General features: G+C 41.8%; 1 protein-coding gene across 1 annotated transcript; it reads right to left on the bottom strand.

Annotated features, from left to right (window-relative positions):
• Positions 1-232: 232 nt before the first annotated feature.
• MCUB (mitochondrial calcium uniporter dominant negative subunit beta) lies at positions 233-113,186 on the bottom strand. Its single transcript, XM_066280968.1, has 8 exons — positions 112,810-113,186; positions 35,274-35,349; positions 34,690-34,860; positions 30,607-30,711; positions 5,431-5,591; positions 3,050-3,253; positions 2,320-2,436; positions 233-449 (listed from the first exon to the last, which is right to left on the bottom strand). The coding sequence occupies exons 1-8, from the start codon at positions 112,861-112,863 to the stop codon at positions 372-374; spliced, it is 966 nt and encodes a 321-aa protein (XP_066137065.1). The 5' UTR covers positions 112,864-113,186; the 3' UTR covers positions 233-371.
• Between the last annotated feature and the right edge of the window lie 30,993 nt (positions 113,187-144,179).

Genomic DNA, 144,179 nt, shown 5'->3' on the forward strand with positions numbered 1-144,179 from the left:
AGGAGAGGAGGAGGGGTGGAGAAGCAGATGGGTGCTTCTCCTGTGTGCCCTGGCCGGGAATCGAACCCGGGACTTCTGCACGCCAGGCCAACGCTCTACCACTGAGCCAACCGGCCAGGGCCCCGCAGACACTTGGATTTTGACGGATCATCCAAGCTCCTTCCAGATTTAAACCTCAAAAAGTAGTGAAAATCCACAAACCAAAAAGTGAGAACTCCCAAGAATACCTGTGTTTTGCAAGCAGTTTTTTATTAACAAAAGATATTGAAATAGTCAAATTCAAATGAGCTATGGGATTCAAAAATTTCCAGTTTCTAAGATGGAAAATCAATACATAATGGAAAAATTCAATGACATTTAAAAATGTAAGATTAATTCTTTTCATCGAGTTCCTCTACTTGTGCTGGCAAATAGAGAGAGCGGCGTAACTGGTTCAAGGATTCCTTAGCCTGTCAAGGAGAAAAAAAAGTCCCTGATCAGAGAGCACAGGAAATGTATCAGCATGACTGACTGCAGGAGAGGAAATATCTCCTTAGGTCAATACATGCACTAAACTACTAGTGATAAATCCCTGCAATATTTCAATTCATCTGGCTCCTTTCTGAAAAGGTGGGTTTAAGGTTTCTAATACATCCATATAGTTCCTATTCTGTTTGTTTCCCCCTTCATAATGGCTTTTCCAGTTCATATTAAAAACAAAAACAAAAAATCCCACTCTGTGATCTGTCAGTTTTCCTATTTTTTTCAACTCTACTACCTTAAAAACATATATACTTCACAGAGTGCTATTTTAAGTCTTAAATGCCCAGTGCTATAAACCATTCCTTAGCATCCTTGGATTGGATCATTCAAATAGAAGAGTATCCACTATATTTTTTAAAGAAGCATTATTAGGCCCTGGCCAGTTGGCTCAGTTGGTAGAGCATTGGCCTGGTGTGTGGATGTCCTGGGTTCAATTCCTGGTCAGGGCACACAGGAGAAGCACCCTTCTGCTTCTCTACCCCATCCCCTCTCATTTTTTTTCTCTGTCTCTCTCTCTTCCCCTCCTGCAGCCATGACTCAATTGGAGCAAGTTGACTCTGTTCGCTGAGGAGAGTTCCATGGCCTCTGCCTCAGGCACTAAGAAGAGCTCGGTTGCTGGGTTACAAAATAGTGCCCCACATGGGCAGAGCATCACCCACTAGTGGGCTTGCTGGGTGGATCCCAGCCCCAGCACATGCAGGAGTCTGTCTCTGCCTCCTTTCCTCCCACTGAATTAAAAAAAAAAAAAAAAAAAAAAAAAAAAGCACTAGTATATTTCTTCTAAGTAGTGATTATATTAAGTAAATTAAAATTTTTAAGTCTCTTTAACTCCAATTTTTAGATTACAAATTTCATGTTAGTAATATCCTTTTAATTAAGGAATGGGTGGTTGAGAAGGTACCAGTATCGAAGGATATGATGATCACTGGCTATTAAGTGAATATACATTGAGTAATGGAAGATATTTTTACCAGAACTTTTTTTCTCATACAATTACTAAGAAAATTTAAAATCAAGTTATGTGTTGAGAAGTCACTATCTGAACAAGCTGATGAGCCCATTGGGAGGCCAGAGATAAACGCTGCCTGAGAAAGAGGCACCAAAGACAAACTTTTCACTCCAGACCCTGATTTCCCCACTTTCTGTGTATAACCAAGCAAGTGACATTAAATGCCTCCATTTTCTCATCTTACAGATGGAAAAGATTAGAGGAGGAATAATATATTGATTCTTCTATATTTAAGGAGAAGAAACTTGCAAATGCCTTTAGAGAGCTTGAAATTCTTCATCACTGCAGATCTTCCTATAATTCTTTATGTTCTTAAATAGGTTACAAATCTGCAAGTAAGCTGCTATTGGATTGTTTTCTTTAAAAACACATACTCACCTAGAGATAAATTTGTACTGAAAACTATTATTATACTATCTCAAAGTCATTTAAGACATTTTCACATACACATTTAAAGCTATTGCCGTGTCACTCGGCTGGTGAACACACAATACAGTGCACAGATAATGTGCTGTAGAACTGTGCACCCAAAACATGTATATTTTGCTAACCAGTGTCACTCCAATAAATTCAATAAAAAGGAAATAAATAAAGTTATCATATAAAATACAGAAGATGATAAAACTGTAGGCCATGGAATTAGTATTAGACAAGTCAACTATTTCACTGAACCACCATACATGGACAATTTAACCTGTGAGGATAAGCCACCAACTGTATATCCTTAATACTAAGTTCTGGCTCCCAAACAAGACCAGCTATAAGATACTGTGTTTGCAATAAAGTACCTTCGCAAGATCTTCTTTTAACTTGTTGTATTGCACCACATCAAAATGCTGTTGGTTTGATTTCTTATGAAAAAAGTGAAGGAATTGCCTACTCTTAATAGCTGAGTACGTATAATCCTAAAAAAAAAAGAGAGAGATGGAGAACATGAGAACATGTTTTAAATGAACATAATGGCTCCACTAAAAAGATACTTGCCTTAGCAACACCAAAGCAAAGGCAGATGAGTAAAATATTTGCAGTCGCTACCACAGCAAACATAAGGCAGCACAAGCAAAACATTTCGTCTATTTTAAGATCAGCTGCTCTTTTCAAAAGCAAGCAAGCTGGGAAGAGAAATCACACATATGGGGATAGAAGGGAGAAAAAGGAAATGGAGATTTTTGGCAAAATAATCATGAGATAAAGCTAAAGGTACTGGGTGTTTTGCAATAGAAATTCAATTTTATTTATAAGTGAGGGAACAAAGAACATAAATTTGATATGTTTATCTTAATGGAGGAATTTGTGAGTTGTAATATTTATTTCTCTATAAAAGTTACATCCAATGTCTCTGAGTTATGTATAAATCTCCATCCTCATGAAAACCCACAATAATATTTATTAGCTTATAAAAACCCAGATAGCAGTAATTCAGTAAATAAAAAGGCTTTACTGCTCATTACTTGACCTGGATAAGGAATTATTTGCAGAAGATGTTCTAACTTACTATTTTCCTAACAAATTACTCACCTGTCGAGTGACTATAAAGTATGCAAAAAAGACCATGGAATTTGCAAATGTGATGAAGTATGTAACTGGTTCCATGATATCCCAGGAGTACACCCACCAAGTGAGCCATGCCAACGCCCCGCCCTGCATGGACAGCAGCGCTAATCCAGTCCACAGGAGTCCACTGCTCTTGGCTTCTGAGCGAGCTTCAATTCTAACTTTCATCTGAGAATAAAAAGACTGTTAGTTCAGTTTACAAAAAATAGAGGAACAAAAACAATGCACATCCACATTACGTTAAATGGTCTGATTTATGAAAAAGCAGTTATAAAACATATACATTAATAAGTGATCACCTATTTCCAAATCAGTTCATTAATAAATCATTTTTTAAATTATAAAGGAAGTATCTGCTCATGAAAAAAATATTTTAATAGAATAGACAGGTATACAAAGAAAAACTCAAGAGATTATCCTCTGAACCCCACCTAAAATTACATGCTGATTTTCTTCAACCCAGCAATTTCACTTCTGGACATTCATCCTATAGGTGTTCTTGCACACATGTGATTCCTGACAGATCATGAATAGATTAAAAGACAAAAATCATCCATACATCCATCAAGCTGCGTTGGTGGTATAGTGGTGAGCATAGCTGCCTTCCAAACATCCATCAAGCTACTGTGCAGCTATGATGAAGCAGCTGTCCGTGTGCCCACACGGAGATCTTTGCAGGCTACAGGCATGCCTCGGGCACGTGGCGGTCGGTTGTAGACCACCGCAATGCAGCGAATATTGCAATAAAGCGAGTCTCATGAACAGTTTTGGTTGTCCAGTATATATAGAAGTTACGTTTACAACATGCTGTAGTCTATTAAGTGTGCAATAGCATTATGTCACAAAAAAGCAACATACACACCTTAATTTAAAAATACTTTGTTGCTAAAAATACTAACCACCATCTGAGCCTTCAGCAAATCATTATCTTTTTGCTGGGAGAGGGTCTTACCTTCAATTTGCAAAACATACAATATTTATGAAGCACAATGAAATGAAGAGAAATAAAATGAGGGATGCCTGTATATTGTTAGCAAAAAATGGTGAGAATAGTGCGGAACAGCCTACGTCCTTTTCTGAAAAAGGGAAACATTAGTAATAGATCTGTATATAAAATCTGATATGGCTCACAGGTGTGGGGAGATGGTCTGGGAGGACAGGGTGAGAAAAACTTTCCATTGGTCCGCTTTGGGTTTTTTTTTTTAATCTTAATGTAAGTAAATATACCACCAATTTTTTAAGGAAAAAATAACCCTAACCCTAACCCTGGCCCTGGCCGGGTAGCTCAGTTGGTTAGAGTGTGATCCCGATACATCAAGGTTCAGGGTTCAATCCCCAGTCAGGGCACATACAAGAATCAATCAATGAATGCATAAATAAATAAAAAATAATCGATGTTTTTCTCCATTCCTCTCTCTAAAATCAACAAATTAAAAAAATTTTGTGACCCTGGAGCTCAGTGGGTAGAGCATCATCTCTGTGCACCGGGGTCCCAGGTACCACCCCTGGCGGGGCACACAGGAGAGACCACCAGTGACTGCACAACTGAGGGGAACAAGGAGTTGATGCTTCTCCCCCAACACCACCACTTTCTCCTTTCTGTATCACTCTCAAATCAATGAAAAAATGAAATAATTTTTTTAAGAAAAAAGAAAATGTAGGTACATAACCCAACAAATAATATAAAAATCCCTTTCTCTGCTATTCCCTAAATATCCTAAGAGTTATTCATTATTAAAAGTTTGTTTTATCTCCAGAAACTTTCTATTCATATACAAAGTTACACATACATCTACCCATATTTAAAAACCACAGGTTTAAAAAAAATGCAGTTTTTCTCCCCTCAAAACAGACTCACTCTACCACCTCCTCCCCTCCAAAATTCTTTTTTCTCCACCACCGATTAACCTCAGATGTTAGGGAAGCCATCGCTAACTTTCCAGCTGCAATTCTGTTACGCAGAGCTGGGGCCGTGGGCCTGGTCTCTAAAACAGAAACTGTGGTAATAGTGCAGCTAATGCATCCCAGCTCAATCATACTCATTTACAGAGATATCACGGCCCATCTGTGGAGAGGAAGCAGAGCACAGAGTTTAAGATGTTAGCTCTAGAGTCAGACTACTCGAGTTCAAGCTCTGGCTCTACCATATACTAGCTATGTCTTTTGCTGTCATGGTTTCCCCATATGAAGAATGAGAAAGATAATAGTACCAAACTCATGTCTCACTGTGAGAATTAAAGGAGAAAGTGAGTATACGTAAAGCATTCAGAAAAATGCTCACAGGGACAGCAGCACTCAGTAAAATCTGGGTATTATGTTCGGATTCAACTGTGATGCTTCCTAACCTCTTCGAGTGGCTGCAGCTGTCCCTTCAAGTTGTCAATTTTCTCCAGTAAATGGTGCTCTCTCTTTTTCTGAAATTCTTCTAAATGCAAGGCTGTAAACAGTCTGTGAACCAAAGACTTCATGTTTTCCATCTCAGTGGTGTGCTCATTACTCAGTTTTTCTGAAAAAAGGACACAAGGGAAACACAAGGTGGTCACCACATTTTTTCCTCCAGAGTCTAAGTCCGAGGAACCAAACCTGCTTTCCCGTGGCTGACCCTGTTCGCCCTCCCCACCCTAGGAGGCATTCGGTATAGGCCTTGCTTCTAGTCTCAGGTAATCCATTACTCCTCATATAAAGTCAATCTGGAACGATAAATTACCAAACAGTAGGTTTAAAAGTATTATGTTTTTGTTTTTCCCTTTTCTTTGTAACATGACTTTGGCTATTTCTTTAAGGAAGACAAAGAAGAATCCCCCCCTACCAGAACCCAGGTGAATACCTCACCTTAGTTTATGGGTTCATAACATATAACAATACCTGAGTTCAACCCAAGATCCTTCCCTCCCTCACCCTCCAAACATCTATCCAAAAATTATTTTAGGATCCACAGAGGAGGGAAGCTGGTGTACAAACACGTAAACAAAAGTGTAATACACATTTGAAAAACAGTTCAAGTGTAAGTTCTTCACCACAAGGTAGAGAACTGAAAGGAGGTTCAGGATGACAAGAAACGGAGTCACCATTTCTGAGTCTTTAACATAGTTTTGTTGTTGTTGTTGTTTTGTGTGTGTGACAGAGACAGAGAGAGGGGGGCAGATAGGGAGAGACAGACAGGAAGGGAGAGAGATGAGAAGCATCAACCCACAGTTGTGGCACCTTAGTTGTTCACTTATTGCTTTCTCATATGTGCCTTGACCGGGGGGCTAGAGCAGAGCGAGTGACCCCTTGTTCAAGCCAGTGAAGCCAGAGATCACGGGGTCATGTCTATGATCCCATGTTCAAGCCAGCAACCTCATACTCAAGCTGGCGACCTTGGGGTTTTGAACCTGGGTCCTCTGGGTCCCAGTCCAATGTTCCATCTAATGCACCATATGGATTTCTCTCATCCATTCACCTCCGTAGGTCTATGAATTCACATAAAACTGGGCTGTCTTGATACCTTTTCGAGGGTTGTCACTGTTCCCCACGCATGGGAGAGAACTTGAGAGAAGGGGACAAGGTGAGAGGAAGGGAGGATGGGCCCTTCCCGCCTAGCAGCAGCAAGCAGCTGCCGACAGAAAGATTCATGGTCCTGGAGTCAGTATTAGCTCAGAGATTTTCAAGGTTTTGCCAGTAGTCCTGAAGTTTTTTTCTTTTCCATCTCCATCCACTTCTTCAAGACTTCGTTGTGGTCTTTAATCCTTTCCACATTCCAAGTTAAAGCAGTCTCAAAGAGGTGAAAACCAGAAGTTCCCTTCTAGGCTTTTGAGATTTGTAGAACAGTCTTTTTGTTTTCATGAACTATATATTGGTATTTAAAGGGTCTCCATACAGAAGAAAGGTATGGATGGGGCACAATTTTGTCTAAAGCTGTGGATTGTATCAGTGATAAAGCCAGACCCTAGTTAAAATGGTAAAGAAAGAGTTCAGTCAGTAACTATTCCCAATAGGGAAAGGGATCCACCGTGAATTGAACTCAACTTTTGTCCGAAGGTGGCTGGGCATTGTAAGGGAGGGAGGGGAACAGCAGGGGCTTAAGCAGAGTCAGGGAAGTGGAAACTTGCAAAAAGTGAGAATAGGGGTTGGTTAATGAGACTGGGCCATTTGGGTTTATTAACTGGCCAGTTCTGGAAGAGAATCAAACAAAAAGCAATGGTGCAAGTCAGAGCCAGGAGCCACCAGGCTGAAAGTGAAGGGGAGAGTTACTTCCTTGAATGTCTGCATTTCAAAGTGTAGCCTCTTAGGTTCCTAAGGAGACAGCTGTGGGTGGGAGAAGATTTACACACCACAGGAGTAGAGAAAGGGTTTATAATTGCAAGCTTTCTTAAAGTAACTAACTGCTCTGAAAGGGGGTTCAGACCTATCTGAGCATCACCAGGTTTTAAATGAACAAATAGTGAATTCCCCCCGCAGTGCAGAGCTTTCTCAGGAAAGCATCTTAAGAAGGCTGGAGCCATCATTTTAGGGATATGGCCCTGAGCTGTTAGAAACTATGCTGCTGTTTATTCGAGTCTTTTAGTGAGTATGGGTGTATGCAGTGGTGGGATTCAAGTAGTTTAACAACCGGTTCTCTGCCCTAATAACCGTTTTAAATATAAAAAACAAACAAACGATATACCGAAAGGTAGTTTATTATTTCATGCATTTAATACTTAAGTAAGAACAATAAAAGAGGCACACAAAACTAGATTATAAGAGTTTTAAAAAACTTTTTTGTGACAGAAAGATAGAGGGACAAATAGGGACAGATAGACAGGAAGGGAGAGAGATGAGAAGCATCAATTCTTCATTGTGGCACCTTAGTTGTTCATTGATTGCTTTCTCATGTGTGCCTTGACCATGGGGCTACAGCAGAGTGAGTGACCCTTTGCTCAAGCCAGCGACCTTAGGCTCAATTTGGTGAGCCTTACTCAAACCAGATGAGCCCGCACTCAAGCCAGGGATCTCAGGGTCTCGAACCTGGGTCCTCCGTGTCCCAGTCCAACGCTCTATCCACTGCGCCACCGCCTGGTCAGGCAGAATTTTAAAATATTAATGAAAAAATATTAAATAATACCTGACAAAAACAATAAAACTGTTATTTAAAATATTTCCAAATATCTTTTGGCTTGTCACCCCCTTGTTGTTTGGCACTTTTTCTCTTTACGTTATATGTTTGTTTACTGAAGTAACAAACAAGAGGGAATTGAAATGTAGTATTTCATCAACAGTATAATGAGTTTTATGAAATGAATAAATAAACATTAAAGCATAATGCTGTCAGGTTGTTTTCACAGATGGACAGAATAAACATTACTATAGGTGCTTAAAATACACTGTTACAGAGATGAATGTTAAAAAAGGGTAAGATGGCCCTGGCCGGTTAGCTCAGTGGTAGAGCGTCGGCCTGGCGTGCAGGAGTCCCAGGTTCGATTCTCGGCCAGGGCACACAGAAGAAGCGCCCATCTGCTTCTCCACCCCTCCCCCCCCCAAAAAAGGGTAAGAAATATAAGTTTGTAATTTTCAAATTGGGCGGCTGCCCAGACACCCATCTTAGAGATAACCCTGATTACAAGTGCCATGTTAACAACTGTTTTACCAAACTCAACAAAAAATTAGGTATTGGTTCTGCTAAATGGAGCGACTGGCTGAATCCCACCTGTGTGTGTGTGTGTGTGTGTGTGTGTGTGTGTGTATAAAATCAAGTGTGCTGCCTGACTGGTGGTGGCACAGTGGATAGAGTGTCCACCTGGGATGCTGAGGTCCCAGGTTCAAAACTCTGAGGTCGCCAGCTTGTGCATGGGATCATAGACTTGATGGTCACTGGCTTGAGCGCAGAGGTCACTGGCTTGAGCCCAAAGTCACTGGCTCGAGCAAGGGGTCACTGGCTCTGCTGGAGCCCCCCAGTCAAGGCACATATGAGAAGAAACTGATGAACAACGAAAGTGCCACAACCAGAAGTTGATGTTTCTCCTCTCTCTCCCTTCCTGTCTCTCAAAAAAAAAAAAAAAAATCAATTGTGCTGAAAGTTCACAGTTTTTATAGGCCAAGGTGAGGCCTAGTAAAGAAAAAGGCTCAGACAGCCTGACTAAATTTTGGTCAAGGAGATAGTCTTAGTCAAGTGACACAAAATGTTTATCTAAATTCAGTGACAAGTACCTTTGGTTATAGTCTTTCAGAAATGCGAGCATTGCAGAATTTATATGTTGAATTACCAATTTAAACATCTGTCTCTGGTATCTCCTAACAAAACCAAAATGAGAATATTTTATTTTCAGAAGCTGTTTATGCCTTTTACATGTGTTTTTAATGTAGAGTTCATTTTCATATCCTGAATTTTCAAATCCAAATTTGACAATGCTTTAGAAAAAGAAATAGATTATAAATACATTTTCTTAAAATTACAAATTCATCATTTTATAAATTTCATTTTCCATTAACCTAGTACAATGCTTCTGCCATTTTCTCATGCCTACTATGCCCCTACTAGTTTAATATACATTGTGAGGCGAGGCTGGACAAGTCTGAGTCAGTGTATAGTGAAGCACCTCATAACCCTGACACCTGGCTCACTCTGAGACCTGGTTCACTCGGCCTCATGTCTGCAGGGTAGGCCAAACTCCTATCCAGATATACATAAAGCCTCACACTAAAGATTTACCTGCTTCAGCTTCCATTACCCAATATATCATGTCCAGCTTTCAAAAAAGAGTTACAAGGCAAGGTAAAAGGCAAGAAAAATAGACTGAAGAAACAAAGCAAGAATCAGAACCAGAATCCAATATGGCAGAGATTTTGGAATTGTCAGACCAGAAAATTAAGACAAATGTGACTGTGGTAAAAGGCTGTGATGAAAAAAAGTGGACACCATGTAAGAACAGACGAGTAATTTAAACAGAAATGTGGAAATGCTAATAAAAAATAAAACAACTGGAGAGATGACGTCAGAGTAATGGCGGAGTAGGAAGCGATACCGATAAATCTCCCCCAAAACTCAACAAGATCTTCAACCAGAAACAGAAAAACCTATACTTGGAGCTTCCAGATGCTTCGCAAGACACCCAAAGGTATGATTGAATGAAAAATTGGCTAAATATATAACCAAACCCCGAAGGAAATAGGGAGTAAGAAATGCTCCACCTTCCTCACTAACCTAAACAGGGCGGCTTTCTCTGGTAACTGTGAATATAGAAACTGAGGCGGGCAAAGGGGGTGAATAGATCCAGGCCGCCGCAGCAAAAACGGCCAAACCAGGCTGTGGCTCAGAGATCCAAGCCGAGGAAAATCTGATCCTGTGGCAACCCGGGCAATACAAGCTAACACTCGCGCCAAACCCAAACAAAGAAAGACAAGCGGAGCGGCCATTTTACCCGGTCTCCTGGTCGGTGCGCAGTTAGTGGGAGAGAGATTTCTTCCTAAGCCGCGGAAGTGGGTGCCCGTGTTGCCCCACGGAAAGGCAGGGTCAGAGGCCTTTCTGTGGGCTGAGGGCAGAGTCTCTGGGCAGCCCCAGCGCCCTGGGAAAGCCACGCACGGGAGGGAGTGAGAACTAATCCCAACGGTGGAGATTTTCCGTGCTGGAGGCTGTTTCACTCAGAGGGAACCGCGGCCGGCCTCATATCCTGGTTTGCGCGCGCAGATAAGGAGTGAGCGATTCCTCCGAGTGCCTCGGCAGTGCGCGCCCGTGTTATCGCACAGAGGGGCAGAGTCAGGGGCCTTTGTGTGGGCCAAAGCGGAATCTCGGGCCGCCCCAGCGCCTTGCAAAAGCCGCACACGGGGACGGAGCGAGACTCAATTCCAACGCTGCAACTTTTCCCTGCGGTTGGGGGTTTCACTCAGAGCGTGAGACTGCTGGCCGGATATCCTGGTTGCAGACAGTGAGTGAGAGTTTCCTCCAAGCGCCCCGGAAGTGGGCGCCCGCTTGTGTTACCGGATAGAGTGGCAGAGCCAGAGGTCTTCGAGTGGGCGGAAAGCCCGCCTGATTATGCTAGCAGCTCTGACTGACTGAGCCTTACACAGAGCCCTGTGCTGAGTGGAAATAGAGTGGGGAGTTGCCAGCAATTTGAGCCTCTTACTATCCAGGCAGAGGCAGCAGCAACCCCATACCTGGACTATCAGGCTACTAATTGAGGAAGGAAAGACTAGGAGAAAGGCTCCAGGAACACGGACTCTCTCACTGTCGGAGCCTATAAATGCTAATGAGCCTCGACTCCCAACGAGAATAAAGCACAATACATGACATTGCCATAGAGACTTATCAACTGCAAACCTCTACCTGAGCGTGCCAAAGGGGCAGAACCCGGGGTACAGAGTCACCGACCAGGAAGAGGGACAGAAAAGAAAAAGCAAGAAGATAACCTCTCAAAATCAAGAATAATCTGCAGACTTTATAACCTATCCCATTTTATTATATTTGTTCGTTTGTTTCTCTTATCTTCATTCTTGAGACTTTTTTTTCCTCCTCCAATTTGGCCGATTAACTCTCTACCGGTCTTACTCTCTCCTCTCCTTGAACTACACTACCCATAAGTGTTACATCTCCCATTATCTTTTCTCTTCTCTTCCTTTCTCTCTATGAGGGTTGCACTCCAAAACCCTTAACTCTCTCTCTCTCTCTCTCTCCTTTCTTTTTTCTTCTTTTAGTGGTTCCCTCTTTTTTTCTCTCTCTCTCTTTCTTTTCTCCCTCCATATTAGTTTCTTCCTTTCTCCTTTACATCTCCTCTCATTCAAACCTCAATAACAAACAAATTATCTTATCTGGGACTCAAACCTATGTTTGTGGCATTTTGGGGGGTTTTTACTTCACCTTTTTAACTCACTAGCAGTGCTCCCATCCCTGGCTCTCCATATTATCTAGTTCTTGTTCCACTAAATACAATAGTAAGTTTTTAATTTGTCCCCCCATTTTTCCATTTTCCTCTTATTCCTCTCATCATAACTCTTAGAAAACCAACACCTAAAAGCAAATCATTTTATTCCTGACCCAAATTTTTTCCTTATTTGCTTTTTGTGGGTCCATACGCTCTTTTTTTTTTCTTTTTTCTTTTTTTTTTTTTTTCTTTTTTTTTTTTTTTTTTTTTTTCTTTCTCTCTTTTTTGCCCCTTTATTACTTTTCCCCAATTCAGGCCCTCCATCACAGGCATTGTTTGTTATAACTCACAGTCCACCACAAGATTTTCTCAAGAAAGAGGGGAGAGGAGAGGAGAGGAAAAAAAGAGGGGGGGAATAACTTCCTTTTTAAAAAAATTTTTATTTTATTTTATTTTTCTTTATTTCATTATTAATTTTTTTTAAAAAAAACAACTCCTTTCGATTTGTTATTTTTTTATTTTTTTAACTTTTTATTCTTTATTAAATCTCATTAATACTATCAACAAAACCACCCTCAGATGCCATTAAGGAAGAGAAAATCGAATATCATGGATACAAAAGAAAGAGAGGTAACACAGCTAGATGAGGAAAAATCTATGGAGAAAAAATTTAATATATTGGAAACCTTGGAGCTAAATGACAGAGAATTCAAGATACAAATCCTAAAAATCCTCCGAGATATACAAGAAAACACAGAAAGGCAATATAGGGAGCTCAGAAAACAACTCCATGAACACAAAGAATATATGTCCAAGGAAATTGAAATTATAAAAACAAACAGAGATGAAAAACTCAATTCACGAGCTGAAAAACGAAGTAACAAGCTTAGCTAATAGAACAGGTCAGATAGAAGAGAGGATTAGTGAAATAGAAGACAAGCAACTTGAGGCACAACAGAGAGAAGAAGAAAGAGACTCAAAAATTAAAAAAAATGAGATATCCCTACAAGAATTATCTGACTCCATCAAAAAGAATAACATAAGAATAATAGGTATATCAGAGGGAGAAGAGAGAGAAAATGGAATGGAGAACATACTTAAACAAATAATTGATGAGAACTTCCCAAGCCTGTGGAAAGAACTAAAGCCTCAAGTTCAAGAAGCAAACAGAACTCCAAGTTTTCTTAACCCCAACAAACCTACTCCAAGGCATATCATAATGAAATTGACACAAACCAACAGCAAAGAAAAAATTCTCAAGGCAGCCAGGGAAAAGAAGAATACAACATATAAAGGAAGGCCCATTAGATTATCATCAGATTTCTCAGCAGAAACTCTACAAGCTAGAAGAGAGTGGACCCCAATATTTATAAAGTCCTGAAAGAGAGGAACTTTCAGCCATGAATACTATACCCATCAAAACTATCCTTCAAATACGAAGGAGAAATAAAAACATTCACAGATACAGAAAAGATGAGGGAATTTATCATCAGAAAACCCCCACTCCAGGAATTACTAAAGGGGGTTCTCCAATCAGATACAAAGAACAAAAAAAAACAGAGCCACAAGTAAAAGCTCCAAGAAGAACACAATAAAACCAAATTTAAATTGTGACAACAACAAAAAGAAAGAGGGGGAGAAGACGGAGATTAACAGTAGCAAAGGACGATGGAGTGCAAAAGTACTCACAAAATAGTTCACTACAATGAACAGGGTAGGGACCCTTTTCATTACTCAAAGGTAACCACCATTGAAAAAACCACCACAGAAGCACATGAGATAAAAAAGATAGCAACAGAGGAAAGATGTATGGAATACAACCAAATAAAAACAAAAGATAGAAAAACAAAAGAGAAGGATCAAACAAGACACAAAACTAACAGAAAGCAAGATATAAAATGGCAATAGGGAACTCATAAGTATCAATAATTACACTAAATGTAAATGGATTAAACTCACCAATAAAAAGGCACAGAGTAGCAGAATGGATTAAAAAAGAAAATCCAACTGTATGCTGCCTACAGGAAACTCATCTGAGTAACAAGGATAAAAACAAATTCAAAGTGAAAGGCTGGAAAACAATACTCCAAGCAAATAACATCCAAAAAAAAGCAGGTGTAGCAATACTCATATCGGATAATGCTGACTACAAGACAGGAAAAGTACTTAGAGACAAAAATGGCCATTTCATAATGGCTAAGGGGACACTGAATCAAGAAGACATAACAATTCTTAATATATATGCACCAAACCAAGGAGCACCAAAATATATAAGACAGCTACTTATTGATCTTAAAACAAAAACTGACAAAAATACAATCATACTTGGAGACCTCAATACACCGCTGACGGCTCTAGATTGGTCATCCAAACAGAGAATCAACAAAGACATAGTGGCCTTAAACAAAACACTAGAGCACCTGGATATGATAGACATCTACAGGACATTTCATCCCAAAGTGACTGAGTATACATTTTTCTCCAGTGTACATGGATCATTCTCAAGAATTGACCATATGTTGGGCCACAAAAACAATATCAGCAAATTCAGAAAAATTGAAGTTGTACCAAGCATATTTTCTGATCATAAAGCCTTGAAACTAGAATTCAACTGCAAAAAAGAGGAAAAAAATCCCACAAAAATGTGGAAACTAAACAACATACTTTTAAAAAATGAATGGGTCAAAGAAGAAATATGTGCAGAGATCAAAAGATATATACAGACTAATGAAAATGACAATACGACATATCAGAATCTATGGGATGCAGCAAAAGCAGTGATAAGAGGGAAGTTCATATCGCTTCAGGCATATATGAACAAACAAGAGAGAGCCCAAGTGAACCACTTAACTTCCCACCTTAAGGAACTAGAAAAAGAAGAACAAAGACAACCCAAAACCAGCCGAAGAAAGGAGATAATAAAAATCAGAGCAGAAATAAATGAATTAGAGAACAGAAAAACTATAGAAAAAATTAATAGAACAAGGAGCTGGTTCTTTGAAAAGATCAACAAAATTGACAAACCCTTGGCAAGACTTACCAAGGAAAAAAGAGAAAGAACTCATATAAACAAAATACAAAATGAAAGAGGAGAAATCACCACGGACACCGTAGATATACAAAGAATTATTGTAGAATACTATGAAAAACTTTATGCCACTAAATTCAACAACCTAGAAGAAATGGATAAATTCCTAGAACAATACAACCTTCCTAGACTGAGTCAAGAAGAAGCAGAAAGCCTAAACAGACCTATCAGTAGAGAAGAAATAGAAAAAACCATTAAAAACCTCCCCAAAAATAAAAGTCCAGGCCCTGACGGCTATACCAGCGAATTTTATCAAACATTCAAAGAAGACTTGGTTCCTATTCTACTCAAAGTCTTCCAAAAAATTGAAGAAGAAGCAATACTTCCAAACACATTTTATGAGGCCAACATAACCCTCATACCAAAACCAGGCAAGGATGGCACAAAAAAAGAAAACTACAGACCAATATCTCTAATGAATACAGATGCTAAAATACTAAACAAAATACTAGCAAATTGAATACAACAACATATTAAAAAAATAATACATCATGATCAAGTGGGATTCATCCCAGAATCTCAAGGATGGTTCAACATACGTAAAACGGTTAATGTAATACACCATATCAACAAAACAAAGAACAAAAACCACATGATCTTATCAATAGACGCAGAAAAGGCTTTCGATAAAATACAACACAATTTTATGTTTAAGACTCTCAACAAAATGGGTATAGAAGGAAAATATCTCAACATGATAAAGGCCATATATGATAAACCATCAGCTAACATCATATTAAATGGCACTAAACTGAAGGCTTTCCCCCTTAAATCAGGAACAAGACAGGGTTGTCCACTCTCTCCACTCTTATTTAATGTGGTACTAGAGGTTCTAGCCAGAGCAATCAGACAAGACAAAGAAATAAAAGGCATCCATATCGGAAAAGAAGAAGTAAAGCTATCACTTTTTGCAGATGATATGATCCTATACATCGAAAACCCCAAAGAATCCACAAAAAGACTACTAGAAACAATAAGCCAATACAGTAAGGTCGCAGGATACAAAATTAACATACAGAAGTCAATAGCCTTTCTATATGCCAACAATGAAACAACTGAGAAGGAACTCAAAAGAATAATCCCCTTCACGATTGCAACAAAAAAAATTAAATACTTAGGAATAAACATAACAAAGAATGTAAAGGACTTATATAATGAAAACTATAAACCATTGTTAAGGGAAATCGAAAAAGATATAATGAGATGGAAGAATATACCTTGTTCTTGGCTAGGAAGAATAAATATAATCAAGATGGCTATATTACCCAAAGCAATATACAAATTTAATGCAATTCCCATCAAAATTCCAATGACATTTTTTAAAGAAATAGAGCAAAAAATCATCAGATTTATATGGAACTATAAAAAACCCCGAATAGCCAAAGCAATCCTAAAGAAAAAGAATGAAGCTGGGGGCATAACAATACCTGACTTCAAACTCTATTATAGGGCCACGACAATCAAAACAGCATGGTATTGGCAGAAAAATAGACACTCAGACCAATGGAACAGAATAGAAAGTCCAGAAATAAAACCACATATATATAGTCAAATAATTTTTGATAAAGGGGCCAACAACACACAATGGAGAAAAGAAAGCCTCTTCAATAAATGGTGCTGGGAAAACTGGAAAGCCACATGCAAAAGAATGAAACTGGACTACAGTCTCTCCCCCTGTACAAAAATTAACTCAAAATGGATCAAAGATCTAAACATAAGACCTGAAACAATTAAGTACATAGAAGAAGACATAGGTACTCAACTCATGGACCTGGGTTTTAAAGAGCATTTTATGAATTTGACTCCAATGGCAAGAGAAGTGAAGGCAAAAATTAATGAATGGGACTACATCAGACTAAGAAGTTTTTGCTCAGCAAGGGAAACTGATAACAAAATAAACAGAAAGCCAACTAAATGGGAAATGATATTTTCAAACAACAGCTCAGATAAGGGCCTAATATCCAAAATATACAAAGAACTCATAAAACTCAACAACAAACAAACAAACAATCCAATAAAAAAATGGGAAGAGGATATGAATAGACACTTCTCCCAGGAAGAAATACAAATGGCCAACAGATATATGAAAAGATGCTCATCTTCTTTAGCTATTAGAGAAATGCAAATCAAAACGGCAATGAGATACCACCTCACACCTGTTCGATTAGCTGTTATTAGCAAGTCAGGTAATAGCAAATGTTGGAGAGGCTGTGGAGAAAAAGGAACCCTCATACACTGTTGGTGGGAATGTAAAGTAGTACAACCATTATGGAAGAAAGTATGGTGGTTCCTCAAAAAACTGAAAATAGAACTACCTTATGACCCAGCAATCCCTCTACTGGGTATATATCCCCAAAACTCAGAAACATTGATACGTAAAGACACATGCAGCCCCATGTTTATTGCAGCATTGTTCACAGTGGCCAGGACATGGAAACAACCAAAAAGCCCATCAATAGATGACTGGATAAAGAAGATGTGGCACATATACACTATGGAATACACCTCAGCCATAAGAAATGATGACATCGGAACATTTACAGCAAAATGGTGGGATCTTGATAACATGATACGAAGCGAAATAAGTAAATCAGAAAAAACAGGAACTGTATTATTCCATACGTAGGTGGGACATAATAGTGAAACTAAGAGACATTGATAAGAGTGTGGTGGTTACAGGGGGGAGGGGGGAATGGGAGAGGGATAGGGGGTGGGAGGGGCACAAAGAAAACAAGATAGAAGGTGACAGAGGACAATCTGACTTTGGGTGGTGGGTATGCAACATAATTGAACGACAAGATAACCTGGACTTGTTATCTTTGAATATATGTATCCTGATTTATTGATGTCACCCCATTAAAAAAATAAAATTATAAAAAATAAAAAAATAAAAAAAAAAATAAAACAACTGCCCTGGCCGGTTGGCTCAGCGGTAGAGCATTGGCCTGGTGTGCGGGGGACCCGGGTTCGATTCCCGGCCAGGGCACATAGGAGAAGCGCCCATTTGCTTCTCCACCCCCCCTCCTTCCTCTCTGTCTCTTTCTTCCCCTCCCGCAGCCAAGGCTCCATTGGAGCAAAGATGGCCGGGGCACTGGGGATGGCTCCTTGGCCTCTGCCCCAGGCGCTAGAGTGGCTCTGGTCGTGGCAGACCGACGCCCCGGAGGGGCAGAGCATCGCCCCCTGGTGAGCAGAGCTTTGCCCCTGGTGGGCGTGCCGGGTGGATCCCGTTCGGGCGCATGCGGGAGTCTGTCTGACTGTCTCTCGCCATTACTAGCTTCAGAAAAATACAAAAAAATAAATAAATATATAAATAATAAAAAATGAAACAACTGCTGGAAACCAAAAACACCATAATAGAAATTAGGAATGCCTTAGATGGGCTTAACAGTAAATTAGACAATGGAGAGGAAACAGTCAGCGAGCTTAAGGATGTCTATAAAAACTTCCCAAACAGGCCCTGGCCAGTTGGCTCAGCGGTAGAGCGTCGGCCTAGCGTGCGGAGGACCCGGGTTCGATTCCCGGCCAGGGCACACAAGAGAAGCGCCCATTTGCTTCTCCACCCCTCCGCCACGCCTTCCTCTCTGTCTCTCTCTTCCCCTCCCGCAGCCAAGGCTCCATTGGAGCAAAGATGGCCCGGGCGCTGGGGATGGCTCTATGGCCTCTGCCTCAGGCGTTAGAGTGGCTCTGGTCGCCACATGGCGACGCCCAGGATGGGCAGAGCATCGCCCCATGGTGGGCGTGCCGGGTGGATCCCGGTCGGGCGCATGAGGGAATCTGTCTGACTGTCTCTCCCTGTTTCCAGCTTCAGAAAAATGCCAAAACAACAACAACAAAAAAAAAAAAAAAAAAAAACTTCCCAAACAGAAAGGCAATGAAAAGAAAAATGAAGAAGGAACAGAATATACAAGAAGTGTGATACAATTACAAAATGTAATTATAACATGCATATCAGAAATACCAGATGGAGAACAGAGAAAGGAACAGAAAACCAACAATATAAAATAACTATTATTAATATAAGGACCCTACTTAAAAAAGTAGTCAACATGCAAGAACAGATGAGTTATATGAACAGAGGGATGGAAATTCTAAGAATCCAATAAAATACTAGAAATAAAAAAATCTATCAGAAATGAAGAATGCCCCTGATGGTCTCATTAGTAGACAGGACATGGCCAAGGAAAGAATTTCTAAGCTTAGGGATGTCAATAGAAAATTCCCAAACTGAAGAACAAGAGGGGGTAAAACACTGAACAAAACAGGGCAGGATATCAAAGAACTCTGGTATACTACAAAAGGTGTAACACACCTGAAATAGGACTACAAGAAGAAGGAAGGAGGGAAGAAAAGGAGGAAGGATGGGTAGAGGGAGGGAGGAAGAAAGGAGGTATCTGAAGCAATAATGACTGAGAATTTCCCCATATGAACATCAAACACCAAACCATAAATAGATTCAGGAAGTTCAGAAAATATAAAAATTATAAATGGCCCCAGCCTCCTAAACCTAGGCATATGTATTCAAACTGAAGAAAATCAAAGATAAAGAAAGTATCTTGAAAGGAAGCAAAGAAAAAAACAGCCTACCTACAGGAGAGCAAACATAAAAGTTACGTCTGCAGAGGGAAAGGGGTGTGGTGGAAGGTAAAAAAGGGTATGTGTGGATAAAAAACAAAATAAATAATAAAAGCAGAAAAATGATACATCTGACTCCTTCTAAGAGTGGTAGAGTGTCAGCCCGACATATTGAAGTCCTGGGTTCGATTCCTGGCCAGGGCACACAGGAGAAGCACCCATCTGCTTCTCCACCCTTCCTCCTCTCCTTTCTCTCTGTCTCTCTTCCCCTCCCGCAGCCAAAGCTCCATGGGAGCAAAGTTGGCCTGGGCGCTGAGGACGGCTCCATGCCCTCCACCTCAGGCACTAGAATGGCTCCGGTTGCAGTGGAGCAATGGCCCAAATGGGCAGAGCATCACCCTCTGGTGGGCATCCTAGGTGGATTCCGGTCAGACGCATGCAGGAGTCTGGCTGCCGTCCCCTGCTTCTCACTTCAGAAAAATTTTAAAAATCAAATAAAAATAAACAACAACAACAAAAAACCCTAAGTGAGGTGAAGTAAGAAAATAATAAAGATTAGAACAGAAATAAGTGAAACAGAGTCTTAAGATCAATGAAAATAAGAGCTGGTTTTTAAAAAAATAATCATGATTGATAAGCCTTAAATCTTAACCAAAATCATCAAAAAAGAGAGAGAGAGGGAGAGAAGACCCAAATAAATAAAATCAGAAATAAATAAAAAGTGACAACTAACACTAAAAGGAAATATAAGAAAATACTATGAACAATAAATAATATGCCAATAGGTTGAACAACCTGTAAGAAATGGATAAATTCCTAGAAACATACAATCTTCTGAAAAGAACAATAACTACTAAGAAAATCAAGTCAGTAATAAAAAAAAAAAAACCTCCCAACAAACAGAAGTCCTGCACTAGATGACTTCACAGGTGAATTTTTCCAAATATTCAAAGAATTAAAGTCTATCTTCTCAAAATATTCCAAAAAATTCAAGAGAAGGGAAGGCTCTCCAGCTCATTTTGTGAGAGAGACCATTATTCCAATTCCAATTCCAAAATCAGACAAAGATATTACAAAAAACAAAATTATAGATAGGTCAACATCTCTGATGAACTTAAATCCAAAAATCCTCCACAAAATACTAGCAAACCAAATTTAGCAATACATTAACATGATCATATGCCATGATCCAGTGGGATTTATTCCAGGGATGCAAGGTTGGTACAATATATGCAAATCAAATAACATGCTACACCACATAAACAAAATGAAGTATAAAAATTACATGATCACATTTGACAAAATCCAGCATCCATTTATGATTTAAAAAAAAACACCTCTCAACGAAGTGGGAATAGAGAGAACATACCTCAACATAATAAAGGCCATGTATGACAAACCCACAATTAACATCATACTCAACAGTGAAATGCTAAAAAAATTTTCCTTTGGATTAGGAACAAGATGAGGATGTCCACTGTCACCACTTTTATTCAACATAGTATTGAAAGTCCTACCCACAATGTCCTGGCTGGGTAGCTCAGTTGGTTAGAGCATCATCTTGACCTGCCAGCACTACAAATTTGAACCCTGGTCAGGGCACGTGTAAGACACAACCAGTGAATGCATAAATAAGTGAAGCAACAAATCGGTATTTCTCACACACACCCTAAAATCTATTTTTAAAAAACATCCTAGCTACAGCAATCAGACAAAAAACAAACAAATAAACTAAAAAATAAAAGGCATCCAAATTAGAAAAGAAGTAAAACTGCCATTATGTGCAGATGACATGATACGGTATATTGAGAACCCTAAAGATCACACACACACATACAACTATCTGAAGTGATAAAAAAAAATCAAAAAAAGTAGCAGGATACAGAATTAATATTCAGAAATCAGCTGCATTTTTATAAATCAATGATAAGCAATCATAAAGAGAAATTATAAAAACAACTCCAATTACAATCGAATCAAAATAAAATAAAGTAACACTAAAGAAAGAAGTTGAAGAAGATATAAACAAATGAAAGGATATACCATGTTCACAGATGGAAAGAATATCATTAAAATGTCCACATTACCCAAAGCAATCTATAGCTTCAATGCAATTCGCTTCAAAATATCAATGACATTTTTCAAGAAATAGAACAAATAATCCTAAAATTTATATGGAACCACAAAAGACTCCAAATAGCCCAAACAATTTTGAGAAAATCAAAGTTGGAGGTATCACGATACATGATATCACACTCTACTACAAGCCTATAGTAATCAAAACAGCATGGTACTGGCATAAAAACAGACCCACAGATCATTGGGACAGAATACAGAGTCCAGAAATAATCCACATTACATTGCCAATTATACCCAATAGAGTAAAGTCTTTTTAATAAATAGCACTGGAAAAAACGGGACAGACACATACAAAAAAATGAATCTGGATTAACTTTCTTTCACTATATATAAGAATAAACTCAAAATGAAGACTTAAAGTAAGATCTGAAACCATAAAACTCCAAGAAGAAAACATAGGCAGTAAACTCCTTGACACTGCTCTTAGTAATAGTTTTTTTCATATATCTCCGTACACAAGGAAAACAATAGCAAAAAAATAAACCAATTTCACTACATCAAACTAAAGAGTTTTTTTTACAGTGAAGAGAACCATCAATAAAATGAAAAGATAACCTACTGAGTAGGAGAAGTTATTTGTTAATGATAAAAGTGATAAAAAGTTAATATCCAAAATTTACAAGGAACTCATCCTTAGCACAAAAAATAAACTATCTGATTTAAAAATGGTCAGAAGACTTGAACAGACATTTATCCAATAGGCATACAGATGGCCAATAGACATATGAAAAAATGCTCAATGTCACTAATAACACTGGGGAGCAAAATTTTTGTTGCATCCACAAAAACCTAATTTGAGTGTGCTGATCTCAAAACTGACATTAGTTTTTCTCTGTAAGCTACAGTTTTTTTTTGCAATTCAAGATTTTAGGTTTTCATCTTATTGTAAAATTTTCAACATTTAGTTTAACATAATGAAGTAGAATGTCTTCTTGGGCATCATCTTTGTGAAAATATAATAATTTATATAATGCAGTAAATACACTAATACACTAAAAGATATGATTACATCAGAAATTGTCTACAATTTCAAAAAAGAACATATTAAAACACTTATTTTAATCATAAAATTTGCACAAAACTTATTTAAATTTGCATTTGTAGCTCTTGCGTTTGTGTACTTGTTGAGAACAATCTCGTTTGATGCTCCAGCAGGAGTCTGCTCATCACTAACAGCTCCAAGATTTTCGGATAACTTATCAAGGTGACTGTTCAGGAAGTGAATCTTTTTTTTTTTTTTTTTTGCATTTTTCTGAAGCTGGAAACAGGGAGAGACAGTCAGACAGACTCCCGCATGCGCCCGACCGGGATCCACCTGGCACGCCCACCAGGGGGCGACGCTCTGCCCACCAGGGAGCGATGCTCTGCCCATCCTGGGCGTCGCCATGTTGCGACCCTCCTGGGTGTCGCCATGTTGCGACCAGAGCCACTCTAGCGCCTGGGGCAGAGGCCACAGAGCCATCCCCAGCGCCCGGGCCATCTTTGCTCCAATGGAGCCTTGGCTGCGGGAGGGGAAGAGAGAGACAGAGAGGAAGGCGCGGCGGAGGGGTGGAGAAGCAAATGGGCGCTTCTCTTGTGTGCCCTGGCCGGGAATCGAACCCGGGTCCTCTGCACGCTAGGCCGACGCTCTACCGCTGAGCCAACCGGCCAGGGCCAGGAAGTGAATCTTAATGCTCATGTTACATCCAGTGTCGTGGAAAGCCAACAGCATCCTTTGAACCAGAAGTTCATAGTTTTCTGCTTTTTTGTTGCCAAGGAAGTTCTTTGTAAATGCCACAAAAGATTGCCATGCTGCTTTCTCCTCCTTATTTATCTTCCTGGCAAATTCTTCGTCACCTATAAGGGTTTGAATTTGAGGTCCATCGAATACACCTGCTTTTATCTTCTCGAAAGACAAGGCAGGAAAAGCAGAAATAATATGTTGAAAGCATTCACTTTCTCTATTCAAAGCCTGAAACTGCTTCATTAAGTCAAATTTGATGTGAAGTGGGGGAGAAATGACCCTGTCTCAGTTAACTACAGGTTCATTCACAATATTTTGCATCCCTATGTCCAGAGCTTCATGTTTCGGCCACTCCTTCTGTGTCCAGTGTTTCTCCTGAGCTCGGCTGTCCCACAAACAGAAAGCAAGGATACTTCGTGAAACCTCTCTGTTGTCCTAGCTGGAAACTTACCATTTTAAGATCCACACAAATGATCCAGTTATGCTCCTCATACTCCAGAAAGTACAGGACAATTTTTAAGTCATTCTTACTAAGTCATTCAATTTGGGTTGGCTAAACTGCTGAGGGGTTAATGACTGCTTGGCATCAGAAGAAGAGCCTTCAGATTCTACAACCATTTCCTCATGCATCTTATCAAAATACACTTGATCACCATGTTCACTTTCTTCATCCTTAGAAGAAATGAAACCATTGAAAACTGGAACCAGGAGTGTCTCAGAGTGTGGGATAGGTCGTATTGCTGAAGGAATATTAGGATATGCGATCATATGCTGTTTTTTCTTGCCAATGCCCTTTGTAAGGATCAGACAGAAATAACAGTCACTGCTGTGGTCCTTAGGTTCACGCCAAACCATGGGAATACCAAAAGGCATTCCTTTGCGTTTTCCTTTTGTTCAGTCATGAAGCATTTCCTCACAATTATGACACACAATATGAGGAGCCCAATTCTTGTCTTGATCGCCAAGGGGAACTTGAAAATAGGCAATATATGCACATGTCACAAATGATGAAATACTGCGCCTTTGATGTTGAAGTGTGTAACAACCACATATATAACAGAAGGTGTCAGGGTTATTCTTACATTTACATCTACTCGAAGAAGCCATGATTCAATCTTAAAACAAAATAAGAGGGTGTTTTTATCAGATAATAATTTTTTACATTTAAAAACAACTACATTGGCCCTGGCCGGTTGGCTCAATGGTAGAGCGTTGGCCTGGCGTGCGGAAGTCCCGGGTTCGATTCCCGGCCAGGGCACACAGGAGAGGCACCCATCTGCTTCTCCACCCCTCCCCCTCTCCTTCCTCTCTGTCTCTCTCTTCCCCTCCCGCAGCTGAGGCTCCATTGGAGCAAAGATGGCCCGGGCGCTGGGGATGGCTCCTTGGCCTCTGCCCCAAGGGCTAGAGTGGCTCTGGTCGCGCAGAGCGATGCCCCGGAGGGGCAGAGCATCACCCCCTGGTGGGCATGCCAGGTGGATCCCGGTTGGTCGGGAGCATGCGGGAGTCTGTCTGACTGCCTCCGTTTCCAGCTTCAGAAAAATACAAAAAATAAAAATAAAAATAAAAAATAAAATAAAAACACCTACAATTATGTAAAAGTGATGTTTGTAAAACATTAATTGCCTTGTGGTTATGTTCAATCCAAGAGTTGTTGCTCTTTAACTCCAATTTAAAAACCAATGCATGCCATTAACTGTAACAAAAAGAAATTTAAATTGCATAAGAACTAGAGCATGCACCAAAAAAACAAATTTCAGATTTGGAATCAGCGATGCAGAAATATATAGAAACAGTTCTAAAATCTCATGCAACAGAAAATGAAAAAAAATTTGTTTCCCAGTGTAATCAGAGAGATGCAAATTAAAACCACAATGAGATATCACCTCATACCTATCAGAATGGCTATCATCAATAAACGAACATAGAATAAGTGTTGGTGAAAATGTGGAGAAAGGGAACCCTGGTGCACTGATGGCAGGATTGCAAACTGGTGTAGCCACTATGAAAAACAGTAAGAAAGTTCCTCAAAAAGTTAAGAATAGAATTACCTTATGACCCACCAATTATATTTCTGGGCATTTACCTGAAGAATTCAAAGCAGTTATTTGAAAAGACATATGTTTATTAAAGCCTTATTTTTAATGTTCAGGATATGGAAGCAACCGAAGTGTCCACTGATAGACTAATAGATAAAGAAGATGTGGTATATATAAACAATGGAATATTACTCGGCCATAAAAAAAATGGAATCTTGCCATTTGCTACAACATGGATGGACCTAGAAGGTATCATTATGCTAAAGGAAATAAGTCAGATAAAGACAACTACCATATGATTCATTTATATGTGAAATCTAAAAAACAAAATAAAGAAAACAGAAACAAACTCATAGACACAAGGAACATTTTGATTGTTGCCAGATGGGAGGGGGATTGGAAGATGGTTAAAAAGGGGAAGAGATTAAGATGTACAAATTGCCAGTTATAAAATATCATGGCGGAAAAGTAACGAAGTAGCGAATTTGGAGTAAGACCTCTTGGGAGAGGCGCAGGCATGTCATGTTGCCCAAGGACATAGCCAAGCTGGTCCCTAAAACCCATTTGATATCTGAATCTGAATGGAGGAATCTTGGTGTTCAGCAGAGTCAGGGATGGGTCCATTATATGATCCATGAACCAGAACCTCACATCTTGCTGTCCCGGAGGCCACTGCCCAAGAAGACAAAGAAATGAAGCTAATGAGCTAGTTTTCAGCCTCAAGCTTTACACAGCTGTCCTCACTTGATAACATCTTTCTGATAACATGTTGCCTTGTTTCTCACTTTGGTATTTAAAGATGTTTAAAATACACTGTTTTAATGTGCTCATGACTGCTTTGCTTCTTGAGCAGAGCCAACAGCACCACGGCCGAGCCAGAGCAGTTCTCTTTGGCTGCAGCCTCTGCTGAGTGTGATCCCAGAAACCATGGTGAGCTCTGTATCCAGCAGAATACACTTGGCAGATGGAGGAAGCATCTGAGAATAAGACCATGGCTGTTACAGGGATTTGTAAATTATCAAATTTTTTTGTTTTCCTGCCAGGTGATGTTTGTATGGTGATTTATGTTTCAATGTATTGGAAACTTTCCATTTTATTCAAGAAATCTCTTTCATGTTAAAAGCCTTGATTAAAGAGAAAGTTTTTTTAAAATTAATTTAAAAAATAAATAAAATAAAATATCATGGCGATGTAAAGAACAGCATAGAGACTACTGATAATAATATTGCATAATGTCAGATGGGTAGTACTAGACTTATGGGGTTGATTGCTTCTTAAGTTATATAATGTCTAAACACTATGTTGTATACCAGAAACTAATACAATATTGAACATCAACTGTATTTGAAAAACAGAAATAGTATGTTTGCCTGACCTGTGGTGGTGCAGTGGATAAAGCGTCGACCTGGAAATGCTGAGGTCACTGGTTCGAAACCCTGGGCTTGCCTGGTCAAGGCACATATGGGAGTTGATGCTTCCAGCTCCTCCCCCCTTCTTTCTCTCTCCTCTCTCTCCCTGTCTCTCTCTCTCTCTTTCCCTCTCTCTCTCCTCTCTAAAAATGAATAAATAAAATTTAAAAAAATTTTAAAAAAAAGAAATAGTATGTTTACCGAAAAAGAAAAAAATAAAGTTGTTTTTGTTTGCAAATGATTATTTGTGAAGAAAATCTTAGCCCTGACTGGGTAGCTCAGTTGGTTAGCGCATTGTCCCAGTACACCAAGGCTGCAGTTTGGTCCCCAGTCAGGGCACATACAAGAAACAACAAATGAATGTATAAATAAGTGGAACAACAAATCAATGTTTCTCTCTCCCTACCTTCTTCTTTCTCTCTGTAAGACCAACAAATAAAGTTTTTCCTGAGCTGTGGTGGTGCAGTGCATAAAGAGTCTGCCTGGAATGCTGAGGTCACCAGTTCAAAACCGTGGGACTGCCCAGCCAAGGCACATATGAGAAGCAACTACTATGAGTTGATACTTCCTGTTCCTCTCCCCTTCCCCTTCTCTCTCTCTCTCTCTTTCTCTTCCTCTCTGTGTTTCTCAAAGCAATAAAAATAAAATCTTTTTTAAAAAAAGTTTCAAAAACACACACAAAAAATCTTAAAAAAAAAAAGAAAATCTAAAAGAATCAACAACAAAGAGAAACCCTCCTGGAACTAATAAGCAATTATAACAAGGCTGCAGGATACAAGCTTAATATATAAAAGTCAATCAGTTCATTATATACCAGCAATGAGCAAGCGGAATTGAAATTAAAAACACATTACCATTTACATTTTCACCTAAAAATTGAAAACACTGAGGTATAAATCTAACAAAATATGTACCAGAACTGTATGAGGAAAACTACAAAAATCTGACAAAAGATATCAAAGAACTAAAAAATGAAGAGGTATTTCATTTTCATGGAAAGACTCAATATTGTCAAGAAATCAGGTTTTTTTAAAGGAATCAGTTTTTCCCAAATTTATCTATAGATTGAACACAATCCCAATCAATATCCCAGCAACTTATTTTGTATGTGTCAACAAACTTATTGTAAAGTTTACATAAACAGTCAAAAGACCTAGTATAGCCAACTCAGTCAAGTCGGAAGATTGACACTACCCCATTTTAAGGCTGACCAGCATTGCAGTAGTCAAGACAATGTGGTATTGTTGAATAAAAAATAGACAAATATATCAATGGAAAGAATAGAGAACCCAGAAATAGGCCCACATAAATATAATCAACTAATCTTTGACAAAGGAGCAAAAGCAATATGGAGCAAAAACAGTCTTTTTTTAATTTTTATTTTTGTGAAAGAGACAGAGAGACATAAAGAAAGGGGCAGATAGGGACAGAAAGACAAGAAGGGAGAGAAATGAGAAGCATCGATTCTTTCTTGTGGCACCTTAGTTGTTCATTGATTGCTTTCTCATATGTGCCTTGACCAGGAGGCTCCAGCAGAGCGAGTGACCCCTTGCTTTAGCCAGTGTCCTTGTGCTCAAGCTGGTGAGCTTTTGCTCAAACCAGATGAGCCCGCGCTCAAGCTGGTGACCTCGGGGTTTTGAACCTGGGTTCCTCTGTGTCCCAGCCTGATGCTCTATCCACTGCGCCACCACCTGGGCAGGCCAAAAACAGTCTTTTCAACAAGTGCTGTTGGAAGAATTGTACCTCCACATGCAAAAAAATAAATCTAGACTCAGACCTTACACACTTCACAAAAGTTAACTCAAAATAAATCATAGCCTTAAATGTAAAATATAAAACTATAAAACTCCTAGAAGATAACATAGGAGAAGACCTAGATGACTTTTTAGATATAATAGCAAAGGCACAAGCCACTAAAATAATAATTGAAAAGCTAGACTTCATTACAATTAAAAACCTGTGCTCTGAAAGACAATGTGAAGAGAAGACAAGCCACACACTGCGAGAACATATTTACAAAAGAGAGATCTGATAATGAATTGTTATCCAAACTACACAAAGAACTCTTAAACCAACAATAAGATAATGGACAATCTATTTAAAAAATGGGCCGAGGACTTGAACAGACACCTCATGATAGATACACAGATGGCAAGTAAGCATTTGAAATCATGTCAATAGGCAACTGCAAATTAAAGCAACAATGAAATAGGACTGCACTACTTATTAGAATGGCCAACATCCAAAATACTGGCCACACTAAATGCTGATGAAAATGTGGAGCAACATAATTCTCATTTGCTGTTTAGGGGAATGTAAAATGGTACAGTCATTTCAGAAGAGAGTGTTTCAATTTCTCCCAAAAGTAAACAGTCTTACCATATGCATATGATGCAGCAATCATGCGCCTTGGTATTTACCCAAATGAACAAAAAACTTATGCCTACACAAAAACCTACACAGAGATGCTTATTGCCACTTTATTCATAATTATCAAAACTTGGAAACATCCAAGATGTCCTTCAGTAGGTGAATGGATAAACAAACTGATACATTCGGACAATGGACTATTATTATTCAACACTAAATAGACATAAACTTTCAAACCATGAAAATACACAGAGAAAACTTATGCATAGTACCATTTGGGAAGGCCAGTCTAAAAAGGCTACATATTGTATGGTTCCAACTGAATAACATTCTGAAAAGGGCAAAACTATGGAGACAGTAGAAAGATAAATGGTTGCCATGGGTTAGGGGGGAGGAAAGGATGAATAGGCAGAGCACAGGGGAGTTTTTGGGCAGTGAAACTACTCTGTATGATACTACAATAGTGGATATATGTCATTACACATTTGTCAAAATCCATTAAATGTACAACCTCAAAAGTGAGGTTGTACATATTATCAACTATGGCAGGGGTCAGGAACCTTTTTGGCTGAGAGAGCCATGAACACCACATATTTTAAAATGTAATTCCATGAGAACCATACAGCTACCCGTGTATGTTACGCATTATCCAGTAAAAATTTGGTGTTGTCCCGGAGGACAGCTGTGACAGGCTCTAGCCACCCGCAACCATGAACATAAGCGGTAGGAAATGAGTGGATTGTAATACATGAGAATGTTTTATATTTTTAACGCTATTATTTTTTTATTAAAGACTTGTCTGCGAGGCAGATGCAGCCATCAAAAGAGCCACATCTGGCTCGCAAGCCATAGGTTCCCGACCCCTGAACTATGGAATGTGGGTGATGATGAGTCAAGGTAGGTTCATGGACTGTAACAAATGTAGCACTGTGGTGCTTGATAGTAGGGAAGGTGTGGGGAAGTGGGCACAGTGTATGTGAAAACTCTATACTATCTGCTCAATCTTGCTATGAACCTAAAACTGCTCTAAAAAATAAAGTCTCTTTTTTAAATAGAATTAAGAGCTGTACAACAATAGATACTTTATTTCATAATTTTCAGGCCTACATCTTAACCCAATAATGTCAGATTAAGCATTCAAGTTCCTACAGTGGAAGTCTTAAAAGTATAAAAAAGTGTATGAGACTAAAAGTTCTGCTAGGCAACATATACTGATCATCTATACCCCTGCTAGAAAAGTTTAAACATGGTTCTCCAAAGCCTTCTTGTCATTTAATTATTTTAAAAGATTCATAAAGTAAGCTTGCTCCCTGTAAAAGTGCCATGGCCTAAGGGAAATGTTAAAATAATTTTTATAGCTGTGTTTCTTACCTTTCTTGGGGCACTTTACATGATATGTTATTTTATTAATGACAAGTTTAAAATCATTCATTAGCAAAATTCCCATCAAGGTTGAATTTGCAATCTCACTGCCATCTGAAAGAGAAAACATAATGCAAAAATGTGTCCTTTTAGAATAGTAAGGATCTTTCCCCAACATCTAAAGAAATACTAACCCAGGTCTTTACAATACTGTAGCAGACATCTGCCTTCTCGGGGGCTACCTATACCCAACACTGTTCCCACGGGAGGAATCCTTCCTTGTTGCTCTCCTGTCCATTCCACTGGACCAAGCAGGGCAGGCAGGTGCTTCCTCTCCCACCCTGTCAGCTGGGCTGGGATCCAGACCCATGTCCCTGGTGATACTGTATCTGCAGAAGACAGTCATGCAGATTCAGGGGAGGCGGGGACTGTTCACAGCAAGGCCAGAGCAGTTGAAGTGGCAGTTTGTGGGGAAAACAGCTGTGTTAGGCTTGCTCGCTGGTTTACTGGCTACAAGCACTGTGCATAATTAGTGTGTGTGTCTCTATGAAAAGCTATAGGTGCCTTCCCTCGGGGGCTATTCTCCCAGATCACTCTCCTGCCCCTGTGAGGTGCAGTTCCCTGATTCCCTCAGCCGCCACCACCACTGTGAGGGGCGGTTTTCCTGATCCTTTGCCCTCCACTGCGAAAAGCAGGTTTTCATTTGTTTATTCGCTCACCCATCTCTGTGAACCTAAAATAAAACAGGTATGGCCCTAGGCTTTCCAGCTCCGCAGTTCCTGTACCATCTCCCCAAATCCAGCGCAAACCTGCCTGGCCTCAACCACCAGCACTACAGAGCTGTGAGGTGGCAGAGCTCATGAGGCTGTCCCTGAGCTAACCTGGTCTCCGCTATGGCCTCCCTTCATTGCTGCCCTTTTCCGAGCTTGGCTTTCTGGCAATCCTAATCTCAGAATCCGCTGATGCATTCACCAGTCCGTTTCTGCTGCTACAGCCAAACCCAACTGCATGTGCAGGCACATAGGTAAGTACCACTTTAAAAAGCCTGCCTTCCTCTTATTTTTAATTACTACAGGGTGACTGATCTGTGTTAGTTAAAACTTGGTAGGCAAACAGTCCCACAAACCACCACACACAAGGCTCCCTCCCTTCCCAGCCTGGGAAAGATGAAAAGAGGCAAAACTGCATAAGGTGGGGGTGGCAGGGGTAGTAATAAACATAATTAAACCAGAGAGGTAAACCTGCATTTCTGTGGTTTGGTTTGTGGAGGTGGAGAGAGGTAGGAGAGAGTCTAACAGTAACTACAAACATCCTAGAAACATTTCAGGAAAAATAGTCTCTTGAAAAATTTAACCCTCAGTGTGCTTTGCATAGCATAGCTTCTCATATAGCATAGTTTGTGTTACCATGCTCTTGAACTAAACTTAATGTAACCCAGGCTGAAGAATGCAAACTCATTGAACAGTAAGGAAAAAGCTGGTGCTGTGCAGGAGTTTCTCTTTCTATCACTACTCCTTCAGAACAGTGCACTTACAATTATGTGATATAAAGTCCAGGATGAGCATTTTCTTCTGGCCTTGCATTTGCTTGGCTACATCCACTGGAGCTATTCAGCTAGTAATGTGTGTGATAGCAGTAACACTGCTAGTAAAATCAGGAAGACCTCAGTTGCTGGCCTCCCGTCTGGTTCTCTGAAGTTCTTTTGTTCCAGTGGCAGCAAGTCAAGTCTGCACCTGAGTCTGTTCCTAGAATTTGGCTGGCTGGGTTCCTGCTCATCAGGTGGGGTGAGATCACTTTCTGAAGGACTGCCAAATCAGTCAACGCACACCATGGGCAAAACTGTGACAAGCTAAGAACACTCTTCTCATGCCCAAATTAAATGCAGGCAAATCTTTAAAAAGATAACCAATATGCCAATTGTTTTATCTAACTTTGCAAATTTAATTTTTTAAAATTTCATTTAAAAATCTATACTTAAATGATGTCAAACCAACTTCTTAAAATAGTACTATAAAAAATCACCTTCATATGATATCTCAGTTGAAGTATGGCATTTTCCCTTTATACTAATATAGGAACAGCTAAAGACGGGACACGGACACGTTGATGAAGCTAATGATGTATTGAAATTTTTCACCTATTCCTGAGCAAGTATTGATTTAAACCCCAATAAAGTGTTTTCAATCAGCCCAAAAGCCCCCTTTCTCTAAGATTTCTAGTCTTTTTCTTTGCGCTTTATGTTTCAAAGCTACTCAAGTTATTTTTAAAAATAAGCAGGGTAATAGAAAAGAGAAATAAATTCATAATTATAAAAAAAATAAATAAGCAGGGTAGTCACTGATCATTGCTTTAATTAAGCTCGCTGATTTCATTTCTTTAACAAGCACTTCTTGAGTGCGCACTAGCTAGCAGGCAGGTACTGGGCCCAGGGCTGCATCTGCCTGTGTAGGGAGGGAGGCCCTGGCCCTGTGGGGAAGGCCCATGTGTGTTCAGTGCTCCTGTTACTGGGGGAATGTCTGTCTGGCTCAGGGATGGAGTATTAGGCCATTGTAGCCATTAGACTAAAACTCGATTCTCTGATTCTGGTTTCACCAGGAAAAAAGCTCCCCTTCCAGTTAAACTCAAGGTCCTCGCAATACCCTACAGCAGGGGTCCCCAAACTACGGCCTAGCCCGTGGGCCACATGTGGCCCCCTGAGGCCATTTATCCAACCCCCACCGCACTTCCGGAAGGGGCACCTCTTTCATTGGTGGTCAGTGAGAGGAGCACATTGACCATCTCATTAGCCAGAAGCAGGCCCGTAGGTCCCATTGAAATACTGGTCAGTTTGTTGATACTTGTTCTTTATTTTAAATATTGTATTTGTTCCCGTCTTGTTTTTTTACTTTAAAATAAGACATGTGCAGTGTGCCTAGGGATTTGTTCATAGTTTTTTTTATAGTCCGGCCCTCCAACGGTCTGAGGGACAGTGAACTGGCCCCCTGTGTAAAAAGTTTGGGGACCCCTGCCCTACAGCAAGGCTCTCCCACCCTGCCCTCCTTTCCTCCCTCCTCTGCAGCCACAGAGGAACTGGCTCCCACCTCAGGGCCTCTGCCTGGAGAGCACTTCTCCCATCCACAGAGCTCTCTCAGCTCTTGCAGGTCCTCTTCGAACGGAACCTTAGCAAGCTTCCCCACAACACACCCGCTCCCCGCCACCCCACTCTGCTTTATTTTTCTGCACAACACTTACTATCTAATATTTTATATATTTTCTTTCTTGACCTCATTTCTTTCTCAATTTAAAATGTAAGCCCCACAAGAGCAGTTTGTCTTTTGCTCTACCTCTGGCATCTAGAGCAGTGTCTGGTATGTTAGCTGTTCAATAACTATTTGTTGAGTAAATAAATTCTTTAATTTCCATTCTTCCAATCTCTATATCTATCATTCATTAATTCTGAACTTGGATAGGGAAAAAGAATGTTTATTTCCTTTTCAAAACTGCAACAGCATTCGACTTTTAAATAAGCTGATTCTAATCATGTTAATACATTAAAATAACAATGCAAATCTATTCGTTTATCTATATGGGTAGCAAGGTCTAAGGCCATGTCAGACTACAAGAACATAAAAGCTGTATTTTAAATTTAAAATGTCTAAATGATTTACCCACTTCTAGTATTAAAAAATATGTATATTTTGCCTGGGGACCAACTGTCAAAAAACAGACTAGACTGAAATTGCTTTATAACAAAGATAAATGAACTATTTGTGTATTTTAATTGTTCCCTGGATATTTTAATTATTTAACCTACATTTTGCTTTTTAATTACTCAAATTTTGCTGAAAATTACACACTAATGACTGTGTCATTAAATATTTCTCAGGGCTAAGTATATAAAATAAGTAACTAAAACTTGCATAAAATTTATTCCATTAATTTTATTCAATAATTTTTAATATTACTGATTATAAAAATGAAGGTCTCAGTGAAGACCAACCATTTATTTTATAAGGAGTTAAAGAATCAGCTTCTTTCGTAAAGAAGCAAAACAAAGATTCAGAAAAAAAGTAAAAGATAAAATTGAAAAATAATATATATAGATATATATACCTGCTGTGAAAATGGCTGCCTTCTTGACACCTCTGTCTTCATTTTGTAGGTCCTGAAGAAATGAACCAACTGTTGATAACATCGGCTTGACTACAAATTGACAGCGCTCTTTTCTGGATGGTAAAGTAAGTGTTATCAAAGGGAGGCCGTGTCTATAATTAATTGTTATTTCTGTTGGGGGAAAAAAGACAAAATAGAAAAAGATAAGAAGTTTACTTTTTATAAAAATAACTTTAAAATACAAACATTCTAAAAGGAATGCTTAAACATGTACTTCATAAGCCTCTGAATTCCTGTGAGCATTTGCATGGTTCCTACAGTGCTTGTATCATCCTAGAGTTTACAGATTTCCCTACCATTTCATCATAGCACATATCACACTTTATTATTATCATCATCTTAGAGTCTTCCTAGGTAAAGTGTAAAGATTTTTGAGGGCAGAAACTGCTTCTCATTCATCTATAATGGTTCTGATGGCTGGAGTGGGAGTTTGCTGAAAGACATCAACGATATCAGGGGAACAGAAAAGACAGGAAGTGAACGGAGCCAGGTGTAGGAGGGCATGGGGTGCTACGAAAGCTTACCATCAGGTGGCACCACTGTACTGTAAAGAGGTGACTGACAGGATTTCAGATTTCCACACAGCTTCACACACAAAACCTGTAGGAAAGACTTTCTTTTAGAAAAAGTGGAAAAGTTGAAATAAGTATCTTTACCAGAAGACTCCTTTTAACCTGATATGGCAAGCATAATGGAAAGCCCAGCTTCCCACACATCCCGGCACGCCCCTGGAGCTCTGAACCCTGCCCGGCTACCCGCTCCCTGCGCCATAGCAAGGGGCAGCAGTGACACCGGGACAAGGTTCTCACATGGGGTGTGAGAGCTCCTGAAAATTCTGTGAGAATTTTCAAATTTGGTTCTTCTATTTAGGAAAGCATCTAAAATAAATAGTTACAAGTATATTCTAGGTATTTGCTTCTCAAAGTATGGCCCCTGCGCCAGAAGCATCAGCAGGCCCTAGGCTAGCTGATTAGAAATGAAGATCAAAGATCAGCCCAGATCTGGCCAGATAGCTCATTTGGTTTATTGGTTGGCAAACTCAGTCAACAGAGCCAAATATCAACAGTACAATAATTGAAATTTCTTTTGAGAGCAAAATGTTTTAAACTTAAACTATATAGGTAGGTACATTGTTATTAACTTAATTAGGGTACTCCTAAGCTGGCCTTTGCTAAACACTCAAGGGGCCAAAGAGCCACATGTGGCTTGCGAGCCACGGTTTGCCAAGGGGTTAGACCAGGAGTCCCCAAACTACGACCCCGCGGGCCGCATGTGGCCCCCTGAGACCATTTATCCGGCCCCCGCTGCACTTCCAGAAGGGGCACCTCTTTCATTGGTGGTCAGTAAGAGGAGCACATTGACCGTCTCATTAGCCAAAAGCAGGCCCATAGTTCTCATTGAAATACTGGTCAGTTTGTTGATTTAAATTTACTTGTTGTTTATTTTAAATATTATATTTGTTCCCATTTTGTTTTTTTACTTTAAAATAAGACATGTGCAGTGTGCATGGGGATTTGTTCATAGTTTTTTTATAGTCCGGCCCTCCAACGGTCTGAGGGACAGTGAACTGGCCCCCTGTGTAAAAAGTTTGGGGACCCCTGGGTTAGACCATCATCCTAAAGCATAGAAGTTGCTGGTTCAACCCCCAGTTAGGGCACGTAGAGGAACAGATTGATGTTCCCGACTCTTTGTCCCTTTTTCTCTTGCAAAAACAAAGAAAAAGAAAAAAGAAAGGACAAGATCAGCCCAGCCTGACCGAATTAGAATCTGCATTTTCACAAGATCCCCAGGTGATACTCATGTACATTAGACTCCGATAAACACTGCTCTAGGTAGGTCATCTGTACTGTCCAACCGGTAGTCACTAGTCACATGTGGCCTTTTAATTTTATCAAAATCAAATAACACTAAGAATTCATTTCCTCAGCCACCTCTGCCACTTTACAAGAGCTCCACAGCACTTTGGACACATTGGTACCGTGCTGGACAGCACAGGAGACTAATTCCATCATCACAGAAAGGTCTGCTAGAGAGTTTTCTGGTCTCTCAGGGTTTTTATCTTCTTATTCCTGCTTCCCATGAAAAAGTTCATTCTATTCTTTCTTCTTTTCTGCCATTTTAGAAACTACAAATTGAGTGGTTTCATTTACATGTTTAAAATATACACAATTATATTTTTTCTAAAAAAGTCTCAGGTTTTATATTGTTTACCCTCCTCCTGAACATAACGAGAATCTTCACATGTTCTAGGAATCCACTGCTGCACGGTACAGCATCAGAATAGCTACCTTACCGTGGAACATGTTTTTAGGGTTAGCACTGGTGTTTGTGTTTACACTTATATGGGTGCTTAACAAAGGCCAGATGACATCACGGTGCAGTATAAAAACAGCACTGCGGTGGTAGGAAGAAGGCACTGAGGAACCAGTTCATAAGCATCTGGAACTCAAAATAACTGATGCCAAAAAAATTAGAACCATGGTCACACATGGTTCATATTAATTCAGGTTTTCTTTTTTTTTCTTTGAGAGAGAGAGAGAGACAGACAGACAGACAGACAGGAAGTGAGAGAGATGAAAAGCATCCACTCATAGTTATGGCACTTTAGTTCTTTATTTACTGCTTCTCATATGTGCTTTGACTGGGGGCTCCAGACGAGCCAGTGACCCTTTGCTCAAGCCAGCAACCTTAGGCTCAAGCCAACTTTAGTCAGGCTCTGGTAAGCCTCAGTAAGCCCCATCACTGGGCATGTCATCCAAGAGTCTAGTTTTAGCAAGAATCCTGTCAAGTTGGTTTAGCCAGAATCTCCTACCCTCAATATCTGATCAAATTTTTCATCCTCCACCATTCCCCAAGTATTACATTTACGTGATCAATCTAGTCTGCCTTTAGCAAGAATCCTTATAGGTCAGTTTAGCAAAGACTTACCTTAACTACCCTCTTAGTAACTTTCTATCCACCAAACCCCACTCAGTTCATCAGATATAAATCCCCACTTTTCTTGTATTTGAAGTTGAGCCCAATCTCTCTTCCATTGTAAAACCCCACTGTTGTGGATCCCCTGAAAAAAAGTCTACCTTCTCGTTCTTCAACAAGTGTCATAAACAACTTTTTCTTTAACAATGGCTTGATGTATCCTTTCAGACGTTTTCCTATTACCACCTTTACATATAAGTTAAATTCTATGTTAGACTCTGTATAATGGTAAAGATAGTTTGAGTCAGATTCCTAATATCCATAATTGTGGTATTCAGTTAAACAGACATGAGCAGAGCAAGAACTATATATAGTTCCAGGCATATCAGGTCACCAGGGAGGAAAGCCCTAGGTACCTAGCAAAAGGCAAAATTGAGAAAACAAGGACCTGGAGCCTAAGATAACCTTTCTTCCACTAGCATATTGCTGGTCATGTGGGTTAGACCCCCTTAGCAGGGGAGTGAAGAACTAGGGGGCCAGATAATACACATAAGCATTAACCCCTACAGCTAACTCCTAGACTTCAGTTGTGTCTTTAGCTCCAGGCCTAGAAAAGCAGCAAAATGATTACTTTCATATGAAACTAACCTTGTAAAAATAAAATAGTTAAAACAGTGAGTAATGATGGGAGAACTGAAGAGTTAAAATTTTTAGCTTCAGTAGTAGTAGCTTTTAGTTATCAATAGGCTTAATGGTTAATGCAAATAAAGTTTTGTTCCAGAAACTGAGATACCTGAACAGGTTTACAGACTTCATGATGGCTATAAGAAACCCACCCTTGAGCTCCAGGGGTCTGCCACCCAAGCCTGTATGCTCCAGAGACAGAACACCTCAGCTCACTATAAAGCAAATAAATTACTGACAATGCTAGAAAAATCTCTGGAATACAACTTTTATCTAATTACCTTTCCCTTGAATTCCAATACCCCTTGCCTATCCTTTTCTTCTCCTTATAAAAAGATTGGCTAGAGATCAGAGGTTAAGACAGCTTTTTAGGGTACACAATCCTGTGTTCTCAGACCATGGGCCATCTGAATAAAGTGCCCATACCTATAAAGATTCAATCCTTGTCTCCACTTATTTGGCTGAGTGGTGGCAGACAGTATAAAAACCAATTATTTCTGGCTTCATAATGATAATTCCTCATCATAAAGTACTGATCTCTTTACTTAGAAAATTCCATTGATTTCAGAGAAAGAGAGAGAGAGAGGAAGGCAGAGAAAAGGAGGGAGAAAGGGACACAGAGAGAGAAATATTAACTCATTGTTCCATTTACTTCCATTTAGTTGTGCACTCATGGGTTGCTTTTCATAGGGGCCCCGACTGGGGATCAAAGCCATGACCTTGGTGTGCCAGGATGATACTTTATCCATTGAGCCACACAGCCAGGGCCTAAATACTTATCATGTAATGTACACATGAAGTTTCTGGTCTACTATTAAGGAAGTCATCTTAAGATGTACCCTCTTGACAACCAGGAAGTGCTAAAAGAAGGCAGAGTGGCCAGAGAAAATTATCAGGGTTTTCTCAAGTTTGTGTGACTAACAATCACCTGGGGGGCTTGCTTAAAACAGATTCCTGGACTTCACCCCCAGAGATTTGTGATCTTACAGGTCTGAGGTAGGGCTTTGAGAATTTGCATTTTTAATAAACCTCCAGGTTATACTGAAGTTGCAGTTGTGAAGACCACATTACAAGTAGCTGATCCTCGATTGTTTCAATGTACTTAAATTTCTTCATAAAATCACTTTTTTTTTTTTTTAAGTGAGAAGAAGGGAGGCAGAGACAGACTTCCACATGTGCCCCAACCAGGATCTACCCGGCATGCCCACCAGGGGGCAATGCTCTGCCCATCTGGGGCCCTTGCTCCATCACAACTGGAGTCATTTTAGTGCCGGAAGTGAGGCTATGGAGCCATGCGCAGCAGCCAAGGCCAGCTCACTCTAATCTAGCCATGGCTGCAGGAGGGAAGAGAAAGAGAGAGAGAGAGAAGGGGAAGGGGCGGGGTGGAGAAGCAGATGGGTGTTCCTCCTGTAAGCCTTGTCTGGGAATAGAGCCCAGGACATCCACTCACCGGGCCAATGCTCCACCACTGAGCCAACCGGCCATAGCCTAAATTTTTAATTCCAAATTTTAATGCTGGGTTAAGGGTTATACCTTCAAATGATACTCAATATCAGGCTAAAAAGATCACTATCTTTCCTAAATGCAATTCTAATCATTTCACAGCCCTGCTTAAAACCCTTTAGCCTTATATGAGAAAAAGAACAAAGATCCTAGATTTGAAAAGAAGGGGATTCTAAATTTAATTCAGCCACATAACAGCTGAGAGATCCCAGATAAATCATAGGAGGAACAACTCAATGCTCCAGTTTTCTCAGGGTTAGGTAGGGATAATGAAATGTATCTTGTAGAGGTGATGAAAATAGTAAAACAAAGCATTAAACAAACATATGCCTGTGGGCTAACTCACCTCCATAGCCTCATCACTTACTATTCCCTGCAGTAGGAACTTGGGCCCCAGGCAAAGGAGCTTCCTGTCATTAAAGTGACTTCCTTATCTACTTCTGCCTAACAAATTCTGTCCTTCCCTCAAGGTCCAACTCAAATGCCATTTCCTCTTCCTGCTGGTCATGAAGGTCTAGTGCAGTGGTCGGCAAACTCATTAGTCAACAGAGCCAAATATCAACAGTACAACGATTGAAATTTCTTTTGAGAACCAAATTTTTTAAACTTCAACTATATAGGTAGGTACATTTCCTTATCGAGGTAGCACCCGCACGTGGTATTTTGTGGAAGAGCCACACTCAAGGGGCCAAAGAGCCGCATGTGGCTCATGAGTCGTGGTTTGCCGACCCTTGGTCCAGTGGGAAGAGCACAGGCTTTGCAGTCAGAACCAAGTTGGAATCCCAGTGAGAGGGGAGAAACCAGAAGAATGCAGGAGAAGGGGCCTGTAGAAATTGTGATAAGGTGCCAAGGAACTGTAAAACTTAGCATTAGCAACGCCATTTTAAAAAGGAAAAGTCAGGCCGCTTACCCCCTCCTTTCTGTGGAGAAAGGAAAAAGAAGAATGCAGGAGGAAGGGCTCACAAGGGAAACTGGGTCATCTAGTCATAGTTAAACTAATTCCTAGAATTCTCTGAAAAGCTGCCTGGGGGCCACTTGCCACACAGCAAAGAAGATAGAACTTACCTGAAAACCTTAGAAAACAATGTTTATATACCTTAATCAAGAATTCCTATACTCGGGCTCACCCTAAAGTCATGAGAGTAACATATACCTCTAGACAAGGGGATCACGAGCCCCTCTGTTGGGCAGATAAAATGTATTATGCTCACTTTGTTAAAGAGGCCATTGCCCAGGTGATATTAATGTGTGTTGGGGTGGGCTAAAGGCAGGGAGAATCCTTGTAGCCTGGGGCTTGGTTTTGGGATTAAGCCTTTCCTACCCTTTTTGATGTAGGGCGGTACAATCCAATCATGCCTCAGAGAAGTGACTTTGTATTAGAGACTCCCCTGTTTTGTATATTGGATTAAGAGTTTGGATTGCTACACTATAAAATGGGGACGAAGTGGGAGCTTGGGCTCTTGGTTCCTGAGATTAGAAGAGAGAGCAGAGGAGAGCAGAGAAAGGCCACGTGGAGGAGGCCAGGAGAAGCAGCCAAGATGGCGGAGTGCTGAGTGAGATGCCAGTTTGTGTAGAGTTTGTATCTGGGATAAGGAAAGGAGATGGGGAACAGAGGTAAATAAGTCTGGTGAGCTAGAAACCTTTGATTCTAGGAAACTCGGATAAGTCAGTAGCTTTGTGAGCACTGAATGTGACTGGGTTTTGGAGCCCAGTGTGTATTTTTACTTGCCCGCCGGGTGCAAAGCTAGAATTAAAGACTATGGCCCACCAGTTTTTGGCTCCGCTGTTTCTTTGCCGACTGTCGGAATCCAATGCGAACCTGCATAGGACTGGCAGCTCTGATGGTGGCTCTGGCCGTGGCTCCTGGCTTTACACCCTCCATATGCACCCCAACTGGTATGTGATTTTGTCTATAAAATCAGCCTCAGAACTGTATGGGGTGCTACATGATTTGGCATTGTGCCCCATGTAGCTAGCCGGCCAATTAATAAACTCCTCAAAAATTCATCTGGACTTGGTGTCTTTGTAGAACTCGCAAGTCACTTTACAACAGAACGACTGGCTCAGCCAGTTAAAGATCATCCACATGCTATAGATCTCTAACTGACCTCCTGGAGACTCTTACAACACTCATAAGAAAAACAAGATCTGTAAATATTCTACTCACAAAAATTAGGGGATATTTTATAGCTTCATATTCATTTTGAAATATCCCCTAAATTTTGTGAGCAGTATAGATAGGGCCAGGGGTCTGGAAACCCCTTCCCCTTTGCTGCCCCACTAAAACTCCCCCTCCCTGCCTTGAGCCACGAGGTGCATGCACGTAGGACCTCAGACAAAGGAATCACGTGCCCCTTGTAAAAGGTATAGAAATGTAAGAAATCTAACTTTAGGGAGCTCATCTTTGGTGCTACTAACCGCACGTGTTCCACCAGCTACTAATAAATTCTTCTTCCTCAATTAAGAATGTCTGAGCATTATCCTCCGCTGCCATTTCTTGCAACACTAGCTTCAAGACACACCAGCTACTGTGTATATTGGGTACAAAAGAAATGGGTTGTGAGGGAACATGTTTGATGGGGTGAGGTATGAGGGTGGAGGATGTCAAGGCTACAGTTATATAGTTGGAAGACTATAAGAGGGAAAATGCCAGTATGGAAAAAATTTGAGCTTCAAGTAAAATAAAAGCTGTAATTAGTAGAAAGGAGATATATAATGATCACACATTGGGGCCAATTAACAAGATCAGGTTGTTTCTAGAGCAATTACACAATTTAGATTAAATACTTTTATTATTATTAACAAAACAAAGATGCAATTTCCATTCAAGATTAAGGGACCCCTGTGCTCTATGCTCAAAAACAATATAGGCATTTCCATGTACCAGAAACAAAGGAGAAACACAATGGGATAAGCTAAGCTCAAGTAGACAGTCAAGGGGGTTCTGGGTCTTGTAGAAAAAGAAAAAAATGTTTCGGTGAAAAGTTATGCATTGTCCATGGCACACTTTTCCAAGTGATCACAGTTTAGCCCTCTTCATTGGTTTGATGTCATTTTGCAATTATTTGTAAACTGTAGGTAACTGATAGGTATATACACTCTGTCCAACCTGGCAGCAATCTAAGTGACTCCCCCCACTGTGGAAACACTAATGTTATCTCTGCCTGTAATTCATCTTAACATTCTTTTCTCCATATAAATTTGTGCTGTTATTTTTCCTTTTATCTAGGTATAACAGCTGCATGGTTCCTTTATAACAGTGGTCCCCAACCTTTTTTGGGCCACGGACTGGTTTAATGTCAGAAAATATTTTCACAGACTGGCCTTTAGGGTGGGATGGATAAATGTATCACGTGACTGAGACAAGCATCAAAAGTGAGTCTTAGACAGATGTAACAGAGGAAATCTGGTCATTTTTAAAAAGTAAAACATTGTTCAGACTTAAATATAAATAAAACGGAAATAATGTAAGTTATTTATTCTTTCTCTGTGGACCAGTACCAAATGGCCCAAATGGTACCAGTCTGCGGCCCGGGAGTTGGGGACCACTGCCTTATAAGACTAAATGAAAAAGGAGCTCTATAAGAAGAAATCTCATCAAAATAACCTCAAAAGAGTGATCTGATCATAAATTCCTACCTAGACAGGTCATGGTGAGTAGTCATGCCTCAGGCCTATAACTTCCCAAGTAAAAGGTTACCTTTGCCCTAAATAAGTCCTGTTCATTGTTTTGTGTAGCTAGGTAACACACCTTAAAATGCCTTTTTCAGACCACCCTCAGAAAAGAACAGAATCGTGTTAATTATCCTGTAATCCAATCATAGAGACTTCCCAGTCTTGCTCTCTTCCATTCATGTACAGTTACCTTCCTTAATGTCCCTCCTTAATTCCAAATGCATAAAAGAAGCTTCACGGACCGGCCTGTAGGGTGGGACGGATAAATGTATCATGTGACTGAGACAAGCGTCAAGAGTGAGTCTGAGACCAGTGTAACAGGGAATCTGGTCATTTTAAAAAAATAAAACATTGTTCAGACTTAAATATAAATAAAACGGAAATAATGTAAGTTATTTATTCTTTCTCTGCAGACCAGTACCAAATGGCCCACGGATCGGTACTGGTCTGTGGCCTGGGGGTTGGGGACCACTGCTCTTAATCGCTGATTTGATCCTTTGCTTCATACAGCCCACTTTTAATTTCTTTTAGTGTAGTCTTCATTTCTGATATTGTATTTGTCATTTCATTCTGATTCTTTTTTATCATTTCAATGTTCTTTTTGATGCCAGCTCTCTCTTTGTTTAGGTGCTCACTTTATCCATCTATTGTTGCTCTAATATCCTTGAGCATCCTAACAATCATTATTCTAAACTCTGCATCTGTTATCTTATTTTCATTTCATTCTTTTTCTGGGGATTTCTCTTGTTGATTCATTTGAATTTCACTTCTCTATCTTTCCATTTTGTCTCTGTATAGATTATATGCCACTCTAACTATGGTTGTTAGGTACTGAGCTGATGCTGTCTGTATCTGACCACTGGATGTACCAGCTCTGGACTTCCCTTGCCAGAACCTGGCACAGACCAGTGGGGATCACTGTTTTTGCCTGGCCCTTAGGAACCTTCTTGGAGCTACAGACGATCCAGAATTTGTGGCTGCCTCTGCTGGGCCCTGATGCTATTGTAAATATCTGCTGCACTGCTAGTCTGGCTTTTATCTACTCTTGGCTAGTGTGTGTGGCCTCTCTATTCCTGAAGTGAGGTCTTTCTGCCTCCTTAGGCACTCAGGCATCAGCACAGGCTTGTGGGAGGCAGCTTGGGCTGCTCCACGGGCACAAGAGACTCCTTGCCTTGCTGGGCTTTGCCCCCCTTGGATGGGCATAGACTATTTACCTATTGTTGGACAGTTCCATTTTATACATTACTTCTACATTTTTTTCCCTGATCTGAAAGGAATACATGATCATTTTATAAAGTCCATAAATCACATACTCTCAAAATAGAAAATAAGTCATAAATACAGCCATCATCTAAAATTATCACAGTTAATAGGTTATTCTATATGTGTTCAATTTTTTACCATTATAATTCAACTGATTCTAAACATCTTTGCACATAAATCTTTTGTTTACATTTTTTCCTTTAGGGTTTACTGCAGAATGATTGGATTGTAAAGTAGTAATAATTTTAGGATCCTGAAAATGTCTTTTCAAATTTCTTTGGGGGATATTTTCTTTGCTTCATGTTGCTTTGTTCATTACAACCCCAGATTGGTAGTAGTCTGAACCCAAACAAGCAGATCTTCATACAGTTCAGAACCAAACAATAAGATATATCTGGGCATTACTGAAGCAACAAGCTTCCTCCTGCAGGGTCACCTCTGTACTGGTTCAACACCTTTTGAATTGAACTCTTTCTTGTCCCTTCATAGACCTGAGCCTCTTGTTTCTTATCTTGATGAAGTAGTGCACCAGTAGTTAAAACTGAACTGTCTCTGAGGCCTACTGATTCTAATTCATACAAATTCACACAGAGCTCTCAAATCCAACCTCTCCTTTCTAGCTCCATCTCTACTGCCGTAGCTCAAATCCTTATCATCTCACCTAGATCACTGTAACAGCTTCCTAACTGGCTTCTCCCACCAATTCATTCCAGATTAAAATCAATTCCAGTCTTCTCCTCCTTCTTCTTCTCCTTCTCTCCCCCCCCCCTTCTTCTTCAAGTGAGAGGAAGGGAGAAAGAGAGACAGACTCCCACATGTGCCCTGATCAGGATCCTCCCAGCAACCCCATATAGGGCTGATGCTGGAGTATCAACATATTTTTAGCTCCTGAGGCTGACTTACTCACAGAAGAGCTATCCTCAATGCCCAGGGCCAACGCTTGAACCAATCAAGCCACTGACTGTGGGAGGGAAAGAGAGAGAAAGAGAGGAAGGAGGAGAGAAGCAGATGGTTGCTTCTCATGTGTGCCCTACCAGAGATCGAATCCGGATGTCTGCAGGCCAGGCTGACACTCTATCCACTGAGCCAACCAGCCAGGGCCTATTCCAATCTTCTAAAACCACATAAAGCAAACTATTTCAGATTTAAAGACCTCTATTGGCTCTGGCTGGTTGGCTCAGTGGTAGAGCATCAGCCTGGCGTGCAGGAGTCCCGAGTTCGATTCCTGGCCAGAGCACACAAGAGAAGCACCCATCTGCTTCTCCACCCCTCCCCCTCTCCTTCCTCTCTTTCTCTCTCTCCCCCTCCCACAGCCAGGGCTCCATTGGAGCAGAGTTGGCCCGGGCACTGGGGATGGCTCTATGGCCTCTGCCTCAGGCGCTAGAATGGCTCTGGTTGCAACAGAGCAACGCCCCAGATGGGTAGAGCATCGCCCCCTGGTGGGCATGCCAGGTGGACCCCGGTCAGTGCATGCGGAGTCTGTCTGACTGCCTCCCCGTTTCCAACTTCAGAAAAATACAAAAAAAAAAAAAAAAAAAAGACCTCTATTTGTGCTCTCTTGCAAAGAGAACCAATTACAAATAAAACTTTCCATGAGTTAATTCCTATTTCTCCAGCCTCACTTATCATCCCCTGCACCAACTACCTGCCAATCGTATATTCCAGAGGTGTGAAACACACGCAGTTTCTTGAATATGAAACATTGTTGCATGCTTCCTTGCCTTTGTACTTATTCCCATACTTGCTTGGAAAACCCTGCCCAATGTACCTATGTTGCACAATCAACTCTTAACTCTCTCATCTTCCCACCATAAAACCCATAGAACTATGTACTAGTTCCCTTTTGATGAACTCTTCTGATTTCTAGATTTTTATTTTAAATCTGCCTAACAAAGCCCTGGCCAGGTGGCTCAATGGATAGAGTGTTGTCCTGCTGTGCCAAGGTCGCAGGTTCCATCCCCAGTCAGGATACATACAAGAAGCAACTAATGACTACACAACTAAATGGAATGAGTTGATGCTTCTCTCTCTTTCTCCTCTTTCTGAAATCAACAGAAAAAGTGAAGAAAAAAAAGATCTTCCTAACAAAATTACATTTTGCAGCATATACTAGGCAGTTATCTTAACTAATACTTTGGTCTCTCTCAGGTGCTGCTACATGAATCATCATTGTTAAAATAAGTCCTTTTGATGTAGGCAGTCCTATAAGAGTAGTTAATCCACAACATAATCAAAACAGAACAGCAACAGAAGTAATGCATACAGCATCTGGCTAGAAACCGACAAGAACTTCCATGTTGAGTGTAGTGTCTCAACTATCTTCCTCTCAGCCAGGTGACATTTATATTCCTTCTAAGCACTCAGCATTTAAGCCAGTCATTTACCTCATTCTCTGGAAATTGACCTCAGCAGGAGCTCTGAAATTATATATATATTTTTTAGCGAGAGGAGAGAAGGCAGAGAGACAGACGCCAGCATGTGCCCGGACCAGAATCTACCCAGCAAGCCCAATAGAGGGCGATGCTCTGCCCATCTGGGATCATTGCTCTGTTGCAACAGGAGCCTTTTTTTTTTTTTAGTGCCTGAGGTGAGGCCATGGAGCTATCCTCAGCACCAGAGGCCAATTTGCTCGAGCCAATCAGGCCATGGCTGTGGGAGAAAAATAGGGGTGGGGGAGCAGATGGTCGCTTTTCCTGAGTGCCTGACCAGGAATCAAACTCAGGACTTCTACATGCAAGCCAACACTCTACCACTGAGCCAACCATCCAGGGCCTGAAATTATATTCTTGTAAATATTTCTTTCATCTTTTCTTTCCTTTTCTTCATTTCAAAAAGGAAATGCTTTTGTGAGCAAATAACAAAGGGTCACAATCCAGAGGTAGATATGAGACTAATTCGCTTATCCACTCTAGGTTGTTACAAAACATATTGAATATTAGAGCATATTGCCTCAAAAATGCGTGATTTATAATTAATAAATGGAAACTCAGAAGAGCTCATCAAAAAAGAGCTACTAGAGAGCAGTTTGAGATTCTTTTATTAACAGAGAAACAAAATAAATTATAAAAGCTTGGAGCTCAGTGTGAAGCTCTTAAAAAAATCATGACACACCACAGGGTTGAAAACTAATGAACCCAAGAACAAGCTTCAAAGCAAAAACATTATCTAACCAAGAGGTTTCCTTGCTTAGTTTACACATTCCATAGTGTAAAGCCAGAAGCCAGGGCCAGGGCCACTATCAGAGCAGCCTGGCTCATGCAGGTTCGCATTGGATTCGGACAGTCGGTAAAGAAACAGTGGAGCCAAAAACTGATGGGCTATAGTCTTTAATTCTAGCTTGCACCCGGCGGGCAAGTAAAAAATACACACTGGGCTCCAAAACCCAGTCACATTCAGTGCTCACAAAGCCACTGACTTATCCGAGTTTCCTAGAATCAAAGGTTTCTAGCTCACCAGCCTTATTCTCCTCAGTTCCCCATCTCCTTCCTTATCCCAGATACAAACTCTGTACAAACTGGCATCTCACTCAGCACTCCACCATCTTGGCTGCTTCTCCTGGCCTCCTCCACGTGGCCTTTCTCTGCTCTCCTCTGCTCTCTCTTCTAATGATAATCTCAGGAACCAAAAGCTCAAGTTCCCACTTCGTCCCCATTTTATAGTGTAGCAATCCAAACTCTTAATCCAATATTCAAAACAGGGGAGTCTCCAATACAAAGTCACTTCTCTGAGGCATGATTGGATTGTACCGCCCTACATCAAAAAGGGTGGGAAAGGCTTAATCCCAAAACCAAGCCCCAGGCTACAAGGATTTTCAACACACATTAATATCACCTGGGCTACCGCCTCACGTGGGCAGCGTAATCTTTAACAAAGTGAGCATAATACATTTTATCTGCCCAACACATAGAAAAACTCCACATTAGATGGTATAAAGAACAGTGTTTACAATGATTTTTTATTCATTTTTTTAATGCTTATAGTTTACCCATTTTCTCCTTCGAAATGTCTGCATTCTCATTCCTTCCATGTTGAATTTTTTCACTACAGCTTGGAATAATGGTTTCAATTATAACCTATGTGTGGCTAGTAAAGTCTCAATCTATGTTAATAAATTTAACAATGTCTGCTCTTTTCATTGTTGAGTTTAATCTGCTTATTTCAGATAAATTTCGATATATATCATCTTATTTTGTGCTTTCCATTTATCTTGATTTTCCTTTTTCTCGTTTTTTTGTTTTCTGATAATTTAATTTTTTTAATATTCTTTTACCCAATAATTTGGAAGTACATATTTGTTTGTTTCTCTATCCTTTTAATGTTTGCCTTTTACATTCTGAGACATTCTTACTTGGCTTAGAATGTAAAGTTAATTTCTCTACCTTACTACTAAATAATGATAAGAATCTTAGATTGTATCAATCACAATTGAGGAATTATTTCTACCTTATTTTTAGAACCCCCCCAAATTGTCATCATTACTACTGTTTTATAGTTACTGTTTCTTAGATTCATCTGTAAGACTTCCAACTATTTTGTTCTCCATTTCTCTTTACATCCTACTTCTTATGTGCTCAATTTTATTCATCCAAGAAGAACTCTTGATAAGACTCTTTAAGTCTCTTAGACTTTATTTTATTGAAATGATAGTTTACTGGACATAGAATTCCAGTTCTATTGAATTGCTATTTCTATTCAGAATCCTGCAGATTACTCGTGCAACAGTCATTCAGAGGAGAAAAAGGTTCACTGACTATGTCAGAGGCCACTGTGCTGGGCCTGGAGGACAGGAAGAGTGAAAAGGAAAAAACGCATGGGGGCAGGTGTCTGGGCGGAGGATCAGCAGAGTCAAGAGATGGGAAGCACAGGAGGGGTTATAGGACAGAGCTGATGGGTCTCATGGGGGTTAAGGTGAAATAAAGTAGTTAAGAAAATAACTGAGCCTGACCAGGCGGTGGCGCAGTGGATGGAGCGTTGGACTGGGATGCGGAAGGACCCAGGTTCGAGACCCCAAGGTCGCCAGCTTGAGCACAGGCCCATCTGGTTTGAGCAAAAGCTCACCAGCTTGGACCCAGGGTTGCTGGCTCGAGCGGGGGGTTACTCGGTCTGCTGGAGGCCCGCGGTCAGGGCACATATGGGAGGGCAATCGATGGACGGCTAAGGTGGCGCAACGAGAGACTAATGATTGATGCTTCTCAACTTTCTGTTCCTGTCTGTCTGTCCCTGTCTATCCCTCCCTCTGACTGTCTCTGTGAAGAAAAAAAATAAATAAATAACTGGGTTTAATTTAGATCTATCACAGGTCAAAACAGCATAGTTTTTAATAATAGAAACTTAGTATTTTCAGTATAGTAATACTTATATATTCAGTATAAGTAATACTTATACTCATTACTTAAATTTCTTTCATTTTGAATTTAGCAAGACTCAGTTAAAGTAATTTAATTGCAATACAATATTAAAGGGCTTGTAAAGGAAAGAATGGCAAGCACACAACAATAAGAATTATCTCGGAAACTAATGGACTGAGGAGCACAATCACAGTGGAGCAGGAAAATGTTGTGGGGCATCAGCTCGTTGCGGCTCTTGTCCTGCTGGTTCTCTCATAACTGACTATCCAGCTACATCATTCAGGGCAAGTCTCATAACCTCATCCACTGTCTGTTCAAGGGTCTAATTAAGAAGTTGAATGAGGTAAGTGGCTTCAAATACTTTTTAAAATGTGAAACCCTTGAATGTCCAAGTGTATTCCTCCAGGAGAAAGGTATAAAGACACAAGAGAAGCTGCTCTAAAGGCCAGACCTCTAGTGCCCACCCTCCAACTCTCCTTACCCACTCCCACCTCCCCTCTCTGTGGTCTGTTCAATAGCTTCCAAAGCTCTAGGGCTCTCCTAATGCCAGTTATAAATCCCTGGACTACACATTTCCAAAAACCTGCTAAGTTTAAGAGTGGGGGTTCCTCTTATTAAATGTAATTATAACTAGTAACTAGTTAGTTGGTAAGGAGAAGAAACATGCTAAGTAATACAAACATATGTTAGACATTTTTATTTTAATACAAAATGAATCCATTTTCATTTATTTGCCATCATTTTGTTTTAATATTAAAGACTTGTTTTTGAGAGTAAATCCATTGATTCTGCAAAAACTTTACCAGACATCACCTGGCACCTTCCGTTTCCGTTTCTTTAATTTCAGGCACTTGAGAAGCAATCTGAGTTCAGAATTTTTCCAGATTTTCATGACTTTTGTCCCTGGATTTGCACTGATGGTTTGCCTACATCTAATTCATCAACAAATTTGAGTAACTCATTTTTCATCTTATCCAAAGTATTTCACTTAATTTTCAAAGAATAACCCATGTTCATATTTCTTTGGTTTATATACTACTTAAAGTACATAATTACAATAACAAATATACCTAATATAAACCAGCTTGGGAACTAACAGCTGAACCTTGGTAAATCAACTGACAGAAACAGCCTCATGCTTGTATGTTTTACAGATGGTAGGAAGAGGTGTAAGTGGAATTGGGTTAAAAGGAACTTGATAAATGGATGGTAGACAGCATTTTTACTGTATTTAATTCTATCTAATTTAAGCATTGTATAACTTGTTTTTATTTAAGTTTGTTAGTCATACTATACATTATTTCATTAGTCAAACTTCTAAAGTACTGGGTTTTCAAGATTCTCTATGTGTTGACACTTTATGAACTTAACAAGCATCACTGAATACACTTAAAAGCAATTACATGTAAAAAAAAAAGTCTGTGGTAGCCAGCTTCCAAACTAGCCCCCAATAATCCATACCTCCTAATCTTCTCACCTTTGTGTAACACCTCCTACATTGAATTAGGGCTGTCCTGTGTGGTCAACATAATAAGGGAGATAGTGTATGACTTGTGAGGCTAGGACATGAAAGGCACTGTAGCTTCTGCTAGGTCTCTCGGATCCCTCTCTCTGGGGGAAGCCAGTAGCCCATTAAGAGACATTCAAGAAAACCTGCTGAGAGGATCCACAGGAAAAGGAACTGAGGCCACCAGCCGGCAGCCAATCATGTGCACCTTCTGATGACTGCAGCTCTCGCCAGCACCTGCTAGTTCACAGGAGAGATGGTGCTAGAACTGCTCTGTGAAGCTCTCAATTCCTTCCCCACAGAAACCATGAACATTAATAAATTATTACTGTTGGTTTAAGCCATTAAGTTTTGGGGTGATCTGTTATGAAACAATTCTGACTTCTTGCTGTTACAGGTTAGGCTTCTCCAGTTTAAAAAAGCAAGAATTTACAGGCCTGACCTGTGGTGACGCAGTGAGTTAAGTGTCGACCTGGAATGCTGAGGTCGCCAGTTCGAAACCCTGGGCTTGCCTGGTCAAGACACATATGGGAGTTGATGCTTCCTGCTCCTCCCCCCTTCTCTCTCTCTCTCCCCTCTCTAAAATGAATAAATAAAATCTTTAAAAAAAAACAAACCAAGAATTTACTTTATTCAGACTCTAAATCTTAGGGTCAACAAACAAAGACCCATGAGCTAAAAATGTTATTTTACATTTCCTTTTCTTTTTTTTTTTTTTTAGCAAGAGAGAAGGAGAGACAGAGACAAAGACAGGAAGGGAGAGAGATGAGAAGCATTGCAATGCTGGTGTCTGAGGCCAGACAGGTTCACACTGGATTCAGACAGATGGTAGAAAAACTACGGAGCCAGAAAGGGTTGGGCCATCCCATTTAATAAAGTCTCACAACAGCGGACAAGCACACAGGCAGGGGAAACCGCCTCTCAGGCAAACAAACAGCAAAATGGCCCCTCACACTGGCAGGTAGGCAATCCGCCATCCACAATTCCCAATCCCCCTCAAGAGCAAGCACCCATACCGTTATATAAGCCATACACAGGTGGCACGGCTAAGCACCCACACACCAATCAGGCAATGTGCTTGCAGCTGGGAACCCCACGAGCAAGCCTAACACAGCTGCTCCACAAGCATCAATTCATACTTGCAGCACTTTAGTTGTTCATTGGTTGCTTCTCATAGGCACCTTGATTGGAAAGCTACAGCTGAGCCAGTGACGTTGGGCTTAAGCCAATGACCTTGGGCTTCAAGCCAGCGACCTTTGGGCTCAAGCCAGTGATCATGGGGTCATGTTGATGAGCCCACACTCAAGCTAACATCCCTGCACTCAAGCTAGTGAGCCTGAGCACAAGCCAATGAGCCTGTACTTAAGCCAGCGACCTCTGTATCTCGAACCTGGAACCTCAGCATTCCAGGCCGATGCTCTATTCACTGTGTCATCACTAGTCAGGCTATTTTTCTACATTTCTTTTTTAGTGTGCACACAGGAGAGACAGAAAAAGAAAGAAAGCCAGACAGACAGGAAGGGGGGCTGTTAAAAGTGTGTGACCTCTGTTCTAAACAAACTCCAATAATGAAGGTGCTATTTCAAGTTTGTCCTTTGATAATATTTATCTAGACTGAGGGCTTAGGAGAGACTTCTCTTCCCAAAGAATGAGATTTAGGTGCCTTTGTAGATGGTGTGGCTATTAGTTAATGAAAAGCATGCAGCTGCTGGTGGCACAGGAACTGGCAGGAGAGCTGGGCTGCAGAAGTGGCCTGCTGTTATGTCAAGGGTGTGAGCAAGCCTGGAGACCAGCTCTCTCAGCAGGAAGTAGGCCGACTAGGACACAGCTGAAGCCACTTTAGAAAAAGCCAGCAGGTGGAGAGAGGAAGGCCTGAGAGTGCTGCTTAGGTTGGTGTGTGAGGACCACTGGGCTCTCCCAGGGGAGAAAGGAGAACTAGAAGTAGGAAAGGAAGTACTTCCTGCCACCATCACCTCTCAGGTCCTCTGTGACAAAGCCTAACACTGCATCAGCTGGCAAAAGGAAAATGTTTACAAGGCCCAATTCCAATATCACGGAGGAAAGAAGGGTAGATTAGAAGCTGACATGTAATAAATTAATAAAGGATACTATATTTCCTTTTTCTTATCCATTTTGTCCTGTATTTATTATTATTATTATTATTATTATTATTACAGCGACAGTGAGAAGGACAGATAGGAACAGACAGGAAGGGAGAGAGATGAGAAGCATCAATTCCTCGTTGCGGCCGCTTAGTTGTTCATTGATTGCTTTCTCCTATGTTCCTTGACCACAGGGCTCCAGCAGAGCGAGTGACCCCTTGCTCAAGCCAGCAACCTTGGGCTTTAAGCCAGGTATGTTTGAGCTCAAGTCAGAGACCATGGGGGTCATGTCTATGATCCCACACTCAAGCCAGCCACCCTGCGCTCACACTAGTGAGCCTGCGCTCAAGTGGGTGACCTCGGGGTTTGGAACCTGTATTCTCTGCATCCCAGTCTAACTCTCTACCCACTGCACCACTGCCTGATCAGGCTTGACCTGCATTTTTAAAAGGAAAAACATGTAAGCATATGTTGTGTCCAGAGTATATGATGATATTCAATACTTATCACTATATTTAGTAAACATGCCACAGACAATCAATTTCATTCTATTATGTAACTTATTTTCTGAGTAAAAATGGACCTATAGTGAGTTGAAGGAGTTTTACATTCCTATCTAGTTACCCAATGTTGGAAAAAAACAAAAAAGAAAGTGTGACAGATGAAAAGCAAATTTTAAGTCCCAAAGTATAAGAGATTGGGTAATACACACTACAAATGTGTTACTCATCATCAAAAGCCACAAATCACTTGTCTAACTGTATGTAGTGTGGTGGTAAACACTATACCCAACAGAGTTATATAGACTGGTGTGCACTCAGTTACGTAGTAGAAATTATTATTTTTTAATGTTTATTTTATTGACTTGAGAGGGAGAGAGAGGAACATCTACCTGTTCCTCTACGTGCCCTGATGGGATCACACAGCAACCTCTGCGCTTCGGAACAATGCATCAGCCAACTGAGCTATCTGGCCAGGGCTTAGCAGAAAAAATTTAGACAACATGCTTTCTCAGAAGGAATATCCTCTTTGGTAAAAATATACCAACTTGGTCTCATCTATAATGCCACGACCTCTACCTGGAGATTGAATATTTAGGCTAAAAATATAAAAAAGAGAACTATTATAAATATATAAAGAATTAATAGAAATTCTAGCCTAACCAGGCAGTGGTGCAGTAGATAGAGCATTGATTGGCCTGAGATGCAGAGAACCAAGGTTTGAAACCCCTAAGTCACTGGCTTGAGTGTGGGCTCACCAGCTTGAGCGTGAGGTCACTGGCTTGAATATGGGATCATAGACATGAACCCATGGTCACTGGCTTGAGAGCAAAGGTCACTGGCTTGAGCCCAAGGTCACTGGGCACTCAGTCTGCTGTAGCCCCCCAGTCAAGGCAATCAATGAACAACTAAGGTGACACAACAAAGAATTGATGCTTCTCATCTCTCTCCTTTCCTGTCTGTCTGTCCCTATCTTGTCTTCTGTCTCATTTAAAAAATAAAATTCTATATGCTATGAAATCTGTGAAATGGTGAAGCTTAGTAATTCTTCATATAACAAGTTAGCCCACTGAATAAAAAAGTCGAGGGAAGGCAGTTCATATAATACAGAAAAAGAGAGGACCACTTATTTTTTTAATAAATACGTTATTGTTTTTAGTTTTTTTAGAAAAAGAGAAAGAAAAGTATCAATTTATTGTTCCACTTAATTGTGCATTTACTGGTTGCTTCTTGTATGTGCCCTGACTGAGGATCAAACCGACAACCTTGGCTATCAGGACAACGCTCTAACCAACTGACTAGCCAGCCAGGGCAGGAGAGGACTTCTGCAACTGAAAATTATATATACCAACAGAAAATAACCTTTAAAAAGAAAGGTGTTCTTTGAAGAAAGTTTTCAGATTATTTCTTTTTAATATGATAAAAGAAAAAAGAAGCCATGTTGCCCAAATAAAATTTCTAGTAAAGAATTGAGGCTGGAGAAAAGTCTAACTTAAGCTCTTAAGAGTTCTCAACAGCAGACTGAATTTTAATTTAGAGGACTCAAGAAGGAAACAATCTGTTTCTCTGAGGCCTTACCAAACAGGACCCACACATAATCCTCCAGCAACAAGTCCCAAACTGCTGCTCCAAGTATGTCACACTTTGTTGGCTCTTCACTTTTGACCCTGGTTTGCTCTGCCTCAAATGCCCTCTAAGCTCTTATCCTATTAACATTCTAGCCATGAAGCCAAACAAGACTGCAGCAGTTAGGGACAGACTGCCTGAATTTGAGTCCTGATTCTATCTGCTGGACCCTTGCCTGGGTTAACCCTTCTGAACCTCCCCTTCTTTTTCTCAAGAAAACCATAATTTAGCAGAGGAGCAGAAATCATTTTCTCCTCCACATAACCCCCAACTCACTTTTCCCCATCTCAGTAAATGGTCTAACCCTCCACTCTGCTGCTTGGGTCAAAATCTAGGAGTACTTCTCCATTCCTCTCTTTCTTTTCACACAGAGGTGAGTAAAAAATTTTACAGTTGACCGTATGGAAAATAATACAATAATTAATAAATAATATAAGAATAAACCGTTTGCGCACCACAACTGTAAACCTACTTTTGGCCATCCCTGTATGTACACTCCCTCAGCTATAGCTCTACTTCCAAACAAACTGCAGATTGATCAAACTCTTTCCACTGTCACCATCCTTCTCCAAGCCATCAGTGTCTCTCCCTGGCTGCTCTGAGCACCTCTAACGTGTTTCCTGGCTTCCGTGCCTTCTACAATGTCTTCTCCATATAACAGCCAAAGTCATCTCCCAAGAGCATAAAGCAAACCTTGTTACTCCCTGTCTGGCCTCTGCCTACCTCTCTGACTTCATCCTCTACTTTTCTTTCCTTCACTCTGTCTTCCGTAGGCACAGGACTGTTCCTGCAGTACATGAATCTCACTCCTGCTCAGGGACTCTGCACATGCTACAGACCCTTCCATGAAGTCTTTGCACCACTGGCTCAGCAGATGTTGCCTTCCCCATCATTGTAGCCACTACTGTCCTGCCACATGACTGTCCCAGTCCTCTCTGTTTTAACTTCTGCCTAGTTCTTATCTTAATCTGCAATTAAATCAGTTACTTGTGTACTCACTTTTTATTTTTATAAGAGAAAGTGTATTTAGAAAGTTTCAGAGACAGTAGAAGTGAGCCAGCAGGGCTGTGCAGTCTCAGGAAACCAGATACAGAACAGAAGCAGAAGAAGAGCCCCTGGAGGTGAGGAGAGAGAAGGGCAAAGGTAACACACCTGGGGGAAGAAAAGGAGGATGGATATGGCGTGAGCCGCTCCAGAGAGGGAGCGGGCGCCATGTGGTCACTTCTATGCTGGCCTCTCACCGCTGAAGTGTCACAAGAGCAGGGATCTTGAATCTGTGTTCCTTGTGTTCACCGCTCTATCTCCAGCCCAGGGACCATGCCTGGTACACAGCTGGTAGTCGTAAAAATATCTGTTGAGTGAGTTAATGACTTTTTAAAAGATTTTACTTATTGATTTTACAGAAAGAGGAGGAGAGGAGTGAGAAGTATCGACTCATAGTTGGTTCACTTAAGTTGTTCATTGATTGCTTGTCGTATGTGTCTTGACCGGGCAAGCCCGGGGCTTCGAACCAGTGACCTCAGAGTTCCAGGTGGACACTTTATCCACTTCACCACCACAGGTCAGGCACAAAAGAATGATATTTATGAAGAACTACCATACAGTGTGACAGCTGTTCTAACAAAGTTACCGAGAGATGCTATGGGAGCACGAGGAGAAAGCACCGGGGAGGAAGCTGACAAAGACAGATCAGCAGGAGAAAATGTACATATTTCATTTAATTTCTACATGTATATAGGAGCCTCAGAGAGAATGAAGACCCAAAGCAGTGACCATAGCAGGAAGTTTTTAAACCTTTTAGACAAAGAAACAAAAAATTTATGAAGCATTGACAAGACAAAAGTGTTTGGACTAGAGGTGAAGTAACTAGGAAGAAAGGATTAGTTTAACAAGGTCTGTTTGTACAGAGTTTTTGCCTCCCAATTCCCAGTTTCAGCTGATAAGAATGTCTTCCCTCTTCTGTACAGAGAAGGTACCTTTCACATGAGAGTTTTATGACCCATTTCAGAGAAAAGGGGGAAGGCAGGAAGTCAGCATGACCCTACTGCTTCTGCCATTTAAAATATTTCTTCAGTATAAGAAATTTAATATGCCAAGATGCCATAACTTGGGGGTGGTGTGTCCTAAAACTGTCAGCCAAAGGCTGTTAAAGCCAGTTCAATGCCAAAAGGAGTCCCCAATTTGGAATGCAGTGAAGGGAAAGAGATTTTATTCAGTATAAACAGCTGGATTTTCAAACATGAAGGAGGAAAGGCTGAAGTTCTGAGAGACTGGACTGAAATGAATAACAGCTCAAGCAGCATTGCCAGTTCTAAGGCAAAATGCATGACTTTGCTGAGCTACCAATCACTTCAGGCCTCAATTTATTTATCCCCAAAAGATGAAATGGAGTAAAGTGATTTCTAACATTACTATCATCTTTGAAATTATCTCCTTGTGAGAAATCCCAAATAATTCCTATAATACAAATAGATGCAGAAAACACAAGTGTAAATAAATACGCCTACTAAAAGAGAGGTAGAGTTCCTACAAGATAATTGGGATGGGGGGGGGAGCAAAGAACAAATTATGTTGAAGGCCTATTTCCAATCAAACTTAGAAGTTACTCTGATTTTGTCTTAAGTAAACTGCAGAATAATCAGACTGCACACGTCAGGCAATTTATAAATCCTTACACATTTGTGGAACCAGGCACATAGTATATATTCAAAAAATATTTGTTGAATGAATAAGGGGGTGAATAATACAGGTTTTTGCTCCCGACTTCAAAAACCAAAGTTTTTATAAATTAAAATAAAATAAAAATCTCAACTTTAAATGTTATATAGAGGAGACACACTTTGGGCAGCTATCTCGTCTAGAGTGATTTCCCAGTACGTAACTCTCTGGCCTTTTCAGCTGACCACGGCTGACAGAACTAAGCCAGGCCAATCTACTTTTCTTGGTAGGTTGCAAACCTGAACTAGGAGGAAGTGACGGAGGCTGATGAATCATTTTACAGTGGTGCCCTGGAGAGAGAGATTAATTTTACAGTGGTGTTGTTTTGATTCCTGTCCCTCCAGATGACAGGCATTCAGCTATTGGTTCTAGACACTAAAATGTTCTTCCAATAGATTTCTTGTTGTTCACGATGGTCAGACTTGGATTCCATTGTTTTCAACAAAATGTGTGTTAATTAATACAGAAAAGGAACAGACAATATAAATATATTGTACTGTTTTAACTATAATATTACAGTTGAAATAAGAGCCTAGTGAAACTCCCTATACCAGTACTTTGCCTGTTTTATATGACTTCATTCTCAAATGAATCCCAGGAGGTAGGTATTATTCTTCCTATTTCCCTAACGAGGCTCCAGAATTAAGGAACTTACAGGGTACACGTTCACAAGCAGGTCTGTTTGACTTCAAAGTCACCAGGCCACATTGCCTTAGTATTATTATTTCTATTTTTTAAAACTCCTGGCTTTCAAAAGACTTTTCATAAGTCTGAGTATTCAGAACTATAACTACCTGTGTTGCAATTGATATATCATTTATGTAAGAGAGCCATAATTTCTGAATATTAAATTTATTAAATCTCTTCTATAAAGCCTTTGTGCTCTTTTTAATAAAAATTATTAGCTATCACAGGGAGAAGAAAATTGTGATGCAAATTTATTCTTATAAATCTTTTGTGCTAGAAAAAATATTTAAATTTTACAAATTTTCTCAAAGAAATTTATAGAAGGAATTTGAAGTGAGTGAGAGCTGTAAAATCAGTCAAGAAGGGAGTGACGTAGGCGATGATGCAGTCCGAGAAGTAAAGTGTGACAAGTCAGTACTGGCACAGTCTCGGACAGCTAAATGTCATTTGGAATGTTACTTCAGAATGCAGGACACAATCCAATTGGAGCCCTAATTTAGGACACTCAATAGAAAAATGTTGACCGTGACTGGTGGCTCAGTGGATAGAATGTCGGCCCAGTGTATAGACATCTCAGGTTCGATCCCCAGTCAGGGCACAGAGGAAAAGCGATTGTCTGCTTATCTCCCCTATCCTCTCCCCTTTCTCTCCCTCTTCCTTTCCCACAACTAGTGGCTCAATTGGTTCAAGCGTGGCCCCAGGCACTGAGGGTAGCTCCACTGGAGCCATCAGTCTAAAGTGCTAAAAAATAGCTTGGTATTGGAGCATCAGCCCCAGATGGGGTTGCCAGGTAAGATCCTAGTTGGGGCACATGTAAAAGTATGCCTCAGTATCTCCCTTCCTCTCATCTTAAAAAAATAAAGGGCCGGACCAGGCGGTGGCGCAGTGGATAGAGTGTCGGACTAGGATGCGGAAGGACCCAGGTTCAATACCCCGAGGTCGCCAGCTTGAGCGCGGGCTCATCTGGCTTGAGCAAAAAGCTCACCAGCTTGGACCCAAGGTCACTGGCCCCAGCAAGGAGTTACTTGGTCTGCTGAGGCCCCTGGTCAAGGCACATATGAGAAAGCAATCAATGAACAACTAAGGTATCACAATGAAAAACTGATAATTGATGCTTCTCATCTCTCTCCATTCCTGTCTGTCTGTCCCTATCTATCCCTCTCTCTGACTCTCTCTCTCTGTCCCTGTAAAAAAAACAAAAACAAAAAACAAAAAATAAAAAAATAAAATAAAGGAAAGGAATAATAAAGAAAAGAAAAAGATTAAAACTCCAATCCTTTCTGAGCTTTAATAATGAGGACTAATGCAATCTGGAAGATTCATGAAGGAAATGACTAGAGCAGAACCTAAACAAAGAGTTTTCTGACTATTACCCAACGGAAAAATCACACACCATTCAGAATGAGGTGCCTTATCTCATATTGCACCCTCTCTCACCTCTCAGAACCATCTGCTGAGCATTCATTATCGTTGCTATGTAATGTGTCAGATGCTGGAAGCATATTGGTAAACAAGATATAATCCCTATTCTGTGAGACAGATGAGTAAATAAATGCAGTACTGGGTAATAAAGTCTATGATAAAGTAAGTTTAGGGTGCTGTTTAGAGTCCATCCATAGAGACACATACATGACTTAACCTCGAAGTAATGGAAGCACATTTTAATAAAATAAAAGAACTGGTTTTTAAAATGCCTCAGATAATTCTCAATTTTAAGTCAGACTGATGTTTCTTTTTTTTTTTTTTTTAATTCTGAAGCTGGAAACGGGGAGAGACAGTCAGACTCCCTCATGAGCCCGACCGGGATCCACCTGGCACGCCCACCAGGGGCGATGCTCTGCCCCTCCGGGGCGTCGCTCTGCCGCGACCAGAGCCACTCCAGCGCCTGGGGCAGAGGCCAAGGAGCCATCCCCAGTGCCCGGGCCATCTTTGCTCCAATGGAGCCTTGGCTGCGGGAGGGGAAGAGAGAGATAGAGAGGAGGGAGGGGGAGGAGGAGGAGAAGCAAATGGGCGCTTCTCCTATGTGCCCTGGCCGGGAATCGAACCCGGGTCCCCCCCGCACGCCAGGCCGACACTCTACCGCTGAGCCAACCGGCCAGGGCCCAGACTGATATTTCTATTAAAAAATGAGGTATCCTTGAAGTCACACAATTGCTTTTCAAAATCCTCGAATTTCTTTAAGATCTTTACTCCTACTAGGTTTTCTTTAACATTTTAGTTTCCATCCATTCAAAACTCTTTGGCAATAAATAATTTGATTATTTCACATATTTCATTCCAAATCCAGAAACATTTGCTTTTATATTCCTTATTAGTTTTTACTGTTTAATATAAACAAATATGTATTATTACATGTTACCTCTCGGTGTGGGAAAGAAAGGGGAATGTGGAGAATGAATTTTTGTCTCCAGTTCTTTAAAGCTGTTTACAGTAAGCACATATTCCTTTTGTAATGAAGAAACATATATTTATTAATAATGCCATAAAATTCACACTTTTTTATGTTCATGTTTTCAATGAACAATTTCAGAGGTGCAAGTACACTCAAGTCATTTCACTGTGACTAATTCTAATAGTGACCTTATAATTTTGTTACTTGGCATTAAGCAGAAACAAGTACAAAATGATAATGCTCTCTTTATGTGCTCTGCCCTTATTACTTTGTAGCACTTACTGTAAAATCTGAGGGAATAAAATTTGCTTTATTTCTTCTGTGTGCAGCTACTATAGAACATTATGTTCCTTTCTCTTGTAGTATTATAATTCAATACTGTCAATTTAAATTCACGTACTTTTTCTCCTAAGCAATTCAAAGTGTTATAAAGCCGTCATTCTATCTACTTTACAACATTTCTGCATGGTATATTAGCCTTGTAGTAGATAAATATCAGGTCGGTAGGCTCAGCGGTAGAGTGTCAGCCCTACTTGTGGAGGTCCTAGGTTTGATTCCTGGTCCAGACACACAGGAGAAACAACCATCTGCTTCTTCACCCCTCCCCCTTTCTCTCTCTTTCTCTCTCTCTCTCTCTCTCTCTCTCTCTCTCTCTCTCCCTCTCCTACAGCCATGGTTCAATTGGAGCTAGTTGGCCCCAAGCGCTGAGGATGGCTCCCTGGCCCCGCCTCAGGCACTAAGAAGTGTTCAGTTGCTGAGCAACGAAGCAACACCCCAGAGGGGAAGAGCATTGCCCCACTGCCAGGTGGACTCCAGTCCAGACACATGCAGGAGTCTGTATCTGCCTCTCACTGAATTAAAAAAAATAAAAAATAAAATCTAAAAGTCAGTAAAGATCCTGGCCTATGGTGGTGCAGTGAATAGAGCGTAAACCTGGAATGCTGAGAATGCTGGTTCAAAACCCTGGGCTTGCCCAGTCAAGGCACATACAGCAAGCAAGCAAGCAATGAACAACTAAAGTGAAGCAACTATGAGTTGCTACTTCTCATTCCCCACCATCTTTCTCCTCTCTATATAAAATCAATAAAATCTTTAAAAGTCAGCAAAAGAGGCTAAGACATAAATGTTTAAGGTAAGTGTCAGGCCCAATGAAAGCAATATAAAGCTGGGCTTGATGAAAGGAAGGACAGTAAGATTTAGAACCGTGTTATTTCTACATAGTTGTTATTCTGGACAGTAATAAATGGCCCATCAGTGAACAATACAGCCCCATTGTGTATGCTGTACTAGAAGTAAAAGGTATTATGTAAAACTTACCTGCACGACTTTCAAGAAGCAAAAGGTACATTAGTTAGAACAATATACATAATAAAAACCTAAAAGTTTGTTCCACCACTATTTTTTTAATTGATTTTATTGTGTTTACATAGATTCTAGTGTTGCCCCGAATGCATCCCCCCTTCCCGGTGCCCCCCTTTCTATAGTGCCCTCCCCCCCTTCCCTTCAGGTTCATTCCCTTTCCCTCTGTTCTCTTTTCCTCTGGTCCCTTTGATCTCTCCTCTGTCTCAATTCCATTCCTCAGTTCACACTGTTCAGTGGATTCCTCAAATGAGTGAGGTCATATGATATTTTTCTTTTTCTGCCTGGCTTATTTCATTTAACATAATAGTTTCCATGTCCATCCATGGTATCGCAAAAGGTAAGATTTCCTTCTTTTTCATAACCCCATAGTATTCCATAGTATATATGTACCAGAGCTTTTTAATCCACTCGTCCACTGATGGACACTTGGGCTGTTTCCAGATTTTCACTATTGTGAACAATGCTGCCATAAACATGGGGATACATTTCTCCTTCTGAAACAGGTATTCTTGGGGTATATTCCTAAAAGTGGGATAGCTGGGTCAAAAGGCAGTTTGATTTTTAATTTTTTTGAGAAATCTCCATACTGTTTTCCACAGTGGCTGCACCAGTCTGCATTCCCACCAGCAGTGCAGGAGGGTTCCTTTTTCTCCACATCTTCACCAGCACTTACTCTGTGTTGTTTTGTTGATGAGCGCCATTCTGACTGGTGTGAGGTGATATCTCATTGTGGTTTTAACTTGCATTTCTTTAATATTAGTGATGTTGAGCATTTTTTCATATGCCTATTGGCCATCTGTATGTCCTCTTTGGAGAACTGTCTATTCATTTCTTTTGCCCATTTTTTTATTGGATTGTTTATCTTCCTGGTGTTGAGTTTTACAAGTTCTTTATAAATTTTGGTTATTAACCCCTTATCAGACGTATTGTCGAATATGTTCTCCCATTGTGTAGTTTGTCTTTTTATTGTTCTTATTTATTTATTTTTTTCCATTTTTCTGAAGCTGGAAACAGGGAGAGACAGTCAGACAGACTCCCGCATGCACCCGACCGGGATCCACCCGGCACGCCCACCAGGGGCGACGCTCTGCCCACCAGGGGGCGATGCTCTGCCCATCCTGGGCGTCCCATGTTGCGACCAGAGCCACTCTAGCGCCTGAGGCAGAGGCCACAGAGCCATCCCCAGCGCCCGGGCCATCTTTGCTCCAATGGAGCCTTGGCTGCGGGAGGGGAAGAGAGAGACAGAGAGGAAAGCACGGCAGAGGGGTAGAGATGCAAATGGGCGCTTCTCCTGTGTGCCCTGGCCGGGAATCGAACCCGGGTCCTCCGCACGCTAGGCCGACGCTCTACCGCTGAGCCAACCGGCCAGGGCTTTTTATTGTTCTTATTGTCTTTGGCTATGCAAAAGCTTTTTAGTTTGATATAGTCCCATTTGTTTATCCTGTCTTTTATTTCACTTGCCCGTGGAGATAAATCAGCATATATATTGTTGCAAGAGATGTTGGAGAGCTTACTGCCTGTGTTTTCTTCTAAGATGCTATGGTTTCATGGCTTACATTTAAATTTAAGTCTTTTATCCATTTTGAGTTTATTTTTGCAAATGGTGTAAGTTGGTGGTCTAGTTTCATTTTTTTGCAGGTAACTGTCCAATTTTCCCAACACCATTTGTTGAAGAGGCAGGCTTTCTTTACCCACCACTATTTTTTTTAACAACACAAATTTCACTTAAAAAGTAAATAATAACACCCCTGGCTGAACAGCTTGGTTGGTTAGAACATTATCTTAATACTGCATTTGATGGTTCGATCCCCAAGTCAGGCCACATACAGAAACAGATAGATGTTTCTGTCTCTCCCCGCCCCCTTCGTCTCTCTCTAAAATCAATAAATAAAATTTTTTAAAAAATAAGTAATAACATCAAAAATGTTAAGCAGGTGGTGTTGCAGTAGATAAAGCGTTGGACTAGGATGCAGAGGACCCAGGTTCAAAACTCCGAGGTCACTGGCTTGAGCGCAGGCTCATCTGGTTTGAGCAAGGCTCACCAGCTTGAGCCCAAGGTCGCTGGCTTGAGCAAGGGGTCACTCGGTCTGCTGTAGCACCCCAGTCAAGGCACATATGAGAAAGCAATCAATGAACAACTAAGGCGCCGCAATGAAGAATTGATGCTTCTCATCTATCTCCCTTTTTGTCTGTCTGTCCCTATCTGTCTCTGTTATAAAAAAAAAAAAACCTCAACAAACTGTTAAGCAAATTGATATTCAATGTAACCAAAATAAACATCAAATTTATAAACACACACACACACACACAAATATATGGGCAAGAAATAAATGCAAAATAAAAAGGTGCTTATTTCACTACTAATAAAATTAGTAAAAATAACAGGTACAATTCTCTAACATGAGGTAGCTACAATTTAAGCAAAGTGGATTGCTGGGAAAATAAATTAATTAGAAAGGCAATGTATATACACACTAAAGGGGGAAAACATATAAAAATATCCCTTCATTTATTAATTCCACAAATGTTTGCGGAGTGAAAACTACAAGGCACTATGGATCTAGCATCACTTTACATGTATGCCCTGTGAGCTTAAATTGTTGGTCTATGCCCTCTCTGTGGTGATCAGTTTCATAAGTTACTGTTCTCCACACGGGAGGTACTTTGTTTCCTTGTCCTAAGTGGACATGATGATACATAAGTGAAGACATCTGTCACACTGATCACCAGAACTAATATGGCTGACAGGTGTCCCTAGTCCTTTCCTTCAGCACTACATACAGAAATGACCCTTCTCAGATGTGCCCCTAGGAAAAAAAGACAGCCTTTCACAAATAAAGGAAGATTATTCTTCTCTGAGGATTATACTTGTCCTAAAATCACCTTCTTTAACATACATCTTTGTTCTAATTTGTTGAGACTTAGCAAATAAGTTAGGTCTACAACAATCATATTGTTTAGGATTTTATTCGATGCCAGCATCTTCAGGTTCCTTCTTTTAAGTCGGCCAAATTCTCCATAAGAGGCTCCTCTAAGCTGCTTGAAGGTGTGATCCTGGGGGGCTGACATCCTGCAATACTGTATGGCTAAAGAAAGAGGTCTGGAGTCTCGATTTCAGTAAGTTAGCTTTCACTTAATCCTCCGGTTTCCCACAGAGCATGCCAGTTCTCCACTGTGCCAGATGTCCCCAAGCCCAAAGAAATACACTCTGGGGTTCCTTCCACGTGGCCAAGAGGGCACGTGCTCAGCTATACCAAGTAGGAGAGTTTGGGGTTTAATAGCTTCTTAAACAGATTTTCAACCAGTTGTTCATATGTACAGCCCGTGATTTACCCCATATTTATAGAGATATTTGTCCCATCATATCCTAAGTGTAACAGGTGAACTTGAAGGAACTGCTGAGCTAAAGCAAGCCCTCAAATCCTAAATTTAAATGGTACAAATTCATTGTCTCTTGGCTTTCCTTATGACTGCCTAACAATCAGCTTTCTGAACTATTAGTTGGAGTTCAACCAAAGAAGCAAACCACTATGAATGTGTATGTGACAACACAGGAATTTTTACAGGGGTCTGGCTTTGTGCAACTGTAGGAACTAGTTAAGTGGTTTCTATAAGGTTTGTTCATGTCTGATGCTGGAGCTGAAGTCCACGGGGCAGGCAGGCAGGCAGGCAGGAAAGGAGGACAGATACAAAGAGGGGTAGAAAACAAGCTAAAAACCACAAGCACAAGCTGGAGCCCATGAGGATGGCTGACACTGCCAGTTTCTGCTGCCTCTGATCTTGATGACATGGGGATTCTGCAGAAGCTGGAGCCCTTCCTCACAGAGCTAAACACACACATCTGGCCCAGGAGTCCAGAGGAAGATGGAGCAGTAGCAGGTCCAGCTACTGCTTCAGGCCAATGAAGTGTCATCAAATCAGCCACAAAATGTGTTCGAGGCAAATAACCTGTCTGTATAGTTTCATATGCCTACAGATGGAGGCACTTACTCAAAAGCCTGGACATGATTCAGAGGACAAAATTCTGGACTTTGAGCTGATGCTGTAATAGGATGAGACTTGGGTGAGGGAGAATGTATTTTTGAATGTTGGAGGAATGTAAATCATTAGGTGGACTGTTGCATGTGATTTTAAATTCGGTCCTCTAATATGAGGGATCCTTGATTGTGGGGGTGGATCCACAAACCCATGTGTGATAAAATTATACAAAAATTGTACAAAACTAGCCTGACCAGGTGGTGGTGCAGTGGATAGAGCATTGGACTGGGACGCAGAGGACCCAGGTTCAAAACCCCAAGGTCACCAGCTTGAGCGCGGGCTCATTCAGCTTGAGTGCGGGGTCACTGGCTTGAGCGTGGGATCTCAGACATGACCCCAGGGTCGCTGGCTTGAACCCAAAGGTTGCTGGCTTGAGCAAGGGGTCACTTGCTCTGCTGTAGCCCCCACCCCCGGTCAAGGCACATATGAGAAAGCAATCAATGAACTACTACGGAAACTAAAGAGCTGCAACAAAAAACTGATGCTTCCCATCTCTCTCCCTTCCTGTCTATTCCTATCTGTCCCTCTGTCTGTCAAAAAAAATTGTACAAAACTAAACATACATACACAGAAATGAGTACAAGTAGAAATCGCAAATATGAATAAGGCTGATGGATTATAACAATGCTAATATCAACATCTAGTTGTATTATTATACCAGTGTTGCAAAATAACACCTTCAGGAGAAAATGGGTAAAGAGTACACCAGATCTCTGTATTATTTCTTACAAACTACCTGTGACTCTAAAATTATCTCAGTATTTCACTTAACCAAAGGAAGAAAAAAATACAAGGTGACCCTCTGTAATCTTCTTTCTGGCATTTTCACCCTCATATAGCCTGTGAGCAGGACCCAGTGACTTGCTTCTAATAAATGAAATATGGTAAAAATAATAGGAGATCACTTCCATGATTAAACTTCAAAAGACTAGGACTTCTGTCTGCTGGATTGGCTCTGCAGCCTCTGGGAAGCCTATTTTGATGAAGCAAGCTGCCTTGGTGAAGAAAGACCCACGTGGCAAGGCACTGAGGGCAAGCTCAGGCCATTAGCCAGGAGGAAACAAAGCCCAAAGCTCATTTCCCCTGAGTAACTAAATCCTGCTTAAAAACAAATAAACAACAACAAAAACACTAAGTGAGCTTGAAAGCCTTGCATAAGCTCCAGCCAACAACCATGCCTTAGGCCTGGAAAAATTCCAAAGCATGCCTGGATTCCTGACCCATGGAAACTGCAGGGTTTAAGCCACTGAATTTTGGTGACTTTTGTTATGCAACAATACAGGCTTACTACTTGCCCCTGTTTTCTATCTCTTATATTCTGTTGCTGGTATCTCTTTTCCCAATTTCTTTATTCTTGTGGGTGTATATCTTTTTTATTCCTGTATTCTTGTTTTGTTAGGGTTTCAGAAAGAAAACTAGATGCATTTGTTGAACCTTCCATCCTTTACTGGAAGCCACCCTCAAATCTTTGGTTATAGACTGAATGGTTTATGTTCACTCAAAATCCATACATTGAAGCCCTAACCCCCAAAGTGATGTTACTAGGAGGCGGGGCCTTTGGAAGGTCATGAGGGTGAAGCCCCTATAATGGGATTAGTGCCCTAATAAGAGGAGAGACACCAGAGCGTTCTCTCTCCCTACCGTGTGAGGATATAAGGAGAAGCATCTACCTGAAAGCCAGGCAGCAGGCTTGCACCAGGAACCAAATCTGCCCGCTCCTTGATTTTGGACTCCCCAGCTTACAGAACCGTAAGAAAAAAACATCTGTTGTTTAACCACCCAGTCAATGGTATTTCGTTATAGCAGCCAGGAAAGACTAATATAGCACAAGACCAACAAAATTAATGAGAAAAAAATTAATGGCAGTCTATTTTAAATGACATTTTATTCTATTCTAAAAATTTCATGTCATGCCTTGAGTCAAGGAGATCAGGAGAAAGTCTGTTACAAAATGCACCCTTTTTCATTTTAATCACTTGATCAATGCAGCATAATCACAGGGCTTTATTTCCTTCTTACAGTTTCAGCAGCAGTGGAATTTAAAATGCCCCAGTTCGCCATCTGCTTCATCTTCACCAGCATGAGCAATACCAATAAAGAGAAATAGCCTTCAAACATCAGCCCTTTTATAACAGAGAAAAAATATATGTCTAGGCTGACTTTATTTGAATCAGTGAAGTTTGGCCCTAATTTTGAGAAATTCTTACTCATGTGATAGGTAAGCAACTAAATTACCCCTTTTGCTTCTCTAGTAAGTCACTGGGTTTTTTGTTTTTGTTGTTTTTTTTTTAAAGCGAGAGATAATGTTAAAATGGTGTCAGCATCCTTGTTGGACTGGGAAACTAAAACTTCCCTGGATTTCTCAGTGCTTTGTATAAAAGCCCTACCCTCCTGAGACATGGAAATATATTAAATATAGATAAAAGATAAAGAATGTTTGCTTTCACTTACCCTACCTAGATTCCTTTCACTCTTTATACACCCTGAGGATAAGAGCTACAGCCATTTGTCTAGTTTATTGGTATGATCAGGAAGGGATAATAAAACTTCTCTTACCTTCACAAGAGGACCAATTGTTATTAGCCCAGACTGAACCCCTAGGCTATGAGCCAGCAAGACTGGAGAACTCTCTCCACATATCTATGGCCAGGGGTCCCCAAACTGTGGCCTGCGGGGCCTCATGCAGCCCCCTAAGGCCATTTATCCACTCCCCCCCACCCCGCACTTCCAGAAGGGGCATCTCTTTCATTGGTGGTCAGTGAGAGGAGCACATTGACCATTTCATTAGACAAAAGCAGGCCCATAGTTCCCATTGAAATACTGGTCAGTTTGTTGATTTAAATTTACTTGTTCTTTATTTTAAATATTATATTTGTTCCCATTTTGGGTTTTTTTTACTTTAAAATAAGATATGTGCAGCCTGACCAGGTGGTGGCGCAGTGGATAGAGCATCAGACTGGGATGCAGAGGATCCAGGTTCGAGACCGTGAGTTAGCCAGTTGAACGCGGGCTCAACTGGTTTGAGCAATGCTCACAAGCTTGGACCCAAAGTCGCTGGCTTGAGCAAGGGGTTATTCGGTCTGCTGAAGGCCCATGGTCAAGGCACATATGAGAAAGCAATCAATGAACAACTAAGGTGTCGCAATGAAAAACTGATGATTGATGCTTCTCTCATCTCTCTCCATTCCTGTCTGTCCCTATCTATCCCCCTCTTTCTGACTCTGTCTCTGTAAAAAATAAATAAATAAAAAATAAAATAAAATATGTGCAGTGTGTATAGGGATATGTTCATAGTTTTTTTTACAGTCCAGCCCTCCACCAGTCTGAGGGACAGTGAACTGGCCCCCTGTGTAAAATGTTTGGGGACCCCTACCTATGGCTATCCATCTCCCCAGGTAGTCACAGAAGTCCAAAATTTGAAGACACCTCCTAGGCATACAAACTGGAAGGGAGGGGGCCCTGGCCGGTTGGCTCAGTGGTAGAGCGTCAGACTGGCATGCAGGAGTCCCAGGTTCGATTCCTAGCCAGGGCACATGGGAGAAGCACCCATCTGCTTCTCCACCCCCCCCCTCCTTCCTCTCTGTCTCTCTCTTCCCCTCCCACAGCCGAGGCTCCATTGGAGCAAAGTTTGCCCGGGTGCTGAGGATGGCTCCGTGGCCTCTGCCTCAGGCGCTAGAATGGCTGTGGTTGCAACAGAGCGACGCCCCAGATGGGCAGAGCATCGCCCCCTGGTGGGCAAGCCGGGTGAATCCCGGTCGGGCGCATGCGGAGTCTGTCTGACTGCCTCCCCATTCCAACTTCAGAAAAATACAAAAAAAAAAAAAAGAAAACTTGAAGAGAGGGATGTTTATCTGGCCCTCATTCCATAAGGTTTGGGTAAGAATCCAGGATCCTTTCCATCTTATCTCAAAGGACCAAAGGTTTTTCTTTCCTAAGGAGAGGGGAGGCACTTCCTCTCAGCTGTATAAAAATGGAGAATATACACTGTTCTCTGTCTCTTGTCTATGGGATAAAACTTCACACCTGCGTGGAGAAATTTCCCGAGCTCTCTTCACATTGCCTGTGGGTCCAAATATGGGGAGCAAGGCTGTAGTGATACTCTAGTTGTTGATCAGGTTGTTATCAATAAAGAACTCTTTTTCCTGAACTAGATGCCTCACCCTCCTACAGTTTTCATCTGCACATACAGGCACATCTCACTTTGCCTCGCTTCACTTTACTGCACTTCACAGATGTTGCTTTTTGTTTTTTGTTTATTTATTTTTTTTTTTTTTATTCATTTTTTTAGAGAGGAGAAGGAGAGACAGAGGGAAAGAGAGAGAGGAGAGACAGAGAGAGAGAAGGGGGGGAGGAGCTGGAAGCATCAACTCCCATATGTGCCTTGACCAGGCAAGCCCAGGGTTTTGAACCGGCGACCTCAGCATTTCCAGGTCGATGCTTTATCCACTGCACCACCACAGGTCAGGCCTGTTTTTTGTTGTTTAATAAATTGCAGGCAAGACCCTCCCTCAGCAAAAACCATGACTCGCTTTATTGTGGAGCCAAACCCACAACATCACCAACCTATGCCTGTAACACGTAAGTGTACAAGTAGGCTAACATCTCAAACCCTAAATAATTCTTGACAAAATAGAACTGCAAACATAGAAGCAAACAAGTTAGAAGGAGAACATCCACTAGGAAGTAAATGAGACCTCAGTATATTTTAGTCTTACAGAAAAAAAAAACCCTCAGAGGTGAGAGGTGCATATGGGATCACGAGATTAAAAGATATAATAAAAACATGTCTCAAAACTCCCCAAGTTCCCCTAGGGAGGGGCCATGGACTCTCAAATCTAGCTCATCCTAGTTAGATGTGTTCTCAAAGCTCAGTTTCGGAATCAGGGTTTGTCTCGGCCCCTCTCAGACCTACTCCTACCACTAGCTGATGGGGACCCAGGGATGTCCAAGGACCAAACACGATATTTCAGCCCCAAAGTTGATCACTGTTAAGTCAGTGTGGGCTCCCCCATGCATCGACAGATAATTGTGTAGGACTTATCTCTAAAGTAGCTTTTAATCAATGAGTCCAGCATGTTATTATAATAGCACAGAAATGTAGACATGAAAAGTGTAGGACGCATGGCATCAGGAGGAGGGCTGGGGCTCCTCACAGGCACTAAGCACGAGCAAGGAAAGAAGATGCCGCCGGAGGCGCAGAGGCTCAGACTCTAAGTCACTCCTTGCATCCCTTCTTTTCAGGTGAGGGCACCCGGGCCCCAAGGGTAAAGGAACTACTACAGTGACACAGGCAAGAACTAGAGCTAGAATCCAGATCTTTTAAATCACGCCTGATCAGGCGGTGGTGCAGTGGATAGAGTATCAGACTGGGATGCAGAGGACCCGGGTTCGAAACCCCGAGGCTGCCAGCTTGAACCCAAGGTCACTGGTCGTTGGCTTGAGCAAGGGGTCACTCGGTCTGCTGTAGCCCCCCAGTCAAGGCATGTATGAGAAAGCAATCAATGAACAACTAAGGTACTGCAATGAAGAATTGATGCTTCTCATCTCTCTTTCTTCCTGTCTGTCCCTGTGTGTCCCTATCTGTCCCTCTCTCTGACTCTCTGTCTCTCTCTGTCTCTGTCAAAAAAAAAGAAATTACAACAAAGTACCTTTGCTATTTAATCACCAATATCTGCATTTCCTACAGTGGAAATAAGTTACTCGTCATAGCCTACATAACACATCCCTAAGTCCTCCTCCACTGTGCATCTCCCAGATACCTCCATACCAGAAACACACTGCCCTGCTGTGACATACATTTCCAACTATAAATGTTAACATGGTTTTAGTAAGAGGGATAAGATCGGCCAGCACAGCTCAGGTCTCCATAGGCCAGCCCAGCCCAGGGAACTGACAAATAAGATTCTGAATCCTCAAAACCACTCCCAAAAATCAAAAGAGAAGAGCATGCGAAGGCAGTGCCACCTACCAGGCCCTTCCAGACAGCACCCCCTCAGCACTACTCCAGTGTAACCTTAGATACACTAAACACACATGCTTTGGGACTAAAACTATTTGACTTCAGAGAAAAAGAGTAAGGGCTACAAAGTTGTTTCCTACAGTTCAGGTGCTTAAATAACACCCAGGATTTTCCTATCACATAAGACACAGAGCCAAAGAAGGTGAAGAGGATCCAACAAAACTGGGAGGAGGATGAAGTTTTGAATGAAACTTTGTAAAACAAGTTTCACCATTTCACCTGATTTGACATTCAACCCCAAGCAAAGCTCAGCACTTAGGTAAAGCTTCAAATTCCACTGTCAGCCATAACACTCAATTCTATTCTTGGCCCACAGCACAACTTAATTAAACATCCATCATTAAGAGTACCTTCTCACTTCTCCACTTTCATACTTTTTCCCCAAATGAAGTGAGAGCTGGTTTCTTGTGGGTTTTTTTTTAATCTATTAAATGTCAAGGACATTCAGTGCATTTTCGTCCAAAAGTTATAATTTAAGCATTCTTCAGAGATGATAAATTCCCAGCCTATTTATTCTGACACAACTCCTGGCTGATACAGAAGTGCTGACTGGCTATATTCTGAACAACTGAATATAATTCGTCTACAGAAATACTTCCACAATTATTTCTTTTGATGTCAATTCAGAGAACAAAATAAAATCAACCATTTGGCTATGAAAAGAAAACTGCATATACGTATTTTAAAAGTAAAAGAAATTCAATGAGAGAAGTATCAATTTGAAGACAAATCTCCTTTTTAATTTGTCTCTCAGACAAATCTCCTTTTTGATCAGGCCTCACTGACAATATAGAAAATCAGGGACCCAAATCATAATTAAAAGATAATTTGTCCAATTTTCTGGAGATTCCGCACTCCAGAAGCCCCTCCCACTTCAGCAGCGGTCCTCCTCCACCCCTGCTCTCTGTCCCTGTCCGGATGCCTCCGGTCTGGTCTCCCCCCCCATCCTTACCTCAGGCTGAGCTGCTCTGTCTTCGGGAGGCGTTCTCTTCGGGGACTAGTTAAGGGGCTGTCTTTCCTCCCACTCTTTAATGCCAGTGTCTAGAAACCTGACAATATGCCTTACAGTGCCTCTCACAGTTCTGCTGAGAAGATGAGGAACCTGATGCAAACAGGACACCAGGCAGCCTGCAGTGACACTCCTACAGACCGCCCATAAGCTGGGCCCCACTGTAACCCTCAGGACAGAACCACACTTTCCAACAACCTGCATAGAATCTTTAGAGCAATTTTTAGGCAGATATTTACAGAGTGCTCAGAACCCACAGGGACTGGATCTTGTGGTCAATATTCTATTTTAGAAATTCTCATGGATCTGCTGATTTAGAAGTGGCAGCCTTCTAGGTAGCAGGTGTCATTACACATAAATAGAAGCAGCAAGGCTCTACCTCTTCCCTCAGGCATTTCCCATCTAGAGAGATTGAGCCACACCTGACCGATAATTTTGTCTGGGAATAAGTTGACAAATAGTTCTGAAGGGTTGACATTACCCTGGGACTCACTGTATCATTCAAAAGGCAGAGAGGCAGCCAGGGAAATTCACACAGACTTCAATTCTGCCTCCCTGATTTCGTATCTCTGATACCGTGCCAGGAGTGATTGAACTAACTGATCTAGAAAAAATATTTACTGTATTTTACTAATGAAGATGACTGTGGGGCAGCTGTGTTAGGCTTGCATGTGGGTTTAACAGCTGCAAGCACTTTGCTTGATTAGTGTGTGAGCACGTGGCAGAAGCACGTGTACATAACCTATATAAGCTACGGGTGCTTCCCCTGGGCAGTGATTCTCCCAGATCGTTCTTCCACCACCTTGAAGTGCGGTTTTCCCTGCTCCCTTCTCCTTACTGCGAATAGCAGATTTTCTTTTGTTTATTAGCTCTTTCCCTTTTGTTGTTTATTTGCTCGCCTGTCTTTGCTCAACTCCAATAAACAGGTACAGCCCAACACTTTCTGGCTCCGCAGTTTCTCTACCATCTGCCCAAATCCAGTGTGAACCTGCCTGGCCTCGGCGACCAGCATTACAATGACAAATTAAAGAAAAATTCACAATAGCCCTGACCTGATAGCTCAGCTGGTTAGAGCATCGTCCTAAAGCAGCCGTGGCTGCCAGTTCAATCCCCAGTCAGGGCACATACAGGAACAGCTCAATGTTCCTGTCTCTCTCTCCCTCTCCCTCTCTCTCTCTCTCCCTTTTCCTCTCTCGCTAAAATCAATAATAATAATAATAATAAAAAATTTACAATAGCAAAAACTTCTAATTAACTTACTTTATGCCTACATCCAAAGTAGGAGATATAAGTGTATATACTGCATTGACAATCTTAAGATACAGTAATCAAGTTTTCTCAATAGTAGAGCCAGTTTTCAAATGAGTCTTTTACATCTTTCTGAATAAGAACATTTACTTTGATATTCTAAATAAATTCAAATAAGAATAATCATTTTATACTTTGGGCACTTTACCTGCCTGGCCCATACTAGGTGCTCAATATACATTACCACCTGACTTACTTCTGTCCATCTGCCTGATCATGGAGGAAATCTCATTTTTCTTTCTTAGACTTGGCTTGTATTCAGAGCTGTTTCATCACATCTTAGATAGAAATGTTTCAAACATCTTGCTTTTCCTCTCTCTAGATGACATGGATCCAAAAAAAATAATGACCATTAACCAATTTATCTGGTGGTAGGCTCCCTACATTGTTGTGAGGAAGGAATATTTGGTGGACATGGAAGGGTAGCCAGAAGCCTAATGGATTGTGTCTTGCACACAACGGGAATCATTTGTGGTGTGTGGTCGGTGCCTTGGTGGTGAGACTAGCTTAAAATTCAACATTTATACATTTAAAAAAAAAAAGAGCAGTGTTAAAATGCAACTTTAAAAAGTCACTTAAAAAATGTAAAAGGGTATTTCTTAATATAATCTGATTATCAAATGTGAAATTCCAAGAAAGAAAATTATCTGGCCTTGAGCTCGGTTGGTTAGAATACTGTCCCAAAATGTGGACGGAGGCTGCCGGTTCCATTCCTGGTCAGGGCACATACAGGAACAGATCCACAGTTCTGTCTCTGTCTATCTCTCTCTCTTTCTAAGCCCCCCTTCCTCTCTTGCTAAAATCAATCAATAATTTAAAAAAAAAGAGAGAGAAGGCTCATGGGAATTTATAGGAAAATTATGTATTTAAAAAAGAGGCCCTGGCCAGTTAGGTCAGTGGCTAGAGCACTGGCCCAGCATGCGAACATCCCAGGTTCCATCCCCAATCCGGACACACATGAAAAGTGACCATCTTCTCTCACCCTCCTTCTCCCCTTCCACTCTTTCTTCCCCTCCCACAGCCAGTGGTTTGATTGGTTCAAGCATCAGCCCCAGGTGCTGAGGATATCTGGGTTGATTCAATCATTGGCCCAAGATGGGGGTTGCCAGGTGGATCCTGGTCAGGGCACATGAGGGAGTCTGTTTCTCTATCTACCCTCCTTTCACTTATAAAAAGAAAAGGAAGGAAGAAAAATGAAAGAAAGAGAGAGAGAGAGAGAGGGAAAAGAAAGAAAGAAAGAGAAAGAGAGAAAGGAAGGAAGGAAAGAGGGAGGTAGGAAGGGAGGGAAGGAGGGAGGGAGGGAGGGAAAAGAAAAGAGAGAGAAAAAGAAAGAAAGAAAGTGCAAATCCAGCAAAAGGAACTACAATTCTGTCCCAATTAAGGACAAATATCCATGAAGAAATGGAGAAGCTTCTGCTGGTGTGGGTGAAAGAGAAAGAGCTGGCAAGAGATACAGTGACGGGGACTGTAATATGCGAAAAGGCATGTATTATTTGCAGCGACTTGAAGAAGAAAGAACCATCAACCTCAAAAGAGGCAGAAGATACGTTTAAGGTAAGTCACGGCTGGTTTGCAAATTTCAAGAAGAGATCAGCATCCACTCAGTGATGAGGCATGGTGAAGCTGCGAGTGCTGACGTTAAGGCAGCTGAGGAGTACATCTCACGTTTTGCTGCACTTATCGCAAAGGAAGGCTACATCCCCCAACAAGTGTTCAACTGTGATGAAACAGGATTGTTTTGGAAAAAAATGCCCTGGAAGACTTTCATCATCGCAGAGGAGAAGAAGCTGCCGGGGCCGTAAACCCATGAAGGACCACCTGACCCTTGCATTGTGTGCAAATGCTAGCGGTGACTGTAAAGTAAAGCCACTGCTAGTGTATCATTCTGAAAATCCTCGAGAAAAACTGCGGGTTATGTGGCATGCCAATGCTAGGGCATGGGTTACACGGCAGTTTTTTATTGAATGGGTAAATCTCATCTTTGGTCCTGCAGTGAAGAAATATCTGCAAGAAAAGAAACTCCCGATAAAAGCATTACTAATACTTGAAAATGCTCCAGCCCACCCCCCTGGTCTTGAAGATGACATTCTTGATGAGTTCAAATTCATGAAAGTCCTCTACCTCTCACCCAACATGACTTCAGTCTTGCAACTTATGGATCAGCAGGTCATTCCAACTTTAAAAAGCTTTACACAAAGCACTTGTTCCGCCGCTGCTTTGAGGTGACTGAGAATACAATTCTAACCCTTCGAGAGTTTTGGAAAGATCACTAAAACATCGTGATATGTTTATGCATTATTGACTTGGCATGGCAAGAAGAACCTTGAACTCGGCATGGAAAAAGTTATGGCCTGATGTTGTTCCAGACAGGGACTTTGAAGGATTTGAACCAGAGACTGAGACCAAGGTAAAAGCGTTGGAGGAGACTGTGTCCCTTGGAAAGTCGATGGGTCTGGAGGAAGATGAGGGTGATGCAAACGAGCTGTGGAGGACGTAAAGAGGAACTCTCAACTGAGGAGTTGAAGGAGCTACAGATGATGCAACATACGGAGCTTCTGCAAGAAATTAGTAGTGAGGAGGAGGTAGAGTCAGAGGAAGTGATTTCTACAAGTGAAATTAAAGACACTCTGGCCATGTGGGAGAAGCTTTCAAGTTTCATTGAAAAGAAACACCCAGAAAAAGTTTCAACTGATCGTGCTTCAGCACTTTTTTTTTTAATTTATAAGTAAATTATTTTAATGGGGTGACATCAATAAATCAGGGTACATATATTCAGAGAAAACATATCCAGGTTATCTTGTCATTCAATTCTGTTGCATACCCATCACCCAAAGAGAGATTGTCCTCCGTCACCTTCTATCTAGTTTTCTTTGTACCCCTCCCCTCACCCTCACCCTCTCCCTCCTTCCCTCCCCCCACCCCCCGTAACCACCACACTCTTGTCCATGTCTCTTAGTCTCGTTTTTATGTCCCACCAATGTATGGAATCCTGCAGTTCTTGTTTTTTTCTGATTTACTTATTTCACTCCATATAATGTTATCAAGATCCCACCATTTTGTTGTAAGTGATCCGATGTCATCATTTCTTATGGCTGAATAGTATACCATGGTGTATATGTGCCACATATTCTTTATCCAGTCTTCTATTTTTTTTTACAGTAATTAAAGCCTTTAAGCAAACTCTTGGCCAATACAGCAAGAATCCATAAAAGAGTAGTGTCCTTAACATGTTCACCAAGTCCAAGTTGGCCACAACACCATGCTAAATCCCTGAAAAATGCAACCCAACCCCAGTTCAGTCTGTTAGGAGTTGTCACAAGGAGCAGGAGTCCAGGAAAAGTCACATCCAGGAAAAGTCCGCATGGCACTGGAATTGTCACAATTTTATACTTTGCAGCTCACGTCCAAGTCCCAATGACCGCTGCTTCTAGCTGGTAATGATTCAGGTAGACTGGAAAAGCCATCTGCAGCATGTGTGGATATGGAGCTTCTGTTCTTCTCTGCCTGGAAAGGTTGCTTTTCCCTGGAGCTCTGTGACTGTGGCTTGGTAGAAAGAACCTTGGGATACACTAAGCTGGGTGGCAAAGGTAGATTCATAATAGAAGTTGGCAAAAGGGGGAAAGAGAACTCTAAATTAGGAGTAGGTCCCAGCCTGAAATACGAGTGGGGCATTGAGGTAGGAGGAATAAAGGAAACACTATATATTAAATAAAGCAGCAGAAAATAGGACTATCAACACCCACAACAGAGATCTTTGAGGGAAGAATAAAAAACCTGACTATTCAGGCAAGACATAGTTAAGTGGCTTTTGTGCAAATGAGATCATTGAAAAGAAACACCCGCCTGACCTGTAGTGGTGCAGGGGATAAACCGTCGACGGGGAACACTGAGGTTGCCGGTTCGAAACCTTGGGCTTGCCTGGTCAAGGCACATATGGGAGTTGATGCTTCCTGCTCCTCCCCCTTCTCTCTCTCTCTCTCTCTCTCTCCTCTCTCTCTAAAAAAAAATCAATAAAAAAATTATTTAAAAAAAAAAAGAAAAGAAACACCCAGAAAAAGTTTCAACTGATCGTGCTTCAGCACTTTTTAATGACACTTGTCACATTTCCGTTATATTTTAAAAGGCAGGCAAAAGCAAACCTCTTTGGATAGATTTTTATTCAAAAGTCCTGCAAGTGAAAGTGCCGAAAGTGCAGCCAAAAAGGCAAAAACAGGTGATGATTAAATGAAAAATGAGTAATGTTAAGCTTAGGATAAGTTTAAAGTTAAGAAAGTGCATTTTTTTACAATTAACGTTTTTGTGGTTTCATTTTAAGTAAAGAAAGTGCAGTGTTAGTTTTGTTTAAAGTAAAAAAAAATGCAGTTTTAGTTTACAATTAGTATTAAGAAAGTGCAGGGTTTTTTGTGGTTTTTTTAAGAAAGTTCAGTTTTAGTTGATGTGTCTACAGTGCCTGCATCCCTTCCTCCCTCCCTCCTCCTCCGCCATTCACCCTCGTTAGCTACACTCATCTGTCTCCAAGGTAAGAATATATACTAAATAACATTTTTTATTTTATTTCTTACATTTTGTTATGCATTGGTAAAGTATACATGTGTGTTTCTTAATTAAAAACATGTCTTTTTTCATAATTTAGGATGGTTGGGGATGTTTCACAGGGCTGGAACAGATTAAATCTATTTCAGTTATTTTAAATGGGAGAAATTTGTTTAATATACGAGTTGACTGACTTACGAGCTTGATTACAGAATGGATTAAACTCGTATCTCAAGGTACCACTACCACTGTACCTGGCTAATGTTTCTTTTAATGCTGAAAGCACCAATACTCACTTCAAGGCTAGAACAAGTTGGCTCTGTATATGTGTGCAAATATAAACACATACATCTTCCTCCTGGGGGGGGCATTCCAAAGGAGCAGTCTGGATTATACTTAACAGTATTTCAGAAATCCTACTTCACATCAATCAGTATTCTCCTACATAATTAAGAAAAAATAGGAGTTTTTCCCAAAGATTGGAGCCAGTGGGCAAAGAATCACTAAAGTAGTAAGTGAACCACTATCATTCATTCTTTTGTTGAACAGCAAACTTGGGGAAAGGTACCCAACACCCTTCATTTCCATTTTCAGAGAGCTGAGCATAGCAACTTTGGAACTTTAGGTCCCACTGTGAGCCTTCTTGCCTCTCAAGAGCTTTTGAGATGGAGAGACTGAATGATTATTTGAGGTCAGTTCTGGGCATTCTGAGAAGTGTGTCTCATTCCTTTCTGTGTCTGCTGCTAATTTTAGCATCAGACTGCAAACATGAAAAGCTCACTAGAGAGGGACGAGGTGGTGGCACAGTGGATAGAGCTCCCACCTGGGACACTGAGGACCCAGGTTCAAAACCCCAAGGACACCGGCTTGATTGCAGGCTCATCTGTCTTGAGCATGGGGTCACCAGTTTGAGTGTGGGATCATACACATGACCCCATGGTTGCTGGCGTGAGACCAAGGTCACTGGATTGAGCAAAGGTAACTGGCTCAGTTGGCTCGACCCGGTCAGGACACATATGAGAAAGCAATCAATGAACAACCATAGTGCTACAACAAGTTGATGCTTCCCATCTCTCTCCCTTCCTGTCTGTCTCTGTCTCCATCTCTCTTGCTCGCTAAAAAAAAAAAAAAAAAAAGGAAAGAAAGACAGAAAACATAGAATTGTCAGTTTAGCCGATGGAGTAAAACATATCTGAATTCAGTGACTTAAATACCAAGCTCACTCTCACTGCAGGCCCCCTGCAACTTCTTGGCTGCCATCCAAGAAAACAGAATGTGTTACCTGACAATTTACATGACCATAGCAAAACTGAGAAGCACATGTATTGGCTACAGAATTTCACCCTTACTTTAATGTGTCATTCATTAGCATGAATATATTTAAAGATGACAAATAAATGGTACGTTTTTAAAGATGTATTCTTGCCAGTTGAGCCACAATTCCACCCTGACTTACAGTTGAGACATTAAGGTGAAGAGGCCATCACAAAATTGCGATTTGGCTTCTACGAGTGTAAAGATGAAGATTACTGCTAAACGAAGTAGTTTTTAAAAAACTTCTTAACTGACCAAAAAAATGAACTTTTTAGATCATTTAGGAGGACTCTTTGTAACTCTATACAAGTTTCTATATTTTAATTCATATTATAGCCATTAACCACTTAGGATTTGTCTTCTCATTATTTCAAATCTACAAACTGAAGTATCTTACAAGTTTTTGTTTCTACTGGGATAATTGTTTTAGTACAATAAGAAAAACAAAATTACTACTCACAATATCTGAGAAAAAATACTTTAGAATTTAATTCATTTACAAAGCTTCCAGCATAGGCTTATATGTTATTTTCTATCAAGTTATTAAAAATGATTATTAATTGATTAGAAAGAGGAAGAGAGAGAGAGAGAGGGAGAGAGAAAATGAGAGAGAGAGAGAGAGAGAGAGAAGAATTCATTTGTTTTACCACTTAGTTCTGAATTCACTGGTCACTTCCTGCATGTGGCCTGTCCAGGGATCAAACCAGCAACCTTGGCATTTAGGGATGATAATGCTCTAACCAACTAAGGTAACTGGCAGGGCCTATATGTTATTTTTATATGTGCTCATTTCTTAGAAAAAAGTAAGATTATGATCTCTAATTATGCAAAACTTAAAACATAGCTTTATAAATTAGTCATTTAATCACTATTCCTTATTAAAATCTAGAACTACTCTCTTTTCCCATAAACTTTTGCTTCAAGTTATTGAAAAAATAATTTTTAAAAAGTTAATGTGTCCTAGCCCTCCCTGGCTGGTTGCTCAGTGGTAGAGCGTCAGCGTGGTATGTGGAAGCCCTGGGTTCTATTCCCGGTCAGGGCATGCAGGAGAAGAGATAATCTGCTTTCCAACCCTCCACCTCCTCCTTTTCTCTCTCTCTCTCTCTCTCTCTCTCTCTCTCTGCCTTCTGCAGCCATGGCTCTATTGGTTTGAGCACATCAGCCCCAGGAGCTGAGGATGGCTCCATAGAACCTCTGCTCCATGTGCTAAAATTAGCTCGGTTGCAAGCACGGGACCCAGATGGGCACAGCATCAGCCCCAGACGGGGGTTGCCAGGTGGATCCTGGCTGGGGGCCATGCAAGAGTCTGTCTCTCTAACTCCCCTCCTCTCACATACATACATTACATACATACATACATATTATACATACATAAATGTTCATCTGTCTTTACAGGGAGTTGGTTCATTATTTCTTCCCTGATCTGCCATTTTCAGTCAGCCTTTAAATATCATTTTTTATTTTGACCTAATTTTGGAATAAATTTAAAGTTCAATATAATAAATAACTGTCTTCTATGTGGCTGTGGTCAGGAATTTTACACTGACAATGGCTGTCTTTGAGTTAATTTATAATAAAAGTCAGCTCTCCCTCCTCAGATACATTCATAATAAATTTACCTATCCACAATGTCTACAATGTCAATGCCACCTGTTAAATGTAGTACCCTTGAATAAATACAAAGTTTGCAAAACTCTAAATAGTGATCCTACTTTCCTTTAAAAGTAAGGTTTAATCAGAGTCCCAACAACTAAAATATGCTATGGAGGAAAAATAGAAATCAAACAATGCCCTGGCTGGTGGCTCAGTGGATAGAGTGTCAGCCCGGCATATGGATGTCCCAGGTTCAATTCCTAGTCAAGGCACACAGGAGAAGCTTCTTCCCTCTTCCCTTTCCCCCTTCTCTCCCTCTTCCCCACCTGCAGCCAGTGGCTTGATTGATTTGAGTGTGGCCCCAGGCGCTGAGAATAGCTCAATTGGTCAGAGTGTGTCAGCCTCAGGCACTAAAAATAGCTCAGTACTCGAGCAACAGTCCTAGACACGATTGCTGGGTGTATCCTGGTCGGGTCGCATGCAGGAGTCTGCCTCACTATCTCCTCTCCTCTTACTTAAAAAAAAGAAAAGAAAAGGAAGAAAGGAAGGAAGGAAGGGGAAGGGAAGAAGGAAGGAGAAAGAAATCAACCACTTTATGTTTCTAATCCAGAACACATTTCAAAGTACAAAAGTGTCACACATAGTCCCTGACTTCAGAGAATGTCTGGTCTAATTGAACTGTCAACCAGTGGTTGTTGGTGTTAATTCAACACCAAGAGGAATACCCAATTTCAGGTAAGGTGAAAAAGGAAACTTTATTCAGTGTAAACAGCTCAACTATAATATAGCATGGCTGTGCAAACTGCACAGCTGTGGAACAGCTCAATAGTGTCACAGCTCAATTAGGAAGCCACATAGCTGTGGAACAGAATGACTGGGAGGTGGCTCTGGGGCAAGGGGGCCCTGGGGCAAGGTCCCTCCCGGGTGGAACAGCTCTGCTCCTCAGTTGTCTGCTGTGCTTTGGTCTCATCTGCTTTGCCCTGGTCTGCTCCACCCTGCTCTAGTGAGACACCTTCAGTGTTTCAGCTCCAGCAAGGGAAACACAGCCTTCAGTGGAAAGAGAAAGTGTACTCTGAAAGCCAGAGAGGAGCTGACTTATATAGACAGAAGTCCCAAACCCAGGTCCCTGACTGGCTCATCCTCATGCAAATGAGGACTCCAAATCCTCACAGTTTGATTGGTCTAAAAGGCACTGTCTGCCTGACCTGTGGTGGCGCAGTGGATAAAGCGTCGACCTGGAAATGCTGAGGTTGCCGGTTCGAAACCCTGGGCTTGCCTGGTCAAGGCACATATGGGAGTTGATGCTTCCAGCTCCTCCCCCCTTCTCTCTCTCTGTTTCTCTCTCTCCCTCTCTCTCTCCTCTCTAAAAATGAATAAAAAATAAATAAATAAAAGGCACTGTCTGATTGGTTAGAATGGAGCTACTTTGTTGGTCTGATAGGGCTAACTATAGCTGTGCAGCTCTAAGGAGATGGAAAAAGCCTCAATCCTATTTGTTGATATAGGACTCCAGGAACTCCTCTAGAAGGGCTGACTCAGATGGCAGAAACACAGTGCAGGCAGGCAGTTCACTTCAATGCAGGCTTCTCCCTGAGCTGAACTGCATTTGTGTGAGAGGCCTGTGTGGAAATGACTGCTAAACTGGGTGTTTGTTTGTTTGTTTAATTCAAGCCCAGTTACCCACTGGGAAGCCCTTAGGACAGCGGTTCTCAACCTGTGAGTCGGGACCCCAGCGGGGTCGCCTAAAGCCATCGGAAAATACATAATGCATATCAGGTATTTACATTCCGAATCATAACTGTAGCAAAATTACAGTTATGAAGTAGCCACCAAAATTATTTTTTGGTTTGGGGTCACCACAACATGAGGAACTGGATTGCGGGGTCACGGCATTAGAAAGGTTGAGAACCACTGCCTTAGGAGGTCAGTATCTTTTTTTTTTCAGGGTCCACAAATTAACAAATACAAGCCACAGGGAAAGTCAAGGCTCTGTAAAATACAATCAATGACAATAAAAACAGTGGAATCAAGCGTTCTACCAACAAAAACTAAAATGCGTGAAAGTGAACAGAACTGTTAAGAAATGTTGGAGGCAGGAAACCACCGGGCAGGAGTTGGCTGTGCAAGCAGAAGGAAACTGGGATACGAAAATCGGGGTACCTTCAAACATCAAACTGCTACTTGTCTTGTTCACATTTACCACTCAGAAATTAAGAAAATTTCCTTTTTAGGATTAATCTTGTGTTTTCCCAAGTCTAGTTTATTCTTTTTGTGCTCCAAAGAGAGAAAACAAAACTGGAGCAGTGCAGTTTGCTGAAAGTATAGAATTTATCAGCAAAGGACCGGATGTAAGGTAAGTCCTAGCTCCACACTACCTGTGTGAGTAATTTAACCATCCTGGGCCTCAGCATTCCCATTTATAAGAGTAACACCCAGCCTGACCTGTGGTGGTGCAGTGGATAAAGCGTTGACCTGGAAATGCTGAGGTCACTGGTTCAAAACCCTGGGCTTGCCTGGTCAAGGCACATATGGGAGTTGATGCTTCCTGCTCCTCCCCCCTTTCTCTCTCTCTCTCTCTCTCTCTCTCTTTCCTCCCTAAAATTAATAAATTAATTAATTTAAAAAAAGAGTAACACCCATTTGGCAAGGCTGTACAGAAATTACATGAGATCACGTGTATACAAAATACTACTTAAACTTTTAGGTTAATAAGTTATTCTTAATGAGTTAGCAAAGTTTCATACATTAACCATCTTGAAATTCAGATTTTAAGAATTATATTACCATGGATTATTTTATGAGTATTTAACCCATTTGTACCTCATGTTCCATTACCGGAATGGTAGTGATGTGGGAGTTATTTATAGCCTGCTGCTCAAGGTTATCGCGAGGTCTGATTTTTCACACGTCTGTCTCTTGAGGGTACATGTTATCACGTGGTGCACAGTTAGTCACTGCGCAGATATGGGCGCGCTGGGAGCTTATCAAAGGATGATGGGAATTTGTGGAAATTTTTTGAAGAACTGAATTTCAAAAATTTCAGTGTCCAGCATAATTGGGTTAAGAGAATAGCTTTAAAATGTAAGACACTGGGCCTGACCTGTGGTGGCGCAGTGGGTAAAGCGTCGACCTGGAAATGCTGAGGTTGCTGGTTCGAAACCCTGGGCTTGCCTGGTCAAGGCACATATGGGAGTTGATGATTCCAGCTCCTCCCCCCTTCTCTCTCTCTGTCTCTCCTCTCTCTCTGTCTCTCCCTCTCCTGTCTAAAATGAATAAAAAATAAATAAATAAATAAATAAATAAATAAATAAAATGTAAGACACTGGACTATTTTCTTTGGGCAGAGGGAGAGAAAAAAAATTGATTCATTGATTTTAAGTAACAAGAGACAGCTATTACTAGTTTAACTATAATTTTGCTGTAAACTTGCTTCAAAATATGCTGACCCATACTGTCTTTTGAAGTTCCTTGCTCAATATTTTTTGATTATCTGAAATTACTGACTGACTTTACAAATGATTAAAGTCTTCTTTAATTAATTAATTAAATTTCCTCCTTTGAAAGCCCACTGCATCTCTTGAAGAAAAAGAAAGCAGTTTATTTGGACACTTATTCAGTCATTTACTTGGATTTTTTTTTAAGTTCTTAGAAAACTACGCTTTAACATCAGAAACAAGCTTCCACATGAAACTACTATATAGTGTGGCTAGGTCATCTTTGTGGTACACTTTAAAATTTAATCTCGTAGCTCTTACAGAATTCAAGGATCCATTTCAGACTGCGAAACAATCAAGTGTGTTCAAAGCTCATTTTCAACTGAATCAGCAATGATCGAAGCCTGAAAAGACACTGTCTTCTAACTTTCTTTTCAGGGAAAGAGAGAAAACACGTCAACAATAAAGCAGCTGAGTTGCTGGGAACACAGGCCTCAGAGGCGACAGGCCGGGTTTGAGCCTTGGTTGCTCCATCAGTGGGTTAGTAAGTGGGTAATGTGGGCACCTACCCCCAGGACTTCAGTGAGGGGGCTGCAAGACGATGGGAAAAAATGTGTATGTGTGTGTGTGTGTGTGTGTGTGTGTGTGTGTGTGTGTACACACCTGCCTCTGGTTCCTAAAGGACTCTCTAAAACCTTTGTAATATCCTAAGTCTTGTCAGAGCACAAGGGGCATGTTTTGATCTAATGAGGCAACTGGGCGAGCTCCTGGATGGGGGCTGGTCATCAGAAAGACCAAGCCCTGATTAGAAGCTGGGAATTTTCAGTTCTCCCTGCCCCCATCCTCTAGAAAGGGGAGAGGGGACGAAAATTGACTTAATAATGGATCCTATTTACATGAGGAAGCCTCTATAAAATTCGAAAAGGACAGGGTTCAGAGAGCTTCCAGGCTGGTGAACACATCCACATCAGGAAGATGACACACCCCAATTCCAGGGGGACAGAAACTCCTGCACTTGGGACCCTCCAACACCTCTCCCTGTGTCTCTTTTCATTCAGCTGTTCATCTGCATCCTTTATTATATCCTTTAATAAACTGGTAAATGTAACTAGATGTTTTCCCGAGTTCTGTGAGTTGCTCTAGCAAATGAATCAAACTTGAGGTGGATGTCCTTGAAACCTCTGCGCTAGAGCTGGTTGGTCAGAGGCACAGGTGGTAACCTGGACTTGCAATTGGCATTTGGAGTGTATGTGTGTTGGGGGGGGGGGCAGCCTTGTGGAACTTAGCCCGTAACCTGTGAGATCCGTCACTATCTTTGGGTAGAGAGCAGCAGAACTGAGTTAAACTGGACATCCAACTGGTGTTGGAGACTTAATTGTTGTAGGGAAAACCCCACACACATCTGGTGACTAGAAGTGTCAGAAGTATGAGTAGCAGTAAAGGAGACTCACAAAGAAGAAACACACAGCAGGGAAGAACTGGGTATTTCCCTCCATGAGTTTTTCATTAATCACACAGCCTGAGATAACTCATGGAAAGAGCTGATGGCGGTGTCCAGCATATGTTGTGGATTAGCTATCATTATGTATATTAAACAAAAGGAGTGTTGACTCCAACAGCTGCTGGTATAAAAAGGAAAACAGTACTTAGAGGTTTAACTCTGAAAACAATAGCTTCCTCATTAAAAATGATTTACTAAAGTACCTAAAATCTTCATCTGAACCAGTAAGACTGAGAATTTTGCAATTGTAGTTGAGGTTTCTTTGTTTTGTTTTGCAATTTTGGTTTTAATGAATGTTAAGGTTTAAAGGAACAATAGAAAAGTATTACTGAATGACTATCTGGCTAGATCCTTCAACTCAGGGTCACTACTATCCTCAAGATGGCCTTGGGTCCATTACCCATCCCCACCCCATCCCCAGCTCAGCCCCGTGTTCCTGCACCATCCTGGGTCCCCTGCACCTGCACCTCCGTGGACACTCCTTTTTACAGGGTGCGGCAAAACTAGGTTTATGGTTGTTCGTATGGAAAATACAAAAATAAATACTAATACAAGAATAAACTCTGATTCGTGTACTCACAACTGTAAACCTACTTTCGCCCCACCCTGCATATAAACTATCCCTTGATTATCCTTATCTGCTTACACCATCTGTTTCCTGTTTTGACTGAATTATGCAATCACTTTACACCCTCACTAGCAGTCCAGAAGAGTTGCCATGTATGACATGCTTTATGCTTTGAGTATTACTTTTGTTTTTCTTTGCAAATTTGATAGGTTAAATAAAATAGGATAGTGATAAAAGAACTGCTGCTTTTGCATTTCTTTGACTATCAGTGATACTAAGTTTCATATGTTTATTAGGCATTTTTAATTTCCTTTTCTGAGAATCACGTATGTCCTCTGCCTATTTTTCTACCAAGATCTTAGTGTTTTTCTCATAAGATGGAACAGTCTTCCTATATATTGTTATATGGATGAAAGGAACAAACTTCTGCTAGACTTAGCTTAGGCCAGAATGGGAACTACCTTGAAGGACCAGGAGCATCTCTCATAGAGCCTAAACGGAAGGAGAAACTAAGCCTCAGGAATGCGCCAGAGCTAAGGAATGGAGTGCCATGTTGAGGTTGGGAAGTCCTCTATCCATATTTCATTTCTCCTTTCTGTGCACATATCATTCTGCTTTATCACTATAAAATGATTTGCATTGTGGCCCTAGCCAGGTAGGTCAGTTGGTGAGGGTGTTGTCCAGATATTCCAAGGTTGTGGGTTTGATCCCTGGTCAGGACACATACCAGAAATACCACTTAATGAATAATAAGTAAAACAACAAATTGATGTTTGTTTCTTTCTCTCTCTCTCTCTCTACCCCCCACCCTTGCTCTTCCTCTGTCTCTAAAATCAAATTTTTTTTAAATTTCAATGATTTGCATTGCTTCCTGGTCCACATGGTAGAAAATGATAATTACCAATTACCTCCAAGTGTACAATCCTACTACTCAAAAGAGCAGTCAAAGAGATGGCAGCCCTGGCCGGCTGGCTCAGTGGTAGGCCTGGCATGAGGAAGTCCCAGGATCGATTCCCCACCAGGGCACACAGGAGAAGAGCCCATCTGCTTCTCCACCCTTCCCCTTTTCCTTTCTCTCTGTCTCTCTTTTCCTCTCCCACAGCCAAGGCACCACTGGAGCAAAGATGGCCCAGGTGCTGAGGATAGCATCATGGCCTCACCTCAGATGCCAGAATGGCTCCGGCTGCAATGCGCAACGCCCCAGATGGGCAGAACATCGCCCCCTAGTGGTCATGCCAGGTGGGCCCCAGTGGGGCACATGCGAGAAGTCTCTCCCTGCTTCTTACTTCAGAAAAATACAAAAAAATAAAAAGAGATGGCAATCCTAGACCCAATTCTAATTCCTAGGTCACGTGGCCAGTTGAATGAGACCCATGTCCTACTAAGGTGGCCAATTTTGCTGTAACCATGTCTTTAGGAGTGGATAAATTACCAAAAAAGCAAGATGACTAGCAGAGACCACAAAGGTGTTTTCTAAAGTTTCAAAACCAAAAACATTACTATGGTATATATGTTAGTAATAGTTGTAATGGTCACTGTTGTGCCTATAAAAGACCTTTCCTAATGTGTAATAGCTTTAAATGAGCAGAATAATTATAAATATTAAGATATTTTATCCTAATGCAGTTCCAAAGGTCCATTAAAGTAATATAATTTCTGTCCAGGAGAGGTTACACTTTGATATTTCCACATTAATTACAAGCATAACAACAACTGTCAATTAAAATGCTGGCACAAACTCAGATTTCACTAATTAAATAGTGGCACAATCCCATTAAACAGAATCAGTGAATTAAATAAAACCACCTTGATTCATTATAAAGTGAATTTCTGTTGAGCACCCCTGCTTAAGCTCAAATGAACAGTATGCGTAGCTAAATCAAAGACTGTGTACCTAAGAGAACTCACAGAACATTAAGCAATGAAAGAAACCTTAGGGCCCCTGAGCTGACCTCCCGTTTTTGATCTGGACTTGATCCAAATCCCTACATAACCTTCTTAAGCCTACTTTTTGGCTCTTTAGTAATTCATCCCATATCTTCCTCTCTACTCATTCTAACTTCCTCATGCACTTGTCTATCTTCCCCCCAGATCTCTCTGATTTATCTCTTCCCCTTTGGTTTGGATTATCTATTCCTGAAACATTCAAGTGCTGTTTCCCTGATTTCTTTCTTTTTTTTTTTTTCTTTTTTTTTTTTTTTTCATTTTTCTGAAGCTGGAAACAGGGAGAGACAGTCAGACAGACTCCCGCATGCGCCCGACCGGGATCCACCTGGCACGCCCACCAGGGGCGGTGCTCTGCCCCCCAGGGGGGGATGCTCTGCCCATCCTGGGCGTCGCCATGTTGCGACCAGAGCCACTCTAGCGCCTGAGGCAGAGGCCACAGAGCCATGCCCAGCGCCCGGGCCATCTTTGCTCCAATGGAGCCTTGGCTGCGGGAGGGGAAGAGAGAGACAGAGAGGAAAGCGCGGCGGAGGGGTGGAGAAGCAAATGGGCGCTTCTCCTGTGTGCCCTGGCCGGGAATCGAACCCAGGTCCTCCGCACGCTAGGCCGACGCTCTACCGCTGAGCCAACCGGCCAGGGCTGTTTCCCTGATTTCTGATTTAGACTACAGCACTGTATCAAAATTACCACTCTTCCGTCAGTGCCACAGCCATGGTCTGGCCTCTGTCTCCTATCCCACTGTGGCCTGTCCAGGTCGGCCATGCTTATGAAGCAGCTGCCACTTCCAAGTACTGCATATGTGCTGTCTCATCTCTCCTGTGATGGTTATCAATTTGCTGCCTATAAGCTCCGAATTCACCCTTCTTAACTTCTCTGTGAAAATGGATCTGGGCCCTTTAAATATTTTTCCTTTTCTGGTTGGCAGTAAAGTTTTGTTAGTAGCAGGCAGGGGAGAGACACTGAAAGAGGAGAGTTTTGCTTTCTGTTTCTGGTGCACTCACCAAGCAAGCTCCTGCAGCATGGGAGGATTCCCCAGTGATTCTCTCGCTTCTGCCTGAGCTCCTCTAGGAACTCAAGATTCCTGTACTTTAAGAAGTAGTCTATCCACTGGATAAAGAAGATGTGGCACATATACACTATGGAATACTACTCAGCCATAAGAAATGATGACATCGGAACATTTACAGCAAAATGGTGGGATCTTGATAACATGATACGAAGCGAAATAAGTAAATCAGAAAAAAACAGGAACTGTATTATTCCATACGTAGGTGGGACATAATAGTGAAACTAAGAGACACTGATAAGAGTGTGGTGGTTACGGGGGGGAGGGGGGAATAGGAGAGGGAAAGGGGGTGGGGAGGGGCACAAAGAAAACAAGATAGAAGGTGACAGAGGACAATCTGACTTTGGGTGGTGGGTATGCAACATAATTGAACGACAAGATAACCTGGACTTGTTATCTTTGAATATATGTATCCTGATTTATTGATGTCACCCCATTAAAAAAATAAAATTATTAAAAAAAAAAAAAAGAAGTAGTCTATCCATTGGTGAATGGTCAGAATATATACAAATAGCTTTTTAAATAGAGCTGAATTCTGCCCAGTCTAGGAGTGATATCCCTGCCCTGAAACAACACAGAATGACAACTGTCTTTCACATAATACCCTCTCAGATAATTGCAAACAAATATTTTGCTTCTTCATTACCTTCTTTTCACCAGATTAAAAGATATCCTGCCACTTTAGTCATCTCCTTTATAAATACTCAACATCCGAATTGCCTTCTGGATTTACCTCCCTCGCCACCAGCTAGGGAGAGTCTTTTCTATAGTGTCCAGTAACAAAACATAACAACGCTGATGCATGTGACAATCCTGAAACACCATAATGGGACTATTGCTTGCTGTGATCTGGATACTGCACCTCCCTCTGTCAATCAGGAGCCACACTGGTGTTCTGGAAATCCAGTATTCATAGGTAGCTTGTGGATCAACTCAAACTCCGAGATCCTTTGCATATGGCTAACTTGCAAGCTAGGCTTTCCCCGTCCTACTTTTCTCTTCGTTAAGAGAAACTTTGCCTTCTGCTAGCAGTGCTCAATTGGTTCTCTTCTGCTACTCTTACAGCAATGGGGACACATACTTATCACAGCCAGCTTAATCTGCTGCAGTATGGAATGAGCCTAAACCTCCAAAAAAAGACAATTCCACGGGACCTAGCATGTTCTTTTGTGTTTTGACCTTGCCAGGGATAGACACAGTTCATAGTATCATAATACATTCATCAATAATAATATTATATATTTCCTATTGTATATATTTTACATATCATTATATGTTTAAAATAGCCTTTTGGCCTGACTAGTGGAGGCACACTGGATAAAGCGTCAACTTGGAATGCTGACATCCCCGGTTCAAAACCCCAAGATTGCCAGCTTGAGCCCAAGGTTGCTGGCTTGAACAAGGGGTCACTGGCTCAGCTAGAGTCCCCCACTTTCCCCACCCCATCAAGGTATGCATGAGAAGCAATCCTGGACAACTAAAGCAAAGCAACTACAAGTTGATGCTTCTTATCTCTCTCTTCCCTCTCTCTCTCCCTTCCTCTCTCACTCTCTCTAAAATCAATTTTTAAAATAAGTAAAATAGGCCTTTGGACAATTTTTATTCAAGTCTCATGTATGTTTCATGGGCAATTACATATAGCAGTGGTCCCCAACCTTTTTTGGGCTATGGACCAGTTTAATGTCAGAAAATATTTTCACGGACCAGCCTTTAGGGTGGGACGGATAAATGTATCACGTGACCAAGACAAGCGTCAAGAGTGAGTCTTAGACGGATGTAACAGAGGGAATCTGATCACCTTTTAAAAATAAAACATCATTCAGACTTAAATATAAGTAAAACGGAAATAATGTAAGTTATTTCTTCTTTCTCTGCGGACCGGTACCAGTCTGTGGCCCGGGGGTTGGGGACCACTGACATATAGTGTCCTAGTTCAAAGACTGTCTTTATGGCAATCTAGCCATTTCCAGGCGTCCCCAAACTACGGCCCGCGGGCTGCAATGCGGCCCTCTGAGGCCATTTATCCGGCCCCCACTGCACTTCTGGAAGGGGCACCTCTTTCATTGGTGGTCAGTGAGAGGACCACTGTATTTGGCAGCCCTCCAATGGTCTGAGGGACAGTGAACTGGCCCCCTGTGTAAAAAGTATGGAGACCCCTGCAACAATAATTATGCTGAAGCATATAAAAAGCAATGGAAAGAAAAAAAATTTTTAATTCTTTATTGACTTTATTGCAGTCACATTGGTTAATAAAATTGCACAGGTTTCAAGTGCACAATTCTGCACCATCTATATATTGCATTGTGTATTCACCACCCAAGTCAAGTTTCTCCCATCACCATCTATCTCCCCTCCACAATCCCCACACTGTTGTCTGTGTCTATAAGGTTTTTTGTGGTTGTTTTGCTTAATCCCTTCACCTTTTTCACCCGGACCTCCACCCCCCATTCCCTCTGACAGCTGTCAGTCTGTTCTCTGTATCTGTGGGTTTGTTTCTATTTTGCTTGTTAGCTTATTTTGTTTATTAGATTCTACATATAAGGGAAATCATATGGTACTTGTCTTTCTCTGACAAGAAAATAATTCTATTATCTCAAAGTCAATCAAAGTTATACATTTAAGACTGATCAACAGTGATAATCAAACCTGACAAATCAAAATTTAAAAGCCTGTGTATAAGCCACAGGAATGTGATTAAGTCAATAATATGGTAAGGAGACATTATATAAGGTCATATTATAATAAATGTCTTTCTGAATATTCCCTGAACTACAATGAATTGGCCTCAATACTATATTATATACTAAGGCACATTATTTCCTAAGACACAGCATCTTTCAAGCACCCGAAGTATCAATTTAAGACTTCCTTTCTTAGACCACACAATAGGCTCGCCTACAAAATGCCACTAAATTCATAAACAAGATATGCATGATGCTTTTTAAACGTCCACTTCGCTCCTTTATCTATTAATCACTATGATTCCTCTAAGGGACTTCTTTCAATACAATAAAACTGTACTGTCAGCATCTTCTCTCAGTTATACTTCTTTTCCTCCTTATCAGGTGTCATTGCATAATCTTGAAATTTGGCTTCAAATTGCAGCATTAGAATACATTTCTCTCTCCTCCTTAGCTTAAAGAGTACCAGTGAGACTATTCCTTTGCCTATTAAGTTACAGCCTGGAGGGCAGCTTATAATGAATTCAACAAAGTGTCAAAAGTTCCTATTTCAGCTCAAATTTAAAATGCTGCATTTCTACAATTTCCTTTTTACGTTTTCCGGAAAGAAATGAAGTTTCCTGTTCCCCAATATCCATGCTATGGAACACATATAAACGAAGCTCAGTGGAGCCTTGGAAGTTTAGTGCCTGCAAGAAAGCAAACCGTCCTGTTTCTGGCCCAAGAGACTGACGCAAAAGCAGCTAAATTCCACTATAATCCATTCTTCCCTTTTCTACAGTAATCAAGTTTTAGCTGGAATGTGGCTTCTGGCCAGGACAACATCTCTCAGTCCCCTTGTAGCTAAATGTAGCCATCTGACATATTCAATGAAATATTCAATGGAACATGAGCACAAGTTATGTGATACTTTAGGCGTAGCCCATAACACTTTGCAAGCCTAAAAAATATATATATTCTATGCTCTTTGATTTCGGAAGCCACATGTTGAAAATGACAGAAGGTCCCTGAATGACTGTATGGAACAGAGTTACTACTGACCTGAAAAGTTCACTTCAGAACCACTTCCTTTTTTAAAAAAAAATGTTTATTTTATTATTTTTTTTTAATTCAGTGAGTGGAGGGAAGGCAGAGAGACAGACTCCCACATGTGTCCCGACCAGGATCCATTCATCAAGCCCACTAGGGGGTGATGCTCTGCCCATCTGGGGTGTTGCTCTGTTGCTCAGCAACCAAGCTCTTCTTAGTACCTGAGGCAGAGGCCATGTAGCCATCCTCAGCACCTGGGGCCAACTTGCTCCAATAGAGCCCTAGCTGCAGGAGGAAGAGAGAGAGAGAGAGAGAGAGGGAGGGAGAGAGAGAGGGGAAGAGAGAGAGAAAAAAAAGGAAGAGGGAAAGCAGATGGGCACTTCTCCTGTGTGCCCTGACCAGGAATCAAACCCGGGACATCCACAGGCCAGGCAACACTCTACCCCTGAGCCAACTGGCCAGGGCTCAGAACTACTTCCTGAGAGAGAAAAAAATGGTTTTAAAGAGTATGAAAGCTTAATTACTGCTTGGTCTTTTGTTTCAGCAACATAGCTTACTGTAACCCAGTGGTTTTCCAACCCTTTTACATTTGGAGAGGTGTGAAAATAGGAGAATTATTTAAGGGAACACTAAAACAGAAATCACCCTGAGCTTAAGTGAATTCAACTAAGATCATTGAGTCTACAATTTTCATACAGTATCAGAATAGTTAACCCTTTCGCATACTGGCACAAAATTTCTGGCAGGCCAGTCTGTGGACCAGCAGTTGAAAAAACTGCAAAATAGAAATAACAGAAAATTTGTTTTAAAAAAATATTGTATTTATTGACTTTATAGAGAGGAGGGAGAGAAGGAGTGGGGAAGAACAGGAAATGCCAACTCATAATAATGCTTCTCTTATGTGCCTTGACCAGGTAAGCCCGGGGTTTCAAACCGGCCACCTCAGCATCCCAGGTCAATGCTTTATCTACTGCACCACCACAGGTCAGACCAGAAAAATCACTTAAAAAAAAGAGAAGGTTTTGGAAAGGAAAAGGGAGGAAAAATATATACATACTAAGTTCTAATGCTGGGTTCTAATGAAAGTCAAATTGTACAACAGTTTAAGGATAATTCCAAAGAGAAATAAACCTACTGGAATAAACACCTGGGCCGGTGCATGAGCTCTTAAACATTCCTTCCCCAAGTCTTCACCTTTACACCTCCATGTCACTCCTCCCACAGCAATGAGAATTCACCACAGGCTTCTGATTCTCCCTCTGACTTTGGGTAGCAACTCATTATCTTAGTCCCAGCCTTCCCATTCTCTTCTTCTCTCATACCTGCCAGGTACTGTGGCCCCATGATTAGGTATAATCCAAATCTGCTAAAATCCTGATACCTCTTCATTTTCTTCCTCTGTGTTTCCACTCTACCAGTTCTTGTTGTTCCAGCTGCATGTACAGTAACCATGACTTACTTCATGAATGGTCCATACTAACACACTCACTTTTCAACCTACTCTACATACACTAGATTGTCAGATCCAGCTTTCTGGACAGAATCTATCACTACTGCCAAAATCTTGTTACAGAGGGTATAGAGTAGGGGTTGGCAAACTACAGCTTATGAGCCAAATCTGCCCTACTGACACTTTTGTAAATCAAGTTTTGGGGAGCACAGACACACCCATTCAATTCTGTACTGTCTTTAACTGCTTTAGCACAGCGATGGCAGCAGGTGAATAGGTGTGATGGAGACCACAACCTGCAAAGCCAAACATGTTTCCTCTCTGGACCTTTACGGGAGACGTTTACCAGCACCCGACCTAGATCATCATCGTCTCTCACAAAGACAATGGCAGCTCTCTTCCTATACCCCATTCATTCGGCACCACTATACGCAGCTGTACTGGCAGAATAAGAAACACAATGACATAATATGCCCCAAAATATAAAAGATATGAAAGATCTGCTCTTCAGGAGGTACAAAGTACAGAGAAAGAGAATACTCAGAGGGGAGGCAGGCAAGGAAGTCTACCAGTACTACATGAGGAGTAAAATGAATAAAACTACAGACGACATAGGAAGGAAGTATGATTTCTATCTAGTAATCAGGAAAGGGTTTATTTATGGAAGTGGTAAATTCAAAGCTAGACCTTAGCTGGGAACAGAATTGGTGGGTGACTGGTAGAAAGAGCCCAAGGTACACTGTTATGCTCTATGAAGCACATTACATCCATGTTGTTCTATTTCGTATGTGTGGTTTCTGCAGTATTGCTTTCCAAGAGCCTCCAATAGCATCCACTTCGTGATGTCTCTGCTCTTCTGCTTTACCCTCTCCCTTCAGAGACTTCTGGTCGAGCTGGTCCTCCACTTGACAAAATAAGGCATAAGCCAAGTTGCTTTAAAAGAGACCCAAAGCCTGACCTGAGGTGACACAGTGGATAAAGCATTGACCTGGGATGCTGACATCGCTGGTTCAAAACCTGAGCTTGCCCGGTCAAGGCAATGAAACAACTAAGAATTAATGCGTCCCACTCCTTCCCCTGCCTTTCTCTCTCTCTCTACTCTTTCTAAAACAGTGAATAAATAAAATTTTAAACAAACAAACAAAAGAAACCTAGAGGGGCCTAGCCAGATGGCTCAATTGTTTAGAGTTTCATCCCAACATTCTGAGGTTGCAAGTTTGATCCCTGGTCGGGGCACATACAGGAATCAATTAGTGATGGCATGAATAAGTGAAACAATAAATCAATGTTTTTTTTTTCTCTCTCTCTCTCCCTTCCTCTCTAAAAATAAATAAATAAATAAAAGTTTAAAAAGAAATCTAAAAGCACATGGGACTTGAATAAGAGATGTGTTTGCTTTTCTAAAAGGTAGACAGTTAAGGGCTAATCAGATGACAGTAAGGTTATCTAGTTGTTCTACCATCATCTAGAGCAGGGGTCTCAAACTCAACTCAGCATGTGGGCCGCAGAGCAAGATCACAGCCGTTCGGCGGGCCGCACTAGGTCTACAAAAGGCAACTGTTATGCAACACTTTTCTCACTGCAGTTGAAAACAAAAAAAAATCAGTACAACAAGCACAATCGTACATGCAGTTTACTCAGTGTCACAAAACGACCAGAAACTGTAGTTCGCACCACAACTGCTGTTAACTAAGCTAATATCTAGCTAGGATGCTAGAGAAATGAAAAATACAAGTAGGCCCCTAAGCTTACTTAATTTTATCCAAAATATTTTGAACTTCATGGATTAGTCTGTGGGCCGCACAAAATTGTTCAGCGGGCTGCATGCGGCCCGCGGGCCGCGAGTTTGAGACCCCTGATCTAGAGGGTTGTATGCCCCGGTGAGGTCCAGCTGGCTCACCCCTTCCACATATGCATTCCAGCCCATGGGAGGGAGACAAGGGTTGAGGGATAACTCAGGTCTCTAATTAAGGACGTAAAGTAGAAGCTGCACTTCCATATCATATAGAATATCTAGAACTTGGTCACATGCTGGCTGCAAAAAAGGCTGAAGAATTTAGCATTTAGGAATGGTCCAATACACTAGAGCCAGAGTAGCAATATTAGTTATGCCTGAGAAAGTAAGGCTAGGAAGTAACAGGATTTCATGTATCATTCCACATAATCCATCCCCAATCTAATTTGTTAATGTAATGTTTCCCAAATGTATTCTGTGGACCACTATTTTGAAAGAATTTATTAGGAATACTGTAGAATGAAAGAGGTCTGTGATCAACCTCTTTCCCACTCTCATATTGTCCCAGTGCCCATTAGCAAAGTAAAAGTCCCAAAAGTTTATAGTAAAAAAAAAACCATTTAATGTAGCATGTCTTAGCTAAGAATTCTCCAAACTGATAAGAACAGAGAATTAGTTTTTTCTAGAAACAATGTGTTGGGAAAACAGCTGTGTTAGGCTTGCTCACTGGCTTCCTGGCTGCAAGCTCTTTGCACAATTAGTGCCTGAGCACGTGACAGAAAACCACGTGTGTGTCTCTATGAAAAGCTATGGGTGCTTTTGCTTGGGGGAGATTCTTCCTGATCGCTCTCTCACCACCATGAGATGTGGTTCCCTGATTCCCTCAGCCGCCACCATGAGGGGTGGTTTTCTTGATCCCTTGCCCTCCACAGCAAAAAGCGGTTTTCCTTTGTGTTATTCACTGGCCTATCTCTGCAAGCCTCCAATAAACGGGGTGGCCTGACGCTTTTCAGCTCTGCAGTTCCTCTACCGCAGGGGTCACCAAACTACGGCCCACAGGCCGCATGCGGCTCCCTGAGGCCATTTATCCAGCCCCCACCGCACTTCCAATAGGGGCACCTCTTTCATTGGTGGTCAGTGAGAGGAGCATAGTTACCACTGAAATACTGGTCAGTTTGTTGATTTAAATTTACTTGTTCTTTATTTTAAATATTGTATTTGTTCTCATTTTGTTTGTTTTTTTTACTTTAAAATAAGATATGTGCAGTGTGCATAGGGATTTGTTCATAGTTTTTTTTATAGTCTGGCCCTCCAACGGTCTGAGGGACAGTGAACTGGCCCCCTGTGTAAAAAGTTTGGGGACCCCTGCTCTACCGCCTGCCCGAATTCGTGTGAACCTGCCTAGCCTCAACTACAAAGTGCATTCCACATACTTTGCAGGATAGCAGTTTGTGACAGTTTAGTTCAGTAAATATATATAATGCCGGTGACGGAGGCCAGGCAGGTTCACACTAGATGCAGGCAGGCGGTAGAGGAACTGTGGGGTCAGAAAGCGTTGAGCCATTCCTGTTTATTTGTCTCACAACGGCAGGCAAGCAGACAGGCAAGGGGAAAACTGCTTCTCACAGTGGCAAGCAAGCGATTCACAAAAGTGGCCCCTTCACCATGGTGGGCAAGCAATCCGTGCCTCATGATGGCAGGGCAGTGATCCAACCTGAGGGAAAGTACCTGTAGTCTTATATAGCTACACATGTGGCTCTGCCACACGCTCATGCACTAATCATGCAAAGTGCAAGCGAGTAAGCCTAACACAGCTGTGTTCCCCACAACATAATTCCTGTGAGATTTTAAGATGATGTCTATCTGAAACTCTAATTCAGGTCAGATTAAGGAGCACATTTCACAGGGAATACTTCCTGCAATCTGATCAGACTGTAAACACCTCTTCTCTTTGTGCTTATGCCCATTTTCCCCACTCAAATATGTCCTTAGCCTGTTCTCAGAGCTTAGTTGAAATCACACCTCTTCTCAACTCTTATAACATTCTTTCTCTGAATTCTTTTAGTATTTATTGTCTCTGGTATTTATTTTGACCCTCATGAGGCAACAGGCGGCAAGCTTTCAGATTTAGCATGAGTCACCAAAACGCCTCCACTGAGATCTCAAGGCTTAGATAAAAGGCAAAGCCCCAGCTCCAGGCCCAGAAAAGCTTCAAAGCCAGACACCACTGAGATCAGGACCAGATGCACTGACTAATGACCCTGTCCTGGCAGCAACCAATCAGTAGAGTCCATGACCTGAAAGGCCACACCTGGAAAGCTGACGAATAGTCTATTGAAAACCTCGTCTAAGATCCCCACCTTCAGAGACCTCAGGACGAGGACCTGGTAAAGCTCTCTCTATGGAGCCTGCCGGGACTTTGCCCATCCCCCACCCCAGGGACACGGTCCTTGCCTTTCTCTTTCCTAAGCTCCAAGGGCCCTTCTTTTGCCTCTGTAACTTGTTTCCTGAGCCCATTTCTTCTATGGCGCACTTCTACCTCTGTGACTTTCTAAATAAACTTTCTCTCATAAAAAAAGAAAAAGAAAAAAAAGGCAAAACCCACTCTTGGGACAAGGAAAATATGGGCAATTAAAAATTCAGAGACTAGGACTTAGCTGTGAAAGACCAAAGGCATGAGAAGTGGCGTCTACATGCCAAAGGAGGCCAACCTGCTCCGGACGGGAGAGAGACTCCAACACTTAGTTAAAATGTTCGTAGGAATCATGCCAGAACCAGGTCTTGGAGTTGGTGAGGGTGGTGGCAGCACAAGTAGTAGCAAAGTCTCGGGTAACAGCTGGAACGTCCATCACCATCCTCTTAGCCATTTTGCTACAAAAGTCCTGAAATATTGGCACAATGGCCACAGTCCCTGCATGAACGTTCTAGATTTATAAAAAGTCCCTATTCACACTCAAAAACCTTAGATTTTAGGTTGTAGAAATAAATCAAATGAATGATGACAACCTCTATGCAAGATTACCTATCCAGTATGTGAACATTCAACAGTATTCAACAAATTTTGCTGTACACCTTTCTTAGGGGCCTCCCTTACCCTGCTCCCAAGCACTGCAGGACCAATGGGAGATCATTCTCCTGATGGCCACCCATAACCCAAAGGAGAGTATGCTCTACTTCTGAATGGTAACAGAGGTATTATTACAGGAAAAGACCTACATGTTCCCTAATCAAAATTTATATTCCTTTTGGGGGCTTTATTTTCCAAAAGTTTAATTTATACTTCTCCCAGAAGTAGTTATCTTATAAGCATTTTTATAATTGATTTTAAAATAAATGCTCTAAATTATTTAAGTTTTAATGATTAAACTTTTAGTTCTAACACAGATCATTTTTGGCAATCACAAAACAGCACTTCACAAATCCAAAACCAATATGCTTTAATACTCTCAGAATCCCGTTCAGAGAAGCCCTTATCTGTGGAGACAAGTGCTGCCTTTCCATGTAATCATCTAAATCAACACCACAATTTATTGTTTTTTAACTTTATTGAATGTATTGGGGATGACACTTGTTTGCAAAGCCATACAGGTTTCAGGCGTACAACTCAACAAACTACCAGATGCCCACTGCACCGCGCACCCTCTGGCCCTGGCAACGTCTCCTTCTATCCCCATGTCCCTGACCTCTGCCATCTCCACCGAGGCCCCACCCCCCTTTAAAACAAGCAAGAAAATACTCATTCAATAGGCTGTCCTTACAGAATTAGTTTCATTAAATTACATTAATTATGTCTTTCAAATATTCTGATGTGGAAATAAAGCAATTAACCAAAATTTCATTTAAGACTACTTCTTTCTTTAATAAAAAATACAATACATATGAAGACTATTTTGGTTAACTTTCTAAAAATCTCCAATTACCCAAGGTTCATATCATAAAAAGTAGATAAAAACGCTTCAGGTGATGCCCTGACTAGATTAAGTAGAGAAGAGGAAATTAAAAGGGTAAGACCTGAAGAGAACACACCATTAAGGAAGTCTATTTAATATTAGGTTCTTCTTCATTAATTCATTCCTCTCCCCAACAAGCCTTTATTATTCACCTACTGTGGCAGGACAGAGGCCATGAGAGAAGAGAAATAGTTCTGACCACACAGTGCTGGGAGAATGCAGGTGGGAAAATAACAGCAGCACAGCTAACCGGAACGCACGGTAGAATGAAGTCAGCCTTGTGAGCGCCGTGGGAGTGAAAAGGGATGTCATTCTGCGACTCTGCTTTGGGAATGGGGCGGTGGGGTGGTAGCATGAGGGTGAGTGGGTATTGGACTCACCCTTGGAGCAAGAATAGAATTCAAGAGGGTGATGGAAGGGAGACAATGCTACCCAGAACACCATGAACATTAAGAGGAAGGGTGAAACCTGAGCTGTGGTAGCACAGCGGATAAAGCGGTCGACCTGGAACGCTGAGGTCGCTGGTTCAAAACCCTGGGCTTGCCTGGTCGAGGCACATATGGGATTTGATGCTTCCTGCTCCTCCCACCCCCTCTCTTTTTCTCCTCTCTCTAAAATGAATAATTTTTTAAAAAATCTTTAAAAACTAAAAATGAAAAAGAGGAAGGGGTGAAAATACATGAGCAACCACAAGAAGAGGTATAAATCTAGCATGACTGACCGGGGGCGGCGTAAGGCCTGGAACAGAAAGTGTGACTGGAGGTATGATGCCAGAACATGATTTCTGAATCAACTGTTACTTGTTTTCAAGCCTAATTACAAACCTATAACAGGGTATTTACCAGGTCAAAAGAAACCATACTTTGTTCTGAAAAGTAAAAATTGCTATATTAGACATTATCTGAAACATTCCCAAAACAGAGTTGCAGAAATGAGTTATCAGACTATAAAATGTTATAGTATCTTCTACCGAGAGCTTAGTGAGCCAATGCTATGTTGATGTTTGTGAAACATTTTCTAAAACTAATTTTTTCCAGGTATATGGTCACATTACCATCAGTCTCTCTAATAAAAATGCAGGTTTATATTCTAGCTGCATTACTGGCACAAAAAGCAGTTATTTATCAATACCTTTTAAACTCCCCTGTTTAAATTTTCTACTCAGCCTATGAGGGAAATGCTATACCAAAAACAAATAAAATGTCTAGTAAAAAGGACAGCCAAACATGAATGCAAACACACACACACAGTCAGAAAAACAGCAGGGCATTTATTATTTACTGTTATGCCTAAGAGCTGGCAAATAAGCTGATTTATCTTTACGTCCCAGAACTGTGATTTGAGCATGACCAATGGTGGTTCAATGGATAGAGCACCAACCTGAGATGCTGAAATCCCAGGTTAGAAACCCCAAGGTCACTGGCTTGAGCATGGGCTCACCAGCTTGTGTGTGGGGTTACTAGCTTGAAGCCCAAGGTCGCTGGCTTGAGGAAGGGGTCACAGGTTCACTGGAGTCCCCCCCACCTCCCCACCCCCGTCAAGGCACATATGAAAAGCAACCAATGAACAACAGAAGCGCCACAACTATGAGTTGATGCTTCTCATCTCCCTTCCTGTCTCTTTGTAATAAATAAATAAATAAATAAATAAATAAATAAATATCCTACCACAACTAAACAGTTGACAGTTCTCAGTAGAGTTGAAAAAATATAATAGGATTACCACCTGTGTCCATAGCAGTTGTACAAACTAAACCACCTACTCAATCTTAATACTATAAGACCCTCAGGTATAACTCACACTGTGGGCTGACCCTTATCAATCTTGAAGACTCTCCTCCCTAATGTTTGACACAATATAGCTTTGCACACCTGTCAGTTTCTTTTTTTTTTTTTTTTTTTTTTTTTTCGTATTTTTCTGAAGCTGGAAACGGGGAGGCAGTCAGACAGACTCCCGCATGCGCCCGACCGGGATCCACCCGGCACGCCCACCAGGGGGCGTCACTCTGTCACGACCAGAGCCACTCTAGCGCCTGGGACAGAGGCCAAGGAGCCATCCCCAGCGCCCGGGCCATCTTTTTGCTCCAATGGAGCCTCAGCTGCGGGAGGGGAAGAGAGAGACAGAGAGGAAGGAGGGGGGGAGGGGGGAAGAAGCAGATGGGCGCCTCTCCTGTGTGCCCTGGCCGGGAACCGAACCCGGGACTTCTGCACGCCAGGCCGACGCTCTACCACTGAGCCAACCGGCCAGGGCATGTCAGTTTCTTGATATGAGGTTTAATGTCACTTTTTGTTTCTGCTCATAGGCTACAGATATGTCCACTCTAGTTCCATCTCTTGCTTTTCTTTTCACTATCCTATTTCTTGCCCTCAAATCTATTCAGAGAAATTCTCTTCAGTAGACTTTGTTAATAGTACAGATTTTGTACATGATTTTTCACCAATACTGTAAACCCTAGACAGAAATCTATCCTCCAAAGAGCTGCCAAAGAAAAGCTTAGACTGCAATGCTTTCTATGCCCTTTGTGATGGACTTATAACTCAGGTAAAAATATTTTAAAATCAAATAACACCATTTATGAGTTAATAAAATAAAAAACTCTCAGAATAAAGATTTACAAGTCTTGATTGTTGTCCCAAACTATATTTTAACTCAGGTGGGGATAGCAGAGGTAGCAAAGTAATAGGAAGATTTAGGGAAGGTAAGGGTAGGAGGAAGAAAAAAGGAAATGTGAGAGGAGAGTGAACAACTTCAGTACCACCGCATTTCTTTGAGAGAGGCAGTGCCAAAATTCAGTTCTTACAGCAATTCAATTCGATGCAATCAATACTGGGCACTTTCTATGGGTGAAACACCAAGGAAACTGCTTGAACAAGATATTGGTTTGCCATATTTTGATACAGAACTACTTGGCATATATTTGTTCAAACACCAAAGAGCTGATTTTAAAAATTTCTTACAATCTTAGTTATATATCACTTTCCCCCATTAAAGCACGGCCACAGAAAAATAGACAATAACACAAATGAAGGAAAAAATGAAGGTAGAGTAGATGAAAACTAGGAGTATAGCAAATACATAAAATGCATATCATAAGGTCTTTCACATTTTTAGAAGGTAGGTCTAAAATTTGACCCCTAATCTTCCTGGCAGCAAGCTCACAGAGAAAACACCACTGCTTATTCAATTTGCTGTCTGGACAACAAACCCCGACTCTGCTCGGGAGAAACTCAATTCTAATTCTAGACAGCAATTTGTCCCATGGGTCCTTTTAAAGGGCACCTTTTAATTGACTACATTTCATAGGGCTGTTTCTTAGAAGAGATCCCAATGTGGAAGATTCAGTGAAAACATTTGGGTAGGGGGTCCCATACTATGCAGTCATAATACACAGTGCAGAGAACAGAGAACTGCTAAGTTTTTATATTCTTTTTTTTTTTTGTATTTTTCTTAAGCTAGAAACGGGGAGAGACAGACAGACAGACTCCCGCATGCGCCTGACCGGGATCCACCCGGCATGCCCACCAGGGGGCGTCGCTCTATTGCGACCAGAGCCACTCTAGCGCCTGGGGCAGAGGCCAAGGAGCCATCCCCAGCGCCTGGGCCATCTTTGCTCCAATGGAGCCTCGCTGCAGGAGGGGAAGAGAGAGACAGAGAGAAAGGAGAGGGGGAGGGGTGGAGAAGCAGATGGGCGCCTCTCCTCTGTGCCCTGGCCGGGAATCGAACCCAGGACTTCGGCACGCCAGGCCGACGCTCTACCACTGAGCTAACCGGCCAAGGCCTAAGTTTTTAAACCCAGGAAAATACTGTGGTAAATTAAACAGAATCAAAAGAGAAGGTACTTTCAGAATGTCTAAGATCATTATGATCCACTGGTTTATAGCCTGTAGGTTAGTTCAAGATGTCTAATATAAAATGGTTTTAGGGTTCTAATGCTATATATACCCTTGAATAAGTAGCATTTCACAGATGAAAACACCAATAATGACAGAATGAAGTATTAGAGCAAGACTTAATCTATTCTATTATGACATGTTGTCCCCCAGCAAATAAATGTCAATTTGTTTTGAAAAGGAAAAGTTATAACACTAGGTGAAACTGCCACTCGACTGACTGCCTAAGATCATAAAAGGATTTTTCAATCACTAAAAGAACCACTCTGACACTGGCATACTGGTAAAATAACAAAACAGCAATTTTAGACATGGAAAGGACTTTTGAGACCAATTAGACAAGTCCCTTTGTTTTTTCTTTAAGTTAGTTTTTATTGTTCAATTACAGTTGACATAAATATATTAGTTTCAGGTGTATACCCAGTGATTAAACATTATATAACATATTAAGTGATCATCCTGATAAATCTCATCCCCATCTGACACTATAGTTATTAGAATATTGACTCTCTTCCCCATGCTATACTTTACATGCCCATAATTATCCTGATACTACCAACTTGTACTTCTTAATTCCTTCACCTTTCTCACCCAACCCTCTTCCATCTGGCAACCATCAAAATGTTCTCTGTTATCTGTAAGTCTTTCTGTTCTGCTTGTTTATTTATTTTGTTTTTTAGATCCAATTGTTGTTAGATATGTTTATTGCCATTTTATTGTTCATTTTTTAATATTTTTATCTTTTCTTCTTCTTATAGAAGACTTTAACATTTCATGTAATACTAGTTTGGTGGGGGTGAAATCCTTCAACTTTTTCCGGTCTGGGAAGCTCTTTTCTGTCCTTCGATTATAAATTACAGCTTTGCTGGGTAGAGTAATCTCGGTTATAGATTCTTGCTTTTCATCATTTTGAATATTTCTTGCCAGTCCTTTCTGGCCTGCAAAGTTTCTGTTGAGATTTCTTATGGAAGCTCCCTTGTAGGTGACTAACTGCTTTTCTCCTGCTTCTAAGATTCTCATTGTTTTTAACCTTTTGCTTTTAAATTATGTTGTCTTGGTGTGAGCTTCTTTGCATTCATCTTATTTGGGGCTCTTCACGCTTCCTAGACTTCTAGGTCTATTTATTTCCTTCACCAGGTTAGGAAAGTTTTCCATCATTATGTTTTTAAATAGGCTTTGCAATTCCGGCTCTCTCATCTTCTGGCACTCCCATGATACAAATGTCGGTAAGCCTAAAGTTGTCCCAGGGCTCCTTATGCTATCCTTTTTTGGATTCTTTTCCTCTTTGCTGTTTCGATTGGGTGTTTTTTGCTTCCTCATATTCCAAATCACTGTTCTGATTCTCACCTTTATCTACTTTACTGTGATTCCCTGTAAATTCATTTTAGTTAGTGTATCCCTCCATTTCTCACTGTTCCTTTCTTATGAGTTTCATGTCCTTTTTTATGCTTTTGCAGTTCTAAGTTCATCTACTCTTCCTCTAAGTTCATTGTGCATCCTTACAACCATTGTTTTGAATTCTGCATCTAATGGAATGTTTGTACCTATTTTGTTTAGTTCTTTTTCTGGAGCTTTGTTCTGTTCTTTCATTGTAGGACATGTTTCTTTGTCTCATTTCAGCAGCCTGCCTGTGTTTCTACAGAGCCTCAACGCTTCCTGGGATTGGTAGAGTGGCCTTACGTAGTAGGTGTTTGTGGGATCCACTGGCAGTCTTTCTGATCATCTGAGCTGAGTACTCCAGGTGTATCCCTTGTGTGGGTTGTGTGTGCCTTCCTGTTGTAGTTGAGCCGTGATTGGTGTTGGCATGTCCATGGGAGGGATTTACTCCCAGGCCAAAAGTCTGCAAAGACTGGGCTGCGACCACCGACCACAGTGCAGGATCCACTGTGCAGAGGCCCACCTCACAGAGCGGGACTTACTTCAGCAGGGCTCTGGGAACTGCTGAGTCTGGCCCTTGAGTGTGTTGCTTGTGGAGGCGGTTGTGTGATGCTTTGACGTGGTCTGAAGCTATGCACTAGGTACACTGGCGCTGGGGTCTCCCAAGAGGAGCAGGCCAATGCCAGCCACCGCCAGTGTTCTGCCTGGGACCAGCCAGCATGTGCAACAAAGCACCCTGCAGATGGCCACTACTTGTGCTGGGCTCAGAGATGTCCAGGAGAGGCAAAGCTGCAAACCAAGGCCATCTGCCCCTACTGCCAGGCCTGGCGCTACTTAGTGAGCAGTATGGGGCATGCTGAGACCAGATGCTACTTGTTTGAGAGATTTTAGGAAAGTCCTAAACACAACTAAACTACAGAACAACCATCATTCAGAACTGCTTTAAATCTACAGCTAAGGATATAAGAAGCCACACTGAGACTGGTAGGAGGCATGGAGATGCAGAACAGGCTGGTTTCACACCCACGTGTGGTGGATAAAAATCAGAAGGGATATCTCAGTTGTGGAGCCCCCCTCGCCCCCGACAGGGGGTAGTGAGGGGTTCCAGCCCTACAATAGGCACTCCCAGCCATGAGCCAAGACAGGCCATTCATATGGAAAAGCTACTGGAAACAGCCTGGGTGGGCCTGCAAGTTGGTAGGGCAATCATTAGGGCAGAATGAACAGTGATAGCCAAGTTGGTGGAGACTCAGATATGGCACTTCTCTGACAGCTCTGGGGGGAAAAGTCTCAGAAAGGGAACAATGGCCTCTGCCAGCACTTCCGTCTGGGAGAAAGCTGCCCCACCAGCTCTCATTCTGATGCCTGACACTTCAGTTTCTCCTCATATGTCCATGGTGCCTTTGGAGCTGCTGCTCCTGTGCTTCTCAGAGGGAGTAAGTCCATGCACAGGCCCTTTAAGACAAGCTGCCTGGGACTCCAGCAGCCCTTCATCTCAGCCACAATCCCCACTAGTTTTTACAGCCAGAAGTTATGGGGACTTCTATTTCCAGAACTGGAACTTTGGGCTGGAGGTCCTGTTACAGGGCTAGAACCCCTCACTCCTCCTGGGGGGAACCGCTACAGCTGAGATATCCCTTCTGATTTTTATCCACCAAATGTGGATGTGGGACCAGCCTGTTCCACATCTCCACCCTCCTACCAGTCTCAATGTGGCTTCTTTTTTTATATACTTAGTTGTAGTACTTCTGTTCAGCCAGATTTCAGACAGTTCTGAAAGATGGTTGTTATATAGTTCAGTTGTGTTTTTGATCAAGTCCCTTTGTTTTCAAAACAGGCCCAAACAGACTGAATGACATGGTTAAGTTCACAGAGCTAAGTGGAGGCAGGACCAATTCTGCATTCAGATTTCCCAATTCGTCTAACACCAATTAACTTGGCTGCTCATTTCTATTCTATAATGTAAACACTTTCAGTTTATATGGCTTTTAGATCAACTAATATTAGCCTCAGGTTTTCTACCTCAGTTTCATAGGTACCCTATTCAACAAATATTTATCTGCCAAGATACAAAATGATTTTCTAGCTTAGAGTTTACTGTAAAACAGCACTAATACGGTTAAATCCCACCTACAATAAATAGTAAAACCTAAAATAAAACAAAAAACCCAGTACTAAGTGCTGGGAGAATGCTGTTTAATATTTAATAGACAAACCTGTCTGGAATTACTTTGAGAGTACAGCATCAATGTCTTTTCTGTAGTGTAAGTACAACCACCAACATATAACCATTCACTCTCCACAGGAAAGAGACTACAATGTGCCAATTACAAATACTAGAGAGAATGATAGGAAAGTGTCAAACAAGAATGACATGTCTATGAAATTCAAAAGATGAAAAGAATTTCTAAATTAGCATTTTGGTAGTAGAGTTAAAACTGGTACATGCTTTGTTTCTAGAAGTTTAAAAAGGCATAATCAATATTTAAACTTCTCTGTAAAGTACATTTGATTTTCCTAAGTTTTAAACACAGCTTATGTAGGGATTCAACTGCTATACTTGGGATTTGAAATCATATCAGGCAATTTTTCTTTTTTTTTTTTCTTTTTACAGAGACAGAGAGAGAGTCAGAGAGAGGGACAAACAAGCAGGAAAGGAGAGAGATGAGAAGCATCAATTCTTCGTTGCAGCTCCTTAGTTGTTCATTGATTGCTTTCTCCTATGTGCTTTGACTGGGGGGCTACAGCAGACTGAGTGACCCCTTGCTCAAGCCAACGACCTTGGGCTTCAAGCCAGTGACCTCTGGGCTCAAACTAGCAACCATAGGGTCATGTCTATGATCCCACACTCAAGCTATTGACCCCCGCACTCAAGCTGATGAGCCCGTGCTCAAGCCGGTAACCTCTGGGTTTCAAACTTAGGTCTTCTGCATCCCAGTTCGACACTTTATCCGCTGCACCACCGCCCGATCAAGCACAAGGCAGTTTTTCAAGCTAAGCGGCAAAAAATTGAAATTAAGAAAAGTGCAATTAGGCCAGGGCTTTCTGTTTAGGAGCTAATTCACCAAGCACCATAATCACTCAGAGCTGAATCTTAGAGTACGGAAAGGACAGCAGGAGCCACAGATCGCCCTGACAAGCACTGCAGCCAGAGTGCTGAGAGCAGAGATGCTGTCGCCAAAACGGGACCACGGACACCGGGCCAGCCTTGGTCAAAGGTAATACAACATGTTCCTGCTTTCTTATGCTTCAGATGAAATGTGTTCCTTACAAGAAATTCTGTTAACATACCAATTTCAACAAACTATTTTTTTTCCCCACAAAACACTGGTAGACCTACCATATGAAGGATGAAAATTGTAAAAGTTACTAAATTACTAAAAGGCACACTCATAATTTCAGAAAAAGCTAAATTTACTTGGGAATACTCACCTGAGACACTATTAATAACAAATCATTACAAGCTGTCAGATTACATCATTAGTCTTTTTTTACCCCTGTTGTTTTCATAGGCTCAAATGAATGTTTGGGAGTCTGAATGTTTATGGCAAAAATGTATAGAAATAATACTTGTCTTTAGCCACAAGGCTTTTCTTATCATCAAAAGGGGCAATCACAAAACAGTGAGACTTTAGAATGAAAAATGTCCCTACAGCCAGTGAATTTTACTTGCAGGAAATGTTTTAGTAGTCCCAGCTAAAACTCAAAGAAGCCAGCATATTTGTCAGTTTCTTCACTTTCTACAATTTAAAAGAAGCATATAAAAAAGCAAATTCACAGGCTTGTCTTTAGTCCTTTGGGGGTCTTTTCTTACACAAATAAAATGATGGAAGTATTTCAACTTCTCAAGTTCAGCAAAATAACCTAATAGTATGAACAGTTAAGACTTAAAAATCTGTTAACTAGAAACAGCCAAATAGAAGGCTTTTCAAGATGATTACCTAAGGGCAAATACTAATCACTGTCCCCCTATGATTAGGCCTAATAAACCCCACTGTGTGATGTTTCTACTTTTAAAAGAGAATCTATGTTCCTGCTGGGGCACGCAGGGGCGCTACCCTCAACAGAGCATCATGGGGGATGGGGGTGGAGGTGGGGGTGGGGGCTACTGAAATATTCATTTATGTTTCAATGGTGTATGAGGAAGGGTGTTCCTTGTATTGGGGGGGGGTTGTTTGTTTTGTTTTTTACTGTTCAGTATACCTACTTTTTACTGTAAAGTGTTACATTTATAAAAGTAAAATTTACAAAGTGGAAAAAGCCTCTCTCTCCAACTACAGTACTGTATTAAATCTACCATTTTTCATTTTAAGGAGTTAGCCCCTTTTCCTAGGTATTACTAACAACACCTTTCCTCTTTCTCTTTCAAACATTCAGGGAAGGCATTTTAAAAATGCATTTAAATATTTTCTGCATCAATCCAAACGGAGGCCCTGAAATACTTGCAGAACAGAACAATAAAATAAACAGGAAGTGAAAGTGACAAGATAATGGCATTGCTTACTTTCTGCATTTCTTTCAAACTGCACAGCTAAAAGATAAAAAATATTTTTCTCTTTAACAGCCGAAACTAATCTAATAAGGGGAAGGAGGGTGTGGAGGTGGGGAGGACCAAAACTCTCTACCGACGCCCTCCCGAACCGCACACAGGTTCTTTTTAAAAGGCTGTCTACTCAGCAGGCTGAGGTCGGGCTCCATCACAGCCCCGGTCTCACGCAGCTCCGTCCCCCGCTTCCTGTGTCTTTTTCAGTGCGCATCACTGTCCTCCCTCCTCCCAGCAACAGTCCCCACAGTCCACGGTGCACTGTGTCAGGCCAACTGTTACTCACAGCACACGCTCGTGATTCACCCGGCTGGGCTCTCGGAACAAAACGCGAGTTAGTCTTCCCTGTTCAGGGGAGGGAGAGCTCGCGGCTCGCAGGGTGGATGTCACTTTCCCCCGCCAGTCCCCACTCGGGCGGTCTGCCCGCTGGGCTCCGCCGTTCCATCAGCCCCCCGGGCACCGACCACCGAGCCGGGACGCGGCTCTGGAAACTTACTCTGGCCCACGGTTGCGACGTGGACAAACCGCGTCCCGGGCGATCTGGCGGTCTCCCGGCCGCAGCCCAGGGGTCCCGGCCCCCCAGTCAGGCCGGGGTGCTGTGCTGGTCCGCGCCCCTCCCGCCCCTGGCATTTCCTGCCGTCGGCCCCGGGCGCGCCCCGGCCGCCGCTGTCGGGTCCTCCCGCGCGTGGAAATGAAGTCAACTTCCCGGCCGCTCGGCTTCCAGCCCACAGAAGCGCCCCCCAGAAACTTTTCCCGCCGGCGCTCGAGGCCCCCGCCCCGGAGCCGCGGTCTTACCTGGGGCGTCGGCGGCCGAAGCCGCCACGACCGGGAAGCCCTCAGGAGCATCATCCCGCCGGCGGGGCGCCCTGCGGGTCCTCGGCTCGTCGGCGTGGGGGCTGCAGCGCACTCGCGTGGGCGCCCCGCCTCCCGGCCCGGCGCAGGCTGGGAGGGCTGCAGGAGGGTGTGCCCGCTTCCACTTCTCGTCTGGGCTCCCTCCCCGGCGCCAGGCTGTTTTCTCTCCTCCGACCAAAAAATAAAAAACACAGTAGGGTGTGGGGAGATGAAGCAGGTTCCGAGGCCGGCGCGCCGCCGGCGCTGTCCCTTCCTCCCGGGGACTCCCCCGGAGTGAGCGACAGCCGGCAACCCGCACCTGGCGACCTGGATGTCGGAGCCCGCAGTCAGTTCCCCGCGCTGGGCGCTCTAAGAGCGGCCTTCCCGTCCCAGCCGTGGGGGGAGCGGAAAGCGGCGTCAGGGGTCTCGGGTAGTTTGGCCCCGGGACAGGGCGGGCCAGCCCAGGTCAACCTCTGCCTGAGGTCTGTCCCTCACCAGATGGTGGCCCACCCGGAGCTCTTTCGGACAGTCCCACAGCTGAAGGGGCTTCTGTTTGGAGGCACACTTTTAATTGAAAGGGCTAAGGAACTGGAACTTAGAGGTCTTCCCAACAACGGGGAAATCTGATGCTTTGTCTTGGAGATTTGTTGTTTGTAAAAGCAAAGAAAATAAACAAAAATAAATAAAACATTTAAGAGCAAGCTATCACATAGCTTACTTAAAGTAAGTTCTTAGATAAAACACCGATGCCCAGTTACATTTTACTTTCAGATCAACAACTAATAATTTTTCTTTACTGTAAGTATATCCCAATTAGTGTATGTATGGTTAACACTTTTTTTTAGGGGGGCGTTAAACTGGAAATTTATGTTTTCACAGTTTTGGAAGCTAGAAGTCCAAGATCAACAATAGGTGTTAGCAGATCTGGCTCCTCCTAAGGCTTCTCCCTGGCTTGCATCTTCTTGCTGTGTCTTCACATGGTCTTACCCATGCGTGTGCACCCACCCATCCCTGGTTTCTTTGTGTGTCCAAATTTTCTCTTCTTTTAAAGCACAAGTCAGGCCCCACCCTAACACCCTCATTTTGATTTTTTTATTCTCAAAGCGTTCTTTTTTATTATTATTCATTTTAATTTATTGTGTTAATATGGATTCAAATGTACCACTCAATATAACACCCTCACCCCCCAGCCACATGACCTCTATTACACTCCATTTTTCCCCCTCTCCCTAACTCCCTCCCCGCTTCCCTCTGTCCTGTTATCTGTATCTTTGTGTTATGTATTTTATATATATATAATATAACTAATCCTTTCACCTTCTCTGATCAAGTCCCTTATTCCCCTTCCATTTGACAACTGTCCCTCTGCTCCCTGTGACCCCTACCTCTGCCTCTATTCCAATTTTCAGTTCACCTTGTTCATTAGATTCCACATATAAGTGAGATCATATGATATTTGTCTTTCTCTGCCTGGCTTATTTCACTTAGCATAATAGTTTCCAGGTCCATCCATGCCATTGCAAAGGGTAAGATTTCCTTCTGTTTCAGAGCCGCATAGTATTCCATTATGTATATGTACCACAGCTTTTTTGTGTGTATTTTTCTGAAGTTGGAAACGGGGAGGAAGTCAGACAGACTCCCGTATGGGCTCAACCGGGATCCACCTGGCATGCCCACCAGGGGGCGATGCTCTGCCCATCTGGGACATTGCTCTGTTGCAACCAGAGCCATTCTAGTGCCTGAGGCAGAGGCCATAGAGCCATCCTCCGTGCCCGGGCCAACTTTGCTCCAATGGAGCCTTGGCTGCGGGAGGGGAAGAAAGAGACAGAGAGGAAGGAGAGGGGGAGGGGAGGAGAAGCAGATGGGCGCTTCTCCTGTGTGCCCTGGCCAGAAATCGAATCGAACCTGGGACTCCTGCACGCCAGGCCGATGCTCTACCACTGAGCCAACTGGCCAGGGCATGTACCACAGCTTTTTAATTCACTCATCCACTGACGGACGCTTGGGCTGTTTCCAGATCTTGGCTATTATAAATAATGCTACAATAAACATGAGGGTGCATATCTTCTTTTGAATCAGTGTTTTGGTATTTTTAGGATATACTCCTAAAAATAGGATAGCTGGATCAAAAGGCAGTTTCATTTTTAATTTTTTGAGGAAATGCTCAATTTTTTGAGCCACTGTTTTCCATAGTGGCTGCACAACTTTGCATTCCCACCAGCAATGCAAGAGGGTTCCCCTTTTCTCCACAACCTCGTCAGCACTTATTGTGTGTTGATTTATTAATGAGCGCCATTCTGACAGGTGTGAGGTGGTATCTCATTGTGGTTTTAATTTGCATTTTTCTGATGATTAATGATGTTGAACATTTTTTCATATGCCATCTGTATGTCCTCTTTGGAGAAGTGTCTATTCAGTTCTTTTGCCCATTTTTTGATTGGGTTGTTTACTTTCCTGGTGTTGAGTTTTCTAAGTTCTTTATCAATTTTGGTTATTAACTCCTTATCAGACATATTGTCAAATATGTCCTCCCATTGTGTGGTTTGTCTTTTTATTTTGTTAATGGTGTCTTTGCTGTGCAAAAGCTTTCTAGTTTGATATAGTCCCACTTGTTTATTTTGTCCTTTATTTCACTTGCTCGTGGAGGTATATCGGCAAAAATATTGCTGCGAGAGATGCCAGTGAGCTTACTGCCTATGTTTTCTTCCAAGATGTTTATGGTTTCACGACTTACATTTAAGTCTTTTTTTTCATTTTGATTTTATTTTTGTGAATGGTGTAAGTTGGTGGTCTAGTTTCATTTTTTTTTGAAAGTACCTCTCCAATTTTCCCAACAACATTTATTAAAGAGACTATCTTTATTGTATGCTCTCACCTCCTTTGTCAAATATCAATTGACCATAAAGGCGTGGGTTTATTTCTGTGTTCTCAGCTCTGTTCCATTGATCTGTTTGCCTGTTCTTATGCCAGTACCAAGCTGGTTTGATTACAGTTGCCTTGTAGTATAACTTGACATCAGGTAGTATGATACCTCCCACTTTATTCTTCATTTTTTTTTTTTTTTTTTTTTTTTTTTTTTTTTTCTTAAGCTGGAAACAGGGAGAGACAGCAGACAGACTCCCGCATGCGCCCGACCGGGATCCACCCGGCACGCCCACCAGGGGCGACGCTCTGCCCACCAGGGGGCGATGCTCTGCCCATCCTGGGCGTCGCCATGTTGCGACCAGAGCCACTCTAGCGCCTGAGGCAGAGGCCACAGAGCCATGCCCAGCGCCCGGGCCATCTTTGCTCCAATGGAGCCTTGGCTGTGGGAGGGGAAGAGAGAGACAGAGAGGAAAGCGCGGCGGAGGGGTGGAGAAGCAAATGGGCGCTTCTCCTGTGTGCCCTGGCCGGGAATCGAACCCGGGTCCTCCGCACGCTAGGCCGAGGCTCTACCGCTGAGCCAACCGGCCAGGGCTATTCTTCATTTTCAAGATTGCTGAGGCTATTCAGGTTCTTTTTAGGTTCCATATAAATTTTTGGAATATTTGTTCTATATCTTTGAAGTATGCCATTGGTTTTTAATAGGAATTGCACTGAATTTATAGATTGCTTTGGGTAGTATAGACATTTTAATGATGTTTATTCTTCCTATCTATGAACACAGTATGTGCTTCCACATATTTGTATCTTCCTTGATTTTTTTTCAATGTCTTATAGTTTCCCGAGTACAGTATAAGTCTTTTACCTCCTTGGTTAAATTTACTCCTAAGTACTTTATGGTTATTTTTTGCAATAGTGAAGGGGGTTGTTTCCTTAATTTCTGTTTCAGACAGTTTATTGTTGGTGTATAAAAATGTCACTGATCTCTGGGCCCTGGCCAGTTGGCTCAGCGATAGAATGTTGGCCTGGTGTGTGGATGTTCTGGGTTTGATTCCTGGTCAGGGCACACAGGAGAAGCGCCCATCTGCTTCTCCACTCTTCCCCCTCTCTTTTCTTTCTATCTTTCTTCCCTTTCTGCAGCCAAGGCTCCATAGGAGCAGAGTTGGCCTCAGGCGCTAGAATGGCTCCTGCTGCAAGAGAGCATCGCCCCCTGTTGGGCAGAGCATCACCCCCTAGTGGGCATGCCGGGTGGATCCCAGTCAGGTGCATGCAGGAATCAGTCTCACTGCTTAATCGCTTCTAACTTTGGAAAAATACAAAAAATAAAAATAAATTAAAATACCACTGATTTCTGAATATTAATTTTATATCCTGCCACCTTGCTGAATTCATTTATCAAGTCTAGTAGTTTTTTGACTGAGACTTTAGGGTTTTCTATGTACAGTATCATGTCATCAGCAAATAATGATAGTTTAACTTTTTCTTTTCCATTTTGGATGACTTTTGTTTCTTCTTGTCTGATTGCTGTGGCTAGGAATCCCAGAACTATGTTGAATAAGAGTGGTGAAAGGGAGCACCCCTGCCTTGTTCCCAATCTTAAGGGGATTGCTTTTAATTTTTGTCTATTGAGTATGATGTTGGCTGTGGGTTTGTCATATATGGCCTTTATTATGTTGAGGTATGTTCCCTGTATTCCCACTTTGCTGAGAGTTTTGACCATAAATGGGTGCTGGATTTTATCGAATGCTTTTTCTGCATCTGTTGATATGATCATGTGATTTTTATCCTTCCCTTTGTTTATGTGATGAATCACATTGATTGAATTCAGTGTGAACCTGCCTGACCGCAGCCACCAGCATTACATCTGGCACAGTGGGCAGGGTTCAGAGCATATAGTATGGAGCCACCAACACCCTTCAAGGGTTGGGTAGAGGACTGGCCATTGTTCTCCAGCATATGGTTGCCCGTGGCTGTCCTTCGGAGGCAGTAAGCTGGGTGTTCTGTGAGAGGAAACCGAGAGCTCCGTGCGAGAGGTGGCCTGAAGTCGAAAGCTCCAGAGTGCGCTGCAGAGCAAGCTGCAGCAATGGCATGAGCTGGAACAGTCACTGGAGAAAGAGCTGCAAATCCAAGAATTGCAAGTCAGACTGCAGGCCGAGAACCAGTGACAGCGTAAACTGGAGCCAGCACTGGAGAGGGAGGCTGACTGGGTTTGAGAGTTGCATTGTGAGGTGCAGGCTAAACACCAATGGCACCTGGAACTGAAGGAATTGTAGGTTTGTGAGTTGCAGTTTGCACTGGAAGCTGAACGTTGGCAGCAACAGCTGTTGAAGAAATAACTGTGGGTTCAGGAGCTCGAAAGTCAGGTGCAAGAGCTTGAGAGTCAGCTTCAGGCTGAGAGCCAGCAGCCCCAGGAGCCGAAGCGGGTGCAAAAGGTGGAGCTGCATTCCTGCCAGTGGAGCGGCTCTGAGTCAGCGGGAGCAGGCATTTCCGACTCTTCCTCTTCTGAGGGGGAGGGTTGGCCACAACTGCTATCCCCAGACTCAGAGCCCAGCTGGTGGTTGCCAAGAAGGTAAAATCCCAGCAGCCAAAAGTCCCTCAGAGGCAACCACAGCCTCCTCGCCAGGTAGTGGAGCCCTCTGTGGTCTGGCTCTACACCCAGGCAGAGCTGATAGAATTGGGGGCGCAATTCAGGCAGAAACTCATGGAGCTGCTGGCAGCCTGGCAACTGAGGTTGTGGGACATAGGGGTGGGTGATATCATGCTCTCTGGAACAGAGATGGAGAAATTGGCTGCCATTACCACACACTCTCCTCCTTGAGACAGCGTCTTCAGAACTGCCATGACAACCCAGGACACCATACCCTATTAGAATAGGTGATGGCTGCCATTCATAAGGTCTGGCAGAATGCTGGGGGCTTGCCGGGGGCAGTGAGTAGGTGGTATTGCTATGGTGAGTTAGTAAAGGTCCTTCAGGAACTAGGTATGAAGAATGCTGCTTTCAATCCTGGATCCCATGGGCCAGACGAGGAAGTGTTTACGGCCGGGATGCAGAATCTTATCCTCTGCAATGCCCCATCAGCCCTTTTTGGGTCACTAGTGGCTATCCTGGGCCCCTATGTGCCAGCCTATCAACGCAGTTACACAGATGGTAGCAGATTTGGGGGAGCTGGAGGCAGCACAGAATCACAAAGCTGTGAGGGCTGCTGCCCCTCTGACTAGCAAGAGGAATGGCCAGGTTTGATGAAAGTTACCCACACACAAATATAGGTAGATTTGATTGTAGCGGGGCAGATAGGGAGAAATTGAATGGCAAGCCTAATAAGGTTCTTTTGGAGCTTTGGCAGCAGCTTAAACCAGAACAGAGGTTCCAGCCACTGAGAGAACAGCCTAGCAGCACCCAATAAAATGGTGTGCAGGGAGCACAGTTACAAGATTATATGATGGAGACCACTGGAGAGGAGGACCCCGAAGACCCATTGTACCAGTTTGAATAGGGAGACTCATCTAACAGGGACAGCGGCGACTGGAGGCCACATGTGGAACTGGCTATCCACTGGTCCCCTTCTAATGTACAATGGGTATTGGCCTTGGTGGATACAGGTGCAGAATGTTCCCTTCTTTTTTTTTTTTTTCTTTTTTTTTTTAGTTTTATTTTGCAAGTGTGTGTGATTCTTTTTTTTTTTTTAATTTTATTTATTCATTTTAGAGAGGAGAGGCAGAGAGGAGAGAGAGACAGAGAGAGAAGGGGGGAGGAGCTGGAAGCATCAACTCCCATATGTGCCTTGACCAGGCAAGCCCAGGGTTTCGAACCGGCAACCTCAGCATTTCCAGGTCGACGCCCCATCCACTGCGCCACCACAAGTCAGGCGAATGTTCCCTTCTTTATGGGAACCCAGAACAGTTTGCAGGGACCCCAGTGGCCATTGATGGGTATGGGAGCCAAGTTGTTCAAGTGAAGCCAATAACTATTTTGTTGGGGATAGGAAGACTGCCTCCTAAGTCATATTAGGTATATGTACCCCCTATTCTGAATATATTTTGGGGGTAGATGTCTTACAAGGACTGTGGTTGGAAACTACAGCCAGGAAGTTCCACCTGTGAGTCTGAGTTGTGAAGGCTGTGTTACGGGAACATGCAGCACATTCCCCCTTGCAATTACCTGTTGCTCAGCATGTGACTAGCACAAAGCAGTACCGCCTGCCAGGCGGCTATGAAGAAATCACTGGGACAGTCCTCAAACTAAAAAAGGTGGGGATCATCCCTCTGGCACACAGCCCTGACAACTCCCCGGTGTGGCCTGTGCGCAAACTAGACGGAACCTGGAGAATGACAGTGGATTATAGGCAACTTAATAAAGTTGTTCCCCCTTTGCATGCAGCTGTACCTTGAATAGCTAACCTGATGGATTGGTTAAGTCATGAGTTGGGGACATACCACTTTGTGGCAGATTTAGCTAATGCCTTTTTCTCTATTAATATAGCTGCAGAGAGTCAAGACCAGTTTGCCTTCACTTGGGAAGGGCGGCAATGGACCTCTACAGTATTACCCCAGGGCTAAATGCCCCATCTTGTGCCATGGGCTGGTGGCTGCTGACCTGGCTAAATGGAAACAACCAGAGGCAGTTGGTATGACGTTATGCTAACTAGTGACTCTCTTCCAGAATTGGAGCAAGCAGTCCCTACCCTGCTATCCCATATGAAAGTGTGTGGCTTGGTGGTCAATAAGGGAAAATTGCAAGGACCTGGATTATCTGTTAAGTCCTGGGAGTTGTCTGGTTGGGTAAAACAAAGGTTATCCCTGATATAGTTATAGATAAGATCCAAGCATACCCTGTGCCCACTACGGTAAAGCAGTTACAGGAATTTCTAGGTCTGTTGGGGTATTGACAATCATTCATACCCCATTTAGCTCAGTTACTGCATCCCTTATATCACCTTATTCAGAAAGGGGTTCGCTGGGATTGGACTGAGCAGGCACAAGGTTCATTTGCTGCAGCTAAGAGAGCTGTCAAGGTGGCACAGGCCTTAAATGTGTTTGATCCGCCCTGTGAGCTTGATGTCCATGCTCCTGAGGGGTTTGGATGGGGCTTGTGGCAACAGACAGAGCACCTATGGCAACCTATTGGGTTTTGGTACCAGTTGTGGAAAGGTGCTGAAGTTCGTTACTCATTAGTGGAGAAGCAGCTGGCAGCTGTACATGCTGCCCTCCTGGCCACTGAGAGTATTACAACCACAACTCCAGTTACAGTCAAGACCACATACCCTATTGCAGGATGGGTGAGAGATTGGGCAACCAAACCCCATAGTGGTATAGCCCAAACCTCCACCCTGGCCAAGTGGGGTGCATACTTGCAACAGTGCTGTCCTCTTAGCATCAGCCCATTGAGAGCAGAACTGCAGGAAGTCTTGGATCCAGTCACCTATGTGACCTTAGAGTCAGGTGCAGCTGGGGAATAGGAGGCAGAACATAAAGTCAGTCCCTACCAGGGGGTGAATGCGCATCCCTGAGGATGCCTGGTATACTGATGGTTCTAGCAGGGGCCAACCTGCCGAGTGGATGGCCATAGCCTTCCATCCGACCACTAAGACTATTTAGGTGGACACAGGTACAGGCCAAAGCAGCCAATGGGCAGAATTAAGAGCCTTATGGCTAGTTGCCATAGAAGGTAATAAACCTTCACCTCTGGTGATTTGTACCAACAGCTGGGCTGTCTATCATGGACTGACCCTTTGGATTGCTACTTGGCACATTAACCAGTGGATGGTAATGCACCATCTGCTATGGGGTGAGGCCATGTGACAGGACTTATGGGAAAGAGGACACCAGAAACAGATAACAGTATACCATGTCACAGGACATGCCCCTCTAGCACATCCTGGGAATGATGAGGCAGACATTTTGGCAAGGGTGTGGTGGTTGGAGACTGTGCCTGTAGGTGACGTGGCACAGTGGCTCCACTGGTGTCTGCTCCATGCAGGACAAAAAACAATGCAGGTTACCATTAAAGTGTGGAATTCACCTGTGTCCTATGCAGAGGTACTTGCAGCCTGTGAGCAATGTGCAGTGTGTTCCAAGTAGAACCCGCAGAGACCACTGGCATTACCTGGCCAGATCCAGAGATGTCTTGTTCCACTGACACAGTGGCAGATAGACATCATTGGACCCTTACTAAAGTTGGATAGGTACCAATATGCAGTCACTTGTGTAGATACTGCCACCGGTCTGCTTGCTGCTTACCCCGCTCGTAACTCAAACCAAAGGGCAGTCATCCAGGCTCTGGACCGCCTGAGAGCTGTGTATGGGCAGCCGTTGGACCTTGAAAGTGACAATGGTACCCATTTCATCGGTTCTATGGTGAGGCAATGGGCTCAAGCCCTAGGGGTGGACAGGAAGTACCATGTTCCCTACCACCCTCAGGCTACTCGTATCACTGAGTAGTATAATGGACTCTTAAAGCAGGGACTGCGACAGGAGGGGGGGCACTGGCTCCCTTACTGGATGGATATGCCACTTGTGGACAGTACTTGAATTTTGAATGAGAGATCTCAATGAGGGGGGCAGGGGGGCAGCTCTGGTGGAGGCCCTCCTGCTCCGGGCAGCTGCTCCCATCCAGTTGCAGATACGAACCAAGGCCAATGGCTTCAATGGACATGGCCCTGGGCTGTACAGGCCCCCACCTACGATGAGTGGCCTTGTTGGCACCGTGGGGTAGGGGGCTAGAGGTGGACCTGAGCAACCAGCACCTGGCTGCCTAAGGTAGAAGTGTATTATCCCTTGAGTGTTCAGGGAGACAGCATTGTGAAGGGCGCCTTTGTAATTTCTTTATGGCCCATAATGAGTTCTCCCATTATGCTGCACATTGAACCAGCAGATCCTGGCATGCAGGCCAGTAAGGTTTGGTATGCCCACCCGGGCAGCCTCTGGTAGCTACTACTGTGCTGTTTGCAGACAAAACTCTGGCCTGTATTCTGCCAGAAGGGAAAGATTTTCCTCTTTTGGTACCGCTGACAGCTCTGTCATTTCACCCAAATCTGTGTTTTGTACTTCTGTTGCTGTGACTGTACCATTTTGGTTTTTGTAATATACTTCACACCTCGCACAGACACCATCACAGAAGAAACCTGTCGTATAAATTGTGAGGTGAGCAACCCTAAAGTTGTGGAATGTGGGGCAGCTGTGTTAGACTTGCTCATGGGTTTACCAGCTGCAAGCACTTTGCTTGATTAGTGTGTGAGCACGTGGCAGAATCACGTGTGTATGGCCTGTACAAGGCTACGGGTGCTTCCTCTGGGCGGTGATTCTCCCAGAGTGCTCTCCCGCCATGGTGAGGTGTGGCTTTCCCTGCTCCCTTGCCCTTACTGTAAATTACAGAGTTTCCTTTGTTTATTAGCTCTTTCCTTTTTGTTGTTTATTTGCTCGCCTGTCTTTGCAAGCCTCCAATAAACTGGTACAGCCCAACACTTTCTGGCTCTGCAGTTTCTCTACCGTCTGCCCGAATCCAATGTGAACCTGTCTGGCCTCGGCCACCGGCATTACACTTACTATTAGTAATGTTGTGTCAATTCTTACAACTGTTCTTAAATTTGGGAAAACTTCCATCAGGTGTTTTTTATATATGAGCAGTAATTTTTTTTTTTTTTGTATTTTTCTGAAGCTGGAAACGGGGAGGCAGTCAGACAGACTCCCGCATGCGCCTGACCGGGATCCACCCGGCATGCCCACCAGGGGGCGATGTTCTGCCCCTCTGGGGCGTGGCTCTGTTGCAATCAGAGCCATTCTAGTGCCTGAGGCAGAGGCCACAGAGCCATCCCCAGCTCCAGTGGAGCCTCGGCTGCGGGAGGGGAAGAGAGAGACAGAGAGGAAGGAGGGGGGGGTGGAGAAGCAGATGGGCGCCTCTCCTGTGTGCCCTGGCCGGGAATCAAACCCGGGACTTCCGCACACCAGGCCGACGCTCTACCACTGAGCCAACTGGCCAGGGCCGTGAGCAGTAATATTTAAAAGACTAGCTTCTGGGTACTGGGGCCCTGGCTGGTTAGTTCAGTCAGAGCATTGTCCCAAAATGCCAAGGTTGTGGGTTCAATCCCCAATTAGGGCACATAGGGGCATTGACTGGTGAATGAACAACTAAGTGGGACAACAAATGAATGCTCCTCTCTCTCCCTCTCTCCCCACCCCAACTGCCACAGACTAGCTTCTGGGTCCATTAATTTCAAACGTCATGTCTTTTTCACTAGCCACTTACTTCAGGGAACTTGGCACTGTATGACGCATTCATATTGCAGTGTAATCTCAGGCCCTGCACTGCTGGGTGACAACAGTTGGTAAGTTGGTCCAGTAGGTGATAGAAGTATTCTTGGAAGCCATTTCCACATGGGCATGGCTACTAAAAACTTAATAATACATTAATATAGGTAAGCCACATAAAATATCCCACTAAACCCAAACTAAATGTATCTCTGAGTCAATTCACTCTTTGCTGAATCTTGAAAACGCCTTGGCCACTCAGCCACCTGATAGATGTGTGGGTGTGCCAGAGAGGTGGTTGCACGGGAAAGAGACTGTGGTCTTAATTTATTTCAGTTAATATACCTTTTTGATATATTAAAAAGCATATCACCAAGTGAACACATTGCTGGGAACGTCCCCCCCAAGTGCCTTGGAAGAGGCCTGAAGCTTAAGCTAAATCAACTCTGCTGACACTTAATTCCTCAAGAAATGCTATTATTATCACTCCAAACTGTTCCATAGCACTCGGTCCATGCCTACTTTGTAGCATGTATCACATATAGTTTATTAGCACTCATGTCTGGCTCTCCAGCTAGATTATGAATGCAGGACAGGTGCAGGGCTTTATTAATCTTAATCTCAGAGTGCCTAGCACAGTACCTGCTTTAAATGAGAGATTTAGCCAACAATCAATAAGTGAGATTATGCGGAAGAAAAAGATATTGCAAGAACAATTTAAAACAGGTATACTGGAGCCCTGGCTGGTTAGTTCAGTCAGAGCATTGTCCCAAAATGCCAAGGTTGTGGGTTCAATTCCCAATTAGGGCACATAGGGGCATTGACCGGTGAATGAACAACTAAGTGGAACAACAAACGAATGCTCTTCTCTCTCTCTCTCTCTCTCTCCCCACCCCAACTTCCTCTCTCTATCTCTCTAAAATCAATCAAGAAATAATTATTTAAAAAGTTTTTTAAAAAACAACAACACCAGATGTGACTGAGAAAGAGTTTGGGAGCTCTGGATACAGAGAGGAAGGAAAACAATGTGCAAAGATGGGAAGTGCTTCTGTCAGGTGCCCTAGGGCAAGCGTCAGAGACTCCTGGTCTAAAGGGGAATGCGAAAGAAGTACAGGAAGGGCCTTGAAAACAACTCGTGTTGTGTTATTTTATTTATATAAGATGTCCAGAAAAGGCAAACTTCTATAGATGGAAAGTAGGTTTGTCATTGCCTGGGGCTAGAGGTGGGATAATTGGGAGTGCCACAAATGAACATGAGGAATAGTTTGGGGGTGATGGAAGTGTTTTAAATTAGACTGTGGTGACTGTTGCATAATTCTGTAAATTTGCTAAAAATTATTTGATTGTACACTTTAAATACTATTGATTGATTGACTGATTTAGAAAGAGGAAGGGAGAGAGAGAGACATTGATTTGCTGTTCCACTTATTTATGCAGTCATTAGTTGACTCTTGTATGTGCCGTGATGAGGGATCAACCCTGCAACCTTGTTGTATCAGGACAATGCTCTAACCAACTGAGCTACGTGGCACTGACATGATTGTACACTTTAAATGAGTGAAATTAATGGTATGTAAGTTATACCTCAATGAAGCTGTTTAAATTTTTTTCCAGAAAAGTGAGAGCCGAGGTTCAAATGTGCAAAGGCTGTACATGTGTATACTATTGCATGTTACAAATGTGCAATATGTAAGTTGTATTTATAAACTAGCTCATGTTGGGTAATTGTTGTCTTGCCAGAGTCCCCATACATTGTGGTGAAGTTTGTTGTACACCATAAAGACCCCTGTGCGCTGGGCCATTGTATGGACAGAACATGCCCAGTAAGCCCTTTTGACCTGAGGTGGCCAGAGGTTCTCTTGCAGTAGTTTGCGGACCCCTAGAAGTATATAGCTAGTGAAAATGAAATGAAATTTGAAATAAATGGACCTAGAAGCTAGTCTGAAGAATTTTCATATATGAAAAACATTTGATGAAAGTTCCTTCCAATTTAAGAACAATCATATGAATTTACATGGCCTGATCAGGCAGTGGCGCAGTGAATAGAGCGTTGGACTGGGTGGGAAGTGGAGGACCCAGGTTCAAAACCCCGTCGCCACCTTGAGTGCAGGCTTATCTTATTTGAGCAAGGCTCACCAGCTTGAGCCCAAGGTCACTGGCTTGAGCAAGGAGTCACTCGGTCTGCTATAGCCCCCTGGTCAAGGCACATATGAGAAAGCAACCAATGAACAGCTAAGGTGTCACAACAAAGAATTGGTGCTTCTCATCTCTCTCCCTTCCTGTCTGTCCCTCTCTCTGTCTCTGTCACACACACACACACACACACACACAAGAATTGACATGACATTAACAACAGCAAGTTGCAAAGCTTACAGACACTTTTCTAAACTATCATGACTTAAAACAAATCAACTAAACTAGAGAAAAAACAATTTTCTATTTTCTCTGTAGAAGGTATTACAAAATTGTTGTCCTATTGAAGAGAATGTAGCAAAGAGACTGTCAAAAAAAAGTATCATAATGATGTGTAGGGGCAACTGATTTTAAAAAATATTTTAGGGAGGGGTGAACACACAATACAGAGTACAGAGATGGGTTGTAGAACTGTGCAACTGAAACTTGTGTAATTTTGTTAAGCAGTGTTACCCAATAAATTCAATTAAAAATTTTATAGGCTTGTGCTTTTATAAAATTTGTTACTTATGACTTATTTTCTTACTCTAAACAAATATAATTACCATGCCAATTTTGTACTTCTAATTTTTTATTATTTTTTTTTAGAGAAAATTCCCCAAATTGCATAAACTTCAAGCTCCATAAAACCTGAATCTGCCCCTGTGGGTCAGGCATAGCATTTGTGTTAATTTGTTTAATTATTACAAAAACCCTATGGGATAAATATTATTTACTATTAAAAATGAAAAAGCTGTATCTCAGTAGGTTAAATAACTTATCTAAGGTCATATAGTCATAATTCAAGCCTGGAATTATATAACTATGACCCCAAGGTTTTAGCCTGGACCTCACATTGCCTATCTCTTCTTTTTTATTTTTTTGGGGGAATAACATTTTATTCTAAAAATAGATCTCAGTAACAGTGAAGTACCAAAAGTTGGTCATTATAATAAAAAGAAAAAAGTAAGAAAAATTTGCTTTAATTTTTTTCTGAAAAACACAAAAATTAATCACTGTAGTATACTGCCAACTCTCGTTTATCTGTATTTGAATTATTCATTTTATAAATTATCCAAGGAAATTTTAAAGTCATTGATTGGATTCCACCTAATATAGATATACATCTGGATTGCTTTTATATTCAAGTAAATACATTCTCCAGGCCCTGGCCAGGTAGCTCAGTTGGCTGGAGCATCTTCCTGATGCACAGGGGGTGTGGTTTCATTGCCCTGGGGGCTTTTGCTGAAGTCAGCCTGTGAGTGCTCGGATAGGTGTAGCGACTGGTCTGATGTCTCTCTCTCTCTCTCTCTCTCTCTCTCTCTCTCTCTCTCTCTCCCCCCCCCTTCCTCTCTCTCTAAAATCAATAATTAAATTAAAAAAAAACCAAAACCTTGTCCAGGAATGCAAACAATTGAACATTTATTTGAGTAAACATAAGTAGGAAGATACATTTATGCTTAGAAAATGTGCTCCAAAGCAAAATACTGGTTTGCATCCCTATTTCCCTCAAATTACTGCACATAATCAAATAAAGCAAAAAACAAAAAGAAACAAACCAATAACCTGACTATCCTGAAGTACTGGTATATAAAAGTAATAAATTATAAAGACATGACTAAATTATTTCAAACCTAAAGCACAGGAAACTTTAAAGGCATATAATGACATTTAGTACTTAAAAGGTGGTTTTATATCTTCAAAGTGCTAAAGAAACAAGTACTTGAGATCAATTCTGGCCTGTCTATAAAGCTCTGAGTTGAAGTACTGAAATATCAAGAATGCAGGGGACAAAACAACTTAAATGTAAAAATTCCCCATTACTATAGAATGTATCTTTAAGTATATATCACAGAGATCTGAAAGTACAGTTGAAAGACCAGTCAGGGCTAAGTTAGTAGCTGACAACTATCAGCCCAGATATTTTTTTAAACTAATGGAAACACATGTGTTTTGAAATATTTCCTTTATACTGCATGTGTCACATACATCCTGTCATGTCCATACTTTGGGTAATTTTTATCATCCATATTCATCACATCAATTGACCATAATGCACAGTGAGTAGAAATTATCCTTTTATATAAAAATTCTTAATATATTATATTCTCCATAAACCAAATGCTGATCACAAAAGTTACATTTAATTCCTATTAAATGTAGGTGTATGTTTATTAGGACATTTAACCTATTTTTAGATTATTAGAATTTGGTGTGATTTGCTTTGACCAATTTAAGAGAAATGGTATCTTAGTATTTAGTATGACTAAATACTTCTTTTGTCAAAATTTGACCCTGAGTTTTGAGTGATGGAATATAAACTAAAACTGAAAACACTTCAAACTATGTTGGCTAATGGTGTTGCTCCTAGAATGTTGTGCCTTTTCTATTAACATGTACACCTGAAAGGGCTCCCCTTCAGCAGGGGATGAAGAGGAGGGGTCTGAAAAGTTCCCAAATAAGGGAGCAGGAAGTTTCCTGCTCTTAACAATTCCTGCTTTAAAACTTCATAAGAGCCTGACCAGGTGGTGGCGCAGTGGATAGAGCGTCGGACTGGGATGCGGAAGGACCCAGGTTCGAGACCCCAGGTCGCCAGCTTGGGCGCGGGCTGATCTGGCTTGAGCAAAGAGCTCACCAGCTTGGACCCAAGGTCGCTGACTCCAGCAGGGGGTTACACGGTCTGCTGAAGGCCCGCGGTCAAGGCACATGTGAGAAAGCAATCAATGAACAACTAAGAAGTTGCAACGTGCAACGAGAAACTGATGATTGATGCTTCTCATCTCTCTCTGTTCCTGTCTGTCCCTGTCTATCTCTGCCTCTGTAAAAAAAACAAACAAAAACAAAAAAAAAACTTCATAAGAAACAAAATGGGTATAGAAGGAAAATATCTCAACATGATAAAAGCCATATATGATAAACCATCAGCTAACATCATATTAAATGGCACAAAACTGAAGGTTTTCCCCCTTAAATCAGGAACAAGACAAGGTTGTCCACTCTCTCCACTCTTATTTAATGTGGTGCTAGAGGTTCTAGCCAGAGCAATCAGACAAGACAAAGAAATAAAAGGCATCCATATCGGAAAAGAAGAAGTAAAGGTATCACTTTTTGCAGATGATATGATCCTATACATCGAAAACCCCAAAGAATCTACAAAAAGACTACTACAAACAATAAGCCAATACAGTAAGGTCGCAGGATACAAAATTAACATACAAAAGTCCATAGCCTTTCTATATGCCAAAAATGAAACATTTGAGAACGAACTCAAAAAAATAATCCCCTTCACGATTGCAACAACAACAACAAAATACCTAGGAATAAACATAACAAAGAATGTAAAGGACTTATATAATGAAAACTACAAACCATTGTTAAATGAAATTGAAAAAGATACAATGAGATGGAAGAATATTCCTTGCTCTTGGATAGGAAGAATAAATATAATCAAGATGGCTATATTACCCAAAGCAATATACAAATTTAATGCAATTCCCATCAAAATTCCAATGATGTTTTTTAAAGAAATGGAACAAAAAATCATCAGATTTATATGGAACTATAAAAAACCCCGACTAGCCAAAGCAATCCTAAAGAAAAAGAATAAAGCTGGGGGCATTACAATACCTGACTTCAAACTCTATTATAGGGCCACGACAACCAAAACAGCATGGTATTGGCAGAAAAATAAACATTCAGACCAATGGAACCGAATAGAAAGTCCAGAAATAAAACCACATATATATGGTCAAATAATTTTTGATAAAGGGGCCAACAACACACAATGGAGAAAAGACAGCCTCTTCAACAAAAGGTGCTGGGAAAACTAGAAAGCTACATGCAAAAGAATGAAACTCGACTACACTTTGTCCCCTTGTACTAAAATTAATTCAAAATGGATGAAAGACCTAAATATAAGACCTGAAACAATAAAGCACATAGAAGAAAACATAGCTTCTAAACTCATGGGCCTTGGTTTTAAAGAGCATTTTATGAATTTGACTCCAAAGGCAAGGGAAGTGAAGGCAAAAATTTATGAATGGGACTACATCAGACTAAGAAGTTTTTGCTCAGCAAGAGAAACTGACAACAAAATAAACAGACAGCCAACTAAATGGGAAGTGATATTTTCAAACAACAGCTCAAATAAGGGCCTAATATCCAAAATATACAAAGAACTCATAAAACTCAACAACAAACAATCCATTAAAAAATTGGGAAGAGGACATGAACAGACACTTCTCTCAGGAAGAAATACAAATGGCCAACAGATATATGAAAAGATGCTCATGTTCATTAGTTATTAGAGAAATGCAAATCAAAACTGCAATGAGAGCCTGACCTGTGGTGGCGCAGTGGATAAAGCGCTGACCTGGAAATGCTGAGGTCGCCGGTTCGAAACCCTGGGCTTGCCTGGTCAAGGCACATATGGGAGTTGATGCTTCCAGCTCTTTCCCCCCTTCTCTCTCTCTGTCTCTCCTCTTTCTCTCTGTCTCTCCCTCTCCTCTCTAAAAAAATGAATAAATAAATAAATAAAAATTAAAAACTGCAATGAGATACCACCTCACACCTGTTCGATGAGCTATTATTAGCAAGACAGGTAATAGCAAATGTTGGAGAGGCTGTGGAGAAAAAGGAACCCTCATTCACTGTTGGTGGGAATGTAAAGTAGTACAACCATTATGGAAGAAAGTATGGTGGTTCCTCAAAAAACTGAAAATAGAACTACCTTATGACCCAGCAATCCCTCTACTGGGTATATACCCCCAAAACTCAGAAACATTGATACGTAAAGACACATGCAGTCCCATGTTCACTGCAGCATTGTTCATAGTGGCCAAGACATGGAAACAACCAAAAAGCCCTTCAATAGAAGTCTGGATAAAGAAGATGTGGCACATATACACTATGGAATACTACTCAGCCATAAGAAATGATGATATCAGATCATTTACAACAAAATGGTGGGATCTTGATAACATTATACGAAGCGAAATAAGTAAATCAGAAAAAAACAAGAACTGCATTATTACATATGTAGGTGGGACATAAAAACGAGACTAAGAGACATTGATAAGAGTGTGGTGGTTACAGGGGGGGAGGGAGAGGAAAAGGAGGAGGGGGAGGGGCACAAGAAAACTAGATAGAAGGTGACGAAGGACAGTCTGACTTTGGGTGATGGGTATGCAACATAATTGATTGACAAGATAACCTGGACATGCTTTCTTTGAACATATGTACCCTGATTTATTGATGTCACCCTAGTAAAATTAATAAAAAAATTAAAAAAATCTTCATAAGAATTTATTTCAAACTATATTGGTGTTTTAGTGAACAAATGTTCTTTGCCCAAATTTTTGAGTAAAATCAACATTGCAGAAAACGTGAGTTTTCCTCCCATGGGTTTAGTAGCTCGAGGGGAGCTCCGCAGCCCTTGGCTTGATAAACCCAGCAGGAGTCTACAGTTCTAACGATACAGAGTGCTCAATGTTGTTCTGAAAGTCATAGAAGGGGATATTTTTTTCAAGTTAGATGTGTTTTCACTACATTAAACATTTCTAGATATGGAAAGCAGTTCTATATCTCTTAAAAAATTCACCAAATATATAATTAATAGCTGAATATGAAATAAAGCAGTTTACAGCAATGACCATATTCTCACGGTAGCAAATAATCTAGAAAAAATATAAATTACTATTAATTACTAACACCTAAAGCCTTTAAAACATTATCATGTTAAACACTGCATTTTACTGATATGACAGAGGAAAAAAGAACACTATATTAACTGCCATTGAAAGCTTAAAAAAGTTATTAATAAAAACACAGGCTCTCCAGTGGCTCTCTAACAGGGCTAACCCCAGGTATTGTTTCTGCTTTTATATGATACTGTTTTTGGATTTGGGGGGAATGTGCATTTTGTTTCTAAACCAAGTACTAAGCTTTATTTTTTAAAACTTATTATTTATTTATTTAGAGACAGGAAAGGAGAGAGAGGGAAGAGAAAGAGTGAGAAGCATCAACTCATAGTTGATTCACTTTAGTTGTTCATTGATTGCTTTTCCTATGTGCCTTGACTGGGAAGTTCAAGCAGAGCCAGTGACTCCTTGCTTAAGCCAGCGACCTTTGGGCTTCAAGCCAGCAGCCTTGGGCTTCAAGTCAGCAACCCCGCTCTCAAGCTGGTGAGCCTGTGCTCTAGCTGGCCAGGCTGGGTGGAAGCTGGCAACCTTGGGGTTTCAAACCGGGAACCTCAGCGTTCCAGGTCAGTGCTATATCCACTGTGCCACCACCAGTCAGGTTAAACCAAGTACTAAGCTTTGAAACATAAAATATTGATGCTGTCTATAGAAACACCAACTAAAATTATGCTTAAGACCTGATTACTCATAAAATTTCTGCATTGTGGCACTAGTAACTAGGATATATCCAGCTCTGAATAGCACTGGAGTTCTTTGGGTGAGCAACAAAGACAAGCAACTGAGTTCTGTGACAAGCTCTTATTTGTATGCCCAAATGTCATCATGCCCTTCAGCAATGATGTCTTCCAATTACTGGTCCTGGTGACCAGTGCTACAAAAAAATGGGGCCAGATTTGTCTACTATATATTTTCTATAAGTGAATATAACCACTGCATTAACTGTATGCTCCAAATGATCATTAAAAATCCATACCAAACCCTTTTTACTTTAGCAATCATGAGGAATTTTTACATATTTATATAGTATAGTGTACATTATATGCATGGATTGTTTATACTATTTTCAAGAAGAGAATCCTTTCATAAAGGAATTGATAGAGTTATAAGATGGCTTCTTTCCACTGGTTCTTGGATTTCCTTATATGACAACATCATGTTCATCAGTAATTCTATACCAAAAGCCTCTTTTCGAATAATACATTTTGCATCCAATTTAAAGAATAGATAAAGTTCCCAGTGTTAACAATACTACCAACAAAGCTGCCAATATCAATTTTTTATCCTTGATTTTCTTTAGGCTTTATAGTTTCAGTGATTGTTACTGATGAAGAGGCAGGTGTCACCCAAGTATTGTGGCTGTGGTCACTGTGGATGTTGACTCTGGGATGTGTTTTGTGAAACACTTCACTTGTTATTTGGGGTGTAGACTTTAAGGTGGTGGAAATCATATTAGTTAAGACCCCTGGTGTTGTCGTTTTAGAAGTTGCTATGGGTTTCAAGGTGGTGACTGTCGCATTTTGAGAGTGAGGAAGCTGGAGTTGTTGATGGTTTTGTTGTGGTAACTGTCACTAAGGAAACTGGAGTTGCAGATGTTTCACAGTGGTTTTTTTTTTTTTTTATGACCAGCTTTTCTTTTTATTGATTTTACAGAGAGAGGAGAGAGAAGGGGGAGGAGCAAGAAGTATCGACTCATAGTTGCTTCACTTTAGCTGTTCACTGCTTGCTTGTCGTATGTGCCTTAACCAGGCAAGGCCAGGGTTTTCAACTGGAAACTTCAGCTCTCCATGTCAACACTCTATCCAGTGCACTACCACAGGCCAGGCACTTTTTCTTCTTAAAATTTTTTTAAATTGATGTGAGAGAGAGAAACATTGATTTGTTGTTCTACTTATTTATGCATTCATTGGGGTTGACTCTTGTATGTGCCCTGAAGGGGGATAAACCACACCCTTGGTGCATCAGGACTACTGACTGAGCTATGCAGCAGGTCTCTTGTTTTTTAAATTGAATTTATTGAGGTGACATCAATTAATAAAATTATATAGGATTCAGGTGTACAATTCTATCGCCTGTACAAACATATCATCTGTATATTGTATTGTGTGTTCCCTACCCCAAGTCAAGTCTCCTTCCTTCACCAATTATCCCCCTCACAGTGCTTTTCAAAAATTCACTTGTATGGCTCGAAGGCACATGTAGGGTGTTGCCTGTTAGTTTAGTAGTGGTTCCAAGAAGCGTGGAAGGCTTCCTGCTTGAAGGTCCCTAGGAGTTTCGTGGTTCATGGTGGCTGTCAGCGACACCTCCATGATGAACATGGCCCAGCCACCTCACACTGAGTTCCACTGTTCTGAGGGCAGGATGTGGCGGCCTTGTGGGTGCCCAGTGGAAGTGGTGGTGGCACTAGCACTAGTGAGAGTGACACTTCTGTGTAGCCAAGCCGGTTCTCCCTTCCGCTGAGCACACCTGCCCTTCCTCAACCTGCCCCCCCACCATGACCAAATAGGGTGCAGAAGCCAGGTCTGGAGGGGCACCGAGCCCAGAGCTCAGGTGGTGGGCCTTGTCTAACTCTTCTGACATCACCTACGCCTGATGTCCCTATCACCACAGCTAGGATTTAGTTAGGGTAAGGTGAGGTAAAGTGAATCCTTGACATGCAGGGTCAATTTTTTTGTTTATTCAATATTTAGATATTCTGTTCATAATGGATTTTTTGCATTAATTTTTATTTTAAAAAGTATTACATTAACATAGTATTTATCCTAATAACTGAGATTTTGGGTTCCCCTTTAAATTTTGTGCCAAGGACATATTTACTTCACTTTAGTTCGAGCTCTGTGTCATCATATCCTTAATCAGGATGTCAACATTCAAATTTGTGCTTAAACATCTAATAATGGTTGTCTTCAAATTTCACCCATTGAGTTTTCTATGACCTTTGAAGACATTATGAAGACATTCACTTATGTTCACAAACAACCTTCTATTAATATTTGCAGAACTCAGTTTTTCATAGATAAGTTAACTAATAATGACTTTGGTACCACTTGCCTGCCACTGGCAAAGGGTCTATCTAGCCTTGGTCAAGCTGGAAGGAAAGTTAATTTACCAAAAGAGTTTATATTTGAGTCACCTGTCTTACGTGTAAAATTACCTGCATTGAGCAAGCTCTCGTGTATCTTCCGCAGACACCAGCGGCACTGGGCTGTCAGAGGCAGGCAGGCTGGCTGCGTGGGCCCCTCAGGTATCTAACGTGGAGGCCCCCACTCTGAATTTTACTGGTAACTAGACAAGGATATTCCTTTTATCTACTCTGCCTCCAGGTCCTCCACCTTCATTTTTAACAGAGTCATAAAAGACTTTGTACCCAAATGAGATACATATCTATTTTCAAACACATATGAAAGATTTACAATATAATGACCATATATTAAGCCTCAACGGAATTCTGGAAAAAAAAATTTTAAACCTACTAACAGATAAGCTATGTTCATGAATTTAGATATTAACAAAAGGATAAAAGCATCACCACCACTGGAATTTAAACAACACGCAAATATGCATGGATTAAATACAAAATAAGTAGAAATTGAGAACTATTTTAAACAATAGCACTGAAAGCTATTTAATACTAAAACCTTCATTACTCAAGAAAAAGCAATTCTTAGAAAACAGGAAAGTGTGAAAATAAACTCAGCTTATAATTCAAGAAACTAGAAAAAGAGCAGCAAAAATAACCCTAGAGGAAGCAGTGGGAAGGACATGATAAAGGCAGAACGAGAGCCGCAGCTCCTTTCCACGTCTGCTAGAGCGGCTCCCCGAGACAGGGAGTCAGTGGGACCAGAAACTGGCTTTCTTTTTTAAAAAGAAGGCATAAAGGCAGGCAAACCTGAAACAAGAATGATCAAGAAAATGAAAGAAAGAATGCATAAACAAAACAGAAAGGATGGAAAAAGCTAGCCCCTGATAATAATTGCTTATATCAATCACGTTAAAACTGAAAAGACCGAACTTAGCTAAAAAACAAACAAAACCCCCCCAAAAAACAAAACCCCAAAACAAACAAACCTGAATAGAGCAATAGCCATAGATTGACACAGTGGTTAATGATCTATCATAAAAACATCTCAAGCCCCAAGACTTAATGGGCCAGTTCAACCAAAACTTCAAGAATAGATAATACCTATTTCATATACAAAAATGTTAGCTAATTGATACAAATTGTTCCAAAGCATCAAAACAGATGGGAAGCTATCCAAGTGATTTAATAAGACTAGCATAATGCTGATATCAAAATTAAAGAAGTAAATACTATAAAAGCAAATGATAGACCAATGTTATAAAAGTTAATGAAACAGTTCCTAAATAAAATATTGACAAATGGAACTCAGTAGTGTGATAACAGAGTGATCAAGAAGGATTAATCCAGGCTGCCAGGGTCAATTCCCAAATTTCACATTCTCTTTATCCAAACATGTACCAGCTAAACTATGCCCAGGGGTCTGATTTCTTCATTAACTGTACACCGCCTCCTCCTTACCCTCTTCAGCTGCCAGCAGGAGGCTGGCTGGGCTCCTCCTGTTACGGCCAATTCACATCACTTCTTTTTTCAAAGCCCTTCAAAGGCGCTGCACCGCTTGTGGAGTAAAACCCAAAGGCTTCACCATAGCCTGCGAGGCCTAAAGAGGGGCTTGGCCGGCCTGACCTGTGGTGGCACAGTGGATAAAGCGTCGACCTGGAAATGCTGAGGTCGCCGGTTCGAAACCCTGGGCTTGCCTGGTCAAGGCACATATGGGAGTTGATGCTTCCAGCTCCTCCCCCCTTCTTTCTCTGTTTCTCTCTCCTCTCTCTCCCTCTCTGTCTCTCTCTCTCCTCTCTAAAAAAAAAAAAAAAGAATAAATAAGAGGGGCTTGGCCACACCAACTCCTGACTGTAGTCCTCACTCTGCTTTACTTTTCTGTGCAGGCTCTACGATGGGAGGGGCCTAGTCTGGCTTGTTCACTCACAGTGCCTGTCACAGTGCATCTCAAATATTAGATGAATGAATGAACTGAAGGATGAAAAAACAAAACAGGACTTCGAAGTTTAGAACTGCCACCACCTTTATGAATCACACACACACGAGAATAACAAACATGTACACTTCTGGTTTTATGTGCAAGGGGGTGTGCCAGATATTGTTCCAGGCTGTAATGGTAGAGTGATGATTTAAGAAGATGAGTTTCTTGCCTGCACAGAACAAAGCAAGAAAGCTAAACAGAACAAGTAATTAAATAAGGTGGAATAAATATTATCATAGAGAAGGTGCCAGGGCCTATGGGCACAGATAGCAGGGAGACATCACCAAGGTTCTGGATATAGAGTCAAGCTGACATTGGTACGCGCCAATAACTGAAGAAGAAGGGGAGCGAGCCAAATGAAGAGGTGAAGGTGTATTTGTAGCACAGGGAACAGAATGCTCAAAGGCCCACAGGTGTAAGAGTTCATAACTCTATACTAATAGACTATCAGGTCAAAGGTTAAGACTTGATATGAACCAACGCTTAGCATAACAGTTGTAGCTTACTGACTGAGCACTGAGATTTGAAGTCCAGCAGTGTGTGGATGTAATGGACTACGTCTGCTTGCTTCTGTGTCTCCAGCAGGACTACCCAGTCTGAAGCAAATATAAACATGGTTAATAAAATCAAGGAGAGAAAAAAAGGGAGTTCCGGTGGCAGCAGCCAACACTAAACCTTTTCGTGTTTAGTCTCAAGTGGGGAAGAATTTCAGTGAAGGGAGAATGTAGTAGTTAAAAGGCAAACAAAAACTGGTGTTAAGAGGGTGAAGAGCAGGTCACTATAGGAGGGTCGTTACTGCTGTTAATGTTATGCTGCTATTAATGTGCCATGGCACGGACTGCCATTTACTGGGAATGTACTGTGTGCCAGATGTCCCACCAGAGACTTTACACATTTATTCCATATAATTCTCACAAAACTCTTACCATGAAATCATTATTGCTAGTAGGGATATCAAGGCTCAGAAAAGTTTAGGGACTTGCCCCAGCTAGCAGAGAGGGACTAGAATTCAAATTTTATTCTGTTTGGCTCTCAAACTCATATATTTAAAAAAATTTTTATTTAGAAAGTTAAATTTAATGGGGTGACTTTGATCAATAAGAGTACATATGTTTTGGCCCTGGCCAGTGACTCAGTGGACAGAGGGTCTACTGGACCTATGGACGCCCTGGGTTTGATTCCGGGCCAGATCACACAGGAGAAGCAACCATCTGCTTCTCCCAGACCTCCTTTTCTCCTTTTTCTCCCTCTTTCCCTCCCACAGCCAGTGGCTCAATTGGTTCGAGCATCGCCCCGATCACTGAGGATAGCTCCGTTGGAGTGCATCAGCCACAAGTACTAAAAATGGCTTGGTACTTGAGCATTGGTCCCAGAGAGGGTTGCTGGATAGATCCCAGTTGAGGCACATGTGGGAGTCTGCCTCACAATCTCCCCTCCTCTCACCTAAAAAAAAAAAAGTACACAGGTTTCAGGTAAACATTTCTGTAGCATTTGAACTGGTGATTGTGTTGTGGGTTCATCACCCAAAGTCAAATCATTTTCTGTCACCGTATATTTGTTCCTCTTCACTCCTCTCCCCCAACCCCCTCCTCGAGTAACCACTTTACTTTTATCTACATTTATGAGTCTCACTTTTATATTCCACCTATGTGTGAAATCATCTAGTTCTTAGTGTTTTTTGATTTACTTATTTCACTTACTGTAATGTTCTCAAGTGTCCATCCATATTGTTGTAAATGCCAATATGTCATCGTTTCCTATGGTTGAGTAGGATTCCATTGTATATATGTACCACATCTTCTTTTTTTTTTTTTTTTTTCATTTTTCTGAAGCTGGAAACAGGGAGAGACAGTCAGACAGACTCCCGCATGCGCCCGACCGGGATCCACCCGGCACGCCCACCAGGGGCGACGCTCTGCCCACCAGGGGGCGATGCTCTGCCCATCCTGGGCGTCGCCATGTTGCGACCAGAGCCACTCTAGCGCCTGAGGCAGAGGCCACAGAGCCATCCCCAGCGCCCGGGCCATTTTTGCTCCAATGGAGCCTTGGCTGCAGGAGGGGAAGAGAGAGACAGAGAGGAAAGTGTGGCGGAGGGGTGGAGAAGCAAATGGGCGCTTCTCCTGTGTGCCCTGGCCGGGAATCGAACCCGGGTCCTCCGCACGCTAGGCCGACGCTCTACCGCTGAGCCAACCGGCCAGGGCCCACATCTTCTTTATCCAGTTCTCTATCAAGGGACACTTTGTTTCCATGTCTTGGCCACTGTGAATAATGCTGCAATGACTATTTTTTCTATTAGAGTTGGTCTAATATAATACAACAGATCTGGGGCTAGAACTGATATTTTTTTCATGATTGAATTTCTTCACAGTGTATCTCTCAGATCATCTTCCAATTTCTATTTGGCTTAGTATACAATATTGGTTGGCATTCTTTACCTAGTGGGAGACAGAAATCTTAAATTTTGAAGAGTTTGAGACATCAGTGAGCTCTTCTTTTACTGGGTGGCTGCAATATTCCATTAACTTTTATTTTCATTATTTATTGATTTTTATTTTTTATTTTTATGTATTGATTTTAGAAAGAGAAGAAGGAATTGGGAGAGAGAGAGAGGCAGGAGCATCAATCTGCTCCTGTATGTGCCCTGACTGGGGATTGAACCTGCAACCTCTGCATATCAGGATGACACTCCAACCAATCAAGCCATCTGGCCAGGGCTATTGATTGATTTTTAGAGAGAGAGAGAGGAAGGGAGAGAGAGAGAGAAACATCGACTTGTTATTCCACCTATCCATTCATTCTTTGGTTGACTCCTACCTGTGCCCCAACTGGGGAAAAACCCAGAACCCTGGCACATCTGGTCTACACTCCAATCAAATGAGCCACCTGGCCAGAGCTCCATTAACTTTTAGAAAAGAACACAGAAATATTAAGAGGCACTCTGGAAAATCCTATAGGTCCCAGATATAGTCCTCCCTGCCCAATTAGCGGCAAAGATCTTGATCTAATCAAGATCAATCCCCTTCTGGCTATTGGTATAAAGAGCTCAAAACAGCCAGAAGGTAGTCATAACTTCCAATTCAATGGGAACAATATGGTGTCCCCTAGTGGAAGCATCTTTCTTTTGGGAACTAAAACCTTAAAATTCTGTGAATTGGTTAAGAGGGAGTGCTCTCAAGTTCTACCCTTAATTGTCAGACCTGTGTGTTCTGACTATGGGAGACAAATGCCGGTTAAGGCCTCAAAGCACGTGCTTCATTCATCCTGTAGGATAGCATACCGACAGTTATTATAAGTGAGTCTTCAGTGGGACCTCAGGCCAGTTGCTTTTCCTCTTAGTGCCCCCCCCCACGACTTGCACATAGCACTTATTAAACATTTATTGAATTGATTTTAAATTATTCTAAGTTGGAGATAAATGAAGTTGCATAGATCTACATCGTCTAGACAATGTAGATTATCTCTTGGCCTCTCATAGTCTAGACAAATGTATGGCTTGATCCACGAAGAGGATTTCCCTTTGTCACAGGGCTAATACTACAGCGGTCTAGATGGTGCCAGTATTTTGTCTTAAAAGCAGGTTCTGCTTTTCTTCCTTACTTCACTGATCACAGGGAAGATGCCTCAAGAGGCCGATGTGAAATGAGGGAAGGGTAACACAGCAGGGTGGCTGCCGTCAGTCTGTGCCACCTGCTCCTGCAGCCTACCTCGGGATCGCTGAGCCTGATATCTTACATACTATTTTCATTTAATGATAGACCACTGGCGGGCACGCTCAACTTTACCTCCCGTTCACACTGGTCAGCTCAGACCACAAGGACACTTGAAAGCTTGTAATGGATAGTTCCGTAGCAATCTAGAAGCTGTTTTCAAAAAGATAAAAGATTTTTTACAGAAGAGGATATGGCTGTGCTCCAAAACCCGATAGAGGTCTGTAATTCTGTTTCAAGCAATGACAGTATAATCATTTTGTACCAAAATGTATTTAAAATCTAGTTATAGAAAACTAGACAATTTAAGTATAAATAGAAGCATATATACATCACTGTACACTAATCAAATTGCCTATACTCTAAGTGGCTATCCAGATGAAATAATATGCACCTGAAAAGCAAAAATAGCAGCACAAACCACGAGCATCTCCAGTGATGATACACCCGTAAGAAAATGCTTGAGTCCTGATAATTGTCCAACAGACAAATATCTACGAGACAGTATCTCTATACGCTTTTTGGGGGAGATTTTGCAAAAATCTTGCAAAAAAAAACTTGCACAGGAACCAGGTCTCAGGGGTACAATCTCAAGTAAACTCTAATAAAACACTGATTTGAATATAAAGTTTTGCAATCCTTAAGAACTCATTTAATGGGTTACTAGTAAGTAATGCCTTATGAAAACCTACAGAATTGTGCATTATTTACTAATGATAACTAAGATAATAGAAAAAATAATATTGGTCTCTGCCTCTGATTCTTGACACGGAGCTCCTAAAACCCTTGTAACTTCCTAAGTGATAAGAGCACCAGGAGCATCTCTTGTTCTAATGACGTGACTCTGGGTGGGCTCCTGGATGGGGACTGGATTTTCAGTTCTACCTGACCCCATCCTCCAGACAGGGGAAAAGGCACTGAAATAGAGTGAATAACTGATCATATCTACCTGAGGAAGCTGCCATAAAATCCCAAAAGTACAGGGTCAGAGACCTTCCAGGCTGGTGAACACATCCACACCAGGAGGGTGACGTACCCTCAACTCCATGGGACAGAAACTCCTGCACTTGGAACTTTGAATGGGACTCACGGTGTTCTGAATGTAACACTTTGTTAATATGTGTATTAGATTTTCCCAATATGTGCATTGGGATACTCTTGAAATACCTACCTCTGGTCAGCCCCCTACCCAGGTGGTGACTATCAGAGTTGAGGAGGAATAGATGTGTCAGGAAGCTCTCACAGAAAATGTTTGTCTCATCCCCCAAAACGCACACTGAGAACCACCAACTTTAACAATTTCAATTACTTAAAAATGGGCTCAGCCTGACCAGGCGGGCGTCGGATCTGTATGCTGAGGACCCAGGTTCGAGACCCCGAGGTCGCCAGCTAGAGCACGGGCTCATCTGGTTTGAGCAAAAGCTCACCAGCTTGGACCCAAGGTTGCTGGCTCGAGCAAGGGGTTACTCGGTCTGCTGAAGGCCCGTGGTCAACGCACATATGAGAAAGCAATCAATGAACAACTAAGATGTCACAATGCGCAACAAAAAACTAATGATTGATGCTTCTCATCTCTCCGTTCCTGCCTGTCTGTCCCTGTCTATCCCTCACTCTCTCTGTCTCCGTAAAAAAAAAAAAAAAAAAAAAGTGAAAAAAAAAAGGGCTCAGCGGACTCCTTGTAAGTGGCCCCCTCCTCTAATCACTCTGTGTCTCACAAAGTAAATGGATGGAGACTTGTCCCATTAGGAGGCAATGAGATTGATTATCCATCACGCATCAGGATTAACCTCATCACGTACTCTTAAACAGCTTTCTTCTGCAGACACTACCTCCCTTGCAAACCTGTCAAGGGTGGCTGGCTCTTTTTAAAATTAATTGGTTATTTATTAATTAAAAAATTTCCTATTGATTTGAGACATAGAAAGAGGAGAGTACTTATTGGTTGCTTCCCATGTGTTCCCAGACCAGAGATTGAACCGAAGACCTTGCAGCGCCAGGATGATGGGATGACGCTCTATCCATGAAGCCACCTGGCTAGGGCCAAGGGTGGCTGTTTTTGATCTCAGACCCCAGGCAGGTATCCCTCACTTGTAGATATCCAAGTTTTTTTTCCTGTGCCTACCCTAGGTCCTGAATTCATACCATTGGACCTCAGCAAATCCACTGCCACCCCATATTACACAGTCCCCATCTCTCCACTGTTACCTACTCCAGTCATTTTTTTGGTGATTTTGATGTTCAAAGAAATTATCCAACTAAAACCCTGATTCTAAGTTCTGACACCCTCACCTTTTACACCCCCTCAACCACCCACTCCCATGATGACCCTAGATAGATCTCAGCATTACCAACATCTAAATTTCCCCCAAATCTCGGTTTCAAGCATCCTATAGGCTGACCCCCACTTCCGGAGCTCTTTGACCTCAGCACTACCTTTATTTCTATCCGTTTCTCATTTTGTGTTCCTTCCACTTACATGAGTCACTCCTTTGTGTACATCCTGACCTCCCTTGCTCCTCTGTTCTTTGTAGCAATCCTGCTTAAGTCCAACTTCCCGCCCAGCAGCTGAATGTGGCTACAGGAGAGGCCCGGCTATGGTGACTGGTGTCACTTGAGTTCACGATGCATATCCCAGATGTGCCCTGTGTTGCTTGACAACCCTAATATACGCCACTAGTCAGTTCAATGTCTCCTCTCCTAGGAGACCATTTCATGAAAACTCTCATTCTTTCCCCTTTCTCAGTGGCTAACTGCTTCTTTACAGAGAAAACAAGTGCAGCCAGAATGGAACTTCCACACTCACCTCCCATCAAGTTGCCCTGCTCGGATAGTTTCTTCCAGATATCCACAAGGCTTTAGTCTCTGTTCAACTGTCACCTTTTCAGAGAACCTTCTCTGGTTACTAGCATAACCATTAATCACACTTGACATACATAAATGTTATTATCCTCCTTGTGTCCCCTAGTCACGGGACACACTCCAAAGTGGGATTTTGTTTATGACTAGAACAATATCTGACAGGTAGTTAAGTGCTTATAAATATTTACTGAATAAAAACAAAAATACCCAGCCTGACTGGTGGTGGTGCAGTGGACGGAGTGTTGACCTGGGATGCTGAGGATCCAGGTTCGAAACCCTTAGGTCACCAGCTTGAGAGTGGGGTTGCCAGCTTGAACAAGGGATTACTGGCTTGGCTTGAGCTCTGCAGTCAAGACACGTATGAGAAGCAATCAATGAAGTAATGCAACTATGAGTTGATGCTTATCTCTCTCGCTTCCTGCCTCTCTCAAGGAAACCACCCCTCCAAAAAAAGCCAGCCTGACCTGTGGTGGTGCAGTGGATAAAGCACTGACCTGGAATGCTGGGATCCCTGGTTTATAATCCCCGGTTTGCCCAGTCAGGGCACATATGAGAAGCAACTACTATTGAGTTGATGCTTCCCACTCCTACACACCCTCCTCTCTTCTCTAAAAACAATAAAGTAGAAATAAAACAAAACCAATATATCCAAAGGCAAAAGACTTGTCTTTCTTAAAGTAGAATCATTGTATTTTTCATTAGAATGATACTGTTTAGTTGCCCTTAGAAGCCTG

The sequence above is a fragment of the Saccopteryx bilineata genome, chromosome 5, assembly GCF_036850765.1.
Source record: "Saccopteryx bilineata isolate mSacBil1 chromosome 5, mSacBil1_pri_phased_curated, whole genome shotgun sequence".
NCBI classification, from domain to species: domain Eukaryota; kingdom Metazoa; phylum Chordata; class Mammalia; order Chiroptera; family Emballonuridae; genus Saccopteryx; species Saccopteryx bilineata.

Bases quoted from the DNA above. Each gene is read 5' to 3' on its own strand.
- MCUB (XM_066280968.1), bottom strand. From the start codon at position 112,863: ATGATGCTCCTGAGGGCTTCCCGGTCGTGGCGGCTTCGGCCGCCGACG. The intron at 34,861-35,273 runs GTAAGCTTTCGT...TTCCCCCAACAG, and splicing joins TACAGTGGTGCCACCTGATG to AAATAACAATTAATTATAGA. The intron at 2,437-3,049 runs GTGAGTAATTTG...TTTTTTTTTTAG, and splicing joins ACTTTATAGTCACTCGACAG to GATTATACGTACTCAGCTAT.